Below are 144,179 nucleotides of genomic sequence, written 5' to 3'. Positions count from 1 at the left end.
CCCCATGGAATATCATTTTGAGCAGGTTCCCTACAAATTCACAGATGCACATGTGGCAATGTTTCCTGAGGTGCAGTCAAATGACAAAGAATGTGGTATTTTTTAACTTCTGTGGTAATCATGATTAAAATATGTTATTTTGAATTGTTTTTAAATAGCATTTGATATCTCAAAATCATCTTGTGATTGTCCTTGTGTGTGAGGCCCCAACCCCGTGGTTTGGGAACCACTGTTTTAGGCAACAGAAGCACTTTGGTTGAGGTTATGGAAAAAATTTGATGTTTGGTTTGAATGTTAACAAAGTGAACAGGTTCTGTAATTTCCATTAAGTAGGTAAAACCTTTATTGTACTGCTGCATATACACTAAAATCTACATTTTGGGAAAAACAGTGATTTGATCTCTTGTCTGATGGCACAGTGTTACAGTTGTTAGCATGGTCCCCTCCCAGCAAGATGGTTTGCATGTTCCCCTCATATCTGTTTGGGTTTTCTCCAGCTTCCTCCCACAGACCTGCAGATTGAGGTTGGGTCAAATGGAGACTTTAACCGATCTTCGGTGTGAATATCAATGTGAGTGGCTGCTTTGTTTCTGTACGCTGGCCCTGCGATACACTGCCGACCTTTCCTTATACCAGGCCTCTCACCCAATGTCAGCTGGGATTGGTTCCAGCTCCCTGTGACCCCTGGGGGATAAGTGGTGTAGATAATGGAGGGATTCTTTCTTGCAAAGAGTAAGATAAGAAGATCAATACCACTTTCATCTCTCTATCTGACAGTGCTGTGTAATCATGTGTGTCCAAACTACCGACTGTGGTCCAAAGTAGAGCTGCGACTTGTTATTACATTCTCAATAAATTGATCAACTAAATGTCAGAGGATCATTAAATGCTGATGTCCTTCAACGTCCTGTGTTGTCTGCAGTATGAAAACCAAAGACTTTCAATTTACTTGAAAAGAAAAGCATCAGATCGTCAAGTTTGCGAAGCTGGGAACAACACAAGCATATTTGCTTTTGAAATTAACATACAGTTAACATAAATCAAAGTCGAATCAACAGCATTTAAAATACAGCAGCATGCGAAGGAGGATTGTGGTGTAGGAGGATGTGGCAGCAAACCCAAGATTTGTTTTGAAGAAGGATAACATTCACTTCACTATTTCTCTGGTGTATTTCATACATAAAAGTTTGACAGTTGCACTTGTACTGTTGCATATGGAAGATGTGATTTAATCAATTTTGAATTTGCTTCCTTTTTTAGAAGTTTCTGAGATTGTTTTCTTTTGGTACAACCTCTCGTGGCTGTTATTCAGCTGCATTGGATCAATGATGGAAGCTGCAGTGAAATATTTAGATCAAGCAGAAAAGTGTGTGTTTACTTTCTTCTGGTATAAAATAAGAATCGAGCAGAAGCGCCAACAATGATTCACTTTTATTTGAATTTCCAAAAGTGATCATGGTAATGTTTATTCGCAGCAGCGTATCTTTTTTCATTCAGCCTAAAAACATTCAGGATGAAAGATGGGATGGAGGGGTATGCTGGCGCTGTAGCGCCAGCATACAGTCTATAGCCACCCTTCCTTGCTGGCTATAGACTGTATGCTGGCGCTAGAGAAGGCATCAAGTTATTATGATCGATCAAAAACATCATACGAATCCAAAGTTGTTCAGACAAAAACACCAATGTCAACATGATGGGGGTCAGTTGTCATAAGATTCTTTCTATGTTGAACATGAACTTTAATCTTCAGCATTCAATGATTATTGAGATATTGTAGTCTAGAATAAAGTGGTGGACTCGCCGACCAACCAGTTTCCAAGGTCACACCACCAGTATGGCTCAAGTGGCAATGAGATGCATGGCCTTGCTGGTAATTGTTATGAAGCCTGATCCTCTGCTCCGGCCTCCACACTTCTCACTCTGTGATCCGCCATATGGACAACACATGTTCCTCTACATTCACTGGAACTGAATTTTACATTCGAGTGTTAACTAGATGGTAAACCAAACTAGAGCAGCAGAGGAACCCAGCAGCCAGCAGGGGGCAGCCTCAGGAGATCACAGCAGACTTTGATTCTTGTAAGACGTCTGAAGACAAGGTTGGAAAAGTACTGGGTTATTCTCTAACAATAGGTTTTTAAAGTATGTTAAATTATCCAGTATTTAAAAGCCAAAAATATAACAGAAACTTTCAAGTAAGGCTGTCAAATATATGTAGTAAAGTAGAAGAGAGAGGGAGCGAGATATAGACAGACAGGGAGGCAGGCAGGCAGACAGACAGACAGGCAGGCAGGCAGGCAGACAGACAGACAGACAGACAGACAGACAGACAGACAGACAGACAGGCAGGCAGGCAGGCAGGCAGGCAGGCAGGCAAGCAAGCAGACAGACAGACAGATAATTTAAAGGTAGTTTTACTGTTCTACAAATTAGACAAGTTCACTAGTTTTGTTTAATTTAAAATCGTAATTATTGAAATGAAAGGTAGGTCTCAAGTTGAGCTACATGACAGTCTGGTGAGGTATATTGTGGTATATTACTAGTGTAATGCTGCTTATGCTTCCACTCAGTCAGAAAACAATAAAACAAATTGTGTCTACTGTGTTGTCAGCTTTATAGAGATTATGTAAGTCACTCTTGATAATTATGCACAGCATTGATTTATCTCATTTACAAAATTTGCAGCATAATGCCAAGAAAAGAGAGACTCCAAAAGCAGAAGGACAGGGAACTGCAGCAAGCAGCTCAGGGTAGCAGCTCTCTTTTATCTTGTATCAGGCCATCAACTTGTAAAACAGATGAGGGAGAATCAGTAACCCTACCTGGTCCAGAGGAGCCCATCACATCATAACCCTAACATCAACATAGTATTTGGTTATTCAATATTGCCTTGTTTTGTCTGTTTTTGCATGTTATTCATTTATTTATTCAAATTGATAATTTGAGTTAGTTTGTTAACTAAATTAAATATATAAGTTGAAAAAATCCTACTGTGTTTTTCATTTATTTATTATTATTATTTTTAACTTCATAAACAATTTTGGCGATGGGTGCCCTTCTTTTGGTTTCAGCACCTGCCCCCCAAAATGTCTGTGCACGTGCCTGTTCCCAATGTATTGTCCAGTAATCAGCCTGTGAGTATTCTCCACATTATGTGCTGCATGGCTGTAAACTGACACTTGGGAAATCAGCCGCAAACAGATTCAGTTTATTCAGCCTGAATACAAAATTAAAATGTGTGCAGCTCAAACATCTCTGTCCCTAATCCCTCTCCCCACAGACCATGCCTCCAAACGACATTACAGTTAATTCCAATCCAAACAGACGTGCTATTATTATTTCCTAATTCGTTGTCTGTTAGATAACAATTGTGAAGTTGTAAACAACCTTCACACTGAAACTAGTCACATTAGGGATTTCTGTTTGTCTGGCTGACAAACACACAGACAAAGAGACAAGTAGATGTACAAGCAGAGAGAAAACAACAGAGAAATATAATCAGCAGATGCAAAGACAGACATGGAGAAATGAAAAGACTGAGGGGAGTTCAACCAGGGAGATTGTTTTTGGACACAGCTGCCCTCTTGTGGTAATTTCTTGAAATTATTTTGTGTTTTGGAAAGAGCAGACCCTGAATCTCTGTTTCAATTCATGCATAAAAACATGCAGAATAAATATGAGTTTAATCTTATATCAAATTGTTCTTGTGTTGTGTCAAGACTCTCAGCTTTGGTAACTCAGAGGACTTTTTATTTTCAAAAATGTATAAATAAGAAGACGGTATAGCAAAACCAATAGCAGGTAAGAAAAAATTATAAAGAGATTAGTGTGGGCTTTTGCCATAAACCACATTATAAACTGAATATATATTGATCATGAATATATTATCTTACACATATTTACACCAAAAAGCGTCATCCTTGGGGCCAGAGGCTGTATCAGTACCGTATTTATTCATAACTAGAATTTTTGTAGTGTGTGACGTAGTGCACTAGGGTATTGTGGGAAAATACGCTAAAAGTGTGTTTATAAAGAGAAGTGACGGACCACCTAGAGGTGATGCGAGTGTTGCTGTTTTAATATTTAATTAATTTAAATTAACATAGTGTAAGATATATTGCAATTAATAGGAGAAGTCCTGCCAATATTAAGAGTTTTACATATTGCCGGCTTGAAAATTGGAAGTAGTGGTATTCAAACCCGGGTCTCTGACTTTAGAGACCAGACACTTTACCGACTAGGCCACTTCAGCTGATACTTCAGTTTCCATACTGAACTAAGCCAATGAAGACGATGGACAAATTATTGTGTGTGTGTCGGTGTCATTTTATGCTGCTTTTGATAAAAACTTTACTTTACTACATATATTTGACAGCCTTACTTAAAAGTTACTTTTATATTTTTGGCTTTTAGATACTGGATGAAACCTATTGTTAGAGAATAGCCCAGTGGGGGGGGATATTTTTTGAGAGAAGATTCCAGATTCATTCACTATAAGGCTCAACAGATCTCTGATCCATGAAGCTTCCTTCTACCAAGCTGTGTGGTTCGGAGCCGAGACACTGGCCAGAGAAGAAAACACTTGGAATACGTTGCTTGTTTGGTCTGCATATGTGTGCCATGAGTGATGGGTAACGTAGTGCGAAGTCCAGTTAGTTGGTTTCGGTTAGGCTAAATCGCGGACATTTTACGGGCACTGAACAACGACATGGTGAAAGCATTCGATTTAGACAGCGTCACTCCTGAGGAGAAAGAATTGAAATGTCCCGAGGGTCAGTTAACAGGTAGGTGTGGGGCACGTGACCGTTCTAGGCCAATGGCTGTAGGGTTTTGTGGGATGCCAGGCTTTCATTGGCTGATGAGTTGGCGTATCAAGGGTGAATGAGGAAGGGGAGTGAAGAATACAGTGGTGGATGATAGGAGTGTCGGAGTTACGAACAAGAAGTGTGTCGTGTTCGCTGGACTTTAATAAAGTTACACATAAAGAGAGGTTTCCTGTTGTCTACACGCGAGGACGCTACAATATGAACGTGTTCACCGTTCAAATTCATTATTTGTCATTGAGTTGCATTCAGTTCATCGTTCTCATAAAGGTGGACGCGTTCAATGAGCGCGTTCTTTTGCGTTCGTTCATTCACAACACTGGTTGTGTTGTGCCTCATCTTATTTGTCCATCATCAGATGTGTCAACTAATGACTTTAAATGAAGATGGGAGGAGTAGGAGAGTCAGAAATGCCCCACTTTCGGTTTTCCCATCCAGCAGCTGAGTGCTGTCTCCGCTCCGTCCAATTAGCTGCTGTGTGTGTGCGTGTGTGTGTGTGTGTGTGTGTGTGTGTGTGTGTGTGTGTGGAGCATGAGTCGAGGCCGCTGACCCATTGCCCGCCACCTTACGCCTTTGGACTCTGGACAGCACTTTGTGCAGTGGAGCTGACGATCAGACGACAATCAGCTCGCTCAGACACACAAACACGAATAGAGGCACCTGGTCACACTTGTCTCATGTGTGTCATTATTAGAACAAGCCAGCGGTCACGTTCTGCTCACATTGCTGAAGAAATCATTCATGCGCAGTAAAACAATGTTTTGCTGTGCTCAGATCAGGCTTTTAGTGTCCCACTTTAGCGGGCTGTTGACATGGAATTCTAAAAAATGTAATAAATGTGAGTGAGATCCCAGACAGAACATACGGCAGTAATGTTAGGAACCGAACATTTACTACATATTTTTCTAAATAGGATCTTTAACTTTGTTGCATTTCTGTCATTTCAGTGTAAAGCTACTGGTTAGCTTATCTTAGTTTAACTTGTTTCAATTCAGAGTAGTAATTGTGTTTGGATTGTGGATTTCGTCATCTTTATGCGATGCTAAAGTAAGCTAAGCTAAGCCAAGTCAATAGTCACATCTAACTCGGTGTATCTAGCTCTTGTGTAATGAGTCGTGGCCTATATGCAACTTGTGTTGTGAAAGTATGCTCCTGTGTTCGTGCTGGTGGCCATATTCCTCCTTATACCTTTTTCTTTTTAATCTGCCTTTTCCGAGGAGCCTTTTTTTTTCACTACCGATTCGCTTCTCATAAATTATCAAAATAAAAAAAAGCAGAGGCAGAAGAAAAGACAGCAGCCGGATTCTAATCTGCAAAGAGGAATTTAATCCCTGCCGACGAGTGTTTCCCAAGATGTAAAACTAATCTTTTACTTAGAATGAAAAACATTTTTTTAGTTGTTTCATCTTATGATTAAGTAAACATTGTTTGCACATTCTAAATAGCTCTGGAATAATCATATAATCTACATTTAGATTAGTTCCCTATAAACAGGCATGGAATTGATTGAAACAGAAAGAGGATGGTGGCTTTGTTTTCCCTGGTAGCTTTCAGTCACTTTCTCCGGGTCAGAATAACCAGAGCAACAACACAATAAGTAAACTGCTGTAGGTGGAAGTGAAGAAGTCCAAGAGGGAAAGTGATAGAAAAAGAGATAAAAGAAGAGTCAACCTCGGACAGATATTCAAATGGATGGAAAGAGCAACTGTTAGTCAGACTGGGATCAAACAGCCCTGGACTTATTGTATCTGCTGGAATAAAACCTTATGAATCATTTCACTGTCCACAAGCTCAATGGGTGAAGCCAGCCAGGGATTTGTTCCTGTTGCTCCTGTGGTCGGTCCAGCCATGGGAAGTACTCGGGCACTTGAAAGACTTGTTATTAGTGTTTATTTATACTAGATAAGTAAGAACATTTGCCTTTTCATTAATACAACTGGGTGTTTTCCTCTACCCTCGTCATTCAGTAATCAGTCCAAACTGTTTCCCTGTCACAAGGAAATCCAATAATTTAACTCTGTGACGTAAGAGGAAGAATTGCTCTTCTTAAACTGAAGAATCCTTATTACTTGGCCTTCAATCTTTACTAATAACTTCATATCTACCGTACTATTATTTGAATCCTGTTGGCTGTTGGTTTCTATAATATTTAAATCACTAATGGAGGTCCAGCTGCGTGACCCTGTACGTGACTCTCAGAGAAATTCTTTGTAAATGCACCTCAATAGCATTCTTCACATTCAGTACATATTCCCTGCAACTCCCTTTTTCTCAGCATCATTCACAGGATATGTATTAGAACAAAGGGGGTGTTACACAACATGGGACCCCCTGCAGTGACATCAGCCTGGCCGTCAGCCAGGAGTGTTAACATGTACAGTATATATACATGTTGACAGTTTGTGTGAAGGATGTTGTATGTAAACTGGATATGAGGTAAAGCAGGTGCAGCCAAGCCGCCATTAAAGGCTAAATTCAGGTTAAAACAATCTTTACTAAGTCATATAACAGGTAGTCGATGCGTATGTATATTTTTAGACATTATGTAAAGTCAGCAAGAAGTTGAATAACTGTATTCCTTCAAAAGTCTAACCATGTGTGCAGTCAAGCCCTTTCTACCTCGGCAACATGAACCATGTGAGTCTGTCTTTCTCAAACCAACACAGAGACACAACTGCACGTATTTATTACCTGCAGGATCAACTACTGTGATGCTCTGCTTCGTTGTCTGTACCTCAGAGGAATATACCACCTTTATTGGTTCCTCAAGCCTTGTTCATCAGACTTGTTTCTATCCACCATGTAGAAACCTCAGGTCTTCTGAAAGTGGCATTTTAATTCCTTCCCAGAATAAAAACTCCCACAGAGTTGCTTTTTATTACTGTGGTTCACATCTCTGGAAATCCTTCTGAGGTCGGCAGAGAATATTGTTATTACAGAAAGCAAATGTAACCTTTTGCATTCAGGTTTTTTTATTGGATTTTATTTCATTATTAGTCATTTCAATTTATAATGTATATTTTTGAATTTTCTGGAATATGTCTGTCTGTCTTCCTTAATTTGAAACATCTCTTTTTATTTTATCATTATTGTTTTATCTTTATTATTTCGTCTTCATCTTTTCCTTATGTCTTTTAGTATTTTATTATTTCATTGTTATAATTTTACACATCTGCGTTCTTTAAAGATAATGTGGCCTTTATAACAGCGTTTTCTCATTTCCTGTAATTATTATTATTGCTCAGTGCATTGGTGTGTTTGGGGTTGCATTTTTTAATGCTTTCATTCTGTTACATGGTTTGAACAAAAAAATGATCTGTAATTTCTGTATAAACACCGTAAAGGATATCATAAGAATATAATTACAATATTTGCTTTTGAAAAACCCACTCAAATCACCTTGTGTTTTTTGGTTTTCTGATCAATTTCCTAATAAGAAACATACAGTTCTGTGTGTGTGTCTCCATATGCCTCCACACATCTTCTTCCATCCACTGCAGGCAGCGTCTTCTACAGTCGGGGCAACAAGTTAACCTTCCTTTACCCAATAATTCACTCAGATCCGCACACCTGTTTGATTTCAGTGAGGGGTTCACATGGAGGGGAAGTGAGAATATGTCTAACTTCCCCTCCATGTGAACCCCTCATGAAGGAGGAAACATTTTCGCAGCTCAATCACTCATTTTGTAATGAATCAAATCAATTATAGCTCAGCTCTGCCCTCCAGACGTGAGCACTCGGTGGAGCATCAGGTTGTTAAAGGTCCAGAGAGGCAAGGTTTCTCCTGTCAACAGAATCACGTTAGTTGTATTGCATTTAGATGCATCACAGCTAATTGTCTATATTACTATCTAATTATCTTGATAAATTCAGTAAATTATAGCTATTTTCAATCGTCACTTAAGTTAAGAAACTGATAATGAGCTGTTTGTGGATGGTTATGCGTCATATTGTGCTAAAAGTACACTCAGGTTTCTAATGACATAATGTGGTGACGTCTGTTGGTTAGGAGTAGGAGGCTTAAGACTTAAGGGAGGTGTGACAAGTGTCTGAAGGATATATGGAAGAAGACATTTCCATATAGAGTCCTTAAGTGTTCACGTCAACATGCCGACATAAAAGTCTGCAGGGTCATGTGTGTCATATGGCTACTAAACATTTCAAACCTGCTCCCTGTTGCCTTTACTGATAGTTTGATAAAAGCAAGAAAAAAAGCATGGGCAATAAAAATCTGTCATCAGAATGTTTTCATCCATAAAAGTCCTGTAAATGTTCCAGTCGGATAAGCCATTAAATCCTAACTAGAAAAAAAACCACATGCCAGTGAACTCTGAACCATAGCTCCTTTCACCACTGGGGGGGGGGGGGGGGGAGGGAGATTATGGTTACTGTGTGTACACACCACAATCGTATTTGGAAAGCTGTTGAACTGTGGAGCGCTGCAGGGGGTCCTTAAATCTTTGCGGGGGAGCTTAGCAAAAGGCAAAAGGGCACCAGTAAAGGTATGGCTAACTTTTTTGAGCAGTTAAGGAAGTATTATTAAATCCTAACGAAAAGGTTCATTGAGCACTGCACTTCGTTTTCCAGTCCACACATTCTAGACCCCCTGCGTAAATCCTATATTAGGAAACTAAAAGTCATTGTCAGGCTGACTAAGGCTGTAACACCCGAAGGTACGAGATCAGGTGTGACTCAGCTGAAACCCGGGTATTAGGATCTTGCTGTTTGTTAGCCACAGACGACATTCCTTGCATTTTATCCCTATAAAGGTGATCTGAAGACACTATGCAGTCAAATGCACAGTAAGTCAAAACCTAAATCTGACTGACACTTTTCCTTTTTTAAAGAATGGTTTTACATTTTGGGAAATACTCTTTTATTTAGCTCTTGCAGAAGGTTAGATGAAAAGACTTATACCTCTCTATTGGCTTTGCAGAACATATGAAGCCACGAACGACCAAAATTCAACTTATTTTAGCATAGAAACTAAATTGATAACCTCTGAAGTAACAAACACAAACATACACACAAACGGTTGGGCAAAATGTCAACAATTTCCATCAGGCCATCGTCACTCAAACAACCAGTGATTGTTGATATGTTTGTGCGGGTATATGAGCTTTGATAAGCAATAAAAAGTAAAGACTGACTGAAAACCGGTCTGACACTTAATGAAAGTGTCTGAAGGATCACCTGATGTTTACAGATCCCAAATGAACATGCAGGGAGGAAGTTTCATGTACATACAGTTTTTGGTCTAGTCCTCAAAATATGATTTCATAATGGATCAGACAGCAACTTTCCTCCAGCATCAGTTCTGCCAAAACTGATTTTCGCAATCGTCAAATCTCAATCCTCCAACAGGCATAAATCTCTCAGCTGAAATCTTTGGTTCTTTCTTAACTGAGGTGGCAGCCATCAGTAGTCAGTTCAAGGGGGGCGTTCTGTGAGAGCCCCTTAAGAATGACCTCTTTCAACCAAATCATTTAGGCTTTAAGAACCGCCACTCCACTGAAACAGCCCTGTTATCTGTGACAAGTCCTGATGGCCGGAGCTGAAGCACGGTCTGTGATATGGGTCGGTCCTGCCAAGGAGAACATCCTTATCGTAATGCCTTCCCTCAGGAGTGCCTCAAGGCTGTGTCATGAGGTCCCTTCTCTATGCAATTTACACTAATTCCTTACGTCCAAATAACCCCTCAAGGCTTCTCATGTTACTTTAATTCAGACAACATTCCCATGGCCCATGGTCTCTATAGAGCTTATTTAATCCGTATTCTTTTATTTTGTAAAGCTTAACATACTGCCACTTGGCATTTGGGAGGCAGTTTCTTTCTGCAGCTCAATCATTACAAAACTGAGGTCTTTGTCCTTGGTACTGAAAAGAGAGAAATCCAATAAGAAATCTGAGTTACCTTTGACTCAGATCTGTTTTGAGCCAACATAAAACCTCACCAAGAATCTATTTTATTATCTGAAGAATATTTCTGGAACAATGCAACTTTTCCTCCCAAGACAATACAGAAACATCGGTGAACACTTTCATTACCTATATGATTTACTGTTATATACTCTGCTCTCTGGTCTCCCCAAGGAGAATATATCTCAACTATAATTGCTTCAACACAGGGCTGCACACGGGTTGACTCAGACCAGGTAGAAAGCAAACATAAGATCTCTGCACCGGTTGCCCTGTCTACTTCAGAATTTATCTGATGGAACTATATTTTTCAATTCTTTGTCCATTTCTATTCAGCTTTAAAACTTGAATTATCATTGTGTTGTACTTTTTATTTCTTACATTGTTTTATTCTAACACCTTCCTATTTATTTATATTTTTACCCCCTATAATACATCTCCATCTTTAGTATTTTATCATTTTATTTCCACAGTGATTTTTCCATTTGTTGAATTTCTGACTCGATGTTTCGATTGTTATTTTATCCTCTTCCTGACTATTTATAAATAGTATTTATTGAAAACATGATTCTCTTAGTAACTTGATTAATTATTTAATTGATCAAATGATTAATTATTATTTTATTAGAAATGTGAGAGGTATAAGCTCATTGGGAGGTATTAGCTCATCAGCACAATGATAATTGTAAATATGAAAACACACATTAGACATTATAGTCCACAATTATTCATTGTCTATGCTGTCAGATATAATTGTGTACATGTAGCACAAGGTTTTGATTTGATGAATCAACTCTGAGTTTCCCCTTCTCTCTGTTTTATATCTTTGTTTACTGAATCCCTAAACTCACCGACCTGCTAGCCCATTCTATGTAACTACCCAGTAATGAAATAAGGCCCACTTCTACTTAATAAGGCAAAAGAAAATTACAATGTGTTAGTGCATTGATCAGAGATGTCTCTGTAAAACTGACTGGAAACACAGAGCAGAGGTCCATAATGGGACCTGAAGCTGTGCGATATTAATGTGTCATATAGTATTTCTGTGTCCAGGGTCCGAAAGTCACAGCTGCTCAGTCAGAGAATAGAGAAAACTTCTCTTACCCTTTATATTCCTTGTTTTTAAGAAATGTAGTTTCTCTTTGCAGATTTTTTAAAACCTGGCAGAGATGTCACATTAAACGTCCAAAACAAATTATCTTCACATGACACCATTTTTTATGCTCAGCTCAGAAACTTCGGGTAAAGTCCTGCACTGTGTTGTCAGTTAAAACTTATTAAATAAGTCTAAACTAATCAGAACGACTGTAAGTAACCTCACTGTTTTATCTGTATTTCTTGTTAGGCCTTGTGCACTTTCTAAGGAACCTTAAGATGAAACATTTTAACTTTCTTGGTTACTTATCTAATTCTTCCCCACAGTGAGTTGTGTGACTTTGACTCCAAGCATTCAGACAAGGTCCAGTGGTCTGGTTATTATTTAACTACATCTGCAGAGGTGAGAGTCATGATACGTCAATTTGAATGTGTTACTGAGCCAGATGCATTGACCACCACCAGTGTCATTTACACTGGGAGCAATGAAAACAAATGAAAACATGTCCCTCACCACGAGGAATAGCTTGTACCAAGAAATGTCATTTGCTTTGAGGGAGGTTTTTTAACCACAACAAAAAACATCCAATCCAATGGAGATATAGAGGGACACATGTTTCTCTTTTGTTTTAGAATTAATAATTAATAATTAAGAAGTTAATCAAATGTATATGTTGACTTTTTTGTCTTTCATTAATCAGTAACATCAATATTTTAAAAGGAAATAGATCGCTGTCTTCGACTGAGTGAAGAATGCACGTTATGCATGGAAAAGATGGTGAGTTAGTCTGTGTGTAAGTGACCAATACTCATGGGTTGCAGCATAATAGTGTCAGAAGGCCAGACATTTGATCACCACCACAGTGTGTTGCTACCATCCCCCATCACAAAGCCAGTGTGGTCCGATAAGAATAATGAGCCAAGCTTAAAAGGTCTAAAGAAACTATTGTGCTTCCAATGCTGGAAAATGTAACAGGGATATCACATATTTATATGTAAATCAATATATGATACAACAATTATTGGTAGGTAATATATATTAAATAAATATAAATGGTCGATCTTGCCTAAATGCATTTCAGTTGTCATTGGGTGCATCTCGTATTTCCTGTTGCACACAAAATAACCTTTTAGGGAAAGCATGTTTCAACTCAAGGGTTCTGAATCCAGATCTGAAAATTATTGCAATTACACTGATAATTTGATTTAATTCACTTTCCTCATGCAGTGACATGAAAAGTGGTAACACAGTCCAACTCCCCTTTAATTGTATCCAACATCTTTTTAATTTCAAACTAAAAGCTGGGCTTAGCCAATGTCTCGTGTCTATGTTTAATGTTTTTTATCAGTAGTGTTGTTCGTTCTCTGTGTGGGTGTCATTGTGAAAGCTCATCATTTGAGCTCCAGTGAAGCTGATGCCGGCTCTTTCAGGTGAAACATCTGTGTCGGGGCTTCTTTCTATAGTCTGGGTCCTGTTGCGAAGCAGCCCTGCGGGGTCAGGGACTGTGACGAGAACCTGCAGGGGCCAGACTGCCCCAGTCTTACTTTGTTAACCTGTGCCTTGTTCCTGTCAGATTCCTTATACACAAGAATAGAAGAGAGGGGGAGCTGGCACCAGCTTATCTGCCATTTGCCCTCCCATGCTGCAGCCTTATAGCCACAAAGATGGACATCGTCCTGACACCTAACGGCAGAGTTTGAGGGGAGGGGGAAAGGGGACAGACGGTTCCGCTAATGCTGAGGGTCAGACCAAGTTTACCGGAGCAGTTGTGGATGTCTTAGATGGGCCTGTCTCCATGGACAACCCCATTCATTGTAGCCTGTAGTAAAAGGACATGTGACGTGTACTTTTTTAGTTGGTCCATGTCCTAGCCATTAACATGAAGGAGGGAGATCAAGAGCTGATGGAGACGATCATTGTTATTATCAATACTGTGGCCAGCAGGCCACAGTATTATCAATACTTAATGGCCAGCAGGTGGCATCCAGGGGGGTTTTCAAGCTTTGTCACTTGAAAAGAGTTGCAGAACATAAACATTGAGTTCAAATCCACCACAGAGCTCAGCAAAGCCGAGCCAACAGGCGTCTGTCACATTAAGTACAATTATTATGAAAACATCAATTATAGCAGCTTTGATAAATGTTTGACTGCTGCTATTAGAACGTAGAAAACTGATAAGTCTCTGATCCTGGACTAACCATAACCCATCCACAGAAATCTTGAATGAAATATGAGCATGTCTGCTGCTGTCTGTCAGTCTGTTTGTGTTTTGAGTCAGAAGAGACACAAACCTGCTCTGAGGCTCAGAGGAGACAGACCCACTGAAGGTTTTCTGACTGATTCATGAGCCTCAGCAGGATCATTCCCCCCTGACTTCTTCAAAGATTCCACATGTTGGCACAAATAAGGATGTTACTCTCAGCTATAGTCTCTGCAAATATAGTCTCTGCAAATACGTGCCTGCTACCAAGGTGATTACTTTGAGGCTGCAGTGTACGATGAATGTGTGATAAATAATAATAATCAATGATTCAGTAAAGGAAGAAGGCAAGAGCTGACTCTGAATCTATCTAACTCTTTCTGATGTGTGAGTTTTTCCTGATGTAGATCAAGGAATACATAGAACTGATCGATAAATACTTATGTCAGTAATATTTGTGCGTTTTAGATATTATCGAGTTGAGCAGGACATTTTGTCAAGGGTTCACTTGTGGATTCAATATATATTTTCCCCCCATTCTAATATCTATGGCATATGCATCAAAAATAAAAGCACCTTTCATTTGTGAATAGGTTTTATTACAATCTTTAAAACATCATTTAAACATATTGCATATTATTCCAAATATATATGTTACATGACCAGTATTAATCGTGTCATTTCATCAGTCTTGCAAAGCTGGACGTGTTAAGTTGATAACCTGTCCTTGAAAACATCTGTCGCGTCTGTAACATTTCACTTTTTTTTCTGAATTTTAATGGCTTGTTTCTTCTCTGAAGTTTAACTTCACTTTTTAATTGTAAAGCAGCTCCCGTCTCGGTGGTGCCTCAGCGTCTGGAGGCTCCATTAGGCACAGGAACATATGGCACACCTGGTAACAGCTCAGTGACAGTCTTTCATATATGTACAGCAAGAAACACAGTTTCATAGAAAACTATTTCCTCTTCAGTCGTGCTCTGACTAAATGGAGTCTATCCGTCTCCTGGCAAACACCGCTGACATGCTCTTCACTATGCCCTTGAGCCCCAGAGGCCTCTTGGCGGTCAGCTTGCCGTCCTTCATCCTGTCCACCAGCCCCTGAAACGCCATGAGCACGCTGTGGTAGTTCTCGGCCGCTGACACTTCGTAGAAGTGGCAGTCTGTGTTGAGGGCCAGGAGCCGACCCTCCTCGCTAAGCACTGTCCGCCTGTGGTGCAGGTCCTTCTTGTTGCCCACAATCACAATGGGCACTTTGTCTGCGTTGAGGTAGTCTTTGGCCGACCGGATGGTCTGAATGAGTCTGCTGACGCTGTTGAAACTCGCCCGGTCACAGATGCTGTAGACGAGGATGTAGCCGTCTGCCCACCGGACCTTCTTCTCAAAGAGGGACGTCTCCATGGACAAGTCCTGTAAAATCACACGTCTTGAATCTAGCACAACAACCCTTCATTAAAAGTCGAGTAAGGATAATTACTCGAGTACTTTATGTCAATACAATTATGTTTTTTCCCTTTTGTTACCGATACGTTTACACGATCGTATGAAAAAAGTTGTCATCCCCACATGTTGCAATATTTAGCATATAAAGCTTCTGTCAAGATTTCAATAATGAAAAAACTGCATTTAAAATATGAATAAATATTACTGAAATGTCAGAAGTGAAATAATATATTTGATACTTGAGACCCATTTAAAATTATTTTCACTTAAATACAGTTTTTAGTGCAAAAAAGTTAACTTGTAATGGGGTAGTTTTACATTTTAATATTTCTACTTTTATTTAACTTGAGCATTTAAGGAGTATGTCTACCTTTATCGTGTCAGCAGAATTAAACAGCATGAAAACCAAAAGTTATTAGTAAATTCAGTGTATCATTACCTCAGAATATGGTAAATCCCAAATATTGAGAGTGATCTCTCTCCCATCCACCGTGAAACTGTGACTGTAGATGGATTCTGCAAGACAAAGAAAGTTAATGAACTTTCCCCAGGCCTCACGTACCCAAAGTCAATACATAACATAACATGTAGTATATATCATATGATCTATGGTACATCTCTGCAGCAAGTCTATGAATAGTATTGTTATCTATATAAAAGGTAACAGAGGTGTATGTGACTCAGTCAGAGTAAATATAGACTGGAACACAACATAAATGAGATATTTCTTGTCTTAGAACAAATTCATATTATAGATTGAAGCAGCTGTTTCCTTGACCATCAGTAAAGCAGCGCAACGTGATCTGTGCCATTATTCTGATTTAAAGTGAAGTTACAGAGGTTTCAGTAGAGGTGTATGGAACTCACCAATGTGTCCATACTCTCCAATGAATCTCCGGGTTAAAAGACGCACAGTGAGCGCTGAAAAACACAATAGCATTAACTTAACGTGAGTAACACACACACAAACTTGAGGCTTTAACTGTTTATCCGTGAATCTGTGCTGTTTTTTACCTGACTTCCCGACGCTCTCGGTCCCCAGAACCACAATGTTTGCCTCCATGCTCAGTGAACCAGCTGCGCCGCGCCGCTGTGCTCCATGTGCGCCGGAGGAGGCTGCCGCTGCTGCTCCGCTGCTTGGCCGCTGCTGCAGGGCGCACAGACACGGGTTATTATAGCGCTCACTTGTGGGCGGAGAAAACCAATCAACCACAACAACAACAACAACACAAGCAGCAGTGGTGGCTCCGTCACGTGCTCTCAGTCTGTGGCTCTGACTCACGCGCGCCTGTGCGCAACGAACCAAAAAAACGCTTGAGGCAACACAAGTGAATGAAATTAGACTGAAGACACCGTCTCGTGTTCGTATCCTTCCGCCGACCAGGCAAGGTGGAGGAAGTGTGGTGTCACTTTATGTCACTGATATTAAATCTTATCATGAAAAGTGTCTCTGTGAATTATCAGGATGGGTTTGACCTTTGACCTTATAGATACAAATGGCTTCAACATGTTTTCGCTGCAGTATGTTTGTTAACAGCATTAGGAAGAAAGTAGATTTGTTTTCTTGCTCAAACACCTTTCAAGATCAAAAAATGCTTCACAATAAAATTACAAAAAAGTGACATGTGATTGAAATCAATTCACAATTAGCCTTCCTGAGAGGTCACAGTCACTTTTGACCACCAGTGCTAACGATTCTTGACTAGGTGACAGGACCTACGACCTTAAAATATTGATGTGAACAACAGAAAAAAATCACTGAAAGTCCAGATAGTTTTCATATTTTTTCCAATATGAGTCTAGTGTAATAGGTGTTGTTGTTATTGCTGTTGTGTTATCATATTCAGCAAATTTCTGTATATTTGTATAGTATATTTACTAAAGTTGTACAGTACAGTATACTTACAACTTTAATATGGAAGACTTGTTCTTTACCAAGTACGTCTACATTGAAATACTCTATACATTCAATACAATTTAGAGAGAAGTATTCTTTTCAGTACTTTTCCAACTAAATATTTACAATTTAAACTATGGCAAGCTTATAAAATATGATTCACTGTCAAATATGAAACCACCTAGTGTAATAACAAAATGTTATAGTATCAGTATGGTAACATCTGATGATATGATATAATATAAGCCCAATTAGATCTCACAGTACTTCTACTTTTAATACTTTACGTTGTATACTTTCCTTTGTAGTAAATTGTTCAACTTGAATGTTTATATATATATATTTATATATATATGTGAAAGTTATACTTATGTTGTATGAGGCTCTTTGTTTCCTGCTGCACAATTGACAGCAGCCACTAGAGGGAAGTAGATTTCAATAAATGTCTTCCACTTCTGGAACACGCCTCTGTTTTCTTGGGTGTTGGGGTCTTGCATGTCTCACATGAAGGAAAATACTATAAATCAGATAAGATCAAGCAGGTTACATTTCAACATATAAAAGTGCTACAGCTGATTTATTTTTCATTTCATGTAGGCTCTGGTTTTCTCTGCACTTTACAGTCTCATAGATTGAAGCAGTTTATTTAAACTGCAGCTTTGAAACCTTCACACATATCCCACCAATATTATATCAGCAAAAATAAGTTCCTCTTTTATTTTTTAAATAAGATTATTCTGAGTCTGGAAGCTCTAAGACGAAGTGATTTCAAACGTATGGTTGTCTCCATGTTGGGTGTGAAAGTATTTATAACATGACATGAATTATGCACATAATATAAAAAATGATAGGCCAAACTCTGACTTTTGTTTTATTGTACAGAAGTTGTAAATGTCTGTATTTGTAGTTATTATCCTTTACCCTTGTTTACTGCTGCATTAACTGTGAAAGTACTGTGAGAAGTGAGATTACTGAAATATGGCCCTGACTTCTTAAAAGAGGCATGCAATTCCATAATTGAAATTATACACATGTATGGTATGTTATAGAAAAAATGCCACGTAAATTATATAATGTGGCATTTATTATTTATTACAAGATGCACTTAACCCCAAAGTGAAAAAAACATGAATTAATGCGTGGGGAAGGAATCATGATTGGGAGTTCCCAAAGCAGCAAATGTTACAGTGATAATAATTGTTTTCAATCACAATGCTTTAAACTGAGGAGGAAGAAATTCAAGACAAATAATCAATTTATACAACCCCCCCCCCCCCATAACAAAAACAGAGACAATATTAAAATGTATTAACATTTAATGCACTTACAGTGTTTTTAGAATCATGCGTGTTTTAGAAATGAATGATATTAAAGAAAATCGTTTTTTCATGAGAGTCTGTTAAAATGCTAAATCCTCTGTGTCTCAGTAAAGCCTGGGTTTGTCTTACTAGACACTGAACTCCTTTAAGTGTAAGCTGTAAAGTGACAATTGATCCTAAAGTGAGACAATTATGTTAAATAACAAACTTCATAATTAAGATTTTCACAGTCCCGATAACCAAAAGGATAACACAAAGGGGAAAATCTGAATTTTATTTTGTGTTAATTTATTTCAGTCTTTTGATGCCAGACACTTTAAACAGAGAGCATTTTGAGGGTTGAATCATCTCAGAGCAGCCAGAAATTACAGTAGGTATTTAGGTTAATACCTAATCTGTGTATTATTATGTGAAAATATACATATTTTACATGGGATGAAGGGATGAAGACCCCAGCATCAACGGCTGGTAGTTTTATTCCCTCAACACGCTCCTTTCATCAGTGGCTGTTTCACAGGAAGCTGCCGTGAATGTGTGCGCTTATGCAAATAAATCTTCTTATGGACTTAACTTAAACTCACTTTATGTGAGTGATAATTCCACTTTTCCCTGTTCAGCTGCATGATCAGGAACCAAAACTGAAAACTATCCTCTTGATAAAAGATGCTGGATGGCAGGCCCTGGTTAAATTTACACTCCATTTGGAATTCCATTTGAGACCTGCCACTTCAAATAGAGGAGGATAAAACAGCTTCTCAGAGATGTGTAAACATTAAATTTGCATTTAGCTCAAATTATGAAGCATAAAAGTGTGTTATAGGGGGCTGGCGACTGAAGACATGTTCACATACCACAAGTTCCAGAGAGTTTAATTTATGAGATGCAGGTTTAAACTCTTTGAAGATATTTTTCACCTCTGTGAGAAGATGAAGAAACTAAGCTGTAAAAGCAAAACTCTTTATAGACATTCATGCGAATAAGAGTTAAAAACCAACATTGATTTAAATGGAATATGTCTAAAATATAATTTTTACAGCAGATATGAATTTTGCTGTCTTCACAAACTGATTCTTTTCCAGCCAGGAGATAAGTTGGCCTCATGGTCATTGTTAATGCAATGTACACTGACATGCACAGAACTGTATATGTAATTCTGTGTTTTTTTTTCCATGAGATGTAGATGTAAACTAGCCTGCATGGCTAAATCAGGCACATTTACATGTCGGACTTGTGTACACATATGAATTAACATGCATTGTTCCTTGGTTTACCCCTTATGACACTACCTTTAAATTAACATCATCCATATCCAGATCCAAACCAAACGCACAATCTTTCTAGCTAACAAACAAACACTAATGAAAACATCATCTCCATAGCGGAAGTAAATAATACATGCCAAGTGTAGAGGGAGTGTTCACGCTGTCCTCTCCTCATTGACATTAAAACTGTATTTTTTCATATCTTTCGGCCTCTTGTGGATAACAGCACATGCCGTTAACACAACACTGACATATTATCAAAAGGTCGTCAAATGTGTCATCAGTTTCCTGTTTACACGTCCAGCAGAGAGTATCGTACGCATAGGGGTCATGTTTCCGGCCCCCTGATGTCTGTATGGACAGTGTTCAACCTCTGTTTACCTCTGATTTAGTCATCGAGCATCTTCCCAGAGCAAAGTAAGGCTCTTTAACTGCAAAACGATTCACCAGCTGCTCTTTAACTTTGTGTGTCTCCTTCCTGGTGCTGCAGGTCATGAATAGAGGGTTTTAAGAGCTTCCCGCTGCCGAGAGTCAATAAGAGAGTGAATCAAAATGTTGAGGCGTGGCTCACAAAACTGAAACTGAGAGGAGCTGTGGAGTGACAATTCTCTGAGAGTTAGTTACAGTGGACTGTGGATTTGACCTTTCAAAAAACATTTTATTTTGAAAGGTCAAATCCATTGATAAAAGGCAAGAGTCTAATTAAAATTAAAGTCACATTGCTACTGATGTGTCACAGCTGAGCCTACATGAAGACGGAAGATATGACTGCTCTTCTAAAGTGAAGCCAGAAGGTCTTACCTGCCCCCTGGTGGCTGGCTGTATTAATGTTTCTGATAAGTTTGGTTTTACATAGTTATTTAATGCTAAAAGATCTGGATGAAACATTGTGATTGACAGCTGAGACTTCTGATTGGTTGAGCGTGTGTGTAGGCAGGGCCTCGGTACCTCACCTCCCTCCCCCGATCACGCCTGCGCAGACTCCAAATGACGTCACCAGCAACAAGATGGCAGCATTTTAGTTTCTTTAATAAAGTACAGTTCTGTCATTTATCTTTATTTACAGTCTATGGCAAGCAGTCGATTAGCTTTTACATCCTGGGGGAAACATGAATGTCTCTACAAAATAAAATGATCATCCTCCAATATTTGTCAAGGCAGCTCATTCAAAAATACTACAATCGATAAAAAGACTCAGCGTCCAACTAAATATATGAACCAACTTTGCAGAAATATTCAGACTGAAAATGCATTTTTAAATGCATTTTCTCAAGAGAGAATATTCATACAACAAAAGACACAGAACATAAATCTATATTTGGACGTATCTTGCGTACAAACACAGATGGAACGATTTAATCCAAAAGAAAAACCAAAGAAAAGGGAGATGATATCTTCAGGACCACTAGTATCAGTTGCTTGCAGCTGATAAAACAGAAGGCATCCATCATCAGGGGGCACTTGTATGGTGATGCTCTCATTAGACAGCTGTGATTCAGGACTGCAGAAGAGGGAAGAGCAGGCCATTAGCATGTCATTTCCCTGACAGGAAGGAAGCTTTCAGATGCGCACCATTAGAATTATAGGATGAGGAGGAAGGACCAGGGCACCTTTTATACACAGAGACAGGAATAAGTCCTGCTGGCAGGGAAAGAGGAGGAAAAGCGGCATCTCCAGACAGTTATGAAGGGTGGTTATTAAAGAACTTTTGTCCTTTACAATGTCCTCAACTAAATTCTGTTTCTAGCTTGCATCTGATTAGAAATATGCGTTTGAGCTGGTGTCTCTGAACATATAACCGTATATCTGAATCCTCTACATTATGTAAAGCATTTGGGATTCGATGGCACACGCAGTCCTGACTCCGCTCAGAAAACTTCCCTCTGCGAAATGAGATTGTCAAGTGGCCATATGTTTGCATGTTACTTTTGGTTTGTTTGCATTGGACTTAAAGAATGCGTGTGTGCTTACTCAGAAAAGTGCTGCCTGAATATTTCATGGTATAAATATGGTAAAGTGGTTTGTAAAGGTCCCTGAAGGTTCCTCAGAGTTTCACATAATGTCTTCTTCTCTATCGCCCCCATGTTTCCGCTCAAAATGAGGCCCCCAAGGGTAAGAGGGTAAGATGCTTCACACACTTCAACCACTTTTTACAAATATAATTATACGAACAGCAAATTTCTAAATTATATTCACAATTTAAAAAGTATTTTACACAAAAGCATAAACAATAATCAAGGAGTCACATGACAAACAAGATTTTGAGTAAGTGTCTTGGAGTGAATCTTTTAGGTAAGTTTCGCCTTTTGTGCCCATAAAGGTTAATTAATGCTCGACTTTCATAGATAAGATCCGATACAGATATAGAATGAGCCTTTTCTCCAATAATTATTTAGTCCATATTTGAGTTTGTCTTCTGAAAGCTTAGTGAGATGGACGAAACAGAGCAGTGCCACCGTAATGCGTAGGGGGCAATGTTTTCGATCTTTTTAAGCAAGAAGATCACAGGACACAAGGAAGAAATTCCAATCAAAAATAGCAAATATAGCATACCCTAAAACCAAATATTTCCCCTACATTGATCTTCAAGATCTTAACTCTGAACTGCATTGGGGTTTAATCTATCGGCCAGGAGCGGACGGTATACGAATGGGGCAGCATTCACAAGGTTATTCTTCTTTTCACTACAATTTAAATTTCCTGTAGATGCGAGGAGAATCAGATCACTCATGCAGTTTGTGGAGGCAGGGAAATTCCCACACTGACTAGCTTCCTGTTCATTGGAATCATTTAACTGTATGTAAATGAGCTTGAGACAGAAGGGGGCAACAAATGTCCATGTTTAACAAGTCCTCTTGGCTTGAGAGAGAGAGAGAGCGAGAAAACAAATGTGCATAATTACTGTGAGTCACTTTTTGTCCACGTTTCGGACAACACACTTCCATTGATGTTATAACGATATCATGAATGAGTGCATGTTGTTGTGTTCCGATGTGAGCACTGATCTGCTCAGAGACGAGGAAGCACCGGGGCTGAAAAAGTCACTTTCAAAATCTGAAAGTGAATTATCTCAGTTGCATGAAATCATTTTAATTCTGGACAGCCTCCAGTGGCAGAGAGCCTTTTGGTTGTGGTGCCTAATTAGTCAGCTTTTCAACATGAGTTATCAGCCCACCACATGCCAAACACTGACAATCAAAATGTCAGAGACTAAAATATCCCGCTCGCTAAAGGAGAGATCGAATCTGCAGAGTGAAAAGATGAACCCTACAAAGCTGCTTCTCTCCACATGGACCATTCCATGTCTGTTTCACACCAAACTGCAGAGGTTGTGTTGCTTTTATTGTTTCTCATGAGGGTGTTAGTCAAATGTCATGTCAATAACCCCGCCCATCCTAAACAAAGTTTTACTAGAACAGCCAGAAATGTAACATTTGATTTATGGGTCTGTTTCTCCATACTTGGCAATTGTAGCTGAGCTATAGCAAGAAGGCTTTAATTAACCCGATTATAGGCCTGTGGTGGTAACTCACATTTCAAAAACAGGTCACATGATAAAATGTATACATCCTGCACTGCAACTTTCAAACCAAAACCATCCAGTCTTAACTGCTGCTGGGATGTTTTTCTTTCTGCTTCGTGACATTTCAGTCGAGTAGCTTTAAAAAAAGAAAAATCATGACTTCCTAGAGTCAGTTGTGGTCAGTGCTGAAACCACCGATGAGGACCCAGAGGTTTTGTCCTCTTTACTTTCTCACTATGAATGTTGAGTTAAGCAACGTCTCTCTACAAATACCTAAAAAGAAACTTGATAAAGGGTAATTAGTATTTATTTCCCCTGTTATTGTGAAGATAAATTTGACCTAACTGTCTGGATATAAACGTAATAAAATACAAGCTTGATTCGTTGGGTGTCATTGCCTGAAGCCTGAAGTTAATGTTTTTGCTGTTCTAGCTTATGCTGATATATCATTGTCTGCATATATGGCGCCAAATAAGCAACAAAAGATTGCAGAAAAGAAAAAATTGCATTATTTAGAGAAGTAGCTGTAACTATTACGAGTGGCATTGCAAAGCAGGCAATTGCCTGGGCCCCAAAGTTGAGATGCCGGAAAGCTCATGATGGAGTCAATGTGAATGAACCAATGCCACTCAAGTGCTCTCGTAACCTGTTTTTATTGAATACAGATATATGATTAAACCTTTTTAAATAACACACACTCATATTGTTCGCGGGTAGTGAACACTGTTGTAGGAAGGTCATCCATAGGCATGTGTGTATCTATACAACTGTTCTCACGCTAAGCTGTTTATATTGTTCAGATCTATTTGGCTAAGCCTTAGGACACAGCATGAAGCAAACATGGGATTATTCCTGACAGCAAACCGGAACTTTGACTTATATTCATGACATTTAAAAAAAAATATTCCTATTCACGTGATTATAAAGCTTTAAAATGAGCCTCATAAGGTTGAGGAAGCTTAAAGATGAATCCACAAAAATCCGGTCGCTCCAAGGTTGGACATGTTGTTGAAGTCAGAGCGCTTTGTCTCTGTGGCTTCTCTCTTTAAGATTTCCATGTATGCAAATATTGTTTTTGACAGACAAATGGAGGCTGGTGGGGGCAAATCACACATACTCTGGTCGAATTCCGGGTGAGACGTCTTCTCGACGGCAGCCCGAGGCTAACTCTTCTCTCCTGCCATTGTTTCCGTCCGACCCCAAATGTAACTGAGAACTTTTCCTGTTCCACAGCGCTTCTTCTTCCTTGCTGACTCTTTGTGTGGAGGTCATCCGACTCGTCTGTCTGGTTTAAGCAACTTTGTTTTGTCTTTTTATTTATCATTTCAGAGCCATTCCCGTGAAGCAGGTCACACTGTTTAAAATGACCTAACCCAGATCAGTCAGCGCTCTTGTCACCACGTCTGCTGGGCGGAGCAGCTTGTCTCTGAATCTAATGTGTTTTTCAACATAACAGATCACTTGAATTACAGTTGAATGACCTGCAGCCTCATGAGGAGACACTGCCTGGCTTTATTTGAATACTGGACTGGGTTACGTCATACCATTGCCATGTTTGAAACCCTCTACCCAGCAGTGCAGATGATATTACTCTATTTTAAAACCATGCTCCGGCCTTTCTATTGATACCAGTGTAAAAATAGACATCAGAGCGGCAGCATGAAATAGTTTAAAATGTAGAACAGAGAGTGGTTGCTATATTTAGATGAAACACAATCACAAAAAGTGCCTTGGGACATTTCAGCAACTCTCCTCCGAAGCTGAAAAAATGCCATTTGACTGTCCTTGCGTTCATCCGCATTTATGCAGTATTTATGTGCCCTTAAGATCTCTACTGATGTCAGAGGGGAGGTTGAGGTGTGTCTTCACTTCTGGTTCAACGCTGTGTGACTGCGAGCAAATGCCAGTGGAATTGAGAACTGGATGATTCTGCTGTTTGTATCCGACCCTCTATCTTGTCGATGTTTGTCAGGAATAAAGGATGAAAACTCTGTTGTCATATCGAACAGAATAAAGAGCTGGTTATAAAGTCTGTGAAGTGGCACAATGTGGATCCAGTTCAAAGTAAATCAAAGACCGACCACAGTTGACTACAGTTCGGTTCTTAACACTGTGTCTCAGTTGTTTAGTTGGCATGTGATGAAATAAAGCCGCTGAAGGAGACTTGACACTGCAGGAAACATGTCTGGGGTTTTCCACTGAAAGTTTTTCTTTACAGCTCCACAGACCTGAGAGTCTGAGCAACTTCGGCAGAAGGAGGAGACGGCTCTGAGCCCAGAATGGGGATGGAAGCTAACACTGTCCGGACACGCAGTGGAATTCATGCTTTTGACATCCATGTTGTGCATTCTGCCGCTGGATAAGTATAGGTATGTGGTAATTTCAGTCTTTACAGTTGCAGCTGGAATGTTCGCAGGAGAGCACCCACCCACTAGAGAGCACTTCCTTAAGTGTGCAAGGATTTTTTTTAAAGATCAAAGGGAACTTGGTGAAAACAGAAACAATCAGAAATGAAAGCATAACCTCCGTGGCTGAGGCTTCATTGAAGTTGAGTCACAATGTAACACAAGAGAGACAGTTGATATTTCCATGCAAAACTAAATAGAACTTCAGTTTTCACATAAAGGTGAACTGTCCATAGAACCTCAGCTGGTCATTTTACATTATAGTTGTTTTAAAGATTTAAGCAAGAAGGCGTGAGACGTTTATTGCTAATCTTTTGAGGAGCTGGATTCTAAATCTGCGTTGAAGACAGTCAGCAGACGAGAGATGCTCCTCCTACAAACCTCCTGACCACTTACTTGTATTTAAAGGAAAATCAAGGTGCATATACTCTAATTATCCTCAGTCGAATTGAAGGGACATTGTAAACTACTTGTTAAATCCATACATCTAAAAATGTAAAAGTAGATAACAAACAGAGGAATCAGACACCACGTTAGTCATAAGTCACACATCTCATTTCCAATTAATTATGTTGATAAGTTCACGATATGGGTGTAAAGTCCCTCTGCACCCATCCTGCATCCTCCTGGAACCGTTTCCATGGCAACTGCTGCAGCGTGAGAGCCGAGTTGACGATTTTCCGTCGGATGCTGAGACCCAATGACGGATGAGAGGACGACTGTGCCAACAAACGCACAACTCTGTGAAAGCAGTCTTGGATCAGCACTGAGTGAAAACACGGAGAGCTGCGGATGACTCTTCATGTTTTGTGTTTGAGTTTTCTGCAACAACACAAAGACAAAAAAAAAACAGACTTGACGGCTTCAGGTAACACACAGACAAGAAGAGACTTTTTACTGGAGGTGAAACTCTGTGTGGGACAGTGAAGAGTGAAAATCTGTCACTCTGTGTTTATAACCTCAAATAAGTAAATAAAACCAGAATAAAATAACACTTCAACAAGCGTCAGTGTGATAACAACTGCCTGGAATGACAGAAACCGTCTTTGAGGAAAAAATCATTTGACGTGTCCTATTCACTAACATGGAGGAGGAGGGGATTATGACCTATACTGCAGCCAGCCACCAGGGGGAGGGGACTGAGACGCTGTGGCCAAGTTTTGGGGGGGGCATTGATCAACTCTTGTGATGAAGTGACAAACCGAAAAAATTATGAAGAATTAGTTAGGGATGAAGAAAAAAATTCAAAAATTCCGTTTTAATAATTTTTTGTAAAGAGTATAACTGTTGTACCTCATGTGTGTCTCACTTTATTAGGAACACCTGCCTCTCAGGTTTGCAGATAATGTGGCAGCAGTTGATCAATTCATGTGGACAGAGAGGAACTTGACAGTTAACGTTCCCATCAAACATCAGAATGGAGGCAAGCAGTTTATCTCAGTGACTTTGACCATGATGTGATTGTTGGTGCCAACATTAAGATTCAATTAGAAATGAAGGACCTCTGGATTGGATTTTTTTTCACATGTTGAAGGCGCTTGTTCCCTGAAAGGAAATAACACATGCATGCATAGGTACAACATGCATGTGTTTGCTCAAACCGGAGAAGTAGCTGCCAGGCAATGTTTATTCCTCAGACTTCACCCATTTCCCGGTGTCTCCCAGCAGACGGGCTGGGCTTCTTTTCCACACTACATCCTATTTTTCCAAATCCTATAAATAGCAGTTGTTTAGAGGGTAGAACAATACACTGCAGACTTCACACATTCCTGGCACCGGTCCGAGCCGTCACCGCCCACTGCCTGTAACTACCTGACTCATGTCCCTGCACACCCGGGTATATAAACAGTGGTCTACACACACAAACACACAGGCACAAGCACGCACACGCCAAACGCACACACACGCACACGCACACACACACACAAATACCCACTCATTCACTATTACTTAAACCAAACTAGACAAAAATGTCTATTTTTGTGATTCTTTTACAGTGAAAACATCTAAACATAGACAAAACCGAGAGTAGACAGAATAAGCTCCATAATATTCAAAGCTTTATAGTCTGCTCATTGAAAGAGGAAACATAAATGAATAGACTTCTGTGCCATCATGCACCTTCCATTATCGCTCCGCCCGACGTCAAACTTACGAGAGCACCTCAGCTGAAGCATCACGTACCTTCAGGGGTCACATAATTAAAAGGTTGGAAAACATAAGGTCTGAGATTTGGTATTCAGAAAAGAACACAGTGGATTTGCTGAATGAAAAGCACACATTCACCAAACATTCATCACTGCTGCCCCTGTGGATCAGTGAAGTGTTACGTTTGTGCTTCGGTCTATCTTTTTGAAACTAACTTGAGGAGGAAACTGCTCCACGCTATGTTAGATTTACATTTCTCCAAAGGTTGCTCATTTAACTTTCAGTATTTACATAATGTCTCAGTTTCACCAGGACCATTTTAAAAGGGGTAGCACACATCTCGTCCAACACACTAGAAACCAGCCACTGGTGATCATTTTGCATTGGATACCTGCCCAAAGGGTGAGGGTGGGGCGTTGTGAATCACAGTGGACTGTTGAATCTGATCAGTTGCACTTTTCATTGTGAGTCTTTGGTCTATGGAAGCTGTTTTCAGGTCCGGTGGGTTCACTGCAAGAGTTGAACTGAGGTCAAATTGAGAATAAATAATCAGGCACGACTGTGATAACTCTGAAAGCACTGTTTCAGGGTTAGAGGTCAAATTCGTGCTTATGATACTGAGTTAAACATTAAGATTCATTTTAATAGTTTTTTTTTTGGTTAATAAAAGATCTACATTTGTTCTCTCATATTTAGGATCTCATAATCTAAATAATCATTTGAATAATAATGATATATATCAAATAAAACAATATAAGAAAGCACAAATTTCATAAGAAATAGCTTATGTTCAGGTAGTAATACAGTTGAGGGCTTAGTTTTATTTTTCAAATAATCTGCCAGTCATTTTATTCAATAATCTAAAAATAGTGAAAATGTCGATCACATGTTTTGAGAGTCCAAGATGACGTATTCATTCATCTCTGTTCACCTGATCAATTCAGCTACTAGCGTTCATCTAAAATATCTAACACATCTATTTAAAAAAAATCTACAGATCCTTTGAATGTCACTCTGGTGTTTTGACCAGTCTTGTAAATGTTCTGTTTGGTTCAAATAAATATTTCACACTTCATCAATTACCAGCTCATCTCAGTGACCTTTACATGTCCTCATGCTGCAGCTGAATCCAAAAACTGAGCACACAGCATGAGCAGAAAAACCGAGCAGCTTTCACACAACATTTGTTTACCATCCTCTCTGGTTCCACCCCATCATCATCATCATTATGTGGTCACATGACATCATAGCCACTGTAATAAATCATCGCAAAACATGCTGACAACACGACTCTCCAGTGATAAGTGTTGGAAACCACTCTACAAACTCCACACCTCCTTCAACAATGAATTGTAAGAGAGCCAAAGCTGCAGCGAGTTGTTAATTTGTTAAGGAAGTGACTTAACAAGAATTAATCAATAATTATTGATAACTTATTGACAGTCTGAGATGAGAAGCAATAGATGTCTTACACAGGTTTTTTTTGCCCATGCAGTTCACTCAAAAATCCACAATATTCAGTTTATTTTAATTGATAAATTAACTGACTATTCTCAGAACATGTCAGCCCTAGTTAGTTGCAGCCAAGAGATAAAACAAAAAAATTAATAGAAGAGATTTCCACAAAACTTGGTGGAAGTGTGGGGTGTGTGTCTGGGAAGAACCCACAAGATGTTGACCAAGCCGTATCCCTTACCTTAACCATGACCAATTCATGTATACCCTAACCTGACCACAATTCACATCTGACCTCTAACCTTAAGAAATGTAAGTTTGCCTCAGGTCTACTTGTCCTAACAAAATCAATGTAAAGAGACATTTCCTGGAGACTAACTCTAAAGCCTAATTCATTCTTCTATGTCGAAGCTACGCTGTAGAGAAGCACGTAGCCAAAGCACGTAGCCAATGCACTGGGCCGAGCAGTCATAGTTGTGGGTAGGTGTGTGTGAGTCGTGCTGCAATTACAGCGCTGAAACACTAGGGGCGGTAGAGTTTTTATGCTGGTGTTGGGTGTCTTCTGGTTTTCTGTTCCCCTTATTTACAACTTCTCTGGTGTCGCTGTTTACTTCAGAACAATGCTGAATGTTTCTAAGTGGATCGTGTTAGAGTCGGAGCTGATAGATGTCGAAGAGCAATTCTTTTTTCTCAAAGAACTGCCATGCCTGTGCAACTCAATAAAACAATGTCAGCGAGTCTGCCAGAGATGCGATTGCTACCAAGAGGACCAATCACAGCTCTTGGTGCAAGTCAGGATACGGTTAGGGCTCTGCATAGGGTGGCTACGCGTAGGCTAGGCCGCAGCTTCAACGCAGAAGCATGAATTGGGCTTCATGTTTACTAGTTGTGTAACCCTAACCTTACCCTTAAAGTGATAGTTTGCTTAAAGGTAAAATTCACTCATTATCTACTCACCACTATGCTGATGGAGGGGTGGGAGACATGTTGGACACCAAAAAACACTTTTGTTTCAGATTGTGTCAATAGATATAGGTCCCCTCAACATGAGTTATAGCTCACACACACAGTGTAACTGTGTTCTAAGTCAGAGAGTTGAGATGCAGCTACACACACCACCTCTAGGGTCGAAGGAGCGAGAGAGAGAGACAGAGAGAAAAAGAAGCAGAGACACACAAACACACACACAGAAAGGGAGAGAGAGAGAGGGGGGGGGAGAGCACAGAGACACACACACAGAAAGGGAGAGAAGGGAGGGAGGGAGAGAGAGAGAGAGAGAAGCGCAGAGACACACAGACACACACACATAGAGAGAGGGGGAGTCAGTCATTGGAGGACCATGACAGTCCGGAGCGGGAGCAGGAAGAAGCACTCTGAAACCTAAAACCTTCACCTGCGGCTGATGGGCGGGAAACATGCGCCCTGACAGAGATTCACGCAGCGGGACCTCACTCGCTCCTGCACCGACACCTTCACGGAGCTCACACGTTCCTGCGCGTCGACCGGGACGCGATGTTTAGACGCAGACGATCGGCAGAGCCCCGCGGAGTTTGGCCGTGTGCTCCGTAGTCTGTCCGTCAGATGACACGTTGTTGAATCGGGAGACTCAGCGGTGAATTAAAAAAAAAAAAAAAGAAAGAGAAAAACTAAACAAACAGGAGGAACGCGAATGTAGTCACCGGCCACGTCGCCAGCGTCTTCCCTGCGGACACTTTCGGCTTCCTCGCGGTGTCGTGTGGGCAAAGTAGCCCAAAGGGGGTGGATAGGATGCAGGTGAAGAAGCACCGGGACTCGGACCGGAGCGGCGGGGACATGCTGGAGGCGGACGGACCCCGCAAAAACTCCTCATGCTTCTCCAATATCAAGATATTCCTGATATCGGAATGCGCCCTCATGTTGGCTCAGGGCACCGTCGGAGCATACCTGGTGAGTGCTGCCTTCTCTGTCTCTGTGAACTTACCAAGACCCTTTAGCTCACATCCAGACTTTTCTTACCCGGGTCTGGCTGCTTGCTCCTGAGCCGTGACATGAGATAGAAACCATATCACATGCATTGGACACATTTCATGCTCAACTGTCCTTGTTGTAATATCCCCCGTTAAATTGTCAGCTGTCGTGTCTAATTGCCTTTGATCATTAAAGGCTCAGTTTGAGTTGTGATAACATTCAAGTCGAACCTTTTCTCAACTTAAACTGAGGCAGTTTTTGATCATCTATGCAAAAACCAAAAAGCTTGACCTTTTAATCTTTGTTTGGCATAAATAATAATTGTTTTATTAAATTGAGCAAGGCAGTAATTGGCACTTTTGACCCAAAATGTCATTCAAGGTCAAGCACAATGTCTTCCCATTCCTCCTGTTTCCTTTAGTTTGACTCTCTTTCAGTTTTGCTTCTGCTGAAACGTTGCCACACTCAGGAAAAAGGTTTTAAATATGTTCTTTGTACTTAAAAAGCTGGAATTGGAATTTATGATCCTGTTTCAAAGAAGGAAGGAATCAGAAGTAGAAAAGTCTGACATAGATTTTGTGGGACAAAGCGTAAGGGCTTTAAAATATTCCTCAAAGTATCCCGGAGGAGATGCACAGCCCGGGGCAACCACTGAGAACATTTAGTTTCAATATTTGCAAGTGTTTATTTTCCAAGAATCCCACTGTTTCTTTTGCTCAGTCAATATTAATAGACCCAACTGTAAATGCTTTGGCCATATTTGGAGTGGAACTTCTTATCTTCTCTTTTAGTGGACCTGCTGAGCATCAAGCATCCTGCAGCTCCGAGCTGCAGCCGGGCACAGCGGTGCCGCTCACAGTCAGTTAGGATGATTTCCTAAAGGGGATGTTCTTCCTCTTCCTTCACTGTTCATTTCTGATAAGACAGGCCTCACACTTCTGCTTTTTTCAGGGTGCGCTTGCTTTGCACACCTGTCCCTACAGTGTCAGTTGAAACTTTCGAGCGTCGGTTGAGGTTTTGAGTCATTTCACTCCGGCCTGGTGTTTACATGAACAGGTCATCAGGCACCTGGTTTCACTATCTGGTAAATTGGAGTCAAACCACATGAGCCACTGTGTTGTCTCTGATTGTATGATGGGACTTAGTGTTGTTTGCTGGCAGTGAAGCAACAGAACTAGACTATCATGGCCCCTTTGCTTTTCTGTGAGCTGCTTACAGTACAAGACACTTAGCAACATGCTGTGTGACCTGATTTAGCAGCCTGTCACCCTGCGCAGGCTAATACCACAAAAGTTCAGACCTGACGGATCTGTGACGTCGTCCTTGTTCCATGATTCATTTGGGTTTTTCTGACTTCAGAGAAATTTCCTTTAATACTTTCCCTGCTTTTGATAGATAGCAGTAACTTTCTCTTGTAATTTCCTTAAAATATATATATGTAAACTTAATAATTTCAAGATTTAGCTATTTTGAGTGTTGATCAAACTGATGACTACTTTTTGATTTGATTTATCATCTGTAAAATGTAGAGCCCGGGTTAGGGAGTCAAATATATTGGATGTTTGAAATATCATGATATATTAAAACACTTGGCAATGATTCCAAGATATCGATATCGAACACTTATGACAAAGAAATGTAGTTGAGGCCTGATTTTTTTTACAGTTTAACCATGAACTTGATTTTTATTGGTCAACTGATAAATCAGGTGGATTCTCGTATATTGTCAAAATGTACCAAAAAGCGGAGGATTACGTTCTTAAATTGGAGATCTGGTAAATTGTAGCGTATATCTACTTTTATTATCAGGTTTTGCCTCATAAATGACTGACATAATCGATCATTTCAAGCGAAAAGGTCAAACATGGCACAGTTCCACGTTTACAACAACAGGTCTGGATGCTGTGTGTTTAAATCTCAATAATCTGTAGCTGATTCTCAGTCTGAAGAATCAGTTCGAACCAGAAGAGGCTGCACATTCAAACACATTTTCACACATGTTTCGGCTAATTTTAGATTATTTTAATTGCCGGCGTTAATATGATACACACGTCTTGGGAAACTCTATCTGTGACTTCTGTGCATGCGGCACCTGAGGATCTAAGCTCTGTTGGTTACAGCAACTCTTCCCCGATAAGAACCAAATCTGACACTTCAGGGCTCGAGCTGCAAAGTGAGACTAACACCCGAGCCGGAACTGTGTTTGACTCAGCTGAGCAAACCTGTCAAACTTGCGGTCGCACTGAATCAGCTGAGTGTGGGAGGGAGGAGCCCAAACTGTCCAACGGGAACATTATTGTCTCTTTAAAAGCAGAGTAAACATTCGGTGTGATAGATCCGTCCAATGAAGGACGTGTATTTTTTCTAAGTTATGCTACTTTGACTCCTCAAATAACAATCAAATGTTTCAGTAATCCCCCAATTAAATTAACATCAATGTAACGTGTTGACATTTCAGGTTAGTACACAGACATAATCTCCAAGGTAATTCATCGTAGGAGTCAGCCCTGGGCCTTCTTCATTAAACATTACATAGGTGTAGCCATTAACCGAGCACCTGACGTCACAAACTGTTGAGAAAAGTGGTTAACATTAAAAAAAATCCAGAATGACATGTTCTATTTTACTCAGGTAGTATTTAGATGTTGTAAAAAGTAGAACTATGCCACATACACACAGCTGACACTACAGATGTAGTTTTTTCTTTCAAAATATATAAGCAGATCTTGAAAATGGCTCATTCAGAGCAGCTGAAGTACGTTAAACTAACCTTGAGTCACCCTTCAGTAAGTCACACCTCATAAAACCCAGTGGACGTGATTCTAAATAGCTCCGGCATCACTTATAAATGGCCTCGACAAACGTCACCACGTTAAACCTTAACCTCACAGTAACGTCAGCGTCCAGCATCATTCGCTGCCTGCCGCATAATACCTAACACCATCCTGAAACCACTGGGTGGAAGTTTGCTCAGACAAACACTGGCTCATCTGTCAGGTGATGTGATCGGACGTCATGCTGCAGTGTGTTGAAGTTTGTTTTGTTGCCATGCAGCCGATTAAAACCTTTCCACAGTGCGAGACGCTATCCGGACAAATATGACCGCTGAGCTGTCTGCAATTTTATCCTGGTTGTAATCCTCCTGGAAGGCTGCCTGTTAAAGTCACAGTGGAAGTGCACAAACATGTTGAACCTGGCGACGGGAGCTTAACTCATCCAGAGTGTTTCCACCGCACAAGCTGTCCGCCATACACACTCTTGCTCAGGCTCTCCCGTGACGGGATGGTATCTGATTAGATAATGGCCCCCACTCCTTTTTGCGATGTTTTATCGCCGGGTTGCCGTTTGCGTAGAACTAAAGCCATAATGTCGACGGGGTTGTTTGGACTGGGCATCGCCTCTAAGAACAAGATGAGGCAACACTGTGACCAGATCGCGTAAACCCAGCCCCGTCCGGTGCGTTCACAGTCGTGAGAAAGAGCTGCCCCAAAGGGTGGAGATGTCATGACTCTTTCCTGAAGTTTTCCATCCACTCAACATCACTGGAGGACACTGGCACACACCGCTCCCAACGATCATCCTCGCCGTGCCTTGATGTGCAGTGACGGAAGGACTGCGGTCGTGTTCAGAGCAGCTGCAAGAACGACCTGCTGTCACTACTGCTTCTTAAAAAGTCACAGAGGACATTTTTTAAAGTGCTACATTGACAAAACAGGCTGTACAGTGTTTGTCTCTGTTGACAGTGACGTCTCCTCGTCCACTCGCCCGTGGTGCATTAAATCTAACTTCGAATGGGACGGGCATTTTTAGAAACAGGTCGTAGTTTATGACCTGTTTTACCCGGCGTTTTAGAAACGTACTTGAAAACCAAAGTGGACACTGAGTCTTCATGCATACAAATATGTTTTAATACATATTTAAACCATAAATTTGTTTTAAACAGCATTATCAAACTAAAAAGTTCTCTATTTTTTGGCTCTGTATGAGTTTTAATGCCCATCTATACTGAAATGCACTTCATGTGGCCACTCACGCACTCTGGGCATTTGCATGCAGGTGTGAACAGACTCCTCGAACTATAGCTGGTCTCCTACGCATATAAACAGCTGTATCAATGTTAAATGCAGAACTTAACTGCACAACAGCTGTTAGCAAAAACAACATGGTCAGCAACGGTTGTAATTGGCTGGTAGCGGAGTCTGATGGGGGTTGTTTTCTTCTGGTCAGGATCAACTGATAGGAGCTTGACATATCGGCCGAGGCTACGTCGTGACCGTAAACACACAATCTGATAGCGGCGGGGAGTGTCTGTGTCATTGTTTCCAAACTTCTTCAAACTAAAACAAAGCATCAGAGTTTTAAAACAAAACTGGGTAAGCAGCAATTACTAAACATGTTTGTGGACGCCAGGCGCATCTGTAAAAGGTCACCGATGGAGAGTGGAATGGTTTGTGTTGAGTGCACGTGTGATGTTTTACATACTTTTAAAGGAAAAAATTTACAGTCTTTACCAGACAGAAAGTCTAGCAACAGAGTCTATGATTTTATATGTAGTGACGTAATGTGAAGTGAAATAAAGAACTTCAGTGTAGCTGCATAAAAGGAAAAGGATGATTTTGATCAATCACTTCCACATTCGGCCCTGAAGCAGCCTTCTCTAGCCTTATACGTCATTTTACGTCAAACCAAGCGTCATTTCATTTACTCACGTCAGATAGTTGGAGCTAGTTCTGCTCCAAATCAAATCCACTGGGGATATTAATCTGGGCAAACTCGGCATTTGATGGGAAAATGTTCCAACAACAAAACCACAACTTGATTCATCTTGCGGTGAAGTCACTCTCTTCAGAGTGGGGTGTTTGTGTTGGCTGGATGTGCTCGCTCTCTCTCCCTCTCTCTCATTTTCTGTAGAGCTCAGTCCCAACTCTTTAACGGCGCCGGCAGCAGGGAGATGGAAAATTGTGATGCCATTTCAGGGACAGTTTGGGACAGATCTGAAAATAGCTTGATAACTGTTTAAATGAGTCACTGTGGTTCACATGGACACAGAGAGACGGTTCCCACACACATCACAAGCAAACACACAGTCGCCCTCTCTGCTTGATTGTGCTTCATTTGATGGAGCCTTTACCACCTCACAGTCTTTAATCAGCGACTCCTGAATCATATCTGAGAACCTGTCACGAAACAACCGCTCTGCTGTGTTTGCTTCGGCTGAGAGTCGTCGAGGCTGTGCGGACGACAGCTGGTGGAACAGAGAGAAGCTCGTGGTGAGCCGTTCCGACCGTGGAAGTAAACGTTGCTGTGCGCGGTTAATTGGAAACAGAGGCCTGTTGGCAGGGAGGAGACCCAGTGTGGAACATCTGAGCAGTCTGTCATTCAGGATATTCCAATGGAAAGGAGCTGTTTAGACTGCATGAGTCATGATTTCTCCAAGAGCTCGTCCAAAAGAATCAAATAAAGGCCCCGTGTTCTCCTAGTGTTAATGTGTGATCTGAATATGTGATCTGGAGATTGACATCCGGTTCTTGTAGTATCTGTGGACCGTGATCACATCTTTATTTTTAAGTTATATTTAGTTTGGGAAGTGAACACTTCTATCTCTAGGGATGTGTTAAAGTATGAAATGGTGACGCTGTGTGCACACTCCCTTGCTTTAACAGATCATACAATGCGTAAATTGGAATATTAGCATTGAGATGCTTATGTCTAGTATCCTGATAAATCATATGATGAATTTCTCTTTCCAATACTGACATGAAATGCCCACACCCTTCTTAATTAATTATTTCCTCTTTTTTGCTTTGTGCAGCTTCTCTATTATAGCTGTGGTTTAATGTAGTGCTCTGTTGTCGTTTTCAGGTGAGCGTGCTGACCACCCTGGAGCGGCGGTTCAACCTGCAAAGCGCTGACGTGGGGGTGATCGCCAGCAGCTTCGAGATCGGCAACCTGGCATTGATCCTGTTTGTCAGTTACTTTGGGGCCAAAGCACATCGCCCCCGACTGATAGGCTGCGGGGGCATCATCATGGCGCTTGGCGCCCTTCTCTCAGCTCTCCCGGAATTTCTTACCAATCAGTACGAGATAAGGGCTGCATGGAGGACTGACGTGGGTCGGGATGCTTGCTTCAACACCAGCAGCAGGGAGGCTCAATTGGCAGAGGACGATGTGTGTAACAAAAAGACCAACACCAACATGATGTACCTGCTGCTGATCGGAGCCCAAGTGCTGCTGGGGATCGGAGCCACACCGGTGCAGCCTCTAGGAGTGTCCTACATCGATGATCATGTGAAGAAGAAAGACTCCTCACTCTATATAGGTGAGTCCTAATCATACCACTCTGTAAAATGGCCACAATCCAGATTTCTCATAATCTGCTGGTAAAAAGACAATAATGAAAGATGGCTGCAATCAAGGAAAGTTAGAGAACCACAGGCTGAATGAATTTCCTGGTGAGATAAGCAGTGCTTGAAAAATAACCCAGATGATTATCCCGCTGGAAAGCAAACGTGTATTTTGCTGCAGTACAGTGATTTCCCAGGGCTTCTGATCGGTACTGTGGAAAATTGGCCATAAATGTGTTGTTTGTCGCCATCAGGTGCAATGTTTGCTCAGAGTCAACACGGCGTGTACATGTACTGTATTTGTGTTCTTCTGCTGTGCACTATCTCCCTGTGTGTTCAAGCAAAGGCCTGCTCACGTGAGTGCCAGGTGAGCACATCTCAGAGCAATTTAATCTCCATTACACAGGTTTCAGAGGCGAAGGGGCCAGAAACAGGTTAAATATCTCTGCTTCGCACAGTCTTTTTCTCAAAGGCGAGATGCTGCTGATGTGGCTCTTCCAGGTTTTAAGGTGCATTCAAAGTGCTTCCTGTGCACAACTCTGACTGCACAATGGCTGTTCGGGGATGTGTATTTGCTGTGATGTGTATATTTAGCATTCGGTATACAGGAGGCAGCTTAATACTTTTGTCATTAAGCCGTGAAGAGTTTTCACTTCTGTAGCATTTTCTGTAAATCCATATCAGATGCTTTAAAGGAAGAACTACTCGGGGAGATATTTTATTTTACTGTGCTTACAAACTAATATTCTGCATATTTATTTTTCCTCTGATTACTAACAAATAATGATAATAATGATAGTAATAATAATAAACTTAATTTATGTACCTTTCAAAACACGGTTACAAAGTGCTTTGCAAGAAAAGGAAAAGAAATTGAAGGCAAAAATTAGAAACAGAAAAATAAGATAATATATATATATATATATATATTTTTTTTTTTTTTCATTTAGCGTGTCTTAGCTTAGCATAGCCCAAATACATGCAGAGGGGTAGCGGGGATCTATCAAAAGATAAAATGTACCAACCAGAACTTACACCCTAATTTGTAAAAATCGCAGTGTAAACACAACTTACTGTTTTGCCAGCATGGAGCAGTCTTTATGCTCAGCTAAGCTAAGCCATTAGCTCCAGCTGCACATTTACCACACAGGCATGATGATGCATTCACACACTCCTCGGAAGGTCCCACTTCCAGAGTTGTGAACTTGTTTTTCCACCTTCGGTGTGTTCATGTGCTTTGAAGTAAGAATGTGAGAAAAATATGTACGCTGCAAACAACATGTCCTTTTTACGTGTTAACAACTTGTACACCGTGAGACCTCTTTGCTAGGTTTGCATAATAATGAAGAGCTAGGAAAAAGGATCATGTGTGAGTTTATCATAAAATTGTCTGTATTGGACACAAAGTCTGCTGTTAGGTGCTTGTTAGGGTTTGCAAGTTTAAAAGTGATCTGAGTTGTTTCAACTTGAAACGGAGTTCATGTGAATTTTCTCAGTCGGGAACAAATTTTTTCGATGAGTATCTATTCTGTCATCTGCTTAGACTTTTTGTCTTAACAGATGAAAGAATAGATATTTTTCCTGAAACTACTTGTTTCAAGTTATAAAATCGTGACCTTTTAACCTGCATATTAAACTTCCTAGTTTCACATTGAGGTTTCCACTACAATAGTAGCATCTGCTTCTTTGTGTTGACTGTGACCTGCCTTTATTTTGTTATCCAGTTTAAAACGTCATCCATTGTTTGCATAGTGTGTGTTTTGTTGTCAGTCTGGGGTGGAGACATGAACAGCCTAGATGGAGGGTGCGTTCAGGGCTGGAACACGCCCTTTACACAGCAGCAGCATATGGGTGGCCTTAGTCACTCAAATACAGATGTGACCCGCAAACAAAGGCGTCAGTCTGCAGCCCTGTAATCTCGAGCCCAAAGCTGATTTCCTTAATTGCCGCCGGCTGTATTTATGTGTCCTGAACATGAGCAGCACCTAGAGCTTTGTCTGAAACATAAAGAGCATGAAACGGGCTCCTCACATCTTGGCACCACCGTCGTTGGGCTTGTTTGCCGCTGACGGTGGGAAGTGATTGAAGTTGGGCCGGTGCGAGGAGAGATTTGGTTCTGTCCTCCTCTGATAAGCTGCGACAAGAGCTGGAGGAAAAACAAGCGTGGAACAATGAGGTATTGAGTCGCGCTCAGCTGATCGTCCTAATCCTCCTGCTGCAGGCGTGTCATGTGCCTGCAGCAGCATGAATGGAGTAGATTGTCTGGAACTCTGTGAGATTTCCTTTCACATACTGTTGATATATTTGGATTATTCGCCAGTTTACGTCAACACACATTGTTGAAGCTGCAACATCAAGTAAATCTTTTAATAAAAGTTTACACTTTACACCTAAAAGTTCTGTAGGATTAGTCTTGTGTTTCATGTTTAGTTCTCTGTGAACTTGAAGTACACTCAGGTGCGTGTATAACTGTATATTTATGTTTTTCGTCCCATTCCCGTGAACGTAATATGTCAAGAATTCCATGAGGGAATTTTCTTTGAATTTGGTTAAAATATTCACTACTGATGGATGAACTGATTTGATTTTGGTGGTCAAAGGTCAAGGTCACGGTGACCTCAAAAAGCAAGTTTTCTGACGTGTGAATGCAGTATCCCTGAAACGCCTTGAGGGAATTCTTTCACATTTGACAGAAGCCTTCACTTGAGCTTGATTTCCTCTTGGTTGCCCAAGGTCATGTTTATGTTTTTCTTGAAAATGAAATCTTAAGACCAGCTTAAGGGAGTGTCTTGAAATTTAGTGCAAACTTGAACTCAAAGGATGAATTGATTAGAATTTGGTGCCTGAAGGGTCAAAGGTCAGGGTCCTCATGCTACTGCGTTTCACCTTGTCAAAGGTAAAGTTTACAGGGATCTCTTATATGAAAAAAGCATGTAGAAATATGTACAAAGAATCTGCACTGGTTGGCGGAGGCATACAACGCAGTGCAGCATTTCTACTTTCATCAAGATACATGAATTATTTTTATATCAACAAAAATCAAGAGATGAGGAGTTCTTCCTTTGGTCATGCTCCACTTCACTCTAAGAGAAAAACCATTGAGTAGTTTTTGCACAGAGGAAAACCCAACGTCCTTTGCCGAGAGAATAAGTCAAATAGTATTAGCATGTCAACATCACAATCATCTAATCTGATGAATGTTGTTTTTTTTATTATTCTTTTATATCATTATTTACTTAACAACATGAAAGTGAATGCATCCATCCTCTCCATCATCTCATGTTGTTTCTGCAGCGATTTAAGAAGGAATGTAGGAGTGGTTACAGAAATAAAAAAACACCTTTCCAATCTGACACCAGAAACTTTACGCTCACTCCTCTGACAGCTGGCAACAGATGTGCTGCAGTTAAACTTCCTCTGCTCCCTTGTTTTCAAACTACCACGTTACAAGTATCTACATGCTCTGTTCTTCTTCTCCTTGAAGCACGGATTGTACTTGTGCTGTAAATCTTTGATTCATTTTAAAGGTTTGATATCACATAATTTCACCCGGAGGTTAAAAACATTGGGATTAATCCTGATTTATGAAACACGAAGCAGCAAGTGTAATTGCAGCTTCTTCTTTTTTGTTGTTGCTGCAGCTGTTGCCTGCGCCGCTAATATCAAAGCAAATTCTTGCACGTCGATGTGTTATTGTTAAAATTAGAGCCTGAGCTAATAGTCCAGGTGAAAAAGTTTGGGCCCTCTGCGGAGGGATGTTCCTCGGGCAGGGAGAGCCGAGTCAAGAGGCCTGGGGAAGAGTCATAATTACAGAGTGAGGCAGGAATGCCAACCAGCCGGCGATGAGGTGGGTCTGAGTGGGTCGGGACGCACATGCATTCCACACAAGCCTGTGAATAACCACTCTGACTGCCTGGCGTTACAGGGAGTGCAGCAGCAGACCGGGCCTACTGCTGTTTAAACAACTGTAAAACACACTGAGGCAGCTCCGACTCTTCAAAGAGCTCTTTGTCCTCGTCCGTCTCTCTCCGGTGAAGACGAGAACGTTCACTGTCACTCTTAGGAGATTTCAGGAGCTTGCGCTGCTAAATGATGCACGTTCTTTTTAAAAGGAAGCACTTCTGTGTCGTCAAGAAAACACTTTGAATGCCGTCACCCCCGAAGTCAGGAATCCATCAAACATAAACACATGTACTTTATGGCCTTGTGTTGTTTTGGTCTGTTCCCGGAGTCTAGACACACCCACTCGTCTCTGGCTAAAGGAAACAAATACGATTGGACAGATTGCGTCAACAGGATCTCCATTCCCACTGCTCGATGACCTTTCACTATCCACTGCTAATTCTGGCTCTTCCCACAGGACCCCCCCCGACTGCATAAATATACTGTACAGGACTCACAGAGAGGAGTTTGGAGCTGACGCTGTGTGGCGACCAGCACCGTCTCCCTGCAGCTGCCTCTGCAGGTTTCAGATGCTTTTAAACAGCCAGGCGTTTCTTCATTAAACCGTAATGTACACTATGCAGCGGGTGCAGTACTGCTCAGATACAGTATGTAGTAGTTTGAAAGTAGGATATTAATTAATTCATAATTAATTATGAATTAATTAATATCAAACTACTGAAGGAGAGAGGAGAGGAGGCTCCTGGTGCAATATTTCTAAAGTAGCTTCTTTTACTCTTACAAATGTTACAAAACTCAGTTATCAAGTACATTTACTGTAGTAGTATACAGTAGTAGTAAAATGCAGTTTCTAGGTTTGTACTTAATTTAATCTCATGCAACATAGTACTTCTTATTGTACTACTTGTTCACTGCATTTCAGAGGGAAATAGTCACGATGCCACTACGTTTGTTTTACAGGTGTGGTCGAACCAGGTTTGTGTTTTGTTTGTTTACAATCATCACACTGTCTGAATTAAGTTGGGTGGAGATATTAATCTTATGTCCCGAAACTCTAAAACAATTAGGTAGCTTGCCCCTCCCTAATAGGTAATAACAAAACAAAGGACAGGCCGATCAGTTTGTACAGAGACAAGAAAGAGAACTGACTGGGCAGCATGAATGAAAAGACATCCGTGCGTGTGTGGATTTTAGATAAAAAATATATGATCACTGAATTTCCAACTCATTACTATTGAATAAACTGCCAAATAAATAATGCTGCTCGTACTTTAAAGGATCAAAAGTAAGTAATCAATGTACAAAAAAAGAAGTATACCAAAGATACTTGTGAGTACATATATCTGTCTATACTCCTGAAGTAAGATTTTGAATGTAGTACTTTTAAATCTTGTACTTGCAACATAGTATTTTACGTCATTGTACTGCTGCGGCAAGTGCCTTGAGCTAAATGCTAACAACAACATGTTAACAGTGATCTGTAGCTTGTATAATGTTAACCATGTTCAACTTTTTAATTTAGCATGTTAGCTCACTAATATTTAAATATATAGTTTTGTTGAACTTTGACCTGCTGCTGTTTGTACTTTAGTGAATTTCTCATGAGAGCAACATTGATATCTAAAAGATATCTCAGTAATGGATGAAATAAAGGTTGACATATCTCAATCTGGATCTGTTCCACTGACCTACCAATATTGATGTCACCTGACCCATACAACTACGAGGTCTGAAATAGATCATCAGTTTCTTGACAGCAGCTTAATCGGAGAACATATTTGCATTTCAGTCAAACGAGTCACTTTAAATGTATTTGCACAACCACTAACCTGAGCGTTCTATCATCGCTCGCCAGACAGCCACCGCTTACACAACAGAAAGAGAGCTACTTATTTTCAACAACCTACTTCAGCTTCTAAGCTAATGACCTCCTTGTTTTCTACTAATAAAAACACGTCTTGGCGAGCCACCAAAAAACATCCAGCCGCGGACAAAGTACGCTGCTGCCCACATTTATGATATGTGAGTGAAAGGGATAAATAAATGTGAGGCAAGCGCACGAGAAGCCATGAAGTTTTATTGGCGAACGCAAACCTGTCAGAGAGGACATACTCTCTTTCTCTCTCTTTGTCAAACAAGCAAACTTGGAATGACCAACGAGCAGTTGGGAAACACCAAAGTCCTTTTTTGGCGATGTGACCTGAGGCAAAATAAGTGCCTCCCCCTGAAGAGTTATACAAATTATAAAGAAGATAGTTCAGTGATTATAAAAAGTATGAAGATGTGTCTTTCCTATCCCTGTATTCTGATGCTCACCACTGCTTTGTGGTTCCTTTTCTTATCTTTTACCACAGCTCCTGCGTGTTTCTTCAAACTTTCATATCTTGGCGGTTTTCTAATGAGACGTTTCATCATGTTATGTTCACTTCAGCTCTGCAGGAATACATTTAGCTTCAGGTTTGTTAGGAAAGAGACAAAAGGCGTGGTCCTCGAGGGACTTGTCAACATTCCTGCTAAAATGCTGCGACTCCAAACAGTTGCTGCGGCGGGGCGTTTATATAAGCTACTTAAACTCGGTGCATGTTAATGTCATCTTGAAGGATTATTTTCTAAATGGGTTTTTCTCGACCCGGCCATAAGCTGCATGCCAAGTTTGCCTAGCAACACCAGTTTGTTTTATCTCAAGATGATGAACGGCGTTGCAGTAAAACGCTCATCAGCTCTCCGCTGCTCCTCTGCATCGCCGGTAGTGTGTGTGTGTGTGTGTGTGTGTGTGTGTGTGTGTGTGTGTGTGTGTGTGTGTGTGTGTGTGTGTGTGTGTGTGTGTGTGTGTGTGTGTGTGTGTGTGTGTGTGTGTGTGTGTGTGTGTGTGTGTGTGTGTGTGTGTGTGTGTGTGTGTGTGTGTGTGTGTGTGTGTGTGTGTGTGTGTGTGTGTGTGTGTGTGTGTGTGTGTGTGTGTGTGTGTGTGTGTGTGTGTGTGTGTGAGAGAGACAGGGGGCTCAGTGTTGTACCAGCTGAGGGACGAACACAGCCCCCCCGTTTCTCCCCCCGCCTGGTCCTCGAGGGTAGAGAGAGCGATGAACATCAGATTATCTTGTATCCAACAGGTCGACACGATGCTTCTGTATCAAATCTGATCATTAATTATCCCCAAGTGCTCCCGAGTATCACATCGTGTGAAGAAGTCCGAGAGGAGCTGAGCCGACAGAGGCCGAGCAGAGGCTGACTGCTGACTCGCTCCTGCTTCAAATCATAGTGATTGATTAGTCGACCTTTCATCACATTCAAGGGATTAATTCAGCCGTTTTCAGTGATGAACTCCGGAAAATGAGCCGGCAATGGGGTCCAGACCTTCTTCACATTTTGACTCTCACACAAGAAGGCAACGGGAGATTCTGTAGGTCAGACACATTCAGGGGAGGTGATGGGGGTGGCAGGGCGTCACAGTAAAGCATACATGAGGCAGGACATGACGTGTAAATTCTGCTGCATAGTATCGATACCACTGTCGGTTCTCATCACCAAAATCTTGCTGTCTTTCCAAGTTGGCACCTTTTACATCCTCTACATGTTAGAAAGATCTTTATCACCATGAAATATTTGTTTTCTTTTAGTTTGTTTTTTTTGTTCTGCATCTGTCAGGGTCATCATCGTGCCCACTCGCTCGCAGTGAATTCCCGGGAAATAATCCTGCCGTTTTCTCACATGGACCCACTCTGACATAATCCCGAATTCAAATCTGCTTTATGTGGTCGTGTCTCCCTCCTGGGCAGTGAAGTGGCAAAACACATGAAGCCCATTTGTCCACTGTTCATTTTGGATTTTTGTTGCTGTTTTTCTCAGATGATACCAGCCGGTAGAGGAGTTGTTTGTTTACACGTGGATCCGATATGAATCAGATGGGGCGCGTTCAAAAAACAGTCTGAGAATGTTAAATGAACCTCAGACGGCTGTGAATGTTGCACGCGGTTGGTTTTAACACCCCCAGATTTTCTGCTGTGTGTCATCGTGTTGTGTAGTAGCCTCCTCATATGGCCACTGGAGTGACTCACCTCAGCCAATCTGGTGTTTTGGTGTCATACGGCAACCACTCCATAGATATGTCAGTGCATGTTTTGCCACAATCTCTAGTGTGGTTTGTCACAAAGGTAAATCCCACACTTTGTGTTTGTTTTTGACAACACAGACGGATAACATGACGACATATGAATCGGGTATTTTTATAAAAATATATACTGTATATTTACAAAGATCTTGGCCTGTATTTTAAATACATTTCTGTGTATTTTAAAAGTTCTGCTCTTAGAGTTAGTTCAGGATTGGTAGTTTGATATTATAATTTCTTACATTTACAGTGAATGAATGAATCATGACAAAAAAAAATCAATATCTTGAAATATAGGTGTGTAAACGGGTGACGGAGAGTGGGGGGGTTCAATCCCCAGCTGCTGCCTTCATCACCAGGTGTCCAAGAGCAAGACACTTGTAGATTATCCAGTGCCTTGTGTGTTAGTCATTGGTGAGTGAGAATGAATGTGTTAGTGAAAAATAAATTTAAAAGCAATGTGGACAGGTGCACCATGTAAAAATGTTGGTATTTATTGTCGCACATTCCTCATAAATGCGAGCGCTGCTTGACGTGTACTAGTTAATTTAACAGATTAAAACATGGTCATCTGTTGTCCACAAGCAGAAAAGCAGTTGCTTCATATCAGCCATTTAAGATTGACTTGAACTCTGCTTTAGATCAGAACAATATTCAGATTTCATGTAGATGTCAGCTGCATACACTTAAATGAGGCTCTTTCTGCTATGTTTTGCTGTTTGATGCAACTGGTCAGCTGATGTCAGTGATCGTCACTACGGAATTGTGGCCCCGATCTCTGAGTTAGGCTGGGGACAGGATGGTCAACTTTTTTGGGCTTAAAATAAGTCGGCCTTTCTTGGAACGATCTCTTTTGAAGATCATTTTCAGTCCCACTCAAGATGGAGGCCAACGTCTCTGGCCTGGTGAACCTTTCGTCCCTCAGCCGGATCGTCAGGGAACTGAGCAAGTGTGAGTTTGGAAGCCGGTAAAATGGGTCAGACCTCTGTATGAGATGGGTCAGCGATGGATATCAGACCTGAGACCTTCGGGCCATCTCACCAGATCCCACAGAGCCGTATGTTGAAGCGTCTGGCCATAGCCACAAACATGTTTCTATGGTTTTTTTCCTAGATCACCATCTGCAGGGGTGGATATGTGACTCAGTGGCCAGAACAGTCCTCTGTGTAGCACGTTTCCTTTATTTTGGCCTGAACATTCGTGTGGTATGTTTTTCTCTCCATCCAAAAACCCTGTGGCTCCAGTAAAACCTAAACCCCGACACCACGCAGCCCTCCCCAGGCAATCTGGGTCAGGCTCTGTCACCGCTGATTAAAAAGGGGATTTTTGGTCATCCACTGGGGGAGGAGCATGGCAATAATAGGTGGGAGGAGACAGATCATAAACAGAGCAGCATCAGCAAGCCGTTGCCACAGGAACAGCCGGTTGTTTGGCTGTATTTTTTTTGTGACCATTGGATTTAAATGCTGAGTCGTTCCTCTGCTGGCGAGGAGGCGGTCCTCCCTCTGCTGAGCCCGGTCGTTACGCGGTGACACCTCAGGCCGCCGGTCATCCCCCGTCTTGGACTTGTCGTACACTTAACAGTTCGTTTTTCAGAATAAAAAAAAAAACGAGCAGTCCCGACCTTGGCCGAGGACTTTGCTCAGGAAATACAGATTCACACTGTGCCTGTGGCTTTACCACAAATCCTTAGCCTCATTGATTGAGTGGTTCGTAAGTGGTTTCTCCGTGGGCTCCTAGGATTACTCAGAAGCATGTTCAGCACTTAATCCCCATATCACTGATGGTGGAGAGTGAGGGATAACAGTGCCTAATTAAATGGACTCTGATCAATAGGTGAGCAGTAATTATAATTGACTGTTTGATTAAGTCGACTGTTTCTTACTCAGAGGGAAAACTGAATCTTATGTCTAATCCAGACGTGTCGTGTTCCACTTGCTTAATTGAGTTAAATGTTGTTTATTTTTCTTTTCACAGCACCGGTTGATTATGATTTTGTAGTGACATAATAAGAAGGTATAATGAATGCGTACCACCCTTCTGACCAAAGTCTGACCATGCTCCAGCTCCCCCCATGACCCTCAGAGCAGCATAGAGAATGGATGGATGGATGGAGTCCTGAAGGGGTTAATTATGTTTAGTACTGCTAGTGATGAGGCCCTCTGGATAAAGGTAAACTTAGTTAAACTTATTTGGTTCAGCTTAGCCACTTAGAGCCTCTGGCAGATAAACAGGATAAAGTTGCATTTCAACAGGCAGTTCCCACCACGTCTAAACACCTGGATTCCTTTGTGATGTTGTGAATCCGAACTTTTGCATTTGGAAAAGAGATGCTGCTGACTGAAGGTGTGAGAATTAATGAGGCTGCTGTTACAGTATGTGTGTCATCTGGTGCTTTCTGATGTTCAGCTGATTTTCCAGTTCTACCTGCTTGGTTTGAATAAGTATGCAAAGACTCGACAAACTTGAAAGGCTCTCATTGAAGCCTTTCGACATTTTTTTGACATTTTTTTTAATAGAGCTACATTTTGGGAACTGATATCTAGGAGCTTGATTTAGATTTAAGTAGATTGTTGGGTGTCGGTGGAGGTGTGAACTCTTCTGAGTGACATTCTTGTTTCTAATGAAACATAGTTAAAGATTGTGAAAAACCAATCCGGGATCCGCCCCTTCATTTACAACTGCACTCAAATGTAATGAGTTCTTCTCAGACCCCACATCCTTCCTCCAAGTTAGGTGGGAATGGGTTTAGTGGTTTTTGCATGATCCTGCAAACAAAGGACCCCCTTGGTGAAGGTAACAATGGGTTGATGATGTGAAATCAATCTATTTCCATGTTTGTTACTTAAAAACATTAAAGCTTAATGTGATTAGTGTCTAAAGGAAGTGGATAAACTGTTATTGCTTTAAACATTAGACTGATAAATTATAATACTTACCCTATTCTGATATAAAATGAATGCACCTTTATTCTGGAAGTCAGCCTTATCACATGCAAATAGGCATTTACTTCCCATTCAACTTTTTTCTTCCTCAAAACCCCTTCCTCATTTGGCTTCTTCCTCAGGATGCAGCACAATTAGTTCTTCACAGTAATTGGTGGCAGACATGGTGTTGTAAAAATTGGCTGTGCGCCTGCCTCTCGTGTCTTCCTGCAGAAAGTGGGGGAACGGGCTGTTGGCTTCTCTATCCTGTCAATTAGGCCGAGCCTACCACCATGGAAGCTGCTGCCAGCTGCTGTGGAGCGGTCCCAGCCCTCTCTGAGCTGCTCGTCTTCTATAGACCAGCTGCGGCCCTCCAGTCGAGAGACGTTCACTGCTCCGGTCTCGTGCCCTTCTCCCCCGCCCTCTCATCCCATACCACCCACCGCCCAACAATGGAGACTGTGTGCCGCTCCGTCCCAGCTCTGAGCAAACATCTGAAGCTGGATTGCAAACAGACCAGTGTAGCAGGGCAGAATGACTGCACTCTGCTCTGTTACATTAACTCCCACCCAGCGTCTTTCTGCCCGTCTCTCTCCCGTCTCCTCTCCCTCTATGTCTCTCACACTCCCTCACTACTTGTGACCCAGTGTTAGCAGAGTACAGTCTGACATCACACCAGTGGCCCGTTTGATAACATGCCTGCTCAGTTTCTGTAATCTTATGGCACAAGAGAGAACATCATGCTTGTTGTAAAAGCAGTTGAAGCGTGTGTTACTGTAATATTTGGCCGGTCTGGCACAGATTCCTACAAAAATGTTTCAACAATGTCGATCAGTTTGTTATTGAAGAGCATTGATTGAAATTAGTTAATTGTTTATTTGTGTGGCTCTATTCCAAGAGTGTTTAATGCAAATACGGTATTCACGCATATAATGACTATCATTCAATCTTTCAATTACATTACAGCCACACCCATACACCATTCATAAAAATCCTCACAAGGCAATTAGCAGCACACTGGCAGTACAAATATTACCAGTATGCAAATACTTCAACTCGAAATGGACAGTTTAAATCTGCAGGACAAATGAACCCCAGTTGGTGCAAACTAATGCTGGAAACATTTAGGTTAATTGGGGCTTTGAGTGCTTCCTGGAATAGTTGGATTGTGATGACACAGGGTTAATTGGACTCAGAGATTAAGTCACTGCATGTCAGGGTAAAGTAGCATAATGCCATTGACCTCCAAACTGGAGAATTACAGGCAGACACACTGGATACACACTCTTTAGAAATGTGTTTTGATCAAATCAAACATACACCTCAACATCTATAGAAATATACATATCTAAATATTATGTCACATGAAATATTATGTATCTTCAAAACAGGTGCTTTCATGAAAATCTGTTTATCAACTATTTATCACTTACTCACTGAATAATTTAGTAGTTTTTAGAAGACATCCAACATTTGTACGTGTCTCCTGGTTGTCCATCCGAGCATCTTTACATGCAGTCTTGTGACCACGATATCTCATTGATGCCCTGAGAAGGGTTTTTTTTCACATTCACTTGATAACGAGGATGAACCATTTATAGTTTGGTTCTCAAAGAAGAAACTCACTGTGATCTCACAAATACATTTTTTTGCCATAACGTAATCATTAAGACAGTAATTATGACATTATTAACACAAGTTTCTGAAGGAATAAGATGATGGAGTGATCCTTTTTTTACTGGAACGTGACTTGTTGATGGAGGCGTTCATTCGAGATGCGCAAAACCTTGAACATAACCGTTGGGTTCTCAATAACTGTAACTGCTTCTTCTTCTCCCTTATCTGAGTAATTTCTGAGTAAAAACTGAGTTTCCTAGAAATTGCATTGAAACCACAGGACCTCGTAAAATCAAATCTTCATGAATCATAGCAAATGGAAAAGTCTCTGAGTTCCGAACATGATGGCAGCTCTTCATCCACACTGGGAGTTTTATGGACTGGTCTTTTGTTGGTTTACATTAAATACAACAGCTGTTTTTCCCCCCACTTGTAATTTCCGCCATGCCCATCACCAGGATCTGTTATTATTATCAGATCTTGTTATTGTGGTATTTATCAGTTAGATAACACAGGAAATGAACACTCCCATACAGTGTTCCTACCCGTGTCTTACATAATGTCAGAGGACCAGATGTGGGTTTTTATTGACTTTGTGGGTTTATTCCATTGCTCTTTTTTCTTCTTTCCATCACACAGAAGTGTGTTTTACTTGAGGGAAGTTTTGTCACTAAATAATGTTGCAGCTCAGTTGCCGCTGCCCCTGATGTGTGACTCATACCAATTTAACAAAACAATATCTGACATATAAAGTGAGTTTTGAATTAATTATTACATCCGTATAATTAGCATTCAGTTATTTTATAAATGAAAGAAACAAAAAGAAAACGAATGTCTCCCGCTGAAAAGCAGTGTCATACACGTGGATAACCCAGATGAAGATGTCAAGAGAGAACCGCATCATGTGATCTATGCAGCAGAGTCACTACGTCACTTCCTGTGTGTCACTTCCTGCTGCGTCATGCTGCTCCACCTCTCACCTGAATAATGCTGAAGATTTGTTGCTGTGCAATCGCTGGTTTAACTCCCACAGGTCATGTCTGTAAACGGCTGGACAGTAGTTTATGAAACAGTGGTGAAGCAGTAAAACAAGTCGTTGTTTTGTGGAATTAAAGATGTCGCACAACACCAGCTGCATGTACAGTGTGTCAGTCACTTGATTGTTCTGCTACATAAACGTAATCTGTTATCAGCGGTCTAGACTCGTGCCAGGAGTCTGTTGAAGTAGACCGTTGATATGAGGAAGCGAGGTCTGGCGCTGACCTCCCACTTCAGGCCTCGACCTCTCAGAGGCTTAGATTGAGCCAGAGCTCGGCTTAACATGACAGGGTGTTGAGAGCCGCCGAGGAGCCGTGTGTTGTCGGCCGGCCGCAGCCTGGACGACGCTCTGCAGTAACCCCACCGCTCATCCTCGAGGTCAAAAAGCTAATAGATTTAAATGTGTCCTTGAGCTGCAGTTTTTTTTATAGTGAAACCGTCGCAGCCATCGTCTGCTTCGGTGCAAGTTAAACGTCGACATGAGGAGAAAACGCTGATTTGATGTCACGTCATAGACGCACGTGTGCAGAGCGCTGGTTTCAAAATTTGATAAGTTTGGCTGTAAGCTGGAGTTAAAGGCGCATCATGCTGATGTAATGGCATTTGATTGTGAGTCGAGAGCCCACTTTAAGCTTTGGCACGTTATTTAGGTCATGGCTGAACAGCTGACCAACACTCCAACCAACCAGTGTTTTGTCTCACGTATTAGCCAGAGCTGGACCAATATGTTGGTAATCAACTTTTCTATTTATGGAAAAATTCGCAGCAACAATTTCCTATAATTATTTGAGTCAGTCAGTTCAAGCTCAAATAGTTTTCTGTGTCTGGCTCTATGAAGCTGCATAATTTAGTTTTCTGAAATAAAAGCTCTTATCATATATGATTAGAAGTATCATTAGAGTCAACTCTAAGCCTCTATGGGAAACAAACTAATTTCTTTCATCTAACTGAGATAAAATGAGAATGAGAAAAAAAAAAATGCTAATAACTCTGTCCACCCATGTATATTTTTGATGACGTATTTTTCAAATTTCTGACCAAAAAAACCCCAAAATGCTTTTTTGTTTATTCGAGTTTTATCTTATTTAAGTTGGCTTTTTGGCAATACGTGGTGTGTCCTTAATAGGACAGAGAAGCTACAGTGTATCTATTGGGAAACATTTTTGTGTTGTGTTGTCATTGACGACAGAAGTTGACGTTGATGCTGAAAGCCACTTAAGTGGGCTGAGGCTCCACTTCCTCTGGTGAAAGCTGTTGTCTAATGCTGTTAGTGCTTACTTATGGATCACTGAAGATTTGGTCGCCATTAATCTTCTCTCTACCTCATTAAAATAGACCTCACCTCGGAGTCGACGCTGGCACGACTTTTACCTGTTTGTGTTTAATCCTGCCGCAGCGACCTGCACGCCCTGACGTCATCATACCCCGATCATGTCTGGCTTTTGCTTCATGTTAACAGAATTTAAATCGTACCTGATCCCAGTAAAGGGATTTCTCACGTCTGAATGAGTTCATTTTCTGCTTGTTTTTGTCGCTCACAAGTTCACGTCCTAAGTGTCAAGCGAGTGTCACGGAGCCTCTGAGTGTCGTCCAAAGATAGACGAGGAAGTGGATCCTCAGACCGATGGTTTGAGAAATGTAAGATAAGAATTTCATCAGTTCCCCTCAGAGCGCATTCAGACAAATGACTTGAGGATGGGGATAAGATGTGACAGCGAAAGAAAGAACTCTACAGAGACCGGACAGGAAGTTAGAATATTCCTTGAATGTTTGAAGTTTCTTTAAATTTTTGATTTTTTTCAATACAGGTACAATGTGTTTAGCAAAGTCCATATTTGTTAAGAACAGATTTACCAGGCAGTAGTTTGAGAAGCAGGACATTATGTGACCCCTCTCTTAAATTGCTTGACATATAAAACCTGATATTGGAATGTATTTTCTTAATGCTGACGTGTGTCTTTTTTATCTTAAGCTTGCGTTTAGCTGCTTAAAACGCCCCTGTTAACCGGTAATGAGTCGAATATACTGACCTGGTTAAAGAAAAGCCACAGAGCAACAGGCTATGTGGTAAATATACAGTGTAAACATCAATATCGATGTAATGATTATACATCATGTGAGCAGGGTGAGGAGGTATAACACATAGCTGATATACCTCAGGTTATTAAAGTGCTTGTCAATCTCTGCTCATAAAAAAGAGTTTAAAACCAAAATCTTCACTCAGGAGCCAAAATACTTCTTTAAACCTATATTATAATGTGACATTTATTGTAAGAGTTATCTATACCTGATTGATTGATTTTTATTTTATTATTCAGCGCTCGAGCACGGATGTAACACCCGTGTGTTTCTTTCACACGGCTCGTTTGAACCGCAACAGGAGATGAAATCGGCAGTTTGTAATCAAGAAGCCCAGCCACCAGCTCATTTCCCCTTTTATGTGTGTCATTTTCACACATATCATGGGGGGGGATAACGTAAGTGTGAAATGACAGAGAAGTGCAGCAAAAGGCTGAGTGGGAACCAAAGCAGAAAGCAAGGTGCAGGAGGGCTCAAGCTTCCGTATCTGTCCTGCTTTATCAGTGGTTTTGTCAGATAGATCCTACATATATGTACTGTGGGCTATAATGTAATCCAACTTAAGTTTTACAAATACAATGTAGAACGGAAATGATGGTTATTATAATTCAAATGATAAAGTAACATTAATAATGTACCTTTTTATAGTTGGAAGAACTCTTAAATAACGTTGGTCAATGGAGAAATAGGTGCATGTCCATGTTGAATAACCTTATTAATAAGGACATTTCACCATTTACAAATAACTCTTTAGAGGTGAATTAGTATTATCATGCTATTTGCCAGCTGCACAGAGTAGGCACCAGCTCAGTAGCAAGAGAATGTACCAGACAGTGGATAGATGCCAGATGCTAGATGATTCATGCCAGGCAGCCGTGGCTACAATGTCCAGGAAATGTTGACTAAAAGTGTTTTAATTTCACCAATAAAAGCCTAACATTTTTATTTTGAGCGTAACTGGGCCTTTCCCAGTTGCCCCATAACATCCAATGTGGCAACTGTCGCCATGTCACAGCTGCTAGTCAGGGGCGACCTGTTGAACTGATTCTAAAGGTGTGTGGAGAACCATTCATTCACACACCATATTAATACACATAGGACAGGGGTTGAAAAATACGGTGACTTAAACATGCCAGCAGTATAAACTAGTGAAGCTTCACGCCCAACAGCATCAGTAAAGGATTTTTATCAGAATCATTGATCAGCCACACAGGATCATAAAAAATGTTTAATCTTTTCTTCTATAGAATAAAAGTCATTACCATGTGGCTAATTTTCCATTCAGCACCATAGATAAGAAGCTCTGAAGTTGACGCTCTTCCTGGCTATAAAAAATGGCTGCAACCATGGTGTAAAACATCCCTGACAAGCTACTGTAAACAGCTGAACTGTCTCTGTGCAGCTGATGAGAGCGGAGGCAGCGTGTTGCCAGGAAGCAGATGGCAGCTTGTTACTGTAGGTGCGGTGCGTGGATTCGTCTCAGTCAAGGTGTTGTCATAATTGTCTGAATCTTTTGTGTAACCGTCAGAGTGAGTGATGCCAGCCGACTGTCGGCGGACGTGCAGGAAACGGTCTGACGTCTCTCGCCTGTTTGAGCAATTTACACTCCCGAGTCTCCTGAGTCTTAAAACCTGTCTTTACGTGGAGGATGTTATGGCCTGATGTACAGCAGCCGGGGAAGAGAGAGCTGTTGTGTTCGAAAGCTCCATAAATCTCACAATCTTAAAATGTAATCGTTACTTTTAAGACGACCTTAAAATCGTGTGTCTGCTTTATGTACTTCCTGGTCCGTGCTCTGTGTTGACCGTCTGACATAAATCCACGCTCAGGCCGCATCGTGGACATCGGACACACTGGCTCTGGGCTTTATCTTCAGTGATCATTTAGCTCACACTCGGCATCAGTCTGGCTCCATGTGAAAGTGGCACAAGCTCTTGTTTGGCCTCCCTCAACGCAGCGTCCCTCTGCTCTTATTTAGCCGGGGGATTACTGAGGCGACTTGAGCGGGATTAACGGAGGAGGAGAAGGAATTCCCTTTGTACAGTGAGAGGCGGAAATGAACTCTGGACTGTGCCGCTGTAATGTATCTGACATTTCCATTTGCCTTTGGGCTTTTTCTTTTTAACCTCCCAATGCATTGGTTTTTAAAATCTCAAGCGGTTGAGTTGGAGGGTTTAAAGAAACAAATCTCTGGGAGCGTGGCCTCTTATAGCTTTGTGCAGAACCTCGTGTAATTGTCGAGCAGCGATAAATTGGCCTCCCACTTGGTTTTGCATGGCACTACATTACTCTCGGGAGAGGGCAGCCCGGTCTTTTGCTCCAACCATCTCTTCTGTGCAATGCGGGACGGGTGCTATAACCTGCTCATGTGCTTGTGTGTGAAACAGCACGACCCATTTCTGCTGAACCACAAACACAACACATGAAATACAGATTCTGATCAACCGTTTGCACAAGATACACAAACAAACGCTCTCTGTACTTTCGTATTCAACCTTTATCCCATAAGTCCCCATTCTGCATGCTGAAGTGTACTGAACTTCTTCTCATAGAAAAAGTGCTGCCCATAGACACACTGTATGAATGTGTGTGTGAATAGATGAATGGCTAAAAAGATTAGAAAAGGGCTGTATAAATACAGACCATTTACCAAAGGAGACATATTCAGTTTTTCCAGTTTTTTTATTTTTTATAATTTAATGTATAATTTTTTTTTGTCAAACATTGGTCCTCGTCAATGGTTCTGGCCGAGATTTCACCTCTGCACCCTTATGGTGAGACACCAGCCAATCAAATAGTCCTCAAACAAACACTTAAGCCAATCATACTAATGCTAATCATACTAATGCAAAATGGTAAGCAGAGGCAGCTGGTGAACTTGGTGTGTGTGTGTTGATCTGAAAGCATGTAAACCTTTTTAAGCAGTAACCCAAATTGAAACTATAAACTCCAATATGTGCGTAACTTTACGAATGTACTGTGAAGGTCGTGTGATGCATCTGTGGTTTGATAAACATCCGGAAATGGACGGACCTCGTGGACGGACGCCCCGGCCTCCCAGTCTTTTCACTTGGTCTCTAAACATATTAGAGGGAGACAAAAACGCTAGAGCCCAGCTTTGTTATTGAATTGCATCTGACATGCTCCCCTGAGAGTTTAATTCACAGGATACTAAAAGGCTCAGGCGAACTACAACATGAACAAATTAGTTTGTTTTGTACTTATCTCATAACAGGACTGCAGGAAGGGAAATGGGATTTAGAGGCCGTTTGGAAAAGTAGTGTACAAAGATTAGCCCCGCGGCTGTGCTTGTGTATTGTTCTTCACGGAGATTTGATGTGCTTAACTTCTCTTTTTTTGTTAAATCCTGTCGGGAACAAACATGAAATATGACCCAGTACAGGCCAGGCACAGTTGTCTTTTTATTTTTGACCTGAGAGCAAAGGTCTCACAGTCAGAGTTAGTTATTTGCAATTAGATTAGGAGGAAGCACCGAGGTTGATGGGAAAGAGAAGTTTATAATCAAAGTAACCTATATGTCAATATATACAAGCCCAGGGGAATCAGACCCCTCAGCTCAGATTTATGCTCACATATAATTGATCTCTGCTCAGTCCCTGCACACACAAGTCTGTTTATACATAGAAGAACACATGTATACATATATATTTATATATAACATAATATAATCAAATCTAGAGCTCGACCTTTATGGATTTTTGGGGCCGAAGCCAATACCAATAGTAAAGAGAGAAACATTTCTAAAGGCAATAAATACAATATTTACAAAAAATATAAACATAAATGCCCATGTTTGCTGCATTGCTTATTAACAAATAAAAAAAGTAAAATCTAAATAAACATAAACGCTGATACATACCGGCTCGATAAAACTAGCCGACAGATACAACGGTCAAACTGAGAACAGGGACAAAAATGAAATAGAATTAAAAGAAAAAGAAAAATCTACTTACCAGCACATTTTGAAGGCAGCTGATTAACATGTCAACTGTGAAAATTATAATTCGCAAATTCACACAGTGTGCCATGAAATATTCCACAATGAAACTATACAGTCCCGTACAGGTTATGAACTGGGCCAAGTTTGGACAAAAGATTTTGAGTTCGGGGTTTGGGAAGGGTTCTGTGGCAAAGGCTGGCTCGGTTAGTTCTCGATTTAAGCTTAGCTTAGCATGAAAAACCCAAAACCTTGAAGGTCAAACTGGATTGCTAAACCGAGAAAGTTTAGATTTGGTGTTTTTAGTCTTTCCAAAGACATTTGTTTTCATTTTAAACATCTCAGGCCGAGTGGATTCTCATGGATGAAGGGAAAAGTGAGAGAAACCAAGCAGGAGCAGTGTTGGACGTGACATTTTGCTTGTGTTTTGACTACAAGATCCAGTTCATGCTCATGCCAGCTTAATCCTGTTCTAAAAGCCTGAGCTTTGCTGCATATGCTTTTTTTCTAATGCCTTTGACCTCAAGACAATAACGAAAAAAAGCTATGAAACACGTTTGTATTTATTTTTCACGAGGAATCTATCACCAACTTCAAAAAACCGCACGCCCCTCCTTTCTTGTTCACGCCTTGCAGATTGATAAGGAACGCGTGGTCCTTCGTAGATTAGTGATCTTTTCCTCACGCGGGAATCGTTCTGTGACACAATGTTATCATCAAGGAGACAGCCTCTCCTACACATCGGGGAACAGGCACAGGATCTCGGTGGAAACATTTATCCACCTCCGTGGTCGTTGGGAGTAGTGGGCTTCGGCTGAGCCGCCATCTCCCTGAAGGTGATTTCACAAACTGAACTTCCTCTCTGAGGTTTCCTGTGGTTAGAGCTGTTGTGATGTTGTCACTACGAGGAGACAACACTTGGTTTCTAAGGAAACACTCGATGCGTGGAGCGCACACGCCTCATTTGCTGCACCACAGGCAAATTCGCTGTATTCACAAAGCGGCTGCAGCTCTCTGGCTGCTGGATGTGGTTAAAGGCTGTTGCTTCACCTTGGTTGTTTTAAAGTGTAGTTTTTCAGATTTGGCTGCATTAGGACCTGTCAGCAGAGAGGAAGTTAGCCTTTTCCTGCTACCTGCCTTCTTTACATATTGAAAAGACGCCAGCAGGGGGAAACCGGCCATGCTCTCATCTCGGATGGATACACATCTGTATCTGACTGTGCACCTCAAAAAAAGTTTCAGTTGTGTGGAAAAAGAAGAAATATGCTCCCACCCATTATGAAAACTGCTTTTCTTTTGTTTCACCCCTCGCTTTGCCTAAATTCGCCTGTTTTTACTACTTCATAGGCCCCGTGGCCGCACCCAACAAATCCGTGAGCCATTTCCTTCATTTGAAGAATAAACTATGATGTGAATGAGGCTACAACTATGTGAAATGGGTCGACTCCCTTCCTATGTGGGTGGTCAAGGCAGGAAGCAGGCCGTGCACTCGCTCCCTCTCACAAAGCTTAGTCACAGTTTCCATGCATGTGCGTTAAGTGGCTGCTTCTGGCACTTGAGCAAAAAACGTTTATCTGAGCAACTGCGATAGCCGGTGAACGGGACGTTGCTCGCGCTGCAAAAGCAGCAGGAGGAGGAGGAAGCGGCGTTAGCGGTGATAATATAATATCATTTGAAGCTCTGGCAGTGCCGTTGTTGTGAAACGTTTAGATCGGTCCAACACAACATACGACAACCGAGTTATACACACAGATCACAGGGCAAACGCTCAGGCAGAGATTCATCTCCCAAACTGAACTTGTGTGTGTTAATATCTGTCGTCTGAGTCACAGCATCACACTCTCACCCTGCTGACAGTGCTATAATGAGGATTTGGGATCAGGCTCCATATTCTCATCTCCAGCTGCCCACCAGAGCAAACTGGGGCAACGCAAAACAACTGGTCCATACGTGTGTTTGTAACTGTCGGTACAGTGTGTTACCCAGCGGGGGTGAGGGGGTTTGGCGCATGTGATTGTAAAGAGCACAGTCGCCGCGTGAGCTGCCACCGCTCGCCTCGTGGATTTAAGTGGCTGGATTTGATCTTTCACGGCAGCCTAAATGTTATTTTGCTGTCGAGCTCCAACCCTCCACCTTCTGAAAAAGCCACATAAAAGCAAACAAGACTTGGAAGGTGGAGACGGTGGAGACCCACATTAAACCTGAGACATCACAGGGTCTTTCCTTGATGTTGATCGAGTGTAAAATTGCTTTCATAATAAAATTACATTTGTCTTTCTCTCACCTTTTTGCAACACTGAACCCAATAAAACCACACCCTTTAATTCCACAGTTCCACATATTCACAGAAAATATCTTGGGTCAAAGTTCACCAAATGTGAACTCCATGTGATTTGCAGGACCACAGGAAGCAAATGTTTTATTTGCTAAAGTTTGCCTCTGAAACATGACCGTGCCTTCAGGGTCATGTGGGGGGGGGGGGGGGGGGGGGGGGGGGGGGGGGGGGGTAGAGCTAATCCTAGCTGACATTAGGCAATGCGGGGTACGACCTGCACAGGTTGCCAGTGTATTCCAGCATTGACGTACAGAGACAAACCACCAATCACACTCACGTTCACACCCACAGTCAGTTTTAAGTTCATCTAAAAGGCATTCACATTATTATACAGAGTGTCTAAAGATTTTTGTTGGTGATGTTCCACTGTACAATGTTCCCTTGTGTTTTAACAAAGCCGTCCTACTTGCTTTTGTCACCATAGACTTATATTCTTTAAAGTCCCACATGAGTGACAGCAAACATTGAAGTTGTTCTTTGTTTGTGATTTCTGTGCAGGAATCCTCTTCTCCACGCTGGTGTTCGGTCCTGCCTGTGGCTTCATCCTCGGCTCCCTCTGCACTAAGTACTATGTGGATGCCATCTTCATTGACACAGGTGACTTTTTATTATCTCGCCGGCTTTGTATCGTTGTGTTTCCCTGTGCGTGCGCTCCTCTGACTCCTGCTGTGCCTCTCCACCAGATAAGCTGGGCATCACTCCAGAGGACCCGCGGTGGATCGGGGCCTGGTGGGCCGGCTTCCTCCTGTGCGGTGCCTTACTCTTTAGCTCGGCGCTCTTCATGTTTGGCTTCCCTCAGTCACTGCCGAGGGAGGAGGGGGCAGAAAACGAGCAGGTTATGCTTCCTCCCTCTCATACAGACTACACAGAGACTCCAAAGCCCAGCAACGGGGTCGTATGCAGCCAAGAGCCGGCGAACAGCCCCACCTGCTGTCAGCAACTCAGGGGTGAGCGCGCACAGCACTACAGTGCTTTCAGTGTTTGGAAATATTAATATTGTGTAGTATATTATACTTCCGTGGTAAATAAGCAGATGATAATTTAAAAAAGCCATTTTATTGTATTGACTTGTAACAGGTTTTCTGTGTAAAACTAATTCCAATCACTTTTAAAAAGCAGAATAAGGACCTCAAAGTACCTCAATAGAACTTAGTCACAGTTTGTTCCCCCTGTGCAGCAGCTTACATGTTTTTAATGTAGACGCAAAATCCACATAAAGAAAATGTGCTTTTACGTACTCCATGAAACTAAAGCAGAAAATGCTAGATTCATTGAGATTTCATTGCTCTATAATTTATGTTATTTCATTTATTTTAATCAAACAACATCAATCAAGAGAATCCTGTCTGTCCTGCTAACCCTTGTGCACCTGGTTATTAATCGTGATCCTTCCTTCTTTCTGTTTGTCCAGTGATTCCCAAGGTGACCAAGCACCTCCTGTCGAACCCGGTGTTCACCTGCATCGTCCTGGCTGCGTGCATGGAGATCGCCGTCGTGGCCGGCTTCGCAGCCTTCCTGGGGAAATACCTGGAGCAGCAGTTCAACCTCACCACCACCTCAGCCAACCAGCTGTTAGGTCTGTGCTCAGATCCAACTTGTGCACAATCGCCCTGCGCATGTTTGACAAACGGTGTAATAAACCTGTATTATTCTGTTTTGTAAAGGTATGACAGCTATTCCGTGTGCGTGTCTGGGGATCTTCATGGGCGGTCTGCTGGTGAAGAAGCTGAACCTGTCGGCGCTGGGGGCCATTCGCATGGCCATGCTGGTAAACCTGATCTCCACCGCCTGCTACGTCTCCTTCCTCTTCCTGGGCTGCGACACGGGTCCCGTCGCTGGGGTGACGGTCCCATATGGCAACGAGTAAGAGAATCACTCAATAACCGAGTAAACTGCAGCCGTGTGTATTTAAAGCCCAATACAGTAAACAGTTCAAATCACTTTATCAATCATGCTTCATTTGTATTGTACTTTTCATAGAAATAGTGTCACACATGAAATGTTAAATATATTAACATGAGAATTTTAGAAAGTAGAAAGAAATAAATAAAAACAAGACAAAAATATTAGGACAGTATATTTTATTTCCTCAGTATGACAGTATCGTAGCGTCACACATTATAAGCCTACGCTATAAGAGGGAGGGGGGAAACGAGAGAAAGGGGTGAGAAAGAGTTAGTCTTTTACGCAGTAATGATTTTATGACTCACACCAAACCTTAGTGAATATGGTGTACAATAACTTGTGTTGTGTGGGTTTGATATAAATGTCAGGTCCTTCGGTCTATATTCAATCATCAGAAGTTGTTATTGAATAGAAGTTGTTATCATTGCCTTTTTACTTCGGTGAAGACAAACAAACATTTCTCTGGACCCCTGTGTTGGAGGTTTCTTTAGATCCACATGAATATATAGATATTTATTTATTTATTTATTTTTTTTCAAACCTGAAGGTTCGATCTGCACCAGCTCAGAGTTTCTTCTGTAGCCGTCTTATTGCTGCGTTTACATCGTTGTGAGAGTGGGATTTGTCCGTCCATATGGGGACCATGTGGAAATAGAGACTTCAGGGTTTTACTGGTTTTCGATCGGCCTGACCCCCACCTGCTCCTGAGCAGGTGCAGCGTCGATGCAGTTTCCATGGAGATGTTAAAAGTACACCGGAGACCCGTGGTGTTACCGATAAAGGGTCACGAGTGCTTGTTTGATTCTGTCTTTCACTGACCTCTTTGGCTCTTTCAGTGCAAAAGGACGCTCAGTTTTATTTATTCTTTCCTGTCTCTGTTCAGAACTCTGCGGGTGGGCGAGAAACCAGAGGCTCAGTGCATCAGTCACTGCAACTGCTACACCTCCTCCATCAGCCCCGTGTGCGGCTCCAACGGGATCACGTATCTGTCCTCCTGCTTCGCCGGCTGCACCCGACGAGGAAACAGTCAAACAGCATCTAACGGCACTAAGGTCTCTAGTCTGCTACACGTGCACTCTGTGATCCTCCTGTCCTCTCCAGTCAAATCACTCGCACATTTCTCTCAGCTCAGCAGCGTACAAAATCCCAGCATCACTGAGAGTATAGTCTCACCACAGAGGTTTCATCTGTAATGTCTGTCTATTTCTAAGAGCAGATCATTAAGTTCCAGTGCGCTGACACCTGTTTCTTCTTCTTAATGTTAAAAGCAGTGTGCACCAGATATGACACGTTTTTCCTCATAATCCATTCACAGAATCTGACGGGATGCGGCTGCATATCAACCGAGAGCGAGTACGCCACGGCGGTTCCCGGGAAGTGTCCGATGCCGGGCTGCCAGGAGTCGTTCCTCATCTTTCTGTGTGTGATCTGTGCCTGCAGCCTGGTCGGAGCCATGGCCCAGACGCCCTCCGTCATCATCCTAATCAGGTAGAGGATTGTGGATATGAAGGAACAGGAGGGCCCTGCACGTTGTGTAGGAATACGGGAACGGGATTGAACAATGACAGAATCCAATTTGAAGATGAAAGCATCTCAATCTCTGTTTTCTATCTTCTTCTCCTCAAGGACCGTGAGCCCTGAGCTGAAATCATACGCACTCGGAGTGTTGTTTCTTCTGCTGCGACTCCTCGGTAAGAAAACAGCCTCTGTTTGTGTGTGTCTGTGTGTGTGTGTGCGTGCGTGCGCCGGGACCTCACTCACATTATCTCATCACTCACACAAACGTATGACTCAATGAGCCTCAGCTGTTTTTATTGGTTTCGTTTATGTCCACACGGAGAATAAATAAATAAAGTTGATTAAATCACGACAATACAGTTGATGACAGTGGAAAAACAGATGGAGGTGGGAGGAGTAATGGAACTAAGAAAATCAAAATGAGATTATGGAGACGCAAACTGGACATGAGAGAGACACACAATGTGGTTTTATTTTGGAAGCTTTTCACTGTTTGTTTTCTCTTGTGTTAAGAGAAAGAACAACTTATTTAAAATGTATTTAGTATTGTTCTCTGTTTGGTAAAGAAGAAGCCAGTCGCCAGTTATAGACAGTGGCCCGACAGAGAAATACACTGGTCAGCAACACCATTAAAACCAGCTACCTGCTTTAGTGTGGTGCCTGATCCGTAGAACACTCTGTCTGTGTGTACTTCCTGAGCCACAGCCACCCACTGGACGGAAGGTCAGGGTTCAATTCCCAGCTCCGGGCTCCCTCCAGTCTGCAAGTCAAAGTGTCCTTGGGCAAGACTTTGAATACTAAACCTGCCCTGATGTTTGTGCCCCAGCATGAGAATGGGATGTGCTAGGGATAGAATAAATATATAGCGTGTGCTGCATTAATGTGTGTGTGTGTGCGTGAATCTGCAAAGTTAAGCCCTTTGAGTGTTCATGAAGATTATAAAACTTTATGTAAATGCAGTCTATTGACAAAGAGCCAGGCTAGCTGTATCCCTCTGTTTACAGTCTTAATGCTAAGCTAACCGCTGCCGGATGTGGCCTTACAGACGAGAGACTTTTGTAATGTAACTCCTGCAAAGGAATCTAATCAACACATCTCACAAAATATCCCTAAACTGTTCCTTCAAGAAAGATTCAATCATTACAGCTCGAAACAAGATGAAACGTTCAAGTTTTAAAATACATGTTTACTTGGAGACTGACTTTCAAAGTAAATTTACATACTTGTTACAAAAGTTAAACTGTTCAAGTCTGTTGAACAGAGGTTTTAAACTGGAGAAGTGATGTATTGAGGCCGAAGTTTACTGTGTAGTAATGAATTGTGACAAAAAAAGGAAAATAAAGGTTAAAACTAATGATTTAACATTTATCTAGAATCAACATAACTTACATATATATTTGCAATAGCTTATGCATTCATATCTCTGTACAGTATACACTTCTCAGTTCTGTACTGTGTGGGTACAGAGCTGTACACACAGTACAGAAGTGTTTATAGTATTATAATATTGTATTTTACGTTTTATGGCTCCTTGCTGCGACAGCCTTTTTACTTTATTTCAATTGAATAATTGTTCTTATTGCAGTGCTGAGCCGACCTGTCCCTTCATCCAGCACTTGTCTTTGTCTTTCACCTACATATGACAGAGATAGAACATGAAGACATTTTTATAGAAACTGATTGAGTTTGCTGTTCTCTGCATTCCAGGTTTCATCCCTCCGCCGCTGATCTTCGGTGCTGGGATCGACTCCACTTGCCTTTTCTGGAGCTCGGACTGCGGTGAGAAGGGCGCCTGCCTGCTGTACGACAACGTGGCTTACCGGCATCTGTACGTGAGCCTCGCCATCATCTTGAAAGGCGTTGCCTTCCTCCTCTACGCCACCACATGGTATTGCCTTCACAGGAACTACAAGAAGTACATTAAGACTCACGAGGGCTACATGACCACGACCGAGTTTTACCCCTCACTCACGGACGGCCCTAAACAAGTGGACCGGACAAAGTTCATATATAACCTAGAGGACCACGAGCTTTGTGAAAATATGGAGTCAGTTTTATAGTTTGTGAAAAAGCAGGAAAAAAGGACAACGTGGACGTTCATATTCTCTCAGGGGAATATTTGATGATTTTATTTGTCTTTTCTTGAAAAGATGAAATAAAATGTTGTTTTTTTTCAAAGCAATCTATTTAAAGCCGTAGGAGACACGTCCTCTGTAAACGTTTGAAAGGGTCCATTGTAGTTGTTTACGATCAGCGAGGTGTCGTCGTGTTGCCGGTGAATTCCTGTGTTGACTTGGTGGTAGTAAAACCTCTACAGTACTGTCAGGCTCAGTCCTAGTTGATTATTAGTGAGCGGGCGAGATGCTGCGAGAAAGATAGTTGCCATATTTTTTTAGGTCATGATCCCAGTGATCTGTGTGGAGACAATAATTATTCTCCTTTCAGTCAGTGCACTGTGTGTTCTGTCTGTCGCTCTCAGCAGCAAGATATGTTTGAAATAAAGCGTTTGGGTGGTTCTTTACCAGTTATTCATATTTAAAAGTTGCCAAGTGTTTACAAAGGAATAGTTGAGATCAGTGAATGCATTTTACTTTGATGCAGGAAGTTTTCTTACTATAAAAAGAGAACAGAAACACTGCCGGGTTTATTATAGTGGCCTATTAGATGTTTTAACCGTCAGAAAGTCGAGAGGAATAACTTCATACAAGAGTGTGTCGATGTCATCATGCACTGTTCAGTTTCTTGTTCTCTTGCTGGATCATGGCACCGGCACACTGGTGCAAATGTGCAATTCCTCTTTAAAATGTCCATGTTTGTTTCTCGTCTCATGTCAGACTGCAGGCTTGTTTCATTTCCATGTTTGTTTTTTACATCTGCAGAGTTTATTCAGCCTAATATGTCTTAATAAGGGATTATTCAATTAAGAATTAAGAATGTTTATTTTCTTTTCACTTTTGCACCTAGTGGGAGAGCTTAGATTAAAAAAAAAAAATTAAGAGTAATATCTTTTATGTTTTGACATTAACAGATAAGGAGTAATATATTTTGATTTCATTTGGCCCAGAATGTTTCATTAGACTGTGTTTGAAAGGATAAATGATATATATATATAAGATTATATTATATTTGTATATATATATAATCTAATCTTGGGATGTGTTTCTGAAGGTTTTTCGACAGTTTATATTATGTTGCATTAGTGGGGATAAAAAGACACACTCACAGAATCTGTGTCTTCATACTAGGTCGTGATGTTTGGGGTAAAGGACGCTACAGGAAGCTGCGTGTGCAAACTAAGCAAACAACACTGAATATGTTCCCGGACGTCGCTTTGACGCATCTGGACAAATACGACCTGCTCCTCCACTGATCTCTCTGCAGTTACAGTTTTGAATTAGTCCGTTTTCTTACACTTTTTGTATGGCAACATATCATTTATTTTACTCTGGAAATAAATAATTTTTCAGAAAATGTATTGAAGTGTGAAGGTTTTTTTTGTTGTGTCCAGTTCTAACCTTTATATTTGGTTTGGTTTTAATCTTTTTAAACAACCTTCAGAAAACACATTAATGTATTTAAAAGTTTAAAAAACACTGAACACAAAAGACAAAGTAAATGTGACGCAAAAACTAGAAATGTACGAGGAAATAAAACACAACATCATGTTATTAGAATGAGGCGTGATACGATAACAACACTCAAATCTAAGATAACACTTCTTAAGTTACACTCGTCAACACCAGTACAACACACACCATGACAATAACAATAGAAGTTGTGTGATACGCATGTTATTTAGGCAGATATTACCAACTGTATACAATAATAAGAGTATATTGAGCTGAGTAAGGATTAAATATACTGAATATAATCTGTTATTTTCCATCCAATACTCTCACTTACCTTTTGTAACCCTCACTCTAAGTGTAAAAGCACCATTCAGGGACGAGTGTGAAACTGTGTATCTCTTTTCACGGCTCATAATACAAAGGTGATCGATATAGTTCTAAGTGCTCCCTCAGTAAGATGTGAGGTATTGACCTGAGAGAGACTTCCTCATTTCAGCTTTTAGTCTATTCACAAGTAGAAGGAGCCATTCAGTCTTTAAGAAGCTGTTAATGGGATTCTAGACATTAAATAATTCAATGAACACGTTCCCAACTAAATCAAGAAATTGGGCAAGACTCATGTGCAGCGTGGACTCGTTTCTCGTCCAGTTTTCCAGATTTGATTATGCTTGCAGAATTTTCACAGATCAGACTGAGGGAGGGACGACAAAACTGGAAAATGAATCCTAAATTCACAGTGTTGATTTCTATTTACACACATATGTATAAAATATACATCAGATCTTGAGGAAAGCGGAAAATCTTGAGGTCAGGGGAACGTGATTGTCAGTCATTGGCCTCAGTGGCTTCCTCACCAAGGAGCTGCCTCCACACTCTGGCCACATGAGGCCGGTCCCTGCCGCTGGGTTGTTGCCCTTCTACATCTCTGTCCAGCTTCCCTCGTGTAACGGCCATTCTCCTGGTATGTCTCCTTTTATTTTGTACTATATGAGCCCCGATCAAGAAATGCTGGATCCTATATATTCCATAATGGAACTACATCTTTTATCATGTCATCAAGGTGATTTTTCTTCTGAACCTCCCTCCAAAAGCACAAATGACCTGATTCTGTCAGGAGGAGAAAACCGAACTTCAGATACTTTTAAACTAGAGTTTGTGTTAATAAAAAAGAAAACACCATGCAACTCTCTTTGTACCTCAAAATGAGTTTGCTGGTACACTGACTTGGAATAAGTAAAGATGCTGCTTCACCCTGAGCATCTGTTCTTTCACTATCCAACTTTGGTGAGTTGGTTCAATCTCCTGCAACATGTTATTGATAGTCACACACAATCAGGCCTAGGATCAGTTAAAAAGTTATTAAAAACAAGAGTTTATCTCCAATATTCTGTGACAAAACTTTTAAATTGTGAGGAAAACAGAGTGTGGTGCATGTGTTACAGCAGCAAGAAGCAAGAAGCCGTGAGTCATGGGTAATATCCACAAACTAGTGGTATTGTAGCCCAGTGAGTGGGACTGCGTCAGAGATGGAAACACATTTTTTCCACTACATAAAAACGACTTAATTGCTTGGAAACAGAGCCCAACAGAATGAATGACCACATGTGGTTACAGAGGAAGCTGCTGCTCAGTAAAAGTTACACAGTGTTGTTTTAAGTTTGAGTGAACGGACAGAAGTAATGTCTGACATCTCTTTGTGGCCGGCCATAACGTCCCTGAGACATTTCAAAGGGTCATTCCTCAGGTCTCCACAAAGAAAGGGTCGCACCTGCTCACAGCCAGTTAGTGACTCACCTGAGACTGTGTTGGCAGCTAAAGGTCAAAGGTCAGGTGGTTTGGCTTCCCGCCTGCAAACATGTTATTTTTTAGACAGGGCACCTTGAGGAAAGAGCTGTGAAGCCTCTAAATGAACCAGAACAATGACCAACCTGCACTGAAGCTGATGTCGCTCCTGCAGTTCAACACAGCTGAGGCTCAAATAAGTTGAAACGCACAGGAAACCTTTCCCTGTCCTTTTCAAACAAAACACATTGTGCTGGACAGGGGGGAATCTCTCATTTTCATTAAACCACACATCTCACTTGGCTAGAATAAATAATTGATCATGTTGACAAATAATAAATTAAGACTTTATTCAAAACGTTTGGCTCGACAACTGAAACAGGAAAAAGATGATTACTGCCGTGTCTAAGCTCATATTGATGGGTATATCATGCTTTGAAAAATGAGAGCATGTACGAGTGTGTGTGTGTCAGTGTGTGTGTCAGTGTGTGTGTGTGTGTGTGCCAGTGCGTCAGGTGCTTGTAACGTCTATTAATAGCACAATGACATTCTTCAGCTTGTGCATGAAGACAGCTACAACTATCAACAGCATCTGCCCCAGTTAACACTCTGATTGTCAAAAAAGTCACAAACACACACACACACGCACACACACACACACACACACACACACACACACACACACACATACACACACACATACACACATATTCTGTGAGAGTTACTTTGGAGGATTTTATATAGATTTTTGTAAATCAGGAAAAACTTCTAAAGAAACATTTGAATTAGTAAATCTAATTTATTGGGACCGGAGGAATAGACTTTGATGCTGAGACCCCAGCGGGGAGGGGAACGTCCACGGTGTGGCACCGTGCTGAATTGCCTCAGGCAAGATACTGAGCCGTGAGCTGCCCAGGTGGCTGTGCCGCCAGTGTGTGAGTGATGTGCGATAGAGAAAGAGCTGAACACAGATGCACCATGAATTTGTGTGTGAGTGTAAAACTGTACTTTAAAGCGCTTTGAGATTAGAAAGCTGCGACACAAATACAAACCATTTACCCTTTACTTCCCCCCGGACACTGGTGGGCAACAGAGCATGAAGTTGAGACTTCTCACGAAGGCTTCTGATTGGATGCTCAAAGGAAGATGACCCGGTATCCAGAGTTCAGGGGGGTCGCTCATACCCCCTTTCCTCCAAAGTAAAATGTGCTGGGCTGATGTTAGTACTGGTTCAGAGCTGGTTCCTTTTGCGAACCTTTTGGGAAAATTTGGATTCCTAGTCACGCAGAACGTAACATGTTACTCTCAGCCCTCAGCCCTCAGCATCGCGGTTAAGTCATCGTACGTTTAGTCCCTTAAGTCCTGTAAGGGGATAGTGTTTGTCTTATGTGCACATATTGTGCGCAAACATGTCTGTTACACATGGAAATGGAGACAACGAAGTCATGTTACTGAACTGACAACTGAGTGACAGCTCACAGGTGATTGGCTCAAGGTGAGCGTGTCAGGTTGTCATTGGATGAAAAGAGAGAATGAGCTGAGCCATTCAAAAGACGACAGTCGATTCCATAGCTTCAATTCCTGGAGACTTACCTTAACCCTACCTGTCCGGCCTCTTTTAACATCTCTAGTGTTGGGTAGGACTTTATATTATGCCTGAACAGGTGTGGACATTGAGCTGGTTGATTTGCGAGATCTTACCTCCTCCACAGGAATGTTTTAGATGAGGATGTTTCATGTTTTGTTGGGAGTTGCCATCCTGTCCCCGGCCTTGAGATAAGGTGGATTTCAGGAGAGCCTCCCCTCTTGAGAAGATAATAAACAACCCTGACATGACTTATACTCACCTACACTTGTTATCTGCTCCCTTCTGTAAGGACAGAGGATAAAGAATACTGAAAGGCTTCCATTGTACCTCAAGGTTTTTGGTTTGAATCAAGATCTGTTGACTGATCTGTGGCATTATAAATTCAAGTAAAGAAGTTCTTCCATGAAGCCTAAGACAGAAACACACTCACACTGTGAAAAAGCCAACAACCGAAAAATAGAAGCTGCTGCAGGCGAGAATCTTTTCTTTTAATCAAGAGTCGTCAATTAGCCTAACGGCTGCCTCGGTAAAATGAACTGTTGAACACCAATTGTGAAGAAATTTTAAAGTATTAAATCCTCAGTGGAAGACTTATGTTCAGAGACACACAGACACACACGTAGGTTTATAAGGTTTTAATGTGAATTGATCAGGAGCAGGAATCTAAGACTGGGGATTTGTTTCATAGATCCACAGTGGAGCAGGCAGTACTGGAAGCTGGCTGAATATTATATTGTTTGAGCCACAGACTAAGAATTAAGATGGACAACGTAAGCGCTCGCTAAAAATACCACCAAGATGGCTCGATCGCCCCCTAGTGGCTGGCTGCAGTATAGGTCATAAACCCCACCTCCTGGACAAAAAGGAGAAGGTCAAAATACACTTTGTATAAGAACGGGCTGAAAAGTCATGATTGACAGTGCATCTTTGGGACTTCATTACCGGGACTCCCCCGATCACCATGGCTGAGAGTCTCCAAATGATGTCACCGGCCCAAGATGGCAGCGATGGTATCCTGGATTCTGTGAAATCGCCCCCCATATTCCTCACAATTTGAGATTTAAGAAAGTACATCAAGGGCTAAATCACATTCTTGCATAATTCATTTTCCATTTATGGAGCCTCAAGAGGCTCCATAGCTGTAAAAAAAAAAAAGGACGCACCACTTCAATTCATCATACAATTAACGGGAAAAGAAAGACAGCAGTAAATTAAAAGCGGCTCGTATGTGATTTATTTCTCTCCAGTGTTTCCAGAGGCTGGATGACTAACGGGTGAAGCACTTCACCCGGATGGTTAAAGCCTCTATGATGCTGTTGTCTGACTCATCTGTGGAGCTGTACATCAGACTGTGCCTCACACAGTTGACTGGAACTACACCTGCAGCATCAGTGTATGTCGGCCTTGACATAACATTTTTCCTTTGGCTGCACCAACAATAAGCTGTAGCAGAGATGAGGTATAGGCCAAATGTTAAACACAGACGGGCGAGAATGAACCAACTGCGCATAAAATATCTGTATCCAATGTGAAATGTACAACATGCAGTTCAGATAATGAATAATCATCAGATGTGAGATATTATTACAGTGTCATTATTTGTCACCATTATGTGCATGCTCAAGACTCCAGCTGCACTGTTCACTTCATGCAAATTAGCTCTTTCTCCGTGTCTGTGCGATACTGTTGTGCAGCTAATGTATGCATGAGATTAAAAGACCCATTTGTAATGGACCCATTTATACCTCATTTGCAATTAAACGACAACTAAACTTGTGTTATGGATGCCGTTAACATCACGTATGCTTCAGGCAGCATATAGATAATGATAGGACCACAAGAAGGACTGAGGGAAAGTCCTGAAAGATGACGCTGCCAACAATTTAATAATATATGATATATAACGTAATAATGTAAACAGTAGATGCTTTAACTAACATATGAATTTATGTTTTAGTTATTTAGGAACCATGAAATGAAAGATGTTGCTGCCCCCACATAATGTGACTAGTGAAACCTGTAGCTTCCAGTTCATCTGATATAGTGACAATGGCCACTGGACAAACATTTATACATAATAAAAAATTGGAACACGTGTTTACTCAGGGCTTCATCAGTAGGTAATTAAACAGCAGTTAGTGCACTGTAATGTAAGTTGTTGCTGTATTTACAGATGTCAAATGTGAAAATGAAATTGCTCAAGGTGTAGAAAACACCTCAGAGGCCAAGTTCATCAAAATGCAAACATCGCCAGCTTTTTTACAGGATAAACAAAAGATTTAAAAGATATTACTAAGGTCCAGACACAGCAGAGCCGGCGGTAGTTGCAGTAACACAGAAATAAATGGCCTGGTTGCTTTTCCATTTTCTCAAGATCAGCAGCCCTGCCATTTCAAACTCGAAAAAAAGATTAAATTCCCCGAGCATAGGAACAGGACTGAGAAACGTATGCTTCAAAACCATTTTTTGAAACAATAGCTACATTCAACATTTGTCACTGCATGGGAATTTTTCAGCACAAAATGGGGGGGCCATCATTTAACAGATGTACAAAATGTGAGCAAGAAATCAAACCTGTCCTCAGACCTCCTGCTGCAGTTCAACCGGTTTGTACCAGTTTTCAGCTCCCTTATTCAAGTGTTTAAATAACTAACAAGCTAAAATACCTACGACTGAATATAAAAATATATAAACAAGAACAAAAGGTATTTCATGTTTTGCATCGAGTGCAATAAAACTGATATATATAGTATCAAACACAACAGTATTATGTCATTGAGTCTGAAGCATCACAGCATTATCCAGTCAGAAGATTAGATTGTAAATAAAGACGGATGACATCTACAGGAGATTTAAGGCAAGCCAACCGACTCTGCTGTGTGTCGAGCTGCATCCTAAACAATGTTGTCATATGATTTGTCGTGTAAAATCTAGATCCCCAAAGAAACATACAAATACAAACATAACACTGTTGCCCTTTGAAATATATCCACCATCCTCCTCCTGTGACGCTTATCCTTTTGAGGGGTACTGGGAAGAGCCTATCCCAGTTGACGTTGGGCGAGGGGCTGAGTTCACCCTGGACAGGTCAACCTACTGAGACAAACATATACCTGTCTCCACTTATGGTAAATGGTCTGTACTTATTAAACACTGCCTTGGCAATTTGGGGAAGACAGAGATCGAGTCACTGACCTCCTGGCTCCACTACTCCGCTCTACCTCCTGAACCACAGTAACCCCCTCATTATATCTATTTTATCTATACCCCGATGTGTACGTCTTTGGACTGTAAGAGGAGGAAGGAGCCTAAAGAAAGCCATCGCAGACAGATGGAAAATATGCAAATCCCACTCAAAGAGCCAGGATTCGAACCAGGAACCCACTTGCCCCCCCCCCCCCCATTGCACCGCCCCTTTGTAAAGTACATATATGTTACTTCCCTCTGATCCATTCCAGTGTTGACCTGTATTGTAAAATGAAGGCGATCGTCACATCACGCGCCACCTCCCCAGGTGCTAAAGCTCCCAGGTGGGGGAGTGCTCCCTCACTCCCTCACCTGGCTCCAGCATCACCTGGAGAGGGACTTGTGTCTGCACAAGGTTCGAGAGCAGCGTCGGCCCCTGCGCCTTTAAGACTCCATGTGGTCAGCTCCACGTCCCACTGTCCCCCCCTGGCAGCTCCGTGTGGGAGCACGCTTCCAAAGTTTGACTGGGGAATACGAGGGAACAGTGGAGAGGGGCGGCTGCAGCGAAACACACCGCGATCCTCATCTTCTTCATCATCTGAGGAGGAGGAGGAGGAGGAGGAGGGAAGGACCGCAGCTCGTCTGTGCGGAAGGGTCCCACTCCTCATCGGGCGATAAGAACAAAGAGATGGCCGAGCGGATCCTCGGTTTATGAAACACAACAAAGGTGAAGGTAGCACGGTGTGTGTGTGTGTGTGTGTGTGTGTGTGTGTGTGTGTGTGTGTATGTGTAGGTGCGTTTGTGCGTGTGTGTTTCTGGAGGAAGTGTCCCCCGGCTGAAGCCTCCTCTTCCTCCTCCCTCAGCCATGCCGCTTCTGCTCCGCACGCTGATGTTCGGCTTGCTCACGCTGCTGGTGGTGGTCCTGATCATTGACGATATCGCAGAAGTGGAAGAAGAAACTGCGTAAGTCTCCCACCTTCATTTTACGCATGCATGCCCAGTGCAACAGAGAAAAAGAGAGAAAGAGAGAAAGAGAGAGAGAGTGATATTGTGTGTGTGTGTGAGAGAGAGAGAGAGTAGAGACTATATTGTGTTCTTGTCCTATAGGTTATTTTGTTTCCTGCAGGTTTTCCCCAGATTTAATCTATGAAGTAGAAGGGGGGGGGGGGTGTAATAAATTAGAGCATTTTTATATTGAAGTTTTGCATTGAATGTGGAGTGTATTTATATAAATATATATGAATGTGTGTGTGGTTTGTTTCTTCATTTGTAACACTTGGGTGCAGCAGTAGCAGCTGTTCAGACAGCAGCCTGCCTGGGTCTCCAAGGATTAGGCTATTTGTCTTGCAGCAGCCGGCATGCGGGATAGGATACATTTACACTGAGAGAGAGAGAAAGAGAGGGAGAGAGGGAGAGTGTGTGTGTGTGCGAGACAACAAAAGAGAACAAAAGAGGCTCTCCTCTTCTTTTATTTCTCTTTTTTCACACTTTGAAATCTGGAGCAGTGCAGCAAAAACCTTTCCAGTCACACACTCATGTTCCGCCTGCATTTGACCTGCAAGAGAAATACTGTGCATTCCTAATTTTAGCTTTTAATGCCACATATCCTGACATCAACATCCTCCGCTTCTTTTCATTAATTTATCTTGTGTGTATGTGTGTGTGTGTGTGTCTCTGTGTGTGTGTCTTTAGTACATTTCTCTTTCAGCAACAACATTTTGTTTTGAAACGCAATCACCCGGACTGTGGTGTCACTTTATAATGAGGTCATATTGGTTTTGTGATTTCACCGTGGGAAGAAGAAGCAGAACCAAGTGTGTGTCTGCATAAACGCAGCTTAACACAGCACTAATAAATAGATCTGTATAAACACATCACTAATAAATAGATCTGTCCGAGCGGCATGTCTCTCTGTTTCAGCTCCGCACTGCTGTCTTGTTTCACCACATGTGGTCAAGGTCATGATGTGCGAAACTTGCTTTATCTGACTGTTGGGAGAAAACGCAGTGCTCACTGTATCTGCGTCTTGGCCGGCCGGTCAAACAGCATCCTTAAGAGATTGCCCACCTCCCTGTCAAAAGAAAAACCTCCTGACAATATAATGGGGCTCCATTAAGACCACATTTCTCCTCATTACATCAGCGGATGGGCCCACGGTGGGTTGCTCTAAAAATACCTTGATACGTGCCTCTCACCTTCACTGTATCTTAAGAGAAGGATGTGGTGTGCGCCTGTTAGTGAGTAGCCGACAGTGGGTTTCATTTACTGTTACACAATGTGATTACAGGAAGGATCGGTCCATTATCAAGCGAGAATTCTGGCTGCAGTGTGTGTGATTCATAATTCAATCTAAAGCCTTCTTTCTCTTCTAGGCACACTGGACGTTCAAAGAAGACGAGCTCGCAGAGGCTTGTGCCTAAACCACACACAAGGTAGGAAATCCAATTATCTCCACACACACACACACAGACACGCACACAAATGCATACAGTAAGTACAGACCACCAGTGGGGGGCTTTCTCCATATGATTATCTGATGGCATTACTTTGGATCATATGCAGCCTTGTTAACACAGTGAGTCATTCACAGTCAGGGTATAGAGGGCAGCTGCTATAAATACCCATCAATGTGGTGGTGGGACCAATGGAAATAAAAAATGCTGTATTTCAAATAATAAACCTTTATTACTTGTTCGTAACTTCCATGTGCAGGGAGGTTTTGTTTATGCACAGTGGAGAAACGATTCAGATCAGCAGCTCTGTGCAGAAATGCTCCAGTACGAAGAAAAGTCCTGCATCTAATATTGTACTTAAAGGTTCAGGGTGAAGGATTTAGTGACATCTAATGGTGAAGTTGCATGTTGCAGCTGAGTTCCCCTCACCTCACCCTCCCCATACAAAAGAAAACCTGTGGTAGTCTTCAGTTGTCAAAAAACTCAAAAGGTGTTTAGTTTGTCTAGTTTGGGCTACTGTAAAAAACGTGGCGGCCTCTGTAGACAGGAACCACTCCTGATGTGAAAATATAAAGTATTCAAATATAAAATCTCATTCGAGGGTAAAGGAAAACAACAATTCATCCAATTAAGATGAAACACACTAGTGAAAACATCTCTAGAATTACTTTATATTCAATTTCTGGACCTTTAATTAACAGTACATAAGAGATGTAGCCGAAAGTACCTCAGAAGTAATCATGCAGAAAATTGCACCTTTGTGTTTCAAGGGTAGTTTATGATTGAATCATTATTATTGCTGATGCAGTAGATAAATAGCATTTAACTGTCGCTGGAGCTAATTTAAACTACTTTATAAAACTGGTAGTTGTCTTCATTACAACGCAATGTAAATGGTATTTGAGGGGGTGTTGTGCTGATCTGTACCTGGTATCTTAAGAAGCTAGATAGGTTTAGTGCAATGAGAAGTAGGATATTTTCATCTGATAGGTACCAACGTAAAAATATATATTAAATGTTAATGCTAAGTGTGAAATGTTAATGCTAAATTAAGTTGCACCTACAGTGGTTTCAGCAGGCGCTTTAAAGGTCTAAATTCAATCATCTGAATTTAGGTCTGAAAGTCTGAAATACATTTAATATTATGTAATAGGTCTCCAATACATTTAATATGGTCTTTTTATGTTAAATTGATTGCTACTTCTTTTGCACTTTTAAATGAGATTCAATTTTCCTTTTAAGAGAAGTGTGTCGGCAGAAGGCCCCGTTTGTAAGGTCTCTGTGCTTTGTAGTTCTTTCTCAATGATACAATTCTGGGGCTCCCAGATTCCTTTATATCTGTGGTACTTGACATTGGTCTTAAATTTCATTGATTATGTTCTTAAAGCCCTAATTTGGACTTGTTGGGACCTGCTGAAACTGGCTAATGTACTAGCAGCACTAAATGTTACATTCCAAAAATAGCAGATTTGTCTCAGAATGCTCTAAAATGGGAATTTACACAAATAATGATGAGAATTGTAAAGATCCTCACTGTGTATCTCTAACATGACTTTTTGTCATCTCATAGAAAGACTCCAGTACACGTGGATCCGACCGCTCTGACAAGATTGAGCACAGAAACAAATCATCGTCATTGTCCGAGCTCCAATACGACCGCCAAGCTCTCGTCAAACAACTGGACCTTCAACAAGACGCTCTCCAACCTCATCAGGCAGATTCCTCCACAATTATCTCTCTTGATTATCTTTTTTACGCTCGACCAAACACGAGTCTTTCCTAACTCGTTTTCATCTTCTTATCCCACAGGAAGAACGTCCTGAGATTCCTCGATCCAGAGAGAGACATCTCAATTCTGAAGGGCACTCTGAAACCTGGAGACATCATCCACTATGTGTTCGACCGCCACAGCACAACCAACATCTCAGAGAACCTCTACCGACTCTTGCCGACTGTTTCCCCCATGAAGAACCAGCATCACAGGCGCTGCGCCATCGTGGGGAACTCTGGGGTCCTGCTGAACAGCAGCTGCGGTCAGGAGATCGACTCTCACGACTTTGTTATAAGGTGGGTCTATTTTTTGTCCTCCTCACCGAAACAGAATTTGTAATTTCTGGGTTGGAATGTCCCTCTTGACTTCATAAAACCCGCAGGTTAAAGTGAAATGTAATTGAATCGGATTAGCCAATTAGTTTCAGTCTTGGCTTTATCTCACTTTTACCGAGACTATAATTCATATTGAAGTGATAATCACTCTCTGGAGTTCTTAGTTTAATTCAGGTTTGAAGTCGGTGGTCGCACAGCTGGAATTATATTAATTGCACTTTCCTAGTTAGAACCCGCTGTCGCAGCTTTTGAACTATTTAAAGTCGGAAACATAACTGGCAGAACGACAGCAATTAAATGCATGATTATACGTGAATTTGACATTTTGAAAAGCTTTGGGATCCAGCAGCAACACCGGTACTCTCAGGGGTCCTGCTCTCATTTTACCAGAGAACTGTGTTTGTGGAGCCAGCAGCCCGCTCTGCTTTGTGTTTGAGTTGCACCCAAAACGGTCACTGAGCGGGTTATTTATCACTATTCATACTCCAAAAGTAAAATTTGTCTTTTACAATGGAAAAGTACAGTGTGCACAGCCTGACATAACATGCACTATTTGCAGAGGTAGTGTATCTCTAATGTAAAAGCATCCTCTCATTAATCAGTGCTGTGTAAAGGGAGCAGGAAGTAGCCGTCAGTGGTGGCACCTCATCGAGCTGATTGATCGATGGCTTCATTGGCCTCAAAGCGTCTAAATGTCCCTTTTTTAAATTCGTTATTGTATTTGTTGTCTTTGTGTCTTGTCTTTTCCAAGTGCTCATGCTGATGAGGGGAGTCATGATTTATGGACTGAAGCGGTATGATGATAACGCCGGGTCACGGCGCTAATGGTTGGCTGAAGGCAGACGACAGAGGATGTGGCATTTTGAGGAGCTGAGGAGTTTGCTCTGGCATTCACATACGAGATGGAGAGATAATGTCTCGGCTAAATATAGTCCTCTGCACCGCGCTTGGTTTCCACTAAGTAGGCTTACAGTGTTTTGGGATGCGAGATATAGATGATTGTAGCTCAGTGTGACAATAGTCGTCAGATTTCAAGCAGGAACATGAGCAGGCACGGAAAACAGACAGCTCCCATTGAAGGAACACAGTGTCTCTTGTCTCTCTCCAGTGAAAGGAGGACAGATTGATCCTCAAAGTCTTTTCTTGAGGATCAATCTGTTGCCTGGCCTCCTCGTATGAAGTCGATAGAAATCCAGAAGTCGATGTGAGAACACGGCAGGGGATCCCCCGCTGCTTTCACTGTGAGCGAGTGCAACAGATGCAAGAATGACAAACATTTACTTTACAAATTTCCGCTAAGATAGTCTGTGTTTTGTTAAGTACTTCTTATAACACTGATGTTTGTTCAAGTCCTTGTGTTTGTGGTGAGTTTGGTTTCATTTAGTTATTTGATATAATAATTGGGTGAAATGTCATGATTGACAGAGGAGACTGGACTCATGATTGGTCGAGCATGTGAATCGATGGTACCTCGTTACCGAGGCTCCATCCCCTCATCACAGACTCTGGCTCCAGGTGTTCATATCCAGGATGTTGTTGCTCTATTTCTGCACACAGGGATTGTCTGTTTAATTCACAGAATTCACCCAGGACATATTTATTTACTGTTAGAAACACTTGTTGTGTTTAAACAGGCGTGTGATTAAATATTTAAGAGTTGACTGTTAAATGAAACGTCTCATGTTTGCTAATTATTTGGAGTTAATTCAAATAAATGAAGTATAGAGTATAAATGATGCACGAGACCCACACTACAATCATTAAATTAATGTTTTGTATCATTATTTGTGATTCTTGGCCTGTTTGAAAACCTCTATACTTGTCCTAGTTTAAACAAAACAAAGGAAGGATCAGGCTCCCCTACTACCCGCCTTTGTACAAAATCTCTTAAAATTCATTAGGGTGCTACAGGAGCCGTCAGGAGCAACAGTCCAATGAAATCAAACACTCATTTTCCTCTTAATTGTTTTAAATGAACTCGTTAATTAGAGTCAACGACACACTGAGACGTCTCAGGCTTTACCTTTCCAAGTGTTTGAGTTAATAAAAAGAAAAATGTGTGAGTGCTCATTATAAATGGATCATAGCTTTTATCAGTTACCAAATGTAGAGATAAGAATTGTTATCAAAAGGATGAGGTACTGTCTCCACTCTCCACCCATGAAAAGCCGGTTTCGAAGCTGTTATGAGTTTATATTTATATATATACTGTTTATATTTATGTTTATTTCAGTCACCTGCTTAGAGATGTGTGTGGTTATAAATGTTCAGATCAAAAGACAGATAACAAGGAAGTTGTTCATATCGTTGACTGTATTTTAAGATGAACGACACGTTTCCAAATAAGTAACTAAAACCAAATTTATCAAGAAAATGCACTCTTCAATAACTTCTGACTCTTCTGGCTTTTCAGTTTGGTCCACTTACATACTGTTAATGAGGTGCAGTTTAGGAACTATACTGCATCTAGCCACCAGGGGGCGATCAAGACACTTTGGCTTCACATAAGGAGGGCATCCAACTTTATATACAGCCTATGGTTCCTGTATGATAAGAATCAACACATTTGATGTCACTGATCTTGAGTTTCCACTGCTTACTTGTCCCAAGGTGTAACCTGGCCCCAGTGGAGGAATACTCCTGGGACGTGGGTACGCGGACAAGCCTGGTGACCATGAACCCGTCGGTCGTGCAGCGGGCCTTCCAGGACCTGGTCAGTGACGAGTGGAGGAATCGCTTCCTGCAGCGGCTTCAGAGCCTCAGCGGCAGCGTGCTGTGGATCCCGGCGTTCATGGCCAAGGGGGGAGAGGAGCGCGTGGAGTGGGCGCTCCGTCTCATCCTGCTTCACACTGTGGACGTACGCACCGCCTTCCCCTCCCTGCGCCTCCTCCATGCTGTCAGAGGGTAAGATCACAGCTCAGGCCCACCCGACAGAGCAGTAATGAAGGGGTGGGCAAGCTCTAATCTGCAGCTCAGGTGGCTATTTTTATAAGGGGGAATTAAAGCTCATCACCTGAGGCAGACAGAGTGAGGAAGCCTCTGGTCTCCTGACTCGAGTTGTCTCACCACATCTGTCTTAATCAAGTGTGAAATCTGTTTGATCCTGAAACGAAAGGCATAGTTAGAGTTTTATTAGAAGACTAGAATCATTTGTCTCTCCCGAAAGAACAGTCTGACATTTTAAAATATACACTCAGGGAATAAGAAGAACAGGAAGTACCTCTCTTATGAAGACCGGAAACAGAGGGGAGATGGCTCGAATCTGTTCAAAGTTTAAAAGCGCCATAGCTATATACTATATGCTATATGCTATAGCTACATTACACCTTGGCAAAGGTTAACAGCATGTTTCCCCAACTTAAAGAAAGTGGGAACAATTTCCTGGATCCGACGTTTATTCGATTCTTCTACAACCAACAACCGGCAATTAAAACACAACCTCCTTGGTGGATGTAATTACACCTACCAACAACCAGCAGCCTTGTTTAAGATGTTTTCGTGATTCTTTAGCCGGTTAGCATGCTATCATATGCTATGGATGAGGCTGATGACCAAATATGATGACAGTTCATCCAATAGCTGTTGAGACGTTTCACTCAAACCACACGTGAACCTCAGGATGGCGCTAGAGGAAATTGATTGTTGAACTTATCATTTAGGAATCATTTTTTTATTTATGACAACCTGAATATAAAGATGGACGACAGGACTGCTCACAAAACCTCCTCCATGTTATTTGGTGGGACGCAGAGCAAACAGAAATTCCAAAGTACATGTCAAATGATGTCATTGAAAAAAGATGGCAGTATTCGTTTCCTGAATAGTCTGAAGAAGTGTGGATGCTTCATTCATCTATATTTCCAGTCAATAATAAAATTGTATTCATCCAGTGGTTCTCTCAGTGGAGACTGACATGTAGGCTAACATTTCCTTTAGCAGAGCCATTTGTGCTTCACTAGGCGTTCGCTGCTTTATTTCTCAGGCGGGTACATTTAATTCAATGTGAGGTTGCCAGGCAACCTATTGATTCCTAATGTCTCTAATTGAGAAAGCAAATGAGCATCTCCCCCAAACTATTCATTTAATTGAGTTTTTTTCCCCCAGTTTGACCAGATGTTCATCGTCGACTTTTCACACTGATTCACAGTCTGCAATTATGAAATAAGATTCTAATGACAACATGAATTTGTGAAGAGATCAGTTTGTGTTAATGTAAAGGCTCATTTGTTGACTCAGAATGTAGACTCTGTTGCTCCCAGGCCTCTGCATGAAGCTCGGGAGCAGCACACATGAACAGGACTCGTTTGGTTTGTACATTCTGCTGATCCTTATCATTTGTGATGATTTGTTTTAGAGCTGGTCAAGGATCTTTTTTGAGCGTTTGTGTGCATGGGTTTTTTTCTGCCTTCAGGCCTTTATAAAAAAATGTTCTGCTTCATCTTTTTTGCTTTCCTTTCCTTTGCTTTCTCTCTCTCTCTCTGTCCCTCTCTTGTTACAAAGACACTCTGCTCCGGAGCTTTCCTGCCTCGTTAAAAACCTCCGCTGGTCAGTGACCACATTATGTGATTCTGTATGCCCCAACTAACACTCGGTATTGCTAAAGGGAAAGAATTGGGCCATGATTTTGTAAGTCAAACGTCTGAGAGACCACTGTTTTACCAGAGAGAATACATTCCCTGACTTCTTCTTTCAGGTGAAATTCATTCCTCTGTCCTTTTTGTTCGTGGTGTCTGATGAACACTGCCTCTGACCTCATCCTTTTCTCCATAAGGCTGAACCTCATTGTGTTCCCTAGGAGACCAAAGGCTCTGCTCATTTGCCACATCACATGATCGTCTCTCTCTCTCTGGTTGTTTGGGATGCTCATCACCTGCCGGAGTGTTTGGCTGAATTTTAAACCTGCCCATTGTTCGCCCTTCACGCCGCGTGAACCGCTCTAAATAGCACAACCTCTGCATCTCCACACGACCTTCCACTCTAACCACAGAGAGTGTGAGGAGAGCCAGGAGATGCTGTACGAGCATAGAGGTTGGACAAATTAGCATGTGACGGGAAAGGAAAATTGCGTTGAGGCAGTCGACATTTGACCCCCTGATCCTGAGGCTGCTCCTGAGGGCAGGGGGTGATCGCACTGTAACAAGAGTTTAGAGGTCATGAGGGGTGAGATGATTCCAAATACATTCTGAAATAGCAAAGAAAACGTCCACATTCTTGTATGGGAACACAGGATGACAGAACGGTGAACCTGCTGCAGGTTCATCCTGTTGAGCTCTCATTACTTCATTCTGTTGCAATCGATCAAACTTTATTTATATAGATAGATAGATAGATAGATAGATAGATAGATAGATAGATAGATAGATAGATAGATAGATTACTTTATTCATCCCGAACGGAAATTAAGTCGTCATAGCAGCCGGTATATTTGAATACAATAAAATACAATACAATAGAATAAAATAAAAAATATTGAGGTAGAAAGAATAAAAACAGAAACACAAGACAAATAGGTAGATAAGGTGCAGTGGCAAGATGATGGTAATAGTACTGATGATATGCTGGTAATGTTATTGTTAGACAGTATATAAAAATAGTACAGTATATATAGTATATAATATAACATAATATATATTTATATACAATAAAAACTAGTTGATCACAGAATATACCTATAATATTGAATAGTGAAAGTTCTTTAAGGGGCAGTTTACCGGTCGATAACAGAAAAACACCGCCAAGCTCTCAATTTCTACATGTGTGGCTTCTTAGAATTCAGTTCCAGCCGACTGTAATATATTTTCTTACCCAGAGGGAGAAACTGAAGAAGAGGAGTATTGCTTCATCATGAATCCTGACTTCCCTTTGCTTACTGAAAAAAAGCTGTGGAAACCTCGAACAGATTCTGCCTCAGACGTGTAGCTGTGAATTTTCTTCCCGCTGCATTCTGACATGGGCTCACTCTGACATTTTACCAGGGAACCTGCAGGAGAAGTTGTGCAATATGTCTCGAGCAACTGACTCTGATATCTGCGTCTCACATGCAGCCCCTGTGGAAGATTTCAGGCCCGCAGTTCAGTGCATGTGTAAAGCAGCTTTTCAGTTTTTCTAGTTAATGTTCTGTGTGTCTTTGTCAACAGGTATTGGCTGACCAACAACGTCCACATCAAGCGTCCGACCACCGGCCTCCTCATGTACACGATGGCCACTCGCTTCTGTGATGAGATCCATCTCTACGGCTTCTGGCCGTTCGCGCTCGACCCGCAGGGCAAACCGGTCAAATACCACTACTACGACACTCTGAAGTACGAGTACACATCCAGGTCCAGTCCGCACACCATGCCTCTGGAGTTCAGGACCCTGAACGCATTGCACAGACAGGGGGCGCTCCGGCTCCACACTGGGACCTGCGACCCTGAGACGAAACCACAGAAGGAGCCAGTAGCCTGATGGACGATTGTCATGGAAACCATCATCTTGACTGAGTAGACTTTTTACAAACAGTTTTCTTCTTACTGTACTTTATGAAACTTGAATAACTTATTTTCAGCTATTGAAACAAACTTGATTTTCTATTACAAGCTCTTTTAGTGACTAACTTCTCTGGTGCATTTGACCTTTTAATGAGATTTCTATGAGAAAATTTGAATAATGAAACCTTTTTTGTCCAGCTGATTTAAACCTAGGTTCCCAGTGTGATTGCTATCTACCATTTAAATAATTCAAAACGCATTTGTGTATTTAACTTAGTTATAACATGCCATAAATGAAAAGTCCCAGTTTAGTATATGATAGGGCTTCGTTAGGCAGTTTGTTATGTCAGTTTTTACCCAGAATGTGAACCGCATGTGGAGGTGACGAAATGAATGTTGTGAGTCTCCGGTTGGGCCACAAGATGGAAGCACTTAACTTTGAGAGGGAACGATGACGATGAAAGGAAAGTGGGTCAACTCTTCAAACACTTGTTTTTAAATATGACAAACCCTTTTCATTAGGCTCTTTGATAAAACAGTTATTCAATATTTATGTTTCCCTCTGGTCGAGGACATTTTACATGTATGCCTTTGTAGCTTGAAGTACCTTTTAGAATGTTCATATTAAACCAGTTAATTCATAAGCATAAATTTAAATAGTGAACATGTTGGGTTACCTTGGGAGCCAGTGAACAGATAGAGGCATGTCGGATCGGGCTCGGCTCCTGTGAGATTGTACCGGCTGTTCACATAAGTAAATTTACACAGGCTTAGTAAACCCCCTTTGTAAACTTCTCTTTAAAAACACCAGCCCTGTTTCCACACTGACTGTCAGACTGTAGCTCTGTGGTGGTAGTCACACTAATGAATGTAGCGTGATGTTCTTACACTGTAAGAAATGAGCCCTGTAATGTGCTTTCAATGAATTCCTGAGCAGATGTAGCGATGCTCTCAGTGTGACAACACTGAGAAGAGGAGGAGCTGAGGAGTTGTTCGTCTTAATTCAATTATAATGTTCTATAATGTGTTTGGTTTAGTATTCAACCAATATAGGTTGACAAAGATATGTGTGGATTTGATGACACTGCCAGTATTTGTGCCTATGATATAATTAAATTTGCCCATTTCGAATCGGACCAATCACATGCACATGACTTTTTGACAGGATGGGAAGTACAGGAAAGTAGTTTCGTAGTTGTTTTGAACGTGTTACTCGCTTCTAAAGCCAAGATATGTTCATCGGAACTTTAATAAACAGAATGTACAAAAAAAGTGTATTTCAATGCAGGTCTGTCGACTTGGAGTTCTTGCCAGGGATGAAACTCCATTTCAGCGCCAGACTGAATTTTCCAAACTGTTTAAATCTTGGTTTATATTTTTGTACTTCTAAGCTCCACCTCAGAAAAAGTCTGTCGGGCTTTTAGGGAGTTTTTCAGGAGTCGTCATGCCACTGGGCCTTTTTGCTGTAAACTCTTTAATGGGTATTTTTCTGGAACAGTTAATAAAAATAATTAACCGAAGCATTTGAAATATCCCGAAAGCTCCTGCAGATAAACAAGTAGCCTCTCATGCGCCTCATGTGATTTGTCCATAAAAGTGTTGTTTTGACAGGATGTGCCTGTTGACATTGATGTTGGCCTTATTTCTTTGCCAGTTTAGTTAAGAATAGACATCAAAGTGGTACCAGAGACGTCAGCAGCGTGAAACAATGAAGGGTTTGTTTGTGAAGGCTTTTCTGCGCTAGGCAAAAAACAGACACGCTCTGAGACCAGCACTATTAAGTTAATTAACCCAGAGTCTGGTTTGGAAAAACCTTCGACACTGACATTCTGCTGTGAGACTGTTGGGATTGTGTTGTATTGTTCACTATAGGCTACTTTCTCATGTATATTGTACGTTGTGTCTCATCTGTTTACTGTCCTACAAGACCAATATTACCTTTTGCATGTTTGTCCTGTCTTAATGCATACAGCTTAAGTATATTTCAATTTTGGGGGTTCTTTTAAATATTCTGAATTTCTCAAGGACATGTGAAGTGTATATTTATGACAACGTGAATGTACTTTTCTGGGGCAGAAAATACACAAAGGAGGAGATTGGAAAAAACACAAAACTTCAAGCCTCTTCTCTTAAAACACTTGTAAAGAAGTGGGTTTTATTTCATCAGTGTTTCAAAGAGATGGAAACTGAGGAAATAACTGTGGCGTACGCGACCAGTCAGGGGCTTTGTTTTCAATAAACTTCTGAAACAGTCTTTTTGTCGCCTTTTAATGTTTTTGGCCTCAATGTGGAATTGAGGAAATTAGCTACAGTCTTCAAATAGCTACCACACTGACGCTGATTCATTTTACGAGAGGAGCGAATGATTCGGTTACAGTAAAAGTCCAGATTTAGCCTTTTAACAGAAGACGGGTTTTTCCACGATTTCACACACAACTTGAAATAACATTTAAAAAGATTTTACTGAGATGGACAAGGGTAACAGCATAGGATGACATACAAGGAATAATTTAGCAGAGGAACAAAAATGGATCTTAAGTTAAACTGAAATAAACATATTCCGATTGAAAAAGCCTATAACAACCAACAGTAAAAGGTACAGCGAAGAACATTTATATCAAAAACATGGTTGAAGGTTTGTTTAACATCATTAGCACTTATATTTGAAACAATGATAATACATGTATCTCTGATTATCTGTGAATGTCAACACAAGAGAAATACACAATGTTCTTTCTCAAGTAAAGAGAGAGACTGAAAAGGCTGCACAAGGGCGATGCAGTTCCTTTTTTCTTATTCAACCAGGGATGGAGGTCATTTGAAAACAGCTGCACCTGTGGGCCACTGTGCACTATCAAATAACAGTTTGGATTTAAACAGAAGGTCACCTACAACCCCCACACCATGTGCTGCGCAAACCCAATCTCGGTGCACTCTGCAGTGTTAGGCCACGGAGATTACAGTCAGGGTGCACAGAGGCGAGGAAGGTTTGGGGACTTTCATTTATTTTGAATCTCTCTATTGCCTTTGGTATACAAATAAAAAATTTAGGATAACATGACAATCCAGCTTCTGTTATTTCATCATTTGCAAGAGTGGCTTCGTACATATTCATTTTAAAGGGTTTTATGGCAGAAATTGAATATAAAATAATCCTAGTGAAGTTTACACTAGTGAGTTATCATCTAATGGGCCCTTTGTATTTAAATACTTTATATATACATCTGGAGTAGGTCCTCTCTATGGAGGACGCCATGTTTTTTACTGGACAAACAAAACAACTTTTGAGTTTTTAATCACAACTAAAAGCTGCCACAGCTTGGAAGGTTAGGGTGAGGTGAGGCATTCAGCTGCAACTTGGAACTTCACCACTAAACTCTACACACTGAACCTTTAATGGGGAAAATGTTTGACTTATTGGTCAGGATTTGGTAGAACCTCATTTTGCTTAAAACCAATTATCAAACTATTACCATTAAAGCCAGTATCAGTAGACTGCAAAAAAAAAAATCCCATTTATGTTAACTTATTGTGCTGAAAAATGTGTTTTAATGATTTGTCTCACCCAGCTTCCTCCGAATCTAAACGGATACAACACACACCCATGAAAAATCGTCTCACATGCTGTGACTGGTTTATGAAAAACATTTTTTAAATATTTTGCCAAATTTAGAAATACTAAAAATCTTCACCAAACCCCATGTGGCACAGAGAAGCAAATCTTCAGGAAAACAAGGCCCTTTTCAAGTTAAACATTACAAAGGTCAGTGAGCCATTAATGGAAATGATTGTGGGGGATGATACTATCACAGCACTGGCTGCTCACACACAAACTCTGGTCTCACGACAAGCCAGAGTAGAGGATCATTTCTAATAAAGCAACTTGACATGATATTTTCTGACTTTACGTAAGACACTGTGTGCACATTGTGCATGTTACATACTTCACTACAGTCTTTGAACCTGTTGATGATATTGTATAGTGGTTTTTTAATCACATGATTGAACTATAGAATGTATATAAAGATGGACGCTCTCAAAAAGTGAAGCCACATGGTTTCGGTTTGCCCATTGGTGGCTGGCTGTAGTAAAGGTGGTACACCCCACCTTCTCCATTTTAGTCGATGGGACATGGACCAAACAAAAAATTCCAAATAAACAACTATAAAAAATGTATTCAAAGACGGTTTGTGTCTTTTAAACTAGTTATTTTCACACTGATGTTTGTCTAGGTGTTGATCCCTCTCGTATGTTTGATTTCAGATATGTTGGCTTCATTTTTGTACAGTGGGATGAAGTGGAGAGCCGTCGTCCATCTTTCTACACAGACTATGGAGCGAACACACCTGATCACAGCAGGTTGCAGCATTCACATTCACAGCATATGGATGTCTTCCATAAATACAAATATATACCGACAGTATTGAAGATTTTCATAAAATTTCGAAAACGTAAAACTTCAGCTGAGATAGCAGCAAACTAGGAATGTCTTCAAACAACACACCGTAAAAAAAAATATACGCTTACTCCATAAAGACAGAGCGTCATTGACAGTATATATGCACAATACAGTGGTTAGTAGATATATTTGGTATTAAAGTTTAGTTTAAAAAATCAATTACTGTGTATAGAACTAGATTTTTCTCTATGTGCAATTCTAAATTAGAATTAAGTATTTTCTGCACGAGATTTTTTGCATGTTAAAGATTTTTGTGCATCAACTGACTTTAGAGGCCACCTGGTAATTATTTAAAGATTATAAACTAGATCACAAAAAGCCTTGACCAACCCCGCCTTCTGATAAAGATGGATCAAAGCAGCTATTGATTCCTACACAAACTCTGCAGCCTGACAGACTTCACACTGTAGCTAAAGCACAAAAAAACAATGTAAATGACATTTGGGGCAATATCAAACTAAAATGCTTAACTGGCATGTGCCGATTTGTTTTGGAGACGACTGACCTCCAGGCTCCCAACAGCCTGATCCAAGTAACAAGAGGAAACATCCTGATCTCCAATATTAGAAAGAACTGGGCAACGTGACTGAGGCCTCAGTCAAGCAGCAAACAATGATATCCAGGGGGCTCCAGTCTTTTAAACACAGATTAAAGCCATGCACAAGTAGCATAATAAGAATGATTTGGTTAGACTTGACCACAGAAAAAATTGAATAAAGGGAACCACTTGAGTTGTCCTGCACAAAACGGGAGGTATCAGATATGCACGTCCACGCTGGGATTCACCTGAAAAGAAAGTGAAAACTCAGAGTTACTCTACATGAATTATTCTGCGGCTCCTGTCTACATGGCGACCAGGAAACATTCAGACTAATGACTTGCAAGTCAAGAAAGTCCGGCAAAACAGGGCGTCATGCCTTCCATTGAGGAAGTGCCTGTGTGTCAAAGAACAATTGAAAAGACGGAAGGGTTAAACCTAAAATCAACACTGGATTTCATCACGTTCAAATGCATAGCTTAAAAAGACAATGCGATTGTTTCATTTCTGTCTGTGTGGTATTTTGTATTTGGTGCCAACCTGGAAAGTTTCATAATCAAAACAGAGCTCCAAGTTGATCTACCTTTAGGCAAATCAAGATTAAAGGGGTGTTATGACTACAAGTGTGAGAAGAGAGATAAGCAGAGGCATTGAGAAAAAGGGCAAAACTGTGACACAAGTAGTGCGAGGCAATTTCAAAGTGTTGCAAAAGTTTTAATGGGTTGAGTCAAAACCCTACTTTATTGTATTTCTTCACAGGCTAAAATACATAGCGTTCCTGTGGAAATAAAGCTACCGTACAGTGTGCACTTCAGACAACGTCCTGATCACACACAGTGATCAGGATCTCCTCTGTCAAAGGCCTCACTTCTCAATGTTTAGAACGTTCTCGATCGGTTCATTGATCGATCTTATTCGGGCAGTAGTATCGCTAGAAAGGAAGAAAGTTTGAATAAAACAACAAACCTGTATTTGACATCAAAGAGCGTCGAGTCGTCATCGTCGTCGTTCTCCTCATTAAGCGGGGCCATCTCAACACGTTCTGCAGGCGTCGTTATGATGTCATACTTTCTCGTTTTTCTGATCCGTCTCCCTGATCTGTGGAAAATTTAAACAGTGCCAAGATGAGTCGGGGATGGAACACATACTTTTTTCATCCCACTTTTATTGTAGCTACTTTGGTATTAGCCAGTTGGTATTATCTGGCAAGTATGACCTGGGCAGCATTTAATTATCAGCAATATCCAGCCATAGTTGGTAAGAAATAATTAATTTAGGAATTCTTGCCAGAAGTGCCTTTTGAGTACTTTATGTACTAATTTCTAGATTTTTGATAATTATCCAGTGTATTTGGATAACTGGCTGCAACAATAGCCACATGTTCTCTGGTTCAAACTTCTTAAATATAGAGATTTGTGTTTTACTCTTCTTGCACAGCTTTCTGATGAGCACATTTGGGTCTTGTTTATTTTGTAATGGACCTTTTCAATCTGAAATTACATTTTATCAAATTAATTGATTAATTAACAATGAATAAAGTCATTAGTTGCAGCCCCGATATATACAAATCTGGCCTCTTTAAACCCTAAAACAATAGGCTCATGAAAATAACCCTTGAAAGAGATACATATTTATTTATTTGTTATTCTCCTTATATGGATGTGTGCTACTTGTATATGTTCGTATCTTTTCTTAACATTTTAGATAGTTTCTTACTTTAGTTCCTCATTATTCCGGGTTTATCTCATATACCTCTGTGACTTAACATTTGTGAAGCTTTTGACAGTTTGACTGGCAAAATAAAGCCTATGGTTATGATCATTAATGTTAAAATAAACCTTATTTTACATAGTCACTGATAAGACTCTCATGGGTCACATGTTATTGGCCACATGAAGCACTGCCAGGTTCAGGGACATTATTATTAATAGGCCCAGACCTTCCACTGTCTCATGGAGCCTGACATGACCACAGGTTCCTAATCGATTGATCGATCAGATACACATCATTCATCATTCAGCATCACATGGCTGCATTAGATCCGGTCCTTCCTACCTGATCACTTTGATGACCAGACACGTGATGAGAGCAGCTGTCAACACGCAGATGAAAATAACAATGTTTTTCAGAGTTGGCAGATGCGTCATCAGAGAGGAGATGCGGGATCCCACCGCATCGTCCGTCACGTTGGTCACTTCGTGTTTGCTGAGGAGGGCTGATGAAGATGATGAGGAGGAGGATGTCGCGTTTAACTGCATCGCGGGAGAGGAGAGAGTTCGAGGTTCGCCGCTGACCCGCCACAGAGCCGCGATGAGCAAAACCAGGTGGTACTTCATCGTGATGCTGGATGATGATGATGATGATGATGATGATGATGATGATGATGAAGAAGATGAATTACAATGAAAAACAAACAAGCTAGTTGTGGGATGAGTTTCTCCTCAATAGATGAAATTCAACAACAGCTGTCACATTATAGAAGATCCGCTTCTCACAATCAGATTATACACAGCATGGGAAAAGGTGCAAAGCAAATATCCATGTCTCCTCTGGTCCGATGGGTTTTTCCTATTCCCGGTTTCCTACGATGAGTCGTCTCCAGTCGCAGTTTTCCTTGAGGTGAGTGTGATTCCTTCCTGATTGCATTAGGACTCGGTGAGTAGATGAGGATTATCCTCTAGAGGAGGAGCTCTGTCTGCAGCCTTGCCCCCTGCTCCTGCTGCTGGCGACCAGTGGCATTGTGTGGGCTGGTGCTGCATTCAGGCCACAGTCGTATTTCCCAGCTCCCACTGACTGTCAACAGAGAGAAGGATGTTGGCAACTCGAGCTCTGTGTTTGTCAGAGATAGAGGATGATACAAATGCATTGAGCAGCTCAACAGTAGAAGAAAAACTATTCATTAAGATAAATATCTGATTTTATGGTTATCTTCAAATCAAATATACTTTATTGCCAGTGCAGCTGCAGAACGGAAACATTGTGCTGCAAAGAACAAAAAAACAGTACACAAGGTGTAAAACCCAGAATAATGATACGGAATATAAGTGAGTTGAATATTGCACCTGTCCTAAAAACACTTAAAAAAGATAACACACTAAATATGAAAAACAAAAACTGTCATTAAAACCGAATGTGCCAGACAAAGTCTTCTTCTGTTGTGTGTATATATATATATTGTTATAATCTATATACTGAATTTTTACATATCCTTATCCAACTTGGTTTTTACTTCCCAGATGAAATTAGATGCGGGTCACTTCAGGCAATGTTGCGGCACTCCTGGTCTTCTTGTGGCCCAGACCAAATGGATGTGAGACTGGTACCGCTTGTTTGACATGCGGTATTGCTATTGATTAGCTGTGGCCCAGACCTGGCAAGCACCCCCCCCCCCCCCCTTTTTTTTTTGTTTTATACTCTTACCTATATTTTGGGTTGCTGTTTATATTGTCTATATGATCTGAATGTGTTTCTATTATTGGTTGGAGCAACTGTAACCAAATTCAATTTCCCCATGTGGTTCAATAAAATATTTGTGATCCCAACCCACATGGTGCAGCATTGAATTGGAAGTTTGGTTATTGCACACAAATGGTAAAAGTCTTTTAATGATAAATCATATTAAAATGTATCACACCAAGCGGTGAAAACACATCATGTCTCTCACCAAATAGACAAAGAACAGAAACCCTGGTGCCCTCACTGGTAAGTCAAGTCAAGTTTATTAAAGAGATGATCAAAGTGATGTGCAATAAGAACTATAAGAGAGTTACAGAAATACAATAAAGCAAAATCAAATAATAGGCAACAAAAACAATTTAGGGACTTAAAAGCCTGAGAAAACATGTGAGTTAACCCTTAAATACGCCTGTGAAAGGGAACGCTCGATCACCCTTACCCCTGGGTATCGAACAATAGAGCAGCTGATTAGAGCATTGTGACAGAGGGCCTCTCGTTATTGGATTTCAATCATTGTTCCCTTTGACACCAGGAAATGGATTAGTAATAGATTATGTGTCGTATTCTTAACTATTAGACCCTCTGGTCTGTTCTGTTTTAAAAACGCAGGAAAGTCTAAAGGAGAAAACTTGCCACAGGTTCTACATGTTCTTAATTAAAACAAAGACGTCTAATGACAACATCAATGATAATAGCACTAACTCTGTAGTCTACTACTAAAATCTGCTGTCTGCTACTGGCGCTGTGTATGCTGAACAGGAAGGGGTAACATCTTGGTGTCACATTTGTTAATGTCTGTTATCTCTTTACTGCACATTTGGGGGAGAACAGACAGTTAAGACATTTTCAACGGCATATGAAGGCAGCGTTTCTTCCATTTTACCCATGGGCCTCAGCACACAAGACTTTTTGAAGGGCAGAAGACTTAGGGGCAAAATCTTGATGAGCCAAGACAGTGATAAGCAGTCGACTGATCAGATGATGAACATCCAGCAAATCCACAGGAATTCAGAAAACACAAAATCAACCTCCCACAGGAACACAATTTATGATTTATCTCCTCTTCTATTTTCTGTAGTCTTTGGGTTTACAGTCTGCAGAGTAGATGATGAAAAAGTCGACCAGCATCTCGACTCCCACCTACAAATAACCATCTAATGGCTTGTGGGCAGGGAACTCTGCAATAAAACTACATCAGTCATGATTTATTACACTGTGCAGACCTGTGGGAGCTGACATTTATCTGGAAACAAAGACAGAAGAAAGCCCGTTAAATTCAGCCTGTTTTTTGATGTCTCTTTTCATTTGCACACACCTACCACAGGGAGTGTTGGGCTTCTATCATGCTCACGAGGAGCTATTCAATTTGATCAAAGCCCACTAGATGGCAGCAGCAAATAACAACGGAAGATGGAAATTCAGCTCAGACTGGTTTGAGTCAGACTCTGGGACATTTCTGACTCAATAAAACAAAAAGCTAAAATGATTCGTTAGGATTTTTAAACGTCTTCTAAGTGAGGAGCGTACTGTGGGCTAACATCCATCCAAACCCACATTCTGAGTCCACAGTGAAGTACCTGAGCATGAGCTGGATCTTGATTTGGTTTCTCATTGAAGGAGATTTAAATCAGTGAAGCATGATTTTCTTGCCTCAACAAATCTTTAGCTGAAAGGAGGCTGTCACTTCCTGAGAGGACAGTGTGAACTTTGCACAGAGAAGCAGCTCTGACTGCGGCTGCAGTGATCAGGTTACAGTGTTTTACACCGGCACTGGAGATATGTTTCACCCATAGACTCCACACCCTTAAACTCCACACTCAAAATGTGTTTGCAGAAGATAACCACGTCAGCATACAGAATCATTTGCCTTGCTAAGTTTAGGTAAACATAAGAACATGGCCTTCCTGTTCTTATGTCAACAGTCATGGGTTATCTGCTGTCAAACGGGACTTTTGGTGTATGATTTTATTTAGAATTCAACACCCAGGAATGTAATCCTGTCGTTGGTGCTGAGTTTGCTGTATGTTCAGGCACACCCTCAGACAACTGTGCGCTATGTGCTTTTCTCTTTACAGGGCAAACAGCTCTATTTCCGCCTTCCTCTTCTGACAAAGACAGTGCTAGTATAAGTATTGGAACATTGTTGCAGGTTAGTGTGAGTTCATAGTAAACTTATCAGTCATAGTAAGTGATAACATAAAATTGTAAACATGAAACACACACATTGTAAAAGCTGTCCTAGCCCCATTGCCTACCAAACAAAATCTGTTATTATATATCAAACTGTAATTAATTTGAATGTCACATTAGTTTACATTGACTGCAAGTTCTTGAATAGTGTGTTGAGCACAATGAAATAAACTCTCTGAAATACCCTTTAACTTTTCCTGTTTTTTCTTTCATTATCAATTATTTTCTCAACACCATTAACAATCTGCCACGGCTGAACCGATACAGTTGCTCTTAAACAGATCTTTACTAGGATTTTTGATGTGTCATGTGTGACAAGTTTATTTCCCATTGTACTGTACATCTCACAATTTTTATGTTGCAATATTTAGGTGATTTGTGGACAAATGGAGAATGAAGCTATACTTAGACTTTTTGGGATGTCACAGTTAGGGAAGTAAGGCTATGCTCACTTCCCTTGTAAAGCCTGAATTCATAATGCAGTGGAAGGACACACTCCTGTTGCTAGGCTCAGGATCTTTTTAAAGAAACCTTCCCCTTCAGAGAGCATGCGCTGCTGAGGCCTACACCTCATTGGTCAGTGAAGGGGGGTGGAGCACATTCCACAGGGACTCCACAGACTGACTGACAACAGCTGGGGGTGTTGAATAGCCCACATGTTGGCAACTTTAATTTTCTTCAAAAAATATATATACAAAGATTAAATGATACATTTAATTGATTTGGTTATTTTGCCACATTCAGGGCCCTCATGTTGTATTGCTCTTTTTCAGGCTAACATTAGTTGCGCTCTACACAATGTGTTCCTGAGAGGGAAGGCTGGAAGCAAACATGTGTCTGTACAGATACAGTATCACTTAGGTTTGCACAATGAACAATATAAATAATAGGGTTAGGGTAATATTATTTTTAGCAATAGCAATAACACTTAAGTGCAATACACAAATCTGTATAATGCTTATGCATTGTGCAAGAGCTGTCAGGAGGTATAATTGGTCAAATGTAATTGATCTACCTCAATTTGTTTGTGTTTGTTATTCATTGCCCATAATAAAACATTTACCACCACAATCTTCACTTAGGAGCCAAACATGAGAAACTTTTACTAAATTACTATTTTAAATGTATTGTGATAATTATCGATGTTGACTGATTTGTTGATATAATTTAAAAACTGTTTTTTTTTTACAGAATTATACTTAGTCTCCATAAAATATAATAAACATTTCATCAAATTCAAAGGTTACATGTGTTACATGTTTATAATAATGCTAAAGTTCACTAAAGGCCAACTTGAGCTTAACTTGTTGTGACCTGACATTGGTTTAGAATAATTTGATAATAGTTAGAATAAACAACACTAAACTTATTACGTTGAATATTTTAAACGTGCTGCCGTGAGTTTGTATGATTGTGATGTACAGATGTCTGCTTACATTACAAAAAGTCAGTTTGTGTTATTGTGATGTACAGTTGAACGCTAACATTAGAATAACACAGGTCGCATGATAGTTATATAAACGTGCTTGCTAACATTAGAAACAGACAGTATGTGTTATTGTGATGTACAGATTGATGCTAACATTAGAAACAGCCCGTTTGTGTTATTGTGATGTACAGATTGATGCTAACATTAGAATAAGACAGCTCGCATGACAGTCATATAAAGATGGCTGCTAACGTTAGCTGCTGTAAGAGGAAGTCTGTGTTACGTTGAGACGAAAGTGGGCAGAGCCGCTGGAGGATATCAGCTCAGAGGCGGGGAGCAGGACTCACACAACAGAGGAGCGAGGCGCGGGGTGCGGACAGAGACAGAGCAGCGCCACGATGTCGCCGAGACACCCAGCGAAACGACGAAAAACGCCCCAAAATGCGACACCGGCCACGGCAGACGACGGGGGATAGACACGGCCTCGACAATGGGTAAGAACTCTGAGGAATCAGACTTTAATAGCTGCTAAAAAACGAGTCTGGGGTGGATGGCAATATGGTGGAAGGAACGACAGATAGACGCAGTGTTGTAAAAAATGGCCATGGTGTGTAGTCAGCGAAAAGCTGAAAAGCCTCTCCAGCCCTTTGAAAGCATGTATTTGTGTTTAATTCGACGGGATTGTCATGTTTGACAGCAGTTCTTCAAGTTAACCTACTTCATATTTGGATTAGCACATTTGTTCTCGAGTTCTTTGGAGTTATTTCGACCTACGCATTTAAAATGTGCTTTGTCCTTGAAAGGGCAAATGTCCTTGTGTGGCTTTACTCGACAAAACAACAAAAATAAGCAAATGTTTCGTCTTCTAAATGTCGTGTAGAGACAGATTAACGTCCATACATCCTGTCGGAGCATATTTTGGTTTATTTTCAGTAAATTCGTTTTTTGTGCTTTTTCATCGAAATGTCAACTACAAAATATATTAAAATAACCACAATTTTTCCCTTTATCTTGCCACGGGGTGACCAAATGTAGTTTATGACAAGATTTAGGTTAGTGATGGAGGCTTTAAACTTATTATTTTAAAAAACACTGTAATGAAATGTCAAAGGTTGTCAAAATTCACCAAATGTTACCATTATGAATTATTCTTACATCGTAAACACTACACTTAAACTAATCCTGGTTAGTTTGTCAATAAAATGTTATATATGTTATAGAAGCTTGTCTATACCTCGAAAAACACATTAGGGTGTTGGCTTTTAACCCTTTAAGGTACTGAACAGGGAATAAATTTAAATAAGAACATTTGGGTTGTCTTTCCATGTTACTTTGCATCTGGAAGACATTAAGAAAGATTTAATGTAAGAGACCTTCATTGCACGTATTTATTTAAGGAAACTCTAAATACTAATTTTAAATTAAATAAAGAAATCTTTATACCTCAGCCTTGCGGACAAGGTTGTTGATTTATCTAGATTTGAAGACAAATACAACACACAACAAAATAGATGATGTACAATCTTTTATGATAGATATTTGTATCTTAAACTACATTGTAAAATCTCAAGGATTAGAAACACTGCATGTAACAAATTGTCCTCTTTAAGCTGTACTCGATAGGATGTTACCATTGAAAACAAGCTATGTTGCATTTTGAACCAACAAATCATTCAAACATAAAATATTTTACCGACTAAAGCGCGTTGACTTATTTCTGATTTACGCAATATGTTCCGAATATACTCGAAGAATGATCTCAAAAGGACTTTAAAATTTAAAATCTTATACTTAGCAGGTTGCTGTACTTAATAGAAACTTGTGATGTAGTTGAATATGCCTACAAAATAATTACATACTGACACTTCCTACTTTTCAGGAATTACCTTCGATGTTTCGCAAGTTGCTTCAAAGAAGACGGGAGATCATCTTACCCACGCTAAATGGTACGTATTTATTAACCATTCCAGGGTTTCAGACTTTTTTGCAGTATCATGAGCTTCTTGTCTGTACTGCCATATACACATAGCCAGTAGGGTGTGTTGTTGTCACATTTCCACTCTGAACCTTTATTTTTTCTTCGTTAAAGGGCTGGCGTATAGTCATCGTGGAGTCGTGAATTTAAGGATTCGGGGGACTCGCACTGCAATGGCGATTTGTAAGTATCATTCATGAGATATAGTTAAAAGATGCTTTGCATGTAATCAATTCTTCTATTCACTCGGGCCAAATGTACAATTTTTACTGACCACACAAACGTGACTGAACAAGCAGCTAAGTCAACTTATTTTACTCATGTTGATGTTGTTAACCTTAAGGAATGCATAACAAAATGTGGTATGTAGTTTCCATTACTTTTAGCTGTTTGTTATGGCTATAGGCCATCGTGTGATTTCTGAAGGTTAGGTAGTCTGCCCCCTAGAGTATGAGGTGGCAATTATATACTAAAATTAGAAAAATAGCTTGAATAGCCGACTAGAGATGCTTTGCGCTCAATTTCAAACAAATATCGCCTTGATCGAAAAAGATTAATGTAACTCGTATGCAATATAAAACTATCATGACAAGTTAGCATATTGCTGAAAAATGATAGTATGAGCCCATATGTTTATGTTGACCTCTTTGATCGCTCTTTTTCATCGGCATTACTGATAAGGTTGTAGTTAACCAACTTAAACATTAAAAAACATTTCTTTTACTAATTTCAAAACTCAGTTTTAAACTTACATTCAAATTTGTAATAAGTGCACTTCTATCTAGCTAGCTTACCTGGGGAGCCCTAAAACCGTGTATAAAGATAATGGTCACCTGACAATCACACAACTTCAGTCATAGCAATCATACTTAATACAATGATCTCTCAAAACAAACAAATCATGCCTAGATGATAAGAAAATGGCCGTGAAACTTATGTATAGCTTCATTCATTTCAGTTTTTGGCAAATGCAGATGATGTGGATAGTTTTCGATATATAAACCGCGAGTCACATTGTATGCTGTTTTGCTTGTTTTTTTCTAAATCGTCAGTAGTTTCACAAACTGACTGACTACACATTTCACAACACAACATTTTTGCTTAAATGTTTCACATTAGTTTTTCTTTCTTTTTTATTAAAGTAAACTATACACAAACTATTAGCTAATTTAGCCACGCAGTTGCATTTCCTAAAACAAAATTCCATTTGTGTCCAATAGAGGGCATCTAGGAGAGTCATTTCAAATCAATTTATGTCTTCTTCGTGCTACTGCTCTAGCTCTTGGTTCATGACTCCTGGCTAAAACATTTTTAGATGGCGCAAGAACAAAACATTAAAATTGTGTGTGTAGGGTTTCCGGTTGCCCTCTGCAAATAGACTTTAACCCCTTTACTGTTTTTCTCTACAGTGGAAAATAGAAATCGGTTAAAAAGCATTGCATGGCAAAGCGGTATAAATTCATTGATTTGACTATATACATTTGTTTTTTTTAGATACTTATTCTTCCCCATAAAAGGATTGGTCGCAGCAGTAGTCCTCACCTTCAGCTGGATTCTGCATTTAAAAACAGAAAATTTAAATGCTTAAAACTAGCAAAAATGCATAGTCTACTTTTTTCGTGTTGGTCTGAGGTATGTAATACATGTTGTGTTCCGTATCTTTCTACAGTTGGGGCGTGTACCTGTGTAAAGACTCCGATCTTTGGAGAAAAAGAAGACAGCACTGTAAGTTTTTTTTTATCTTTGATCAGTATTTCTTCACCTCCTTTCTGATCTCAGGAATAATGTATTTTCCAAGAGATTTTATTTTCTCTGTATCCCATTCGGATTTCTATAGAGCTGTGGGGTTCCTCCGTACTATTTTAAGATTCTGCTACATTGCTGCTATTCACTGTTGATTGGAAAAAAAACAAGAAACCATGTAGATATATGAAAAGCACATATATTTACGGTAAGTTTGCAAAAGTAACGTCAAGGTTGTGCATGCACAACAATTTTTCCCTAATGTGGCTTAGTTCATTATTAACCAAAAAATAACAATTATTTGATTTTATGAGGACATTTGCTTTGACGCCACCTGCTTTCAAGAAGAAGCCACATTTCTTCAAGAGTTTATATATTTTTCATTTAAAGTATATGTGACTGTAAAACATCTCAAACTTGAGCAATACTATGCAACATTATTTCAACTCTTTAAGAGCTATGGGGGACCCTATTGGATGCAAGTAAATAATGATTCTTTTGAATGGTTGCTTTTAAAAGTAGATGCTATTAGGTTGTCCATCAGTGGGTAGTGTCTTTGTTTTGTTGACTGGTAATCGCTGTCAATACAGGCAATGCAATTTTTTTTTGTATATACCATTGTTTGCTCACATGATAGTGTTTTGTTCCATTGATCTCAAATTTCGAGTGTCACAACTTTACAGCTGTTGCGTAAATGACCTTTCATGCATAGCACATGGCGTGAATTTGGCTAACTCTGGACTTGTCCACTCCCCTAGTGGTTAGCTAGGAAATATTTTGCAATTTGTTGGAACATTGTTCAACTCGAGCTTCAAATTATAATTTAACAATGTAACAATTCAGAGTCCTTAAAAAAATGTGGAGTTACATCATCAGTGTAGCCTGTTTCACTTCTCAGTTAGTATATTTTGTCCAACGAATTCGTAATTTTTGGATATTCTGTGGAATTGAGTTATTTACATCCCTGTAATGCACAACAGGTTGTGTTGTTTCTTATTGGAATTAAGCAAAGCAAACTTTGGTTATAAGGCAACATTTAAACAGTTTTGATAAAGAAGTGAATAATTTATGAAGCTGGATTACAATCTGAAGTCTGCATTTTATCCATTATGACTAATGAATGATTCATGAATAGCCACTTTTTGTAAATTTTACTTTTTTGATGAACTCTACTCTTATAAATGTTCATATCTCAGATTATCACGTCCGCTTACACAATGCTAGCTAACGCATCTAAAGCTAGCCAAGTATGCTACTAAACTGTGTTAATATTAGTCTATTCACGCATGCCTTCCTAAATTGCTGGCAAGTCAATCATTACTCATTTCAGTTTCACTGTGGCCTTACAACTTTTCCTTCTTTTTTTATCCTATCAAGACCCCATTCAACTGGATTTTGCTCAAGTGGAGACAGCGTTGTTTAACGTGAAGATGGCAAACGATTTGGCAGTTAGCCAAATTGACAAGATTAAACCAATTTTTGTGACTGGACTTCGAACTTTGGATTTTTATTTTTTACAACAACATGGACACTGGAAAACCGTCGCTGGCCTTTAGTGGACTTGTTGAAAAATTACACTGTTGTTTTTGGGAAACAAAAAAATCTTTGTACATTTGATATTCAAATGTTGTTTTTAAATAAAGTGTATATCCTCATATTTTTCCCCCCTGGCTTTGTCTCATTAGCTATTTATCCGGAGAGAGTATTCGGCGTAATGTTTGAACGTGTTTTCTTTACTTCGGAAGTTGTTTGTAATATTTGACGCAATTAATACAACAAAGGTTTATGACTGTGTAACTAATCATCCATGTTTGCCCGTGTAATTAGGTGCTAGCATAAGTGATTACGCTTTCCATTGGTTCTGGGAATTTTCCGAAGTGCTCTTAATTTGTCTGGAAGTGCTCTAAAAAGGGAATTATCACCTCGATTGTCGAGATTTTAAGGGAAATTAGTTTTTGAAAATTGACCTTTATGCATTTTAATCAGTCCCTATGGGAAAATCCTAATTTAATAATTCAAAATCGGATGCCGAATGCACCCACACCCGCGATATATAAAAGCTTTTGGGCTTGACAGAAATGGTTTCCAAAGGGTTTCTAAAATGGCTTCTGGTTGTCCTTCTTCCTGTCCAAGCAGGAAGTGATGCAATTGCTACAAAAATATAGTCCCTTAACTCTCCTGTGTTTTAACACTCTTATGAAGTATGGGAATTAGGCTTTCAGTGTCAGACGTGTGTCCTGGTGCTTTAGTGTGTGTAAGTTTGTATAAAATCATAATCTAAACTAATAAAAAAGGGGTGGGACCTATCATCACCTGAGTGTAGGGTAAATGGAAATAACGTCCATCAAAGGCGAAGCTTTCAGAGCTGGGAAGGAGCTCTAGATGGCGGCTGAGCCTCGGGAAGGTTGCTACGAGCTCGTGTCGGAGCGTCTGTCTTGCGTGCTTTTCGGTCGATCTGCGCTTGATTTTGACGCTTAGTCGTCGGATCTACTCGCTCAGTCGTCGTTTATTGGGATTTTGGAGCGTTTGCTGTGTTTTTTCGGGCTGTTTTGTCGAGGAGCGCAGCCGTCTTTGCTGGGCTTGTGTTCGTCGTTGTTTTCCATACAGGGCACTGGCGGCCATGGCGCGCCTCCATTTTTAGTGCTGCTTCGCCTCTGTGCCTCTGACAGCAGACGCAGACTGTACAGGCCTGGGAGGGTTTTCAAACAAACCACCTTTTTTATCATTTATCCTTAAAGCTGTTATTGTTATTTTTCTAATTTAGTCACTCTCAGTCGGGTTAATTATTTAAAACCTTTTGACACTGAAACTAATGTTTCATTTATAGGCTGCCACCTTGCTTCAATCCGGCTTGTTTACTTTTTGTCGTTGATCATTTTTGATCATTTTCTCATTTTCGAATCGCATTTTTCTTCTTCCTCCGTTCGATGACGCAGTTAGAATTAAATGATCAATGGTCTCTCACGAGAGACGAGCCTCGGGTATTTAACTCCTTATAACAGCACCTGTCTTTATTATTATTTATTCTTTTCACTCGAAATTGGACCTAGCGATGCTATCAGCGATAATCGGGCATTTTCATTTTAATGCCTTCTTCCTCTCGACTCGTGTCGCACCGCCGGGGTTCTAACAGCCGGCCGAGCACGGTCCTGCCGGAGCTGTGCTGTACACAGCTCATGCTTCCTGCAACTTTTCCTGACAGTAAAACCCCAGGACTACAGAGATCACCCCTGCTGTCAGCCACTTTCAGGATAATACCATGATGAAGAATAAGAGTGTGAAGCACGAGGATGAAGGATCCGCTCGGAGCAATGCGTCAAGGTACGATCCTTAAACTTTTTTTTTAACCTTTCTCACCCCCCCTCTCATGACTTTGGATTGTTTACCATGTGGAGCATGCTCGATCACCTGTGTGTACATTGGAGATATGGGTTTTGATGGCTGTGCACCAGTGTCATGAATGACCTTGCTTTTGTTTAATAGCCACACCCTGATTTGTTTTCTTTCCGACGATTTCTCAACTCTTAGCTGAGGTGTCAGGCCCCTGTTACTACATCACATGTTTGTGTTGGACCCCCAGCGAAACCCATTTGTTCTGTATTATGCTGCAAAGGATTTGTCGTCAATGTTTGCAATCCTGTCGCTACAGTGTAAAATGACCTTGTCTTACTAGTTGCTACTGCATTGCACCATTTTATCAACATTGTTCTTTCGTTTTTCTCATTTATCTGAAACAATTATTTGCTTTACTCATGTTTTCCTCCTGCTCAGTTATAGGGCTATATCAAATATTTTGATATAACTCACTTAACCCCTCAAACCAGTTTGCATGTGGCTGCAACTTTATTTATTTTTATACTGATCTACACTTTTTATATTTCAAACTGTACAAACTTTTTTTAAGAAATGCAAGTTTTCTCATCCCTGATTATTTCTCCTTATTGAAACATTTGAATCGAGATGCTTGTGAATGAATTGGTTTGCTTTAATAAGGTTAATAAATACCATTCAAAAACTTTTGTGTATTATGAAGTTATGTCAGTGTTCACACACTTTTGTAATATAACTTTATATTTTCAGAGGAAGGTTACTTTTGGTTTAAGGGCCCTTTTCTCAATAGACAGTTACAATTTACATATTTCCTGGAAACAGAGTTGTTGTGGCTTTTAAAACATTTTATCTACAATTGACACCTGTCTAATAATGTTATTGTCATTTTTAGGTATCAAATGTTTAAAAAAACACTAAATGAGTTATGTTATCAGCTTTATTACCATGTTTGAATTAATTGTTTTTGATCATGTATGAAGAAGTGAATTTTACAATCAAACTGTTATTTTATTTTATCCTGGCTATAATATTTGTGTCACTTTCATTGGATTCCAAAGCCCTTGTGGCCAACAGTCTGAACACTTAATGTGGTGACATATTTTACAATATTGTCTCTTTTCCTTTACTATAAAATGTGAACATTTGTTAGTTCTTCATACATCAAAGTTAGTTTCCACTAGCTTTGCTCTATAGAGTCAGTGGAAACTGATTTTGATGTATAAATAATCACATTTTCATCAATAAAGATGATTTAAAGCTATCAGATCATGTGCGTTGTGTCAGGACAATGCAGAAACAAGTGAGTAGCCACTTAAAGAAAATGTTTGTGTATATTTAACCAATGCTGCACCCCTCTTTAAATTTGTAGAATTGCTGTCTTGTTTTCACAACAAATAATTCAGCTCAATCTCAAAAAGCTGTTGTGATTTGCGGTAAAGACGCAGACAGTTCGGATAGAACATGCACCTAATCAACCTCATTCTGCATTTAACTGACTGTTTACTGCAGCAGCTTACATCACACTTGTAGTTTTTGTGTGTGTCAGATCCTATGGCAGCCATTTTAGTATTTTCAACTTTGGGTTCAACATGTCCTCTGCGACTCGTGACAGCCTAACTTTACTTCATCCAGTTGGCTGAACAGTGTGGACGTGCAGGTCAGGACAAGCAACAGAAGATCTGGTGACACTATGGAACATCATGTCCTAGCACAGGACTTCACAGTGGTTCTCCTGAGTCACAAAATGGCCCTTGCTTTGTGTGCCCAGCTTGCTCACTTATCTGTATTAAAACTCAAGCTCAGGACTACATGGAGGAGGAACAGGAAGAGTTCAGACCACGAGAAGCCTGCACACTGCGCCCCTATTGGCTGTATTTCCACCTAGCAACATGTAAACCAATAGTAATTCGAGATCGTGTCTCGGTCCCGCCCACTTTTGACCTCTTTTAAAGCGGAATGAACCATGCACTCCCGAGTTTGGTCATTGAATTTCTAACATTAAGCACCAGTGACATTGTTCCTATACTTCAAACTTCCCCTTCTTTATTCATGTACTTTTATAAATGGCAGCATGAAGATATTCGTTTTTACATTAGGGAGGAAAATAATAATCCTTTCAAATTTTAAAAGTAAGATACTTATTGTTAATAAATTAACAATAAGTAATCTAAATAAATGAAATGATGAATACAACTCAAAGCAATCATTATTTTGTTAAGGACACCGGCCTTTATGTGTCTGTAATAGAATCCAGGTTGAAAAGTGAGATGTGGAGGTTTATTCCTAGTGAGTGTGGCGCCCCCATGTGTCAGACAAGAGGACTCAGACAAGGAGAGGGTCAGAATTCAAGATATTTTATTAACCTTTAACCGACCTAAAAAAAGAAAACACAATGCTTTACCGTTTTAAATTGCTTGTTAAGGTTTATAGTGTTTGTTTTATACAAAATTTATAAATCATATCTAGATTTCATCCTATCAGGAGACAGACTGAGATCTTGGAAAAAGTGTGATGCTCTTCATGCACATGTTTAGGTACCATCATTTTCATATCAATGATTTGTGCTAGTGTTTAAAAAACAGGGGATCTGGTCCTAGGGATAAATATCAGGGGGTCACAAAAGGGTGTTTTTTTATTCATGTAATAAATATGATCAGTTACTTTTCTGATACTCGTTTGTTTTATGTACTGTTTTGAAGTATTATATATGTTCACCTTTTCAGGCCTTTAACCACCTTTCAGATTAAAATCTGAGGAGAGACGGTCAACTTTGTGAAACTATGCACAGCTCATTTTCAACTATGATCATAAACTGCGATGAGGGGTCACAATAGACATTGTTCTAATTTCACTTAAAATCTTAAACTGTCTGAAGTATTGGACTCATTGATTCATGTTTGTATATGTTGACTTATAGGTCATTCAGTGTGGCAGCTCTTGCCCCATGAACACTTGGAAAACTTTAAAACTTCTGTCCTCTGCTTTTTATTCTTATTTTAGTATTGCCAGTTCTGTGCAGCAGCCTTGAGCCTTGAAAGGCACAATATAAATCTTGAGCTATTATAATTTAACTTAATGATTTTTCCCCTTGAAAAAATAGTTATCAGATCTTCATAAGAATAAAGATTCGGCTTCTAAATCAAATAATATAAAAATATATCTGTAGTTTTAATTATCAATCCTTGTTTATCGCTGATCATTTTTGGAGATAAGTAGTTATGATTAATGAAATTTTGTTATCACAGGATGTTGGTCAGCAGAGATGTTCAGAGTGTGTAGCCACTCAGAGAACTGATGCCTTTTGTAAATTTCAGCTGTCTCAGTTTAACTTGTTATTTTGGTATTGTAAGCAGTTCTGTAAACTCTGAGTTTAAGTAGATTTGTGTGGCTTAGAAAGAATGAGGGCATTTCAAGACTGTTGGCTGAGGGAGGAGGAATGATTTAATTAGGTTTCTCATACTTCAAACTTTAGTTGCTTTCTTCTCCAGTGAAAGTGTGCTCTTGTCACTGAAACTATCCGCTCACATTCTCTCCATGTTGTAGACGTGTTCCCTATATTATATGAATCAAAAGAATGAACATTTTCTTGCCCTTTTAGCAATTCAGCTTCAGAGGAGTCCAACCACTCTGCGTCAGAGTCCGGAAGTCGCTCAGAGAGCGAGCACGGCAGTGAGAGGAGGAGATCCCACCACTCAGAGTCCAACAGCTCCTCGGAGTCCGAGAGCCGCTCGGAGTCAGGGAGCGAATCAGCTGAGTCCAAATCCCAGCAAAACACAGCGGAAGTAAAAGACAAGCCAGTCAGGAAGAAGGAGCGTCTGGCTGATGTGAAGAAGGTAAAGGTCACTGAACTTTAGAGACGCACCCGGGTCCTCTGTGGTGACTAAACTGTTCCCAAAGAGGATTATGGTTCTTGTCCTCTAATAGCGGTTAACTTTGTTTGTGTAATCAGGCTCTTGATAGGATTATGACCGGTTGACGTGTGGGACGGTTGCAGTTTCATCCTCAATTATGCAAGTTTTACAGCTGCCATATCTTTTAATCTGTATTGGACTGTAGCTGTGTTCCACTTCCAAACCACATCAAAATTCTATGAATGGACGATATGTAGTGTGTTCGCTTTAGGAATTTGTTGTGGGAGTTTGCTAAAAATAGTGAGGCTGCATGATAAAAGTCTGTTGACTTTTAATCGGGCAGTTGCTGCAACAATTTTGGTTACATTTTTGAGATTGTTGTCACAGAAAAAACCAGGACACTAAACAAATGAGCAATAAATCTTTCAAAATAAATGTGAAAGTTACAGCTTTGATTTGAAGTACGCTGCACGAATGTTATAAGGTTTCATACAGTCAGAACGTTTGTAACTGCACAAACTGCAAAACCCTATACTGTTTGCATATAAAAGAGAAATAATTTAAGTGACCGACAATATTTGTAGCCCAATATCATATGTACAAATTAGGGTAGTATTGAGATATACGTGTGTCTCTGATAACGGCTTCTCTTTGATTCCAGATGTGGGAGGAACATCCTGATGTGTACGGGGTCAGGAGGTCAAACCGCAGTAGACAGGAGCCGGCTCGTTTAAACGTCGGAGCTGGGGTAAGCCGCCGAGAGCGAACGCTTGAGGACGAAGATCATTGATGAAACAAAGACAAACGATTTGCACTGTTATCTCTGAGCACCAGCAGTTTAACAAAGCCACTTGTGCCATCTAGTGGGCACCATGTGGAAGTACTAGTACATTTCCCAGCGCTTGATGAAACAATCCTGCTGTTGGCTGTTTTCACAGGGGAGCAGTGACTCTGAGGGCGAGAGTCCCAAGAGAAAGACATCACGGGCTAAGAAGAAAGAGTAAGTATGAAGCGTGGAAGCATGTTTCTGTTATTTGTATTATCACTTTATTGATATCATGATTATTATTTAATTTATCTAAAATTGATTTGGCATTCTTACAAATCTTTTTTAGTTCGTCCGTGTTGTGACCCTTTTAAGGAACTTTTTTGTCGAGGAGATTTCTGTTATTTGACATGATCCATGCAGTAGCTATTGACAGTTAACTTCTGTGTCATTCTGTTTTTTTCCATGTTGTGACATCATTAAAAGTCTATTATTTTGAAATGGGTATCTGTTTGGCTCAGACTGGGCTCAGTTAGCTTCATCCTCCCAGGTGATATACAAACAACAGCATCAAATTTGACTGGTCCGATCCGAGGCTTATCCCTGATTAAATCGGGTTGTGCTGAGAACCCCAAGGCCAGGATTTAATGAAATAATAATTGGTTGTAAAAAGTGATGGGCCTTGGGAGTGAACTTGTGGTATTTCTTTGTTGTAAGAAATATCTGGAAAGATGATGACTCAAATGATGAAGAGGAGGAGGAGGAGGAGGAGGAGGAGGAGGCTTCCGACAGTGAAAACAGTGAGCAGGAAGAGAAAAAAGTTAGATCCAGACGACTTCCTGCTAGAAGGTAAGAGTATAGCTAGGCCTGGCCATCAGACAGCTACCCACTGGTCATCTCCAAATCATTTCATATTCTGTCAGCAGACACCTGAATCGTTCAGCCTGATGTTGTAAACATTTGAATTATATTATCTAAAATATTAAAATTTATCTGATCATAAAACCTGTTGATTAAATTGTTAAATATGTGACTGCAGTTTTACAATTGGCCAGTGGAGAGCCACAGAGCAGAATACATTTTGCCAGTGATAAGGAGAATTTGTTCCTCATCTTAAGGTGAATTGAATGTTTGTGTGTTTTACAGACCTCAGACCAAATCATCATCCGTCAAAAAGCAGATCTCTCAGAAGGGAAAAAAGTCCAGAAAAGCGGAGTCATCGGGTGAAGACGATGACGACGATGATGAAGACGATGATGATGATGACGAGGAGGACGACACTCCAAAGAGGCAGACCCGAGGAAGGGGTGCAACGAAAGTCAAAAGGTGGATTTATAAACTCAAAATAATATTTCCCCCTACAGATAGTTATGCCTCTGTCCTGGCGGCAGCGAGTGGCCAGATGCAGTTTGTTTTCTCATCCTGTGAACAAGATATGTTAAAAACGAATTTCTTTGACATTCACCCGGACTCACTGATTATAAGTTGGTAGTAGAAGGTCAAGGTCACAGTGGCCTTATATGTGTTTGGCCTTTTGCACTGGAAATATCAAGTCTGTCTTTAGCACATGTCTTCATTATTTGATCAGTTGTCACTCGGACTCGAAGATTAACTGGTTAAGATTTCATCCCCCTCACTGGGACCTCATATGAGTTTTGAAGTGGTACCACAGGGCGGTAATTCTAGTTTTTTATTAGACAGGGACAACTAGTTTTTCAGGATTCCAGACGAATGTTTACCTTCTCAACCGGTAGCGCAAAGTCCAAAAGTTATTGATACATCGCCATCACCTGTACATCAACAGTTCCTCCTTTGTTTACAGTTACAAAGAGGACCAACATGACATTGAAACAGACTCTGATGACCTGATAGAAATGACAGGGGAAGCAGGCGAGGAGCTGCAGGACGATGACAGTGAGACCATAGAGAAGGTTATGGACACCAGGATCAGCAAAAAAGGAGGTGAAACATTTTCACTTGCCTCTCTTTATTTTGAAACCATGTTGTGTGTTATCATAATCCTTCTGGCACAGTCTAAATATTCTTCTTGCTCCTTTAGCTTCCGGAGCTTCCACGACCTTGTACGCGGTCACGGAAAACGGGGACCCGAGTCAGGGCTTTGACCCAGAGAAAGATGAGGGGGAGACTCAGCATCTGATCAAGTGGAAGGGCTGGTCCTACATCCACAACACATGGGAGAGCATGGACTCACTGATTCAGCAAAAAGTCAAGGGACTAAAGAAACTGGACAACTACATAAAGAAAAGCGAGGAGCTCAATTCATGGTGAAAATCTTTGTCTGGCTCAAACCTTTTTATTTTTTCACATTTGACATCTTTTCTGGAAGTTTCACGGTTTCTCCTGACTTGTGGGCAGGTTGAGGAGGGCTTCACCCGAGGACGTCGAGTTTCATAACTGTCAACAGGAGCTCACTTGTGACTTGAAGAAGCAATTTCAGATTGTGGAGCGTGTCATCGGTGAGAAAGCTATACAGAAATGTATTCGCTGTTGTCTCTTAGAGCTGCAGACACGCGTACAGTATTTCTTAAATGTACAACTGAAAGAAGTGAACTACAATAATTTTTGTCTTTAATAGCAACGAAAACAGGGAAGACACCTGGAACCATAGAATTTCCCTGTAAGTTTACTTTTTAAATAGTCTTCTGTGAGTTCACTCTTTGTCATAATCATGTTTCTAATAATCAGTCTGCTCTTTAAACAGCTCATAGCCACAAGATGCCATCCTCCAATGAGCCGGAGTACCTCTGCAAGTGGATGGGGTTACCGTATTCAGATTGCAGCTGGGAAGACGGAGCATTGATCAGAAGTTTGAAGTTTGGCCACTGCATAGACAGCTTCATCAACCGTGAATCGACCAAAACCGTCCCGTCCAAAGAATGCAAGGTAGGATGCAAAACCTCTCTTCACTTTTAAATCGGAGTAATCAAAAGCTGAACCTGACATGGTGAGACCGTCCTGCTCAAAAGTTAAGAAATAGACGTTCTAACTTTGATTCCAGGTGTTAAAACAAAGGCCGAGGTTTGCTCCTCTGAAGAAACAACCTTCGTACATTGGAAGTGAGACCCTGGAGCTGAGAGATTATCAGCTGGATGGCTTGAACTGGCTCGCTCACTCCTGGTGCAGGTACTGTGCAAGTAAATGGTTAACATGTTTGAAAAACACAATGAGAAAGAAAACAATCATTTTATTGTCTTCTTTTACCTCAGGTGCAATAGTGTTATCCTTGCCGATGAGATGGGACTGGGAAAGACCATCCAGACCATCTCCTTCCTGTCCTACCTGTTCCACCACTACCAGCTCTACGGACCCTTCTTACTGGTGGTGCCTCTGTCCACACTCAGCTCCTGGCAGAGGGAGTTTGAGACCTGGGCCCCGGATATGAACGTGGTGGTCTACCTCGGGGACGTCATGAGCAGGAAAACGGTCTGTTGGATTAGTCAGTTTTTATTTTATTTTAACGCTGTGTTATCTCCAGAGTCCGTTACAGCAACTTGTGTCTGTTTCATGCAGATCCGTGACTATGAGTGGGTGAACCATCAAACGAAAAGAATCCGGTTCAATGCACTATTAACCACTTATGAGATTGTACTAAAAGACAAGGTGAGAGAAATGATAATTGTTTCTTCATGATTGTTATGTAAAGGAGCAACAGAATAAATAACTTGCACTGCCTCAACATTTGTCTCCAGGGTGTGCTCGGGAACATAAACTGGGCTTTCATGGGTGTGGATGAGGCTCACAGGCTGAAGAACGACGACTCCCTGCTGTACAAATCATTAATGGAGTTCCGGTCCAACCACAGGCTCCTCATTACCGGCACTCCGCTGCAGAACTCCCTCAAAGAGCTCTGGTCCCTGCTGCACTTCCTCATGCCTGACAAGTACGCCCCAGTTTAGAGTCTGAACATGATACTTAACAAAAGCATCGGTTTGATTTCCTGCCAGAGATGAGTGACACCTCTGTTGTGCACTGCAGGTTCCACTCCTGGGAGAATTTTGAGGACGAACACGGGAAAGGAAGAGACAACGGTTATCAGAGCCTTCACAAAGTCCTCGAGCCCTTCCTCCTGCGACGCGTCAAGAAAGATGTGGAGAAATCTCTGCCTGCCAAGGTGGAGCAGATCCTTCGTGTCGACATGTCGGCACAGCAGAAACAATTTTACAAGTAGGTTTTCATTCCGGATTTTTAATTGCATCTCTCGTATCAAAGCTGAATTTCTTCTCTCCATTAACTACATTTTAATATATCTCCAGGTGGATTTTAACAAGGAATTACAGAGCCCTTTCCAAAGGCAACCGAGGCAGCTCCTCTGGCTTCCTGAACATCGTCATGGAGCTGAAAAAGTGCTGCAACCATAGTTTCCTCATCAGACAGCCCGAGGACGGAGACACTGAGACCCAACAGGAACACCTGCAGGCAAGTCTCCTTCTTGCTGCTCGGGTACTAATCCTGTAGCTCCGAGCTGTACCTCAGGATAACTCTGCTCTGTACAGGAAACAAGCTGTGACTCAACTCTGAAAGAAATTCAGTCATCCAGGCAGATTTAGTGTCTTAACACTGTAACTTTGTGTGTCACAGAGTTTAGTGAAAGGCAGCGGGAAGCTGGTGCTTCTGGACAAGCTCCTGACCAGACTCAGACAACGAGGCAACCGGGTCTTGATCTTCTCGCAGATGGTCAGGATGTTGGACATTCTGGCTGAATACCTCGCCAAGAACCGATACCCATTCCAGGTAGGATTTGAATGGGTGGTGGGTTGAAGATAAGATTTCACTCAGCAATTATTATATAACCAATGCTGTGATGTGCGTCAACACCCGAAAGACAAACCTGGTATTAATATCCGTCCTGAGAGATCTACTCACAAGTGGACTGCGGTTAAGTACATTGGTTCACGACTTTATTTAAAGCTTTAAAATCAGTTCTGAATGTGTCTCCTGTGAATACTTGTGATCGGATCTCACTTCCCCTTTCTGTATGCAAATCGACATGTTCGTTATTTGTGTTTGTGTGTCTGTGTTGGCGCGAGCGTGCGGTTGAGAGAGGAGGCAGGAGGGGCTGATTGAATAATGGCATGTGCTGCTATGATATGAAGAAAAATTTGACCAATTTTAAGAAAAGTATAAATCATTATGTCGCGATCAGTGTTGATATCTTGGTGGTGGACACGAGAAGCCTTCATTGTCAAACGGAATCAGGTCAAATGATATCAGAGGAGTAGGCGGTCCAGCGTATGTGGGCTGTCGTGCCTTCGAGGTCACACAGCTAAAAGAATATGGACGCATGCGTCCCAGGCCACCTCAGAATGTCTGATCGATCGGATCTCATTTTGGTAAATTCAGAGCTGAACTTAGCGCTGACCACTCAGGATGGATGATAACACCAGGTCTGAGCTGAGTTCAGTTCCACCTGACTGGTGTTTACAGAGAAGGGGCTTTAGGGGTGGTCGTTCTAGGCGGGTTGGACCCTGGTGAGGATCGGATGTCAGTGTCACATACTTGGCCAGACTGAGAGTTCATGTTGTTATTTATATCCACTATTTATTTTCTACTGAAGACCAGCTAGCCTCCTGCAAGTCCTAGTCCCTGCATTATCGTGGTCTGAGCGTATAGACGACCTACGATGACATTTAAAGCAGGGCGATGTCAAGGTCACAGGATAAAGTGCCTCAGGAAATCTTAGAGGCTTACATCTCTTTGTTCTCTCTTCTCTGCAGCGGCTGGACGGTTCCATAAAGGGAGAAATTCGAAAGCAAGCACTTGACCACTTTAATGCAGAAGGATCAGAGGTGAGTAATCTGATGACTTAATGTTAAAGATAATGCATGACTAGAAATTGAAGTCAGTTGCAAACATTTGTTCAGCAGTAAACAAAATATTTTCATAATATTGTTTGGCTCTTGCACTGTTGCAAAAAGCATCTAAAGTAAAGATATGATACTAATTATAAAGGCTGAGATAATACTCTTTAAACAAACTTTAAGATCAAATCAGTAGCCAGTGCTCTGTGTATTTAATGATGTGTTAAGTGTCAAATAACTTGATCTGTGGTAACAGTTTCCGCCATTTTGCAGGACTTCTGCTTCCTGTTGTCCACCAGAGCTGGAGGTTTAGGGATTAACTTGGCCTCCGCAGACACTGTGGTCATCTTTGACTCTGACTGGAACCCTCAGAACGACCTGCAGGCACAAGCCCGGGCTCACAGGATCGGCCAGAAGAAACAAGTAAATCCAAAACTCAAATCCATCACTGCCATCACAGATTTGCTGCGTAATTATCCAGATCCTCATAATCAATCTCTGTGCTCTCTGTATAGGTGAACATTTACCGGCTGGTCACCAAAGGAACCGTGGAGGAGGACATCATTGAGAGGGCCAAAAAGAAGATGGTGTTGGACCATCTCGTCATTCAGAGAATGGACACCACTGGTCGGACTGTACTGGACAGCAACTCAGGAAACACTAAGTAAGATGTCAGAAATGACTGAACGGTATTTTACTCGCTGATGTCGTTAAATGATGAGATACTCAAACTCTTTTCTAATCCACAGTTCAAACCCATTCAACAAAGAAGAACTGACCGCTATTCTCAAGTTTGGTGCAGAGGAACTTTTCAAGGAGGCCGAGGGAGAGGAGTCTGAACCACAGGTATTACAATCAGCGAATAGTCTAGTATAAAAAAAAAACCTTTACATATTTTGAAAAGTAAACCATCTTAATGTCTTAATGTTTCTGTAGGAGATGGATATCGAAGAGATCTTGAGATTGGCTGAAACAAGAGAAAGTGACCAGGGCTCAAGTGCTACAGACGAACTTCTCTCTCAGTTCAAGGTATGAACAAGTCTGCTCTGTTAAATTGTATCTCGGTATCTTCAGACCTCAGAGCCTGATCTATAATCCAGCGTCTCCTCTCTGTTGTTGCAGGTGGCTAATTTCTCCAGCGTGGAGGAGAGCACTCCCGAGCTTGATGACAAAACGATAAGCGAGTGGGACAACATCATCCCCGCGGAGCAGCGACGCAAAATCGAGGAGGAGGAGAAGCAGCGGGAGATGGACGACATCTTCATGCTGCCCAGAAGCAGGAGCTCGAACAAGAGGGTGAGAGGAGATTTCACAGTTTGATTTGGAGAAGTCCAAATGTTGTTTGCCTATTTTCTGGCACTGATACATTTACACAATTAAAGCTGATTTCACCATTAGTCTCTCAGCTTGTTTAATCAGATCAGCGGGGTTTGACTTTGTTTCTTGACTCCTCCAGGCTCGAGCCAACGACAGCGACAGTGATGTGGGCTCCAAGCTGAAGAACCGCTCTTCGGGCTCTGAGAGCGAGACGGACGACAGTGATGATGACAAGAAGCCAAAGAAGAGAGGAAGACCCAGAGCCCGCAAAAACAATGTGGAGGGTTTTACTGATGCTGAGATTCGCAGGTTAATATCTGTTACAACATTTTGTTTGTGTTTCATTGAAGCTTGATGCATTTGTCAGTGTTTTTTCATGAACACAATTAATAATGTATTGATAACAATATCATTTACAGGTTCATAAAGGCATATAAGAAATTTGGGTCTCCCCTTGAAAGGTAAGCATATTATTTAATGACATTGGTAATATGGATCTCTATATCATTTAATAGATACGACCAATATATTTGTCAGAAGAATGTTGGAGTAAAGTCGTTTCATGTTTTCAGGTTGGAGGCGATCGCCCGAGACTCTGAGCTGGTGGACAAATCCATCGCAGACCTGAAGAGGCTCGGTGAACTGATCCATAGCAGCTGTGTGACTGCAGTGCAGGAGCACGAGGAGCACCTCAAAGAGAACCCCGTTGAAGGTGTGTTGTCTTAACCACTCGGCTTATAGTTTATTTCAGATCATATTATTCTCCACGCCCAAACTGATGCATGTCATTATTCCAGCCAAAGGTCCTGGGAAACGGCGAGGGATTAATATCAAGATCTCAGGAGTGCAGGTCAACGCCAAGACCATCATCCAGCACGAGGAGGAGTTTGAGCCGCTGCACAAAGTGGTGCCCTCCAACCCTGCGGAGAGAAATAAGTACGATAATATTCAGCTATGAGGGAGAGCGTCGGCTTCCTATAGATATCATGTTCAGAGGAAACGAGTGCTGCAGATTAGATCTCACGACCATGTCTCCCACAGGTTCCAGCTGACATGCCGGGTGAAGGTGGCTCACTTTGATGTGGACTGGGATCTGCAGGACGACACTCAGCTCCTGCTCGGCACCTATGAGCACGGCTTCGGCAACTGGGATCTGATAAAGACAGATCCCGACCTGAAACTGGCTGATAAAGTAAATATCAGAAATCTGCCTTAAACTCGGGCATAGTTTCAATTGGAGATTTTTTTTTTTTATTTCTCTTAATTATTTGAACAAGACCTAGCTCGTTGAGGTATCATAAAAGCTGAGCTGAGCAAAACTGTGAATGCAGGTAGATTTGTTTTATTTATTAGCATTTTGTTAATCCGAGTTTGACCGATTTATCAGTTTCGGACATACAAAAATAAAAGATCAATACAAGCTTTTCTCAGATATGTCCCTTAGGGTTAGGGTTCTGATTTGAAAACTTTTACAGAACAAACAATGTAGAAGAGATGTGCCTCAATGTTTATATTTCATATAAAAGAATCATGTTTATTTTCTTCAAGAGTTTTTATTTATTCTTGAGTATAATTCTAGGCTAAGCCTCAATGACAATTCTTTTTCATGACTGTTTGATGTCAACATCTTAGAAATAATTGCAAATTTAAAAAAATATATATTTAGTTTTTTACTCAATGTCAGCCCCCCCCAAAATCCATAACCGTCCGGCTCTAATTATGAACAGCTCTTTCATTCTGGAACATCAAAGCAAATGAATGAGTCTAACGTTCACTTCCCTCTGCACAGATTCTCCCTGACGACCCGAGCAAGAAGCCTCAGGGCAAACAGTTGCAGGCGAGAGCTGAGTATCTGCTCAAGTTGCTGAAAAAAGAACAAGACAATGCAGACGCGTCTAAAACAGGGGAGGAGGTACGTGGCTGTTAATGACAGGGTCGCTCATCCGCGCTGGTTTCACCACATGGTGTTTATCTTTGATCTACACACGCTGTCCCCCACCTCCCTCGTCGCTCACACTATCTCCTCTTCCTCTGAAGGTCAAAGTGAAGAAGAGGAAGCCCCGGGTGAAAAAGGAGAACAAGATTCTCAAGGATGAGCAGGGCAACGACATCTCCTCCCCCCGCCTGTCTGACAACCCGTCAGAGGAGGGTGAAGTCAAGGTCAGACACGTGACGACCACTGCCGTGTCACTTCCTAATTACTGTGTTGTACCTCTGTGTCCAGGTCTTGTGGTGACTACAGGGGCTCTGTGGAAACTGCTTTTTTATTTCCCATGCTTACTTTAGGTTTGGGAAAATAAAAAAGCCTATTTCTTCAAGTATATTAAATCCACTACATTGCTTTAAAGGGCATTCCCTTTTCCATGTAGTGTCGCAATGACGCTACAAAAGTGAGTCAGTAGTGAATTAGACACAAATCTATGAATCAAACCCTGCCACCTAGAAAGTAACCACTGCAACACCTTAACAGAGAAGTGTAATTCAGCTTTATTTCTATATTAGCAGAGTAATACATATATTATTTAATATGCATTGTCTTCTCTCATGATTGAGCAGGATGATGGAACGGAGAAGTCTCCCAACAAGAAGAGACCGAAGAAAAAGGATAACAAAGAGAACAAAGAAAAACAGGGAACTTCTAAGAAGGAGAAGGACGGGGACAAAGAAAAGAAGGGCACCAAGCCCAGGAAAGAAAAGGTATTTGAGAAAAGGTTTTCACGACCTTAACCTCAAAGAGTTTCAGATTCACACTGATGTGAGGTTATTCATGTATATTTTAATAGATTGGGAAGCTCCACATTATTATAGCATTAAAATTCAACATGCAGCTAAAAGCTCGAGAGTCAAGGTCTTCTGCCTTTTGTATCGTCACCATGTGACTCATGTATTAGGTATGTGAAGGAGAATAGCACTCAGAGGTCGTAACGCCACCAAGGAGCAACAAGCCCCTCATCAAACCACATTTAAATACGCTAGTGCAGATTTTTATTTGGAGCCACACCAAAGTGCACACACTCGCACAGATCACTCCCCTAAATGTGTCTGATTGTTTCATCAAGAGCCATGAATTATTCAGAAGGAAAGAAAATGTCAAAAAATGGTAATGGCAACTAAAGTAAAAATGTATATTCCTGCCTCCGCCCTTCTGTCCACATCCGACCCAACATTGAATAGGTTCTCTCTTGGCCCATGTTCCATCTGTCCACCATGTTTTGTGGAAATCTGTTCTGTAGTATTTGCGTAACCCTGCTGACAGAGAAACAAATCAACGACAGGGACGAAATAAATATGTGAATAATAGACAGACCTCCAATAATGGTATATTTGTCTTTCAGGCTAAAGGAGCCAAAGGGAAGAAGACCCAAGGTCCAGTTCACATCACAGCTGGTTCTGACCCTGTTCCCATCGAAGGAAAGGAGGATGATGAACTCGACCAGGAAACTTTCAGTATTGTGAGTTTCTCCATTCTCTTCTTCTCAAATTCAAATCTTAAAACAATCAGGCAATCAGTAATGTGTAAAGAAAAAACAAACTACGTTTTGCATTTCAATAATCCAGTCAATTTGTGTGTTTCTTCTGTAGTGTAAGGAGCGTATGAGGCCGGTGAAAAAGGCCCTGAAGCAGCTGGATAAACCAGACGAGGGTCTCTCTGACCAGGAGCAGCTCCAGCACACACGCACATGCCTGCTGAAGATCGGAGACCGCATCACAGAGTGCCTTAAAGTCTACAACGACCCAGAACATCTCAAAATATGGCGACGGTAAGATGATGGGATACGATCATTTGTGAAACGAGTCACGAGGCCAAATCTGTTCAAACTCGGCTAATGATCTTTTTTTTGTTTTTTGTTTTTTTGGGCAGAAATCTCTGGATCTTTGTGTCTAAGTTTACAGAGTTTGGTGCGAGGAAGCTTCACAAGCTTTACAAAATGGCCCAGAAGAAGCGATCACACGAGGAAGAGGCAAGTTAACACAGTTGCTGATGAAGATTCCCGAACTGAAAAATGATCTGTTGTATGTAATTGATGCTGAAATTATCCTGTGACGTTTCCAGAAGGAGCAGAAGAAGAAGGACGACTCTTCGGGGAGGCAGAAATCGTTCAGACCAGAACCTTCTGGTTCTAGTCGAGAGTCCATTGGAAGCAAATCTGCATCTCAGCCGGGTTCCCACGGGCACCAAAGAGAACCGTACAATGCAGGCAATAAGCGGCACTTTGGAAATGATGGTATGTGCAAATATGTTTCTGTTGCTTAAGATGCAGCTGTCATTTACTGAACATTTCAAATCTAGATCACGAATAGCATTATACATAGAATTGTATCAGCAGCGCTCTGAATCTTTTTCAATGAGGAAAACAACCTAACATTCGACATGTAATATGAACTTTTTCACATTTTCTCATAGATCGAGGAGACTGGCAGCGGGACCGGGACCGCAAGTACAATTACCCCGGTAACAGCAACCAGCCATGGCAGGGGGAGCGACATCATCAATACGACCAGCACCGCTACAAAGATCACTACGACGACCGGCGTCCTCATGGAGACACGTATCGCAGCTCCGGCGGTTACCGCAGCAACAGCTCTCCTCGAAAACGTCCCTATGAGCAGTACAGCAACGACCGGGACCACCGGGGTCACAGGCCCTACTACGACAGGTGAGGCTCACTTACACCTGGTGAGGTGCATGTTAACTCTTTATACCTCTAGAGGCTTTCTGTTTTTCGGGTCATGCATTTGTCCTCCCGCCCCATACTTGTGAACACTATATCGCAAGAACACCTTTGGGGAGTTTCTTATAATTTGGTACGAACATTGATTTGGAATCGAGGATGAACTGGTTAGACTTTGGTGGTCAAAGGTCATGGTGGACTCACAAAACATGTTTTCGGCGTTTTGAACAATAAATCTAAAGTCTGCGTCAAGGGAAGTTCCTCAAAGTTTGACCAGTTGTAACTTGGACTCAGAGATTAACTGATTATATTCCAGTGTTGAAAGGTCACAGTGACCTCATGAGTCTGTGAAAAAACTGGTTGGCGAAGGCATACAACCAGAGGGCGGTAACTCTAGTTTTCTAAAAAAAATTAATTCTGTGATTAATATTTCAGAAATCCGGACCCCAAAAGAAGACGCCCTGAAGAATTCCGTCCCAACTACCACCAGGGACGAGAGGTTCCCCCTCAGGACCTCAGGAGGATGCCGGAGCACAGGCCAGCGGGTCCGCCAGGGCAGGATCACTACAGCCGACCCTTCCACCCTGACAAACCTCCTCCGCCCTCGGACCCGCGCTCCCCGCAGGCTCAGAAGTCTCCCCAGGATTCCCGCTCGCCACTGGAGCGACCTGTGGAGCTGAACGCAGCGGCTGACCCCAACTGGAACAACAGGAACAAAACATAAGGTCTGCCAGAGCTGGCTGAGAAACCGGTGTGGGTGTTGTTGTTGTCCAGGGTCAAAGACACAATACTGCTGCTGATGGACAAGTCTGGACTCGCCAATCATAAGCTCACTGTTGGAAAGGGAATCAACACGAACCCTCTTTTACCAGCAAAACCAAACTATTCAGCTCTCCACCTTCACACCTCTCATGACTGCGGCTGTGAAGGATTTGTGCCCTGGAGGAAGAAGTTTGTTTCCTCCTGTCGTCTCAACGATGGGAAAAAACTAAAACAAGCATCTTTATTTGAATAAAATGACTCGACCAGTCAGTCCTGGTCACACCGAGTGGAACACGTGAGGATGCTTAGTCCCATGGACTATTATCTAAGGAGAATTTAGGATAAACTAACTGACTGATCTTAATCCTAAAAGTGCCTGAAGGTTTTGGCCTTTTTGAATGGTTGATGTATGGGACTACTCCCAAAAGAACCATGACGCGGACATTATTATTATTATCATTATTTTGTGTTTAGCTTTATGTCTTGCAAATGATCTCGTAAGAAGATTTCTGTACAAAAAACGAATGTGTAACATGTTCAAATCATCTGCACCTTTTGAAATGTTTGTCTCGAACATGTAGCTGAACCGAATCATGGCGTTCTCACCATGTGGGTTAAAACGTGTGTCGCGACGGGTCGGCCCGAGTTCTTCTTGAAATTTGAATGATCAGTGGAGCCAGTATGTTTCCCTCCAAGCACTCAGCGGGTGGTCTGAAAAAATAATAAGGTTTTAAGCTCATTTCTGTCTTATGTGTACAAATGATCATTATTTCTTTAAGTGTGTGCCGATATCAATCACTGCAGTCTCCCTTGCTTCGTTCACTTTAATGACTTTCCTCTGATCAAATGGAAGATCTGTCGGCAGTATTTATTCCAACAGCACGTGGAAAGGTTCATAACACTATGAATCAGGCAGAGTAAATTGTTCCCTCAGTATTATGATGGTTAAGAATAGTGTTTCAGCATAGTCTCATTATATCACCGATCTATCCACCCGTGTAACTACTTTATAGTGTCTGAAAATGCAACATGATGAAACCGTTTCTTTTCCTGTTCTAAGGTATAATAATATCTTTGATTAACAGACAGTTGTGCTGTTGCTGGAAGGTTGTTTAGGGGTTATCAGGAAGCCGCTGATGACATGTCACTTTGTTTTCTTGTGCCAAACCTGCACCTGCTCTGGCCCTCATATTATTTTTGTTGCTTTTCCATTTGTGCCTTATTTGTGTGTTTTGGTTCATGGACGGCACTGGGCTCTAGGACAGGCAGGATGTAGTATTACCACACTCTGCTTTTAATGAAATTGTTCTGAAAGGTTTAAATCAGGATTCAGTGGTGAAGGGACCACGTCATCTGGTGGGTCTGTGATTTCTTAAAGAATCGGCGATATGAAGGGAAAATCTATAAACATTAATACAAATAACCATGTGTTTCATCTTGGGGCCCTCAGCCGACCTGTTACGGTGATCAGCCAGCACATCTTCTCTTCATGTTAAAGTAAGCTATGGTTCTTGTATCATATGTTCTTTGAGAAAGTCTAAATAATTTATATTTGTGACAAAAACCACTCTTCATGAGAAATGTTCTGAGGCATATGTTTGGACATATGTAATAAACCTTCTTACACAATCAAGGTCTACTTTATTTTCCTTGTTACCTCTGCTGAGGAGGTTATGTTTTCACTTCTGATTGTTTGTTTGTCAGATTATGGAAAAACTACTGAACTGATTTCCATGAAACTCGGTGGAACGACAGGAGACAAGCAAAGAAGAACCCATTATATTTTGGCAAAGGGGTGGGTCCAGGACCTTTCTTGAACATTGTGGGATTTCACATGGTCTTCACATTTACACTGATTTAACAGAGAATAATTAATGGATCAAAAATGTTTTAGGGGCACTGTGGTGGATATCAAATAATCTGCATCTAGCAGATTTAAATGTGGTTTCACAAGGGGGCCGTTGGGCCTTGGGAGGTTTGCACTGTACTGAAATGCTGATTTGATTAAAATCTGAATGTAAATGTGTTAATGTGCTAAGACACAATTTTAGTATTGATTTGTAAAATAAGTGATATAGTTTGGACTTGGTCTCAACCTGCTCATTATTATAGATTTTCTCCTAAATGTGATGAGTGACCAGGACTTAAGTTATATGTGCTTGAAACAAAGGATTATGAGCTGTTGCAAAGGAAGCACAGTGATGCAATGTCCAGCACCGTGTCCTCACAGCAGGAAGGTTCCCCGCAGCGACCAGGTCCTTCCTGTGTGGGTCTCTACCGTGACTCCAAAGAGACGTTTTGTTTCAAACTTACAAGTTTCTTTCAAATTATTCCTACAAAGCCCTAAACTCTTATTTTAGATATGTTGCCTCCTTTATCAAACCCATTTGTTAAATATCTTCCTATCTGCGACTCAGCATCTCTACAGCAGGGGGCAGTCACACACTGTTAAGTATCGCAAAACAGCACATTGTGATTTTTCAAAAAATGCTCCCACTGACAGTAAATGAGACCATGTAGAACATTAACAAGACATTTTCTTTTATTCAATAAATAATTTACATTATAAACAGCTGGCGTGTGGCACCAAATCGCTTTACATACAAACACAGTTTGATCTTTCTGGCATTTCCCATTTAGCTATGTTCTTTTCCCCATATTTTTTTTTAACTATTACTAATCTGACAAACAACATAAGAGCTAAATGAAAGAGAAAACATAAAGTGCTTCAAACTCAAAAACATGAACGCCCCAGAGCATGTCTGATCTTCCTTTTTCTAGATGAGCTGGCCTGCATTCAGATTGTTTTACTTCATTGATAACCAAGCGAGCAAAAAGTGATGGCAGCCGAGCGAGAGTGTGTGTGTGTGTGTGTGTGTGTGTGTTGCTCTTTTTGAATATCCTGATCTGTGGAGTTCATGTTTTTGCAAAAATAAAAATCCTTTTCAAATAATAATAAAAAAAAAGGTTCACATTCAACAAAGCATCTGATGTACAAAAACTGTGATAAATTCAAAACACAACTGGCAATATACAAATTTGAAACTCACAAAACATATGTACAATCTCACATTACACATGTAGAACCGTATACTGTAGAACTCACAATACAAATTACACCTATTAACACAAGATTCAACTTTACAATCATTTGTATGTATGTTTTTCTTTTTGTTTGTGTCAAACTGCACCAGTACATATTCCAAATAGCAGTAGTAAGGACTGCCAAATACTTCAGTGTAAAATGTTAAAATGACCGTCTGACTGTGCCCGAGCAGTCACAGCATCTTCAGGGATGACTTTACACATTAGCAGGCGCCGGCATCGGGAGCCAAAGTTCGAATGCACGAGCGTTATCGCAAATCGCAAGAAAAGCAAAGTGTGAGATTCAAAAAACAGAGGTTCTGCTTTAACAGCGCATTACTGTCATTTTTGTGTGCACCGCAAATTCACCCGCAAACACAAGTTATTTAGCACGGAGAATCTCTTCCCTTGACGCAAACTGCTTGAGACTGAAAAGACCGTTTCTGAGAAGGTGTTGGCACAAGGGCTTGTTCTTTGGCAATGGTTTAAGCCACGAAATCACGTCTACAGACATATGCTTATCGTTTACTCCGTAAGCCGCAGTCAGGTCAGCTCGCTGGAAGTCAGTCAAATGCTAAACTGACTGGCGGTGACGTCTTTACAGCTAGTACGATCAGTATCTACATCACTGGTACTTGAAATGGAGAGTTGACTTCACGGAACGGTCACGAAAAGGTGTCATGGGCTCGGGTTGTTGATCTGCGCTGTGTAAACGCTCTTAGTGCCATTAACTAAGTTTGTTCTTTTGCTTTTTTTTGTTGTTGCTACATTCACATTACAGACTCAAACACAAACACTGTCTGATCAACACATCAGGAGGGAGAAGCTGTATGACACTGGGAGTGATGTACACTAAAAGAGAGATTATTTTTAACAGTTCCCCTTTGGGATTTGCCTCTCGGCTGTCAGAGTCCGTCTGAGCAGACTGTGGCTCCTCTGAAAGTCTGGGTACAACACAAACAGACGTGGGACTCATTTCTTAGAAATCCTGCACCCGCAAACACACAAAATTAACCACAGACGCTGAATTCTGCACAAACACGCACGCACAAATCTAACAATATGACCCATTAATCTCAGCAGCAGACAACTGGAGACGCTGCTCTGACATCCTTTTGGCTTGAGTGCTTCCTCCACAAGGCTCAGGCTTTTCCAAAGCTGGAAACGAATCAAACATAGAGCTGCTTCTATCCTTAGGTTAACAAAAGCCCCTGTCAGGTCCTCCTGCTTCGCCACATGAGCCACAGAGAGCTTCACTGGCCTGGCACCAATGAGGGGGATTGGGGGGAGGGGAGGATCAGCAAACTCCTCTTTCTGCAAAAGATCATCTTGTCTGGCTTCCCATAGGCATGCAGCCCCGGTGAGAATGTGGGGATTTAATCCCAGGTGGATATCCTGAGCTCTGGTGGTAGCTGGGCTCTCTCACCGCTGCGCTCTTCAAAGACCCGGTCCCGCGAAGCAGTTAAATACACGTGATGATAGGCGGACTCCCTCTTGTCGTAAGACTGAAGCCGAGACATGACGATACAACTACAACCAGACTGAGGGGAGCGACGATCCGACCGGCGAGTCCCAGGTCACGTCACGGAAACCAGAGCGGGAGAGAGGAGCCGATGTACAACACGGCGATGGTACAAACACGCACTGACAAATACACCTTGAGGATATTGTTGTAACGGACCTATAGCTGAACTGTGCAACACTCAATCCACAAGCAGACAGCCAGGAGGTTGACGAGGAGGAGAGGAAGTAAATCTTTGCCCCGCTCAGCTGCACTCCTCATGAAAGCATCGGTTTCATAGATGTGGTATCTGTTGCTGTTTGAATGGAGCATTTTGACATCCTCGAAGGCGTAGTAGGCTGCCATGGTGAAGTTAATGTCCCCGGAGGAGAGCAGGTCAAACACGCACGACTGAAAATACAGATCCTCCACTGGGAGGCGCTCTTTGCACTTGGCCTTTGCAGATTGGTAGGTGAAGCCGCTGGCCCCGGCGCCGCCCCTGGTCCGGGCCGCGCTGTGGGCCTCCGCCGCCCTGAAGTTCCTGAAGTCAATGCGCTGGTTGGCGGGGCAGCCGTGAAGACACAGGTACAAGTCCTGGTTATCGCCTTCCTCCACCGAGTTCACAACTTCCTCCGGCATCCGCACAGCAAAGGTCAGGTAGCGGCCTACTTGACGCACCACTATCGTGGTTCCAATGTACCTGGCCTGAATCTCCACGTGCTGCCCAGGAACCTTCTCCACCACGCGCAGGGTGTTGGCTCCGTGCCGATCACCGCCGTTCTTGGAGCCGTCGGCGAACGCAGCCGGCAGCTCGTCGGTCTCCGCGTGGTACATCTTCTGGTCCACACATTCCTGGAAGTTCTTGAAGATGATTGTCAGCTGCAGGAAGAAAGACACCAGAGATACGTCATTGAAATGTTACAAACACCAGAGGAGCGCACGCAGCCATTAACTGCTGCGTTTTCTCCCACTAAGAGTCCCAGCAAACCGATTCAAAAGTGTTCTCAAAGTTGCTTGCATTAACAAGCCTGTGCAGTGTGTGCCATCTACCCCACTTAAGTGTCACATTTCAGCGTTGGCTCAACACGGGGGGAAGCCAAGGTAAACGCCCTCAAAAAACACGAGTCTCGGCCATGTAAAATCAGGCCTCAGTTTGCAGACACAAAGACGATCTATTCATAGCGCTGCTGAACCTGCCTGTGAACCCAAGAACTATGCTCCAGGGAGTGGCGTGGGGCCAGGACAGAGCGACATACTCTGCAGCTAATTAAGTCGGACTGGTCAGGACTCTGCAAGCTTGGTTTCATCAGGACACCAATGGGCCATTGTCAGAGCAGCAGCACCAGGATGGCTGAAGAGACTCTGATGTCTGCTCGCTCGGGGACAGAGGACGGGGCCAGTTTGCCGAAACACTCGACTGCTCCTCCGCTGCACCCGCTCCGACTGGGTTCCCTTTTCCCCTCGACTAACATTCCCCGCCTACATCAACTTCTGTTTTTGTTCCCGGTTCTTTTCTTCTTTTTTTAAGCTTTTAATGAAAACAAACAAAAGAGAAATTCCACCATTATCCCTCCGTAGATAGAAATAACCAGACAGTTTTATTTGCTGCAGCGAGGGCAATTTACCAACACAGAGCCGCTCTGCGAAGGCAGATCTTTTACCAGAAGGGCCGTGTTTGCACAGGTGGCACTGGCTGCTGCTTTGTTTTCCCTTTGTCAAGAATCAAGATCTTAAAATAAAAAAAAAAAAAGACTCATTTGCTTCCAAGAACAGCAGCATAAAAATCCCATCGCTTTAAAAAGGCAAAACATGAGTGCTTAATAGTGTCATTAAGAAACCTTGATTACAGATAATTGTACGTCTACGAATGCGATTAGGGACAAAGTCCTCGTATATCTCAGAGTAAATACTTTTAGTTAAGATACTCTGCAAAGTGACTGAGGGCCACAATCACTGCTGTCAAACTTTGCCAAAACTGGACCAGGTCTAACTTAATTTTCCTAAAACAAATTATCCCATTTCTTTGTTTTTGACCTATGGTTCTAATTAAAGCATTTTTTTAAGGAACAGCCATCCAAATAGCCAGCGTGCCATTATACAAAAATTAAAATTACGAGGCATGCACGGCTGAAAACCCTATGAAAAAAAGAGAGTCTACAGACATTTCCCAGTGTTGGATGTGGATACACTGGTAAGTAGGCCAAACATCAGCCCGAGCTGTCCACAGCGAGAAAAAAAGGAGCCGCAGCAGTTTGACGCAGCACCGCGGTTATTACACCAGCGTCTCGTTTATAAAGCCTTCGAGAGCTTTGCAACTGTGCCGGGGCTGGGCTTCTTCATCTGTCACGATGGAACTCATCCAAACACTAACCAGAGTCCCCGGTCTGACAGAAAACCAGCCCCGCAGCAGCTCTCACAGTCCGACCACATGAAAAGAACACACATGACACACACACTTATATTTCTGCTGCAGCACCGACAGAACCCAACATTTACAGAAAACTGTGAGATCATGCGAATCACTGACAGATCATCTAGAAATCAAAGCAGCTCGGAGATGATTTTCATGACAGACCAGGTTTAGCCGAGAAAATGACAGAAATTCTGAAACATTTTCTCCAGTTCACCGACCACAAGCCTTCTAACAGCTTTTCTGTGTCTCGTCAACAGAGAATATTCAACATATTCAAGAGACAGTGATAGAAACCAGGGACAAACTTCACATTTCACAACCTGGAACCAACAAGCAGGCCTTTTCTTCTTTAATAAACAACCACAATGACTAATCTATCATCGTGATGGTTGCAGAATCCTTTTCCCCTGACTGCAGAGCTGAAAAGATTAATCAAGCAGCTGATCGATAAATGGCAGAACTGCGGTGTTGCTTCTCAAATGTCAAAATCTGCTGCTTTTCAATTATTCACATGATGATTAACTGAAATAGTTTTGCTCAGTAAAAAAAAACTGCATCGGACGTTCTTCACTGTTTATGGAAAAACAACTGATAGCTCTTGTTGATTGGAAATACTCTTAAACGATTGGAAGGATAATGAATAGATCAATAGTTTCCGACCTGTAAGCAACCCACGGTGCATAGAGGATGAACAGAGGAGGATCCTCACCTTGCTCGTGGCTGTGGCCAAAGACCCGGGCACCACAGGAGTGTTGGTCACCTGGACAGACAGGTATTTGTTGTGAATGAGCGGCCAGGCTCCTTCCACCTTACACGTCTGGAAGTCGTCCCCGAAGGTCCGGAGGTGCGGGTCTCCGAAGAAGCCGCAGTGGGTGTAGTTGGGCGGCGACGTGTTGCGAGGGAGACTGCGCTCGTAGTGGCACATCTCCGGGCCGTCGGAGCGCTCCTGGCTGTCGGGCAGGAGCGGAGGCGCCAGGGGAGGAAGCGGGGTCCGGGCCCGCGGCTGGGATGTGGGCCCCTCCTTGGAGCAGTTGTGCTGGCTCATCAGATCCTCGATGCCATGCTGGGCGGAGTGGTACGCCAGGTCCCCTCTGCAGGTGCGTGCGGTGCGGCGGACGCAGCTGTTGTACGCTCGCAGCGCCGTGCAGAACTCCTCCTCCGGCCCCGAGTTGGAGGTGGAGGCCCAGAACTCAGAGTTACACTTGAGGATCTTGCACTGCAGACTCACTGTTCGGGGGGGAACAAGACACTCAGAGTTAAGGACGAAGGTTTGAAACAACACATTTACATGATAGTACCTCGAATAGAAAAACCACAAACTTCTACAACCCAGTACAAATGTTGCCATAGTTGTTTCTCATACAGGCTGCAATGGTATAATAATAACTTTACCTCTTTAGGGGCCTTTAGTATTCGTCTTCCGATAATAATATGTATTGTTATGCGATATATTGATTACTGCACTATAGCTGTATAATGATATTCTATCGTGGTTTATGTATTGCGTATCGTATCGTGAGTTAGCCTGCGATTCACACTCCTGTTGATTAAGCATTACGAACATTTTCTAATAAAGTCTATTCTTCAGGCTGATCCACATATTGTATATAAAGTAATGTCGTCTTTTAGTCGTGAGTAAACAGGTCTGAACCCTCCCTCGGGTCGACCTGCATACATGGTAACTTACTGTTGGGAGTGCTACTTCCCTTTCACTCCCAGTCACTCTCGGTTTATGCACCAGTAATAACACCACCTGGGATCCTAATCTTCACCTTTCAGTGATAATAAACGCGGCTTGACTGTTGTTTCCACTGTTAAACGCCGCATCCGGCCAACTCCTGTGCACACAGGCGCTCTTCAAATATTTCCCAGGATGCCTCGTTGCGCCACCGTGTTTGACTAGCATTACCTTCGACTAATAAGGCTTTTATTTGAACGGGGCAGTAAGAAGTTTCTCCCACTGAGGGGGGAGGGGTGGGGGGAGCCAAATCAACACTTTGAAGTCACACTTTAAACAATATCCCTCCTCAAAGCCTCACCGCAGCTCTCTCTCTCTCTCTCTCTCTCTCCAAAACCTCACACCGCCTTTTTCTTTTAACCCCCATCTGATAGAAGGCAATAAACCAATCTCCATCTCGGCTATCAGTGCCGTATCTGGTTGTTGTTTGGCGGTAGGTGACTTGAGAGGGAAACTGATAAGGCTTTGCCAAACCTGTGAGCCGAGTGAACGAGGTGTCTCCGCTGCAGAGAGGGACTCAGTGTGGGGACGAGTGAGGAGGAGATAGAGCCAATTCAAACTCGACACTGGGGAGTTTCTAATGACACAGCAGTGCCACATTCTGATGGGAACACTGCGCGTCTTTCCCTGTGAGATTTTAAAAAGATCTTCATCATTTAAAGAAAAGCAGCCACATTCAAAAGCACCACACTCTGCACAGATGCACGTTTCTTTAGGTTCCACTGGCCACAGCTCAGACACCTAAACATGCAAATTCCACGCTTCACCAAACTGCAGCATGGAACAAAAGTTACTTTCAAGGAGCTGATGTGAAATACTGAGGCATGTCCCCTCCCCCCCTCCCCCCCAAACAAAACAAGAGCAGGAGAGCTGCAGCAGCTTTAAGAAAGGCCCCTCAGTCCCTCCACTCTGCCTCCAGAATAAAATAAATAAATAAAAACAACATCAGTAAATGATTCAAACTACTTTTAAAATCAGTCACGCTTTTGCTCTGCAGAGACCAACACGTTCACTTTTAAACCCATTTGTCACATTTTCCCCAAAAAAACTCGAGCCTTTTCCACACCAGTGTACCTACAAGCACTGAGTCTCGGTAATCTAATACATTTCACTCTTTTTTGCATTGAGTCTGGTGAGATTCCAACAGATCACTGCGAGGAAATTAGACAGATTTAGACAGATTTTGCTGAATTTATACAATTTTCAGGGCTTCAGCAAAAACGTTGCATTTTGAAGTGTAAGCAAGTAACTCCAGTTAAATCGGAACACCACTCGAATAATTCGGCTTATAAATGGTGATGGGAAAATGCAAAAAGTGGAACAAATCTTTGTAGCTTACAAGTTGTTGGTTTAAACGCATGTTGCCTCCTTTAAAGATTTACAAAGTTTTAAACTGTAACACACAAACAGCATCGATGTTTTAAAATATATGCATTTAAGATTTAAAGATTTGAATCTTTCAAAAAAAGTTGTTTCTTACCGGAGGGGAAGAGCGAGAGGAACACGGCGAGGACTCTGCACACTTCAAGCGCCGAGGGTCTTCCTCTTTTCCCCATAACCATCCATCCAGCTCGGGGTCGCGCTTCACTCCTCTCCCTGGGCAGACCGCATGAAGGAGGGACAGAGGAGAAGAGTTAGAGCCGCCAAGGTTCCGGTCGAGGGAACTCACACACAGAACAGGTCCATAAAAGATGTCCGCCCCGTGCTCTCATCACTACCCGGGTAAGAAGTGGTTTTATTTCGCTGGGTGAGAGTTTCTAAAGTTAGCGGCTACAGCCCGGGTAAGCTAGCCGAGGCTCGGTGTGGAGGCACCCGGGGAACCAGAGCTTCCTTTTACGGAGTGACGAGAAGGTGCAGCCTCCGCGGGGCCAGCGGACACACTGAGCCAATCACGGCGGCTCCTCGTGCCCTGGAACCCCCCCTCAGCCAGTTTCAAATTACACCTCAATGTGGAGACTTGCTCGACGAGCGGCCGAGTCTCCGCGACCCACAAGTGGCGGACCACAGCGCCGCGAAAGAAAGGGTTCGTCAGCCGCTAAAGATCACAAAGACAACCGCAGCGTGGAGGGCCCCAGCCCGGGGAGGAGAAGCAAGTGTCCTCCCTCCACATGTTCGAAGAAACAAGAGGGGAAACCAAAGGGATAAATAACAAAATACCCCTCTACTCTCAAGAGACTTGTCAAATGCAAACTTTACTTCTTTATATCAGTGGCTCACTTTGCAGGTTTAAACCAGATTTAACACATTTACAAGGACCTAAAATGGTGGACACAAGCCAAGGTAACCTCCAACGACACAGAGCCAGCGCTGGCCCCAAAGTTAAGAAGCCAAACATTGTTCAAATCCACAGAGTTTGATTTAGTAATACAAATCTAGGACCTAAAGTTTCCAACGATACCAAACATGTCAGATCGGACGTGACAGGCTTGGGTTCGAATGTTTCAGTGGCACAATCGAAATAAAAAAAAGGCCACAACCAACTATTACTGTCACTATCCATAAGTTTGTCTGGATTTTCTCATTTAACCGTTTTGTCTGTGACATGTCGGGAAGCAGGGCCCACGTCAGTGTCTTCAAATTAGTTGTAGCATCTGGGTCAACGTCCCAAACCCCAAAATATCTAGTTTAGTACCAGACATGGCAAAGAGAAGCATCAACTCCTGACAATTCACACAAGCATATGGCCATCATTCTGTTTCAAGTGACTGAAATGAGCAATTATAGTATCTCTTTTAAATTGAGTATTCACCCAAATAGCTGATCCATGTATGATGATACTGTCAGATACACACTTGATTTTACAGTTTTATATGGAATTTAACTTCTTAAACATGACCTGTCAAACTGGAACGACCGTTTAATTATATACAGACTTTGTGATTATGATTTTAAAAGTAGGCTAATCCATTCTAACATTCCCATTTTTGGAGTCAAGTACTCTTGCCCACTGACATAAACAGACCTGTGACAATACATTGATTAAACTACTGACAGTCATATTCCCCCAGAGAAAAGAAAACTGCTTTAAACAGTATATTCATGTAGGTGTTCAGCAGTTGTATTTTCTCTAAAAGTTGTCTAATTTGAGTGTAAAGACAATCTAAAATAGCATTTAGGTATATTGCGCCTGTAATGTGAATGCCTGTCAGATTGTTGAATAAGAAAAATCCACTGACAAATCATAGAGCACGATGACCTGCTGTACTTTATACCACCCAACTGTACATGTCAGCTCATCAGAAGCAAGGCACTGGACATGTTTACAACGAGAGAGGAGCCTCCGCGAGGGGGGGAGGGGGAGTACGTTTTCCTGAAGATACTGTTTTTTTGGCACATTGCTTTGAATGATTTGAATTCATTCACTCCTCTCTCAGAAAAGCGGGCGGCCCTCCCCTCCTCCAAAAGCAATGGCCGCCCCTCTTTTTGATCACCTTTCACTTTACACAAATGGCACATTACTGGTGTCTTTTCCTGCCATGTGAAGCCAAACACCAGCAGACAGATGGCTGCGTGTAGGTCAGGTTGTGGCTGGTTCTGTACAGTAGTTTTCCTACAGAGCGGTGAATGTCTTTGTGAATGCTGTCCCTCTCCTGGATGATGGATATGGTCGTGCACAATGAGGTCTGAGTCTACGCATGCTTTCGACAGGGGTGGCCCCTGCGCGGACGGATTTTCCAGCTCCAATATGTACCAGCCACTTGCACAATGAAACGAATGGCTGCAGCTGAAAGGTGTAAAGCTGCTGGGATGTGTCCCGATGGACTGGGGGACGTGTTTGCTCTTTCAGCAGCAGGCAGTGTGGACATAGAAGCAAAGTGAGGAATTAAAATGTCGTTAAGGTTTTTGGTTGAGTGTGGCTGATCCAAGCGTTGGCAGGAAAACCTCAGAGTTGATGTATCGGTTCTTCCTGGGGAAGAATAGATGGCGTGGCTCAGTGTAGACCAACTGTATTCACCTGTTGAGGGACTTCTCTCACACATGGTGTAATTTGTACCCATTAAGACAATTAGTCGACTAATTGGTTGCTAAGCATTCCGTCGGCTAAGGAAGGTCTCTAAGTCTTTTTTACGTTTGAGGAATAAGCCAATACATATTTGTCATTTATACTATGATAGCATTTCCAAAGCTTTGGAGATATTTAGAGATATATGACTTGATTCATCTACAAAATGAGAGCAAGTCTGCTGAAACTAATTATTTGATATATATTTCATGGCAAAATTATTATTTTCAAGTCCATCATCCATTTATTTAGTCTATAGACAGCCCTCTGCGTTCCTTACTCGCCCCACAGATATCAAATTACTCTAATTAGTGTTTACTATCAACATTAAATTATTCAAAAGCTATTTTGATAATGTATTTAATCAGCTCAGTCATTTATATCAAGCATACGAACGCCAAATATTGTCTGGTTCCAGCTTCTTGACTGCAAGGATTATTTAATTTTTTTCTCACTGCACAAATAAATGAGTTTGGATTCAGGCAGTTTGTGGAGAAAAGGAGCAAATTGAACACGTCACCTTGGAGCTATGATAAATTGCATTATTACTACTTTCAGACATTTTATGGACTTTGGATATTAAAACCTGCAGCCATGTTGGTCTAATCAGAATGTCTGTATATTGCTGTTAATATTAATATCACCAGTTTGATTAAATTTCCAATCCAAAGGAGGTTGTGAGGCCCTTTTCCCATCAGGCCTTCGCTGCGGCCTATATGTCTTGGCTTTTGCATAACCGTATTAGAATCTGATGTGTCAATCCATCGTCTGACTGCTTTGAACTGAATGAGTTTTACCAATGAGATTTAAAAGAAAAATCATTTGTGCCTGACAACATGAACTACAGATATTTACATATAGACTTCTGACAGAGCATGTGTCTGAAAGTGACATCATCTGACAATAAAACATGGAACAGTCCAATCACGTTTGATGCTTTGTTGCTCTCTATACCATCACTTGCCAAACCTGTTGTTAGAACATTTCGACGTGTACAACAATCTACAGTACAACACAATATGCCTGCTGCGTGTCTCCTGCGCAGTGTTAACCTCCGAGCACCACCTTTCCCTGCGCATCTGCCTCCGAGAGTCACCGCACACTCGTCTCCTCGCCTCCAACAGATGGCGCTTGATGTGAGCTCCGATAGGAAAACCTCCGATCGTGTCACAGGCGCACATGGCATTACGAGGACAACCAAACCTGTCATTAGACGGGAACTCTACATGGGCACCTACACGGCCCGCTTACAGCCGCCAGAGCCATTAGTGGGCTCATTAAACTGGGAAGGCATTAGGAGGCGTGCTGCTCCTGATCTGCTGCGATCCAGATGATCCTTCTTTAGTCCATGACAGATAAGATCAGCAGTGTTTCACTGGGGGATATAGATCCACTGTGCAATATGATCAATACAATAACGCTGCATGAGTCTAACTCTTTTTTATTTTAATATTTATGTCAAGTGATTTTGTTTTTTTTTGTAGCTGTCTCTGCAAATAGATCAAGTTGTTAGTAACAAAGCAGATGGAGGATCACATTGACATATTTGCGCAGCTGACATGAACTCACACCGAGTTGGTGGAATGGAATAAGTGTGAAATAAACCCACCTTGTTGACTGCATGGGCTCTGCGCGACTCTGGAGTCCTGCAGGAACCAGGGGCAAGCAGAAAAAAAAAGAAAAGGGAAACGATCCCCCCCCCCCTCTCACCACCACCTCTTTTAAAAAACGCGTCCTGTGCGTCTCAGTAATCCCAAATCAAACGCACCCAGTGTCTTCCTGGGCGTCAAATCCGTCGGTGTGTACATGGTGTCCAGCGAGCAGCTTCTCCAGGGCTGGGAGAGGAAAGTGTCCCTTCTCTCTTTTTTCTTTTTAGTTCATCCGAGCAGCCACTTCTTCTCCGGCTGCGTGCACCCGGCGGACTGCTAGATCTCCTCCGCCGCTGCCCCAGCTCATGTGACTGATCAGTCGATCGGATAAAACGGAGACATTATGATAGATTAAGTCCGCTAATTGCTCATCTCCACGCGGCGAATCCAAATTGTTAGTTATGGTCGACGTCGGGGAGAGAGAGGGGAGGAGGAGGAGGAGGCGGAGGAAAAGAAGAGCCCCGAGGGTGAAGCTGCTGCCGCCGCTGCTGCTGCGATCCGCTGTGTGGATGTTGTGAAATGGCTTGTTAGAAAGTGTGAGACAGACAATGATCGGCTCTGCGTGACGCCACTGGGAGCCCCCAAATCTCAGTTGAGGCCCCCATCAAGTCCACTGGGCTTTCTCTCACGCCTTGAGAAAACAGGATCCTGCAGATTCTGCAGCTGCAGCCAGACTAAATTGACTTTAACACTCTTATTTTTCATATAAAAGCAAGGGGATCTATAAGGAATGCATGCTAATCAATACTTGTGCTTGAATCACATATTACTTTCTTAATAAGCCTAGGGCCATTGCACGTTACTCAAGTAGATGTAAGTTATATTTCATCTGGCGTTTCATCCTATTACATAGGACAGACTATGCATTTTTATTTGATTGGATTTAAAACAAATTGTATTATCTCTTATTTTATTCTCTGGTCTACCTCATTCTGATGCTGTAACAAGGTCATTTCTACATGTGGGATCAATACAGCCTATTTATCTTATCTTCTCTCTATGTATCTGATCTTCTCTCTATTTATCTTATCTTATCTAGACTCTCAGCCTAATTTCAACCCTTGATTTACTTTTTATTTATTATTTTTGTGTTACATATAATTTTGATAGGTGTTTGCGTCTCCTCATACGATTTTAACTGCTAGATTTTACTTGAGTTATTCATACGTTGAATAGGTGTCCTTGGGTGTCTGGTAAGAATAGAAGTAACATAGAATAGAATGCCTTTATTGTAATTGCACGTTGTACAATGAAATCTGCTGAGCATCTCCAAACGTTTAAAAGATAAGCGATAACAACAAAGTAATAAACTACACATATACAAGTAATACGATTACATCTATATACATAGTAAAAGCTGGTAAAATGGTACATGGTGATTAAGTATTGCACAGTAAAAGAGGTAAAGTATTGTGCGTTTAATAGCTGGCCTTTAACACTCTGTAGCGCCTTCCACTCCCAAGGCGCCATACAATGAAATTTATTCTTGTTTTTACTATTATCTCTCTTTTTTTCTGCATTATTTCAGGATAGTATGATTTCCATCTTCATATTTAACCAGAGAAACAAGATAATAATGTCATTTGCACGTTGCGTTATTCATTTCTGGCAAATAATACCTCCATGGTCAGATTGACATGATCCCCGGCAGTCCCTCATCATTACAAATCATGGGTTTGGGGAGGAAAAAAAAGACAAATCCAAAATAATCAGGATTTAATGGAGGATCAGATGGACAAACACTTTGGAGCAGGGAGGAGGTGGAGGGATGGGGGTGGGGTAATGTTGAAAAGCTGCATGCAAGGCTGCACCTGTGTTTTAGGATCAGACTATGCAGGAAAGCACCACCGCCTCAACCGCCGCCCCCACCCCCTCTTCCTCTCCAGCTTTTTCTAACACTCCACTCCTTTGCAACGTGTAACTGGTTCTCTCTGCTCCAGTTTCTCGCTGATCAGGAAAATCCATCACGCCAGGGGAGGGAGAGCTACAGTGTGAGAGAGAAGCAGCACGGTTTTGGTGTTCGGACACTGTCTGGCAGGGCTGCAACAGAAATGCAGAGTTGTCAGTCAGACATTTCGCCTTCTATTTACGCCAGTGCCCCTGTATAGATATTTATCTTCAGGCAGCTACTGGTCAGAGATGTCATGTTAACCCCCCCCCCCCCCCTGTGCATCCAGCAAGAAGCTGACCCCTGTAATCCACTCGTTTACTATCACAGCTCAGACCTGCCCTCTCCAGATGGCCACTGAGAGGCAGCATATTTTACATCCATGTAACGGAGGAACATGAAAGAGTGACACCCCAGTGTGAAAAGAATGTTTTTTTCCGAGGTGCCGGATGCAGGCCCCATCTCAAACACAGCTGGTGTGGACGCTGCCTTGCTGAGGTATTATGGCGAGTTAACACAACCGATCCACTTTACATAACACTGGATTAATACAAGGCTTTCAGTTTTTTTGTGTGCCACGGTGGTGCAGTTGTATTCCTGCTTCATTTTACTGAACAAATCAGTGACAGTCGGCCATTTAACTGTTACAGCAACAAAAGAAAGAAGCATTCAGCAATGCTAGCACCTCAGGCGCTCCGTGATTTCCTCTAGTAGCCTGTGAATTACTCCATTATAAAAATCTGTTAAACTCAGCAAATGAAACACATATCGAGACAGAGAAAATAACCATACACAAAAAAATATTTTCTCAAAATTATCTCATCACAGAGTTACAGTAAATTGCAGGATTTTTGCATCATGGTGAATCATAAGCCACCTACATCACAAGCTGTACTTCACCTCTATAGGATCAACAGTTCATCAGGACAATCATGATTCTAGATGTTCACACTCAGTTTCAATACCTGTTTGTTTTTATCCTCAGTCAAAACTTTGTTTCTCATAAATTCAGCTTTGTCTGCAAAGGAAATAATGGCCTGGCATTTTCAATAAATCAATAAATGATACAAGTAGTGATTTCAATATTTTCGGAGTCAGTAACGGCGCCGTAAACATCCTAAGCTCTCGTTGACCTTTCGGTTGACCTTTCAACTTTGGAAGCATCACAATTAGCTTGTCACGGGGTCGTGCCTCTTGGTGTCGCACCGCATTGTGTTTGGACGCCTCACATAGATTTGACAGCGCAGTTACTCTAGTGATCCAGGGATCTTCTGTCACCTGAAATTGAAATGTTAATTCTGATGTCTAAATTTGTCTAACATTTTTCATTGTAATTTACTCCAATTAGCAAGTTGTTGTGTCTCTTTGTCTTGTCGAGTTGAATGTTATGGAATAATTTTTCACACAAAAATACTTTTCAGTCTTTAATATGATAATAACCAGAGCATCTTTGGACTTTGGTCGGACAAAACCAGACTCCACTGAATGGATCTACGATAATAACACATAATAAAAGGAGCAATGTTATTAATTGCTTTTTCTCATCAAGACAAGACAAAATAACCAAATGGGTCATCAATCAATATTTCATATTTGCTTGTTGTGTCTGGTTTGATTTTATAAATTGAAAGATTTTACATAGATTAATGGGGATAAGGCACTTTATTCTCAGATTTGTATCCACTTTCATAAGGGTTAGAAAATGAATTTTTCTTGGTTAACTTGAAACCGGATGACAGATAACAGACACTCATAGATGTCAGTCCTTTAAACCTGACACGTAAACACGTGATGTTAAAGAAAGTAAAACAAATTCCTGGATCTACCCCGTGATGTGGATCCGAATCAATGTAAAATGGGTTCTTCCCTCACCCACAATGCATCTTTCCACCATGTTTCGTGGTATTCCGTAAAGTAATTTTTTGCGTTATCTTGCTAAATAACAGACAAATAAATATCTGGTTGAATTAGGAGTTATATCAATTCAAGTATACATACTCTTCATAAGCATATCCCTCAGTGTGGACTATTGTACCACTGATGAGTTATTTGACCCTTAAAGACATCCATCACACTTCAGCTGCTTAAAACATGACTGAAGATCACAGTATTAAAACTGACCATCCGTTCCCACCTCAGGTTTCTCTCCTGCACAAGGCTGTTAAATGAGACAAATGTGGCCCAGTTAACCAGTGAGAGTCCCTTGATATTCAGTGAAGTACAAATAGACTCCGATTTGTGTGTTTCATGTACATGACAGGCATTTAAAAAGAAGGGGAGGTGCCATCCAGCAGCAGCGTCTTTGTGAGGTGTGAGCATGAATTCATAAAATTCTATTAAGAGGTGATATGTGGGGCTGAGACACTGCGTGGAATTACTGCCACAGTCAGTAACAATATGAATGCAGGAACGCTTGCAAATTGGCCTGTATGTGCTCACAGAGGACTGGGCTTGAATGTGTAGACCCTCATTACAGATTCTCCTTTTCACGATTTAAACAGAGAAGGTGAGTTTGCTGCTCCCCCCCTCTTTCTTTTTTCTTTTTTTTCATTTTTTTCAAACGCCAGACTGCAGTCCAGTGAGAATTGTGCGCACTGTTTAATTCCAGACATGGACCGATCTAGACAGAGTGTGTACAGACTGCGAGACAAATAATTAGCTCGGTTGCTAAACAGAAGCGATCTCAATGAAGGACACGACACATCAAGCCAAATTTCAGGGAGAAACATTAGCGGGTGAGTAAGTGTTTCAGACCATGAATGATCTTCACAATTTGCACCTGACAGGGTTTAAGAAGACATGTTGGTGAGCAGCCATGACTCCATTAGCATTCAAAATGCTATATAAATGCATAAAAAAACAAACTGAGGCTTATCTCAATAAAACAGCTGCCTTTTTTTAATTTCCTGCCTCTGATATGCCCTGCGAAAAAGTCGAGGATGATCTAAATGCTCAGTTTATGAATATAAAATTAGACAGTGTTCTACTCTGCAATGTGTGAAATGTGTTTTCGGCTATTCATTTATAGTAAGTCACAACTAATCAGTGCCTGAAATAATGAAAACATTGGCTTTATGCCTATATTTGTCATCACTGTCAGCTTTTGCATTTCTTTGTTTTGCAGTCAACACAAAAAATAATAAAAGGTACTCCAATTAAACTGGAACTAAAATGATATAATCCCATTTCTTCTATAGGACAATGTGGATTAAAGACTCATATATTAGGAAACCCATTACATTGTTCACACTCAGAGCTTTACTGTTTAGTTTGCTTTTGGCTGAAATACTGAATCTCTGTGCTGCAGAGATACAACACAACCATACTCTGTGTCTTGGAACAGCCAATCTCTGCCAGACTCTGGTTATCCATCCTTGGCCTGTGTAAATGCAGAGTGATGATAGCACCGGCACAGCAAGAATGCAGACTTTATCAGAACAAGGTGATTCATGGTCTTTGTCCCGATTATTTGCATTATGCACATTCAAAGGTGAATGCTCCCAGTGTCTGGCTGCTGCAAAATAAGCAGACAGCCTGGATTCCTCACAGGCCCTTTTATGCTTCGGCTTCTTTCTGCCTCGGTTGTTGAACTTTACTAGTGTCCTGCAGTGTTGTCCTGTATGCACAGCTGCATGGGGCTACATCCTGCCCAGCTCCCTTTGTCCCGTCTTGTCACAATAGCTGCTGCAGTTTTTGCAGGTGCGGGCGATTTATTGGAAGCCGAAAATCTCCCTGCAGCATTCTTGCAGCAGTGGGAAACAGGAATAGGTAATTTATCCTCAAGCTGCACAGGGAATCTGATGCATGCGGTTTTGGCTGTTGCCTCCAACAAGAAAATATTTTCAGCTTTATTACCTCTGCCAAGGAGGGAATGTTTTCATGGCCATTTGTTTGTTACTGGTCAGATTATCACAAAGGCTGATGGAAGGATGTGGTGAGGGTTAGGGAAGAAGACATTTTCCACTTTTTTAACATTGCAATACATTCTTTTTTTTGTTGACATTTTTATTAATAATCATTTCACCAATAATTCATGGGATTCAGTGAAAATATAGACATATATAGTGAAGTGAAAGATATGAGTGTGTGAAATTTGGTGCACTTGTCAGTGTTAGAATAAATCCGTGGAATAGACATAATTACAGTATATTCAGAAAATATTCTACCACCCTGGCATTCAGTAAGCAAGTGAAAATAAAAGAATGAAAATGGGTTAAAGATGTTAAGATGCTTTTTAACCCCCTATAAATAGGAAATCACAAAAGTAGAATATGAACAACCCTTTTCTCCTTGGTTCCCAAGAACATGAGTAAACTCACATTTTAAGGCTAAAACCCAAGAATTGGTTTCTAATCAGGAGCGTTGCCACTAGCTCTTCAAATGGGAATATTGGCTCACAAGTTTTTGACTGGTCACCTTAAGCCCCAGTTGCTTGTAGCTCTTTCTCCTCGACCACACATGTTACATTTGAAGTTCCTCAGCCAAGCTAGCTGTTCCTTCAAATTCCACCACTCGCCCCATTTAACGTTTTCATACACAAATACCTTTTCTTCATTTTCGTTCTTTCAAACAAGTCTTCCACAATCTGTGCAGTGAAGATAGATTCTATTTGCAGTGTGAGCTGGCAGTCAAATCTAGGTTATAACCATTACCATTACCATTAATTAGTTGCTGGATACAATTTGAGGACAGTCCATCCAAGAGCATAATTTCATCCTCACCCAGTGGAGGAGAACGAATTTGCAATTCCGGGGCCTAGAAAAAGGGATCATTTCCCTGCTGAAATATTTATAGTCTCTTTAAAACTGTTGAAGAGTGGAATTTAGTGGTTGGTGAAAGAGCTCATTAATCTGAGACTCATTAAGATGTATGCTATCTCTTTGTCAGGCCAGAGAACGAGCCCTTTCCCATTAGATGCTGCCAAACATTTGGAAATGTTTCTTGTATTGTTGCTGTAGACAGCAGGTCCACAGCGCTGAGTGTCATCCGTGTTCATATCCCTGCACAGCCGTCTAGTCCGCTCCATCTTTGTAAAGTGGATCGTTAATGAGCTGTGGAAATGTCAGTGCTTTGGGTTCAGATTAATAGAGAAGCCCACGGATGTCTAATTACAGGAAAAAGACGTGCGGATATCCCCAACCCTCTGAGACAGACATTCCCCCCCCCCCACAGGCTAAATGATGCCGGTATTGATCGTTATATGTAAATTGATACTGTAATTCCTTCGTCTCGACTGTTGCAACAGAAGCAGGTTAATTGGATCAGACCCTGAAAAGGAAAAGAGGAGAAAACATTGGTGCTGAACAAGCTCTAAATGTAATGTAGATGTCATAGCTCGAGGATTGTGCTCAATATGCAATGAGGTTAATTACCAGTAAAGTTGAGCGGGTGTGGGGAGCCACACATGCTGGCCCTCCCCCCCGCAGCCATGGAGCCGGTCTTTGGTGTTTGGTCAGGTGTTTGCTGAACAGTGGAACGATGACGGAGGCTGTTGATGTTTTACTGACAGGCTCTTTGTGGCAAACACCTCACACAGCATGGCGCTTGTGAAAAGTCATGAAACAGGAGGAGACTCGAGCCCACCCCCAACTCAGAAAAAAATAAAAAAATACAAATGCCAGAATAACATCAGTGAGTCATATTTGCCTCCAGGCCAGGTTGACTTTATCTCCTGTGTCTCAACACGCAGGCCGGTCCTCTCACTTTAATTAAAGTGAGAGTAGGAGTCACCACATATTTAAGCTCATTGTAATAATGCACCACTGTGAAGTTTTAATTTGAAAATAAACCTTCTGCTGTTGACTCACTTTGTCGTGTGTCAAGAGTGCGTGTCAAGATTAACATTTGTGACTGCTGAATTCTGTCGAGGTGTCGCCATTATGTGATACAACTCAAATTGTATAGGCAAATGATTTACAACCTCTTCTTGTCGAGTGGCCTTTAGCTTGTATTTTGTTGGGGAAAGAGGGAAAGTGAATGGTACAGTCTTTCATGTTGTAATGAAGGAAAACTCTGGTTCACGGTCTATGCCTCTACTTGCCCATGTATTGTCTACATTTCCCCTCATTTGTGCCAATCAAAGCAAACTGAGGTGGAAGCATGAATTCATAGATATGACAAATGACATATTAGGGGAAAATGGGTTTCCTTTTATGAAGCGCTATCACATGTCCTGACATACACTTACTGTAACTGTCAAGGCACGTAAATCATCTCCACCTTTGGCTCAGAAAGAAAGTAAAAAGAAGTAGGTGTCTCAACAAAAGAGCACTTAATATCCGCTTAATTCAACTGTTCACTATGGTGTCGTATACTGCAACTGCAACACCAGTATAGATACTAATATCCTGTCCTGCTATTGAACAGCATGCACTATCCTTGACCTGTGCAACCAGTGACACATTGAGTTGCCAAATTAGCTCCGGGGTAGAAAAAGAGTCCAAAAAGGCATGTACAGGCACAGTAACAGAGAATATATCAATGACAGGAAAATGTGATATCACAGAGCGTGCATCGTCAGATTAAATAAATAAAGCAGCACAAGCACATTAAACAGACTTTTTATCAAGCAGGAAAATACATTTATACATTACCGTTTGAATAGATATTTTTTAAATATCAAGAACACAGATTTCAAAGTCCTGCAGAATCAAGAAAAACTAAATATCCCCTAAAGGCTTTGCCAGTGGGAGAGCTCAAGGCTGTCTGCTGCCGCTTGTTAGTTGATGGGAAGCAGCACTGCAGCCCATTTAGCACAGTGCTATTATGTCCAGCAACCTGACAAGACCCGAAGCTGCCACTTCCACTTACTTAGGGTGCAAGGAGCCAGAGAGAGTCTCGAAAGAAGCTCCTTGTACATCTGAGGTTCACATTCAGGCTTCATCCACATCGCTATGTTTTAGTTTTGAAACGCATCACTGGTGCCACGTCTATGCCTGATCTCCAGACGTCTATGGAGTTTTTCGAGCACATAAAACCGAGAACTTTTGAAATGCTACTATCCCCGTTTGCCGTTTGAAAACTCCAGGGCTGCACTGAGGTATGGGTGGGCAACAATGGAGACAATTGTAATGGATGTCACAGTCACCCGCACTCGCTCAGTGATTGGTTCCTGGCCATTTAAAGATGGGCAATGTGTCTCCACCAGTGTACATGAATGTGTTTTCAGGTGTTAGAGTATGGATGGGAATTCTCACATATGGAGTTAAAACACTCGTGTGGACGGAGAATGTTTTCTTTATAAAATGACATTAGCATGTATTCTAGCAAGTTGTCTCTGTT

At 41.5% G+C, this 144,179-nt stretch overlaps 6 protein-coding genes across 7 annotated transcripts; 3 read left to right on the top strand and 3 right to left on the bottom strand.

Annotated features, from left to right (window-relative positions):
* Nucleotides 1-14,615: 14,615 nt before the first annotated feature.
* si:dkeyp-59c12.1 (Ras-related and estrogen-regulated growth inhibitor-like protein) lies at nucleotides 14,616-16,632 on the bottom strand. Its single transcript, XM_062390237.1, has 4 exons — nucleotides 16,493-16,632; nucleotides 16,346-16,399; nucleotides 15,918-15,994; nucleotides 14,616-15,445 (listed from the first exon to the last, which is right to left on the bottom strand). The coding sequence occupies exons 1-4, from the start codon at nucleotides 16,539-16,541 to the stop codon at nucleotides 15,020-15,022; spliced, it is 606 nt and encodes a 201-aa protein (XP_062246221.1). The 5' UTR covers nucleotides 16,542-16,632; the 3' UTR covers nucleotides 14,616-15,019.
* Nucleotides 16,633-30,764: 14,132 nt separating this feature from the next.
* On the top strand, nucleotides 30,765-66,635 carry slco3a1a (solute carrier organic anion transporter family member 3A1a). The gene is made up of 10 exons (XM_062390501.1): nucleotides 30,765-31,413; nucleotides 37,297-37,753; nucleotides 60,236-60,334; nucleotides 60,421-60,684; nucleotides 61,149-61,313; nucleotides 61,402-61,600; nucleotides 62,526-62,694; nucleotides 62,958-63,130; nucleotides 63,269-63,333; nucleotides 64,868-66,635. Exons 1-10 carry the CDS (start codon nucleotides 31,255-31,257, stop codon nucleotides 65,218-65,220), a joined length of 2,103 nt encoding a protein of 700 aa, XP_062246485.1. The 5' UTR covers nucleotides 30,765-31,254; the 3' UTR covers nucleotides 65,221-66,635.
* Nucleotides 66,636-74,147: 7,512 nt separating this feature from the next.
* st8sia2 (ST8 alpha-N-acetyl-neuraminide alpha-2,8-sialyltransferase 2) lies at nucleotides 74,148-86,117 on the top strand. Its single transcript, XM_062390309.1, has 6 exons — nucleotides 74,148-74,248; nucleotides 75,658-75,717; nucleotides 77,309-77,452; nucleotides 77,548-77,805; nucleotides 80,455-80,748; nucleotides 83,982-86,117. The coding sequence occupies exons 1-6, from the start codon at nucleotides 74,151-74,153 to the stop codon at nucleotides 84,289-84,291; spliced, it is 1,164 nt and encodes a 387-aa protein (XP_062246293.1). The 5' UTR covers nucleotides 74,148-74,150; the 3' UTR covers nucleotides 84,292-86,117.
* A 321-nt stretch (nucleotides 86,118-86,438) lies between these two features.
* On the bottom strand, nucleotides 86,439-92,170 carry fam174b (family with sequence similarity 174 member B). Of its 2 annotated transcripts, XM_062390308.1 has the most exons (4): nucleotides 91,807-92,170; nucleotides 91,367-91,654; nucleotides 90,278-90,409; nucleotides 86,439-89,559 (listed from the first exon to the last, which is right to left on the bottom strand). In XM_062390308.1, the coding sequence occupies exons 2-4, from the start codon at nucleotides 91,645-91,647 to the stop codon at nucleotides 89,556-89,558; spliced, it is 417 nt and encodes a 138-aa protein (XP_062246292.1). In that variant the 5' UTR covers nucleotides 91,648-91,654; nucleotides 91,807-92,170; the 3' UTR covers nucleotides 86,439-89,555. The 2 variants fall into 2 exon arrangements, with proteins under 2 accessions (XP_062246292.1, XP_062246291.1); XM_062390307.1 differs by having other exon boundaries at nucleotides 91,367-92,170.
* Nucleotides 92,171-96,552: 4,382 nt separating this feature from the next.
* On the top strand, nucleotides 96,553-122,251 carry chd2 (chromodomain helicase DNA binding protein 2). The gene is made up of 42 exons (XM_062390319.1): nucleotides 96,553-96,880; nucleotides 98,266-98,332; nucleotides 98,476-98,544; nucleotides 100,031-100,086; nucleotides 101,482-103,425; nucleotides 107,033-107,267; nucleotides 107,947-108,033; nucleotides 108,224-108,285; nucleotides 108,769-108,900; nucleotides 109,198-109,377; nucleotides 109,874-110,013; nucleotides 110,111-110,336; nucleotides 110,428-110,528; nucleotides 110,648-110,689; nucleotides 110,774-110,955; nucleotides 111,071-111,195; nucleotides 111,279-111,495; nucleotides 111,583-111,672; nucleotides 111,762-111,952; nucleotides 112,048-112,236; nucleotides 112,326-112,488; nucleotides 112,651-112,803; nucleotides 113,787-113,858; nucleotides 114,144-114,293; nucleotides 114,386-114,534; nucleotides 114,620-114,716; nucleotides 114,807-114,899; nucleotides 114,993-115,166; nucleotides 115,327-115,496; nucleotides 115,607-115,648; nucleotides 115,760-115,899; nucleotides 115,985-116,123; nucleotides 116,229-116,379; nucleotides 116,977-117,099; nucleotides 117,225-117,347; nucleotides 117,744-117,884; nucleotides 118,523-118,639; nucleotides 118,770-118,948; nucleotides 119,050-119,149; nucleotides 119,242-119,413; nucleotides 119,593-119,845; nucleotides 120,296-122,251. The coding sequence occupies exons 5-42, from the start codon at nucleotides 103,364-103,366 to the stop codon at nucleotides 120,582-120,584; spliced, it is 5,451 nt and encodes a 1,816-aa protein (XP_062246303.1). The 5' UTR covers nucleotides 96,553-96,880; nucleotides 98,266-98,332; nucleotides 98,476-98,544; nucleotides 100,031-100,086; nucleotides 101,482-103,363; the 3' UTR covers nucleotides 120,585-122,251.
* Nucleotides 122,252-123,139: 888 nt separating this feature from the next.
* Nucleotides 123,140-135,496, bottom strand: rgma (repulsive guidance molecule BMP co-receptor a). The gene is made up of 4 exons (XM_062390759.1): nucleotides 134,971-135,496; nucleotides 130,839-130,954; nucleotides 128,330-128,847; nucleotides 123,140-126,086 (listed from the first exon to the last, which is right to left on the bottom strand). Exons 1-4 carry the CDS (start codon nucleotides 134,982-134,984, stop codon nucleotides 125,388-125,390), a joined length of 1,347 nt encoding a protein of 448 aa, XP_062246743.1. The 5' UTR covers nucleotides 134,985-135,496; the 3' UTR covers nucleotides 123,140-125,387.
* Nucleotides 135,497-144,179: the final 8,683 nt, after the last annotated feature.

Source organism: Platichthys flesus, chromosome 6, assembly GCF_949316205.1.
Source record: "Platichthys flesus chromosome 6, fPlaFle2.1, whole genome shotgun sequence".
In the NCBI taxonomy this organism is placed as follows: domain Eukaryota; kingdom Metazoa; phylum Chordata; class Actinopteri; order Pleuronectiformes; family Pleuronectidae; genus Platichthys; species Platichthys flesus.
Note: the sequence above shows the minus strand (reverse complement) of the source record. Positions and strands in the feature narration are given on the sequence as shown.

Coding starts and splice junctions, on each gene's coding strand:
- si:dkeyp-59c12.1 (XM_062390237.1), bottom strand. CDS start 16,541: ATGGAGGCAAACATTGTGGTTCTGGGGACCGAGAGCGTCGGGAAGTCA. Junction 16,400..16,492: donor CGAGAGCGTCGGGAAGTCAG/GTAAAAAACAGC, acceptor TGTGTTTTTCAG/CGCTCACTGTGCGTCTTTTA. Junction 15,446..15,917: donor GGGATTTACCATATTCTGAG/GTAATGATACAC, acceptor GTGATTTTACAG/GACTTGTCCATGGAGACGTC.
- slco3a1a (XM_062390501.1), top strand. CDS start 31,255: ATGCAGGTGAAGAAGCACCGGGACTCGGACCGGAGCGGCGGGGACATG. Junction 61,314..61,401: donor CTCAGCCAACCAGCTGTTAG/GTCTGTGCTCAG, acceptor TGTTTTGTAAAG/GTATGACAGCTATTCCGTGT. Junction 63,334..64,867: donor TCTTCTGCTGCGACTCCTCG/GTAAGAAAACAG, acceptor TCTGCATTCCAG/GTTTCATCCCTCCGCCGCTG.
- st8sia2 (XM_062390309.1), top strand. CDS start 74,151: ATGCCGCTTCTGCTCCGCACGCTGATGTTCGGCTTGCTCACGCTGCTG. Junction 77,806..80,454: donor TCTCACGACTTTGTTATAAG/GTGGGTCTATTT, acceptor ACTTGTCCCAAG/GTGTAACCTGGCCCCAGTGG. Junction 80,749..83,981: donor CTCCTCCATGCTGTCAGAGG/GTAAGATCACAG, acceptor CTTTGTCAACAG/GTATTGGCTGACCAACAACG.
- fam174b (XM_062390307.1), bottom strand. CDS start 91,647: ATGAAGTACCACCTGGTTTTGCTCATCGCGGCTCTGTGGCGGGTCAGC. Junction 90,410..91,366: donor CTGGTCATCAAAGTGATCAG/GTAGGAAGGACC, acceptor AATTTTCCACAG/ATCAGGGAGACGGATCAGAA.
- chd2 (XM_062390319.1), top strand. CDS start 103,364: ATGATGAAGAATAAGAGTGTGAAGCACGAGGATGAAGGATCCGCTCGG. Junction 108,286..108,768: donor TCACGGGCTAAGAAGAAAGA/GTAAGTATGAAG, acceptor CTTTGTTGTAAG/AAATATCTGGAAAGATGATG. Junction 112,237..112,325: donor CAGCAGAAACAATTTTACAA/GTAGGTTTTCAT, acceptor ATATATCTCCAG/GTGGATTTTAACAAGGAATT.
- rgma (XM_062390759.1), bottom strand. Junction 128,848..130,838: donor CCTCTCGCTCTTCCCCTCCG/GTAAGAAACAAC, acceptor CCCCCCGAACAG/TGAGTCTGCAGTGCAAGATC. Junction 126,087..128,329: donor TGGCCACAGCCACGAGCAAG/GTGAGGATCCTC, acceptor TTCTTCCTGCAG/CTGACAATCATCTTCAAGAA.